Here is a 108,445-nt window from a genome sequence, read left to right on the forward strand (position 1 = left end):
ATCCATCCAAAGCTTTGTTTTGCTACTTGGAGGACAGCTTTCATTTTAATTGGCAACTTAATCCTATGTAACATGCATTTTTCTAACCGTTTTGTGGGTATCAAAGTTATTTCAGATGACAGTATAATAGTGACCTAGAGTGTTAATATTTCTTCAATAGCAGTGTTTTTAGCAGATAAACCTCAAGACAATTTTTAAATTGTTTGTCAGAGCAGACTACAGTCTGAGTAAGCTTTCTCTACAACACTTAAAGAATGGGCTTTTACAAGGCTTATCCTGCTACATAGAACATTTTAAAGAACAAACATTTAAGATGACTTCAAAACACCATTTTTCAAAATATCATGATATTTTAACAAGACTAACAATTTATTCAATGCAAATGCAAAGTATAAAGTTGGGGAGTTCCAAATACACATCCAGTCAGCCATTTCTAGTTTTGTGCAAATTAATTTACTCAAAATAATTTCAAATCTAGCATAGGGTCAATAACATCCAACCTCCAAAGTTACAGAACTGATGTATTTCACATCTGCTTGAAATCAGACTTCCCAGTTTTACTAGATTTAGTTTTTATTCAAAACAAAGAAAAAAACTGTAAACAATTACTGTAAAAGCAATTAGCAACAAGAAGGGGTGACAACTGTCAGTCTTCAAATATAATTTAAATTACGCCCTTTCCTTACCATCAACTTTTAGTCAAATATGTAAATAAATACAAGAATTTACACAAATAAAAGTTACCACTATAGGAAAATACATTATATGCTGTAATTTGGAATAAAATATATAGAATATTGGCTGCATCACTTGAAATATGTATTTGACCGCTTAAAACAGTTTGGTGCTAAACGGTTAAACCTTTTCTTTGTGCAGAGGACTACACTTTTACTCACTGTTAGAAATGTGTTTTGTGATTAATTTTATATTAGTATATTAAACTCCTAAATGTGAAAATGACTCACATCATTTAGTGAAAGAAGATACCATAGGCACCATAGTTTTTTTTCTTTTTAAACAAATTCTGGTGATGAACCAGCAGTAACAAAATAAAATGAAAATTTAAAGGCACATTCAGACAACAAATAATCAACACAGTTTGCATGATGCTATATTTAAAAAAAAATATTTATGCTTTGAATAATTGATCAGATCAGGAACAAATATTGTGGCAGATTCTAATCTGTCAGAGAGAAAGTAAATTGTAAAAGGTGTGCAATTCAATTACATAATTATTTTTTTAATGTTAAATTTTGTTTCGTTTTAAGGTCAGTATAAGGCTTATAACCAAGTGCACATTAAGAGGACTGGCTACTCAAACCCTCCTGTTTTCTGAGTGCATAGAAATACAATGAACAATGAAGATATTTCTTGCAAGAAGATGTATTCTTCTACATGTGCAAGTCTTAATCAAGTACTTGAGCGTCTTTCGGGTCTTGGAACACATTTCATAATTGCAGCTCTCCACAAGGCAGGGGCAAGTAAAAGGCTTAAAGTAGTCACACTCAGAATAAGAAGATAGACCTGAAAATTGGAAATAAAAGCCATTACTTTTCTTAGTCATACGGTAAACTAAGAAATGACTAGAAGTTTGAGGAGATCAGGCTTTTCTGGACAATATTTTCAGGAAACTTCATCTGTCTTCCTAACCAACTATGCATCTTGTTACAAAAGCAAACAAGTGCATGCACAAGTCATCTAGTTATCTGTTTATCTGGTTTAAAGATACAAGTGCAAAAAACAACGTTATGAGCTTACAGAAAAACAATTATTTACATGTATAGTTAAGAGGTCAGTTTTGAAAGGTCAAGGTTTGCTCAAAGGTTGAAGGCTAAATACCACTTTATTAAAAAACTCAAAACCTACACTGGCTTAATGATATAGTGGCAAAGTGCACTACTATTATATACACTTAAAAAAGCTAACAAAAATCCCTTTAAGTTGTACTGCACATCTTCCAAAATAAGATCTTAACTACATATTCTGAAAGAGCCGTATAAAATGGCAGCGGGAAGTAGTTTTGAGGTCTCAAGCAGAAGAATGCTTTTTGGAAATTTCAGAGCTGTATAAACCTATACAGTAGACAATCACGTGAGAGCTGCCACAGAAAAAAAGGAAAGCCTGAAGGCCTCCAAGCGCAGTGGGTGGGCCCCTAAACTGGTTCTCTGATCATGTAGGGATATCTTGAAACTCTATACAAACATACAGTATTTATAATTCCTAATTATATGCAGGAGTGAACATGAAAATGAATCACCTTTACCTATACAAGTGAACAGCATTGTGTAAGTTTTTCACACGTGCTTTATTTGGAATTGGTTCCAGCATTATACAGCCCATTTGCTGACACAATGAAAAAAGCTCAGAGTGCCAGCACAGTATTTTTATGAGCAGAGATAGCAGCTAGCACTAGAAAGTGAGGTCACTTGTTGTATCTCTATAACCATAATTTACTTCAATTCACAAAGCAAACTTCATATTGAAAAATAGCATTCTTACAGCTTCAATATAAAACTAAGCTTAAGGTTTCTTTCCTAGGGGATTTTTTCTATGACTACTGAAAAAGCTGGTTGTTTCTTCTGCAGAGGATTTAAAATAAACAAGCTTTGCAGGTAAAGATTCAAGTTTGTTTGCTTGTTTAAATATTAAGGCAATTTCCACTTCATCACATCTGGTCTCTGGTTCTCATTTACTGATATTTCCTTAGTCAAATCCTATACTTTCAGTTACCTCTTTCAATAGCTATATCAGGATTTTAAAAGCAAAGGCTTCTGAATCTTAGCGACTTGGGTGCTATCTACAACACACTGCTCAGTTAATAAAGAAGTTTAAGTGACAGCAGTTAAGGCAAAACATTTATAATTAAGCCATTTAAAAGTAAACCCTGCTATTTAAAATATTAAAGTACAATATGAAACAAGTAGAAAATGGGACTAAGAACCCTGTCAGGGACATGAATCTCTCCATTTGTATGGGTTGATTCTACTTGTTAGCAGTTGAGAGACGCCACAAAATTGGAATGTATTGGTATTTCAAATACACTGTAATACAAAATCCCAGTAAGTTATTCAGGTGCAAGAAATGAAGTTAATAACTATAGAACAGCTTACCTCCCGAGATATGATCCCTGCTCTGCGTGCTCTACTTCCCAGAACAAAAGAGAATTCACTGACTTGTGCCAGTCCTGCTGAGACAATCCACTTGATATACTGACTGGTCTTTGGAAGAATCAGAGAAAGCACAAGCACTGCCAAGACAAACTTTAAAAATAGGGAGTTTGGGGGGTTGTTTTGTTTTGTCTTTTTTTTAATACAAGAGCAGCAATAGATGAAATAGCAAAATATTTGTGAGATAACATAGCATCAAATACAATAATTCTGGACATAAACTACACTAGTAGACTTCTAAATGCGTCTTCTGTATTAATGTCAAGAGACATGTACACTGCACAGTAACAAGTGGTATCTTGTTTACTGTAATAAAAACAATAACTTTGTCATAAATCCTGAGCTAAACAGACGTTTCTCCATGTGTAACTTATTTTTAACATTAAACAAAATGTTTTTAATATCCTAGGAATGCTGTATCAAACTGTATTCTAGTCAGTAAAATTCCTCCAAATACTGATTTACAATAAAGATGTAATATTCTCTTTTATGTAAGATTATCAGTTCTTGCACAGAATTTTCATTAGGGCATGCAGCAAAAAGATTATTTAGACCATTAAAAGATAAAAAAAGAGAAAAAGAGAATACCTTCATTATGACCACAGACAATGTAAGGAATAGCAAGACTGTGAGTTCATATATTACAAATGTGGGGAAAACATGAAGTCCTAGGAGGAAAGAAAACAGTATTTCAAAGTTTAAGGCCAAAATATTGCTATGATAATTTTCTGAATTAATAATAGATTTAGTTGCAAGAATGTATTCTCAGAAACAAACAAAAAGCCCTAAAATATCTACCAACACTACCTACTTAATCATTAAAGCACTCCCTGCATTATCCAACCATTTTTCCTTTGGATGGGTTTAGCACAAATGATATTCCCAATTGAGTTCAATTATATACGACCGATGCATGAACGCTTTCATTTATAAAGTTTTCTCTCTTCCACACCAGTCAACAATCCAGAATCTGAACTGAAACTCACCTCTAATGAAAGCTATGAAAATACTGCAGGGAAACAATTCAATTGTTCTGCACAGTGACTGTAACATACACTTTGCTACCTGTTTAACATTTTTGTATGACATGGTAATGGACTATCACTGTGGGAGGAACATGATATTCAGTATTTGTACAGACTATAGCTACCACAGAAAATGTAATTGTTTTGATCCCATGACCCTTGCATGCAAACACTGAAAGTCACCTGAACAGGAAGTCACTTAGACTAGAATCAGGCTAAGTCATAAACCCCTGAGCGCGGTCTAACAATTAAGGAATTATATAAAACCCCATTGCTATGATGTTGGATTTTCTTCTGGCGGGGGTGGGGGTTGTCTATCTTTTTTAAATTTTATTTTTATTCTTTTTTTAAAATTTTAATTTGATAATTATATGAAGCAAGGTAACAAGAACCATAAAGAGCACAGAAATTTAAAAGTAAATCCTGTTAATATTAAACAGAAGAAAAAGTAATAGGTGTTTGAGAAGTCCTGGAGTCACTGAGGAAGAATCTTACTCAGAGCTGACTAAGTCCACTTTTTCCTCCTAGGTTATGAGGAACTTCTGCATGCAGACATAACTGCATATCTTTGGAAGTTCATTCCTTTCTCATAAAAGCTCTTAAAAAGAGGAACCAAAATAGTGGTGGTGTTCCTGATGCATCCATAATAGTTGGCAGTTCTCCAACCCAATTACTTCTGGTGAAGCACAAGAGTTTAGCTTTCTAAAGCACAAGGCATGTAAATTGATGCTGTAAGATCTTATTTTAACATAAGACAAATTTTCCCTAATTTTCCAAGTGGAGAGCAGTAATGAGTGGCGTTCCTCAGGGGTCAGTACTGGGGCCTGTACTGTTCAACATCTTTGTCAGCAACATGGACAGTGGGGTCAGCAAGTTTGCCGATGACACCAAGCTTTTTGGCGAGGTAGACACACTGAAGGGGAGGGATGCCATCCAGAGGGACCTGGACAGGCTGCAGAGGTGGGCCCAAGCCAACCTCATGCAGTTCAACAAGGCCAAGTGCAAGGTCTTACATCTGGGTCGGGGCAATCCCAAGCACAAATACAGGCTTGTCGGGGAATGGCTGGAGAGCAACCCGGAGGAGAAGGACCTAGGGGTGCTGATTGATGAGAAACTCAACATGAGCCAGCAATATGCGATCGCAGCCCAGAAGGCCAACCATATCCTTGGCTGCATCAAAAGAAATGTGGCCAGCAGGTCAAAGGAGGTGATTCTGCCCCTCTACTCCACTCTTGTGAGACCTCACCTGCAGTACTGCATCCAGCTCTGCAGTCCCCAACATAAGAAGGACATGGACCTGCTGGAGCGTGTCCAGAGGAGAGCCATGAGGATGATCCGAGGGCTGGAGCACCTCTCCTATGAGGAGAGGCTGAAAGAGTTGGGGCTGTTCAGCCTGGAGAAGGGAAGGCTCCGGGGAGATCTTATTGAGGCCTCCCAGTACCTAAAGGGGGCCTACAGGAGAGCTGGGGAAGGACATTTTACTAGGGCATGTAGTGATAGGACAAGGGGGAATGGCTTTAAACTAGAAGAGGGCAGGTTTAGATTAAACATTAGGAAGAAGTTTTTCACTTTGAGGGTGGTAAGGTACTGAAACAGGTTGCCCAGAGAGGTTGTTTGAGGCCCCATCCCTGGAGGTGTTCAAGGCCAGGCTGGACGTGGCCTTGGGCAACCTGGTCTAGTGGGAGGTGTCCCTGTCTATGGCAGGGGGGTTGGAACTCGATGATCTTCAAGGTCCTTTCCAACCTAAACCATTCTATGATTCTATGATTCCTTGCCCCATAGAGCTTCAGAACCAGAACAACTGTAGAGAACTAAAAGTTGTCTTCTCTTCCTGAGTGTGCAACGTGTCATGATGTTTTGTCCATACGCAAATTCCATTGTGGATGAAAACGTACTTCAAGTACATCAGATTTTATACAATTACTCCCCAGTCAGCATGCACACACTGTTTTATTTCCTTTCAACTACTGAAGCCCAAATGCAAACAACTATCAGGATAAGGGGAGAGATGGCAGAAAGAGACACACACCACACCAAAAAAAGAAATCCTAATGTGTGCACACATGCACAATGAGGGGCAAATAGCTTCTGGTTTTTGGTTTTGGTTTTTTTTTTTTTTTTTTTTATCGTTTATAACATGCATGTTGCTCATTTACCTTTAGGCCCATCTCAGAAACATGCATGAAAAGCAGCTAGAGAAATACAGCCTGTAACAATGTCATGTTTGGTAAGAGGGCCAACTCTGCCACATCTAGAATTGAAGACTTTAGAGGGAAGCAATAAATACAGCCTAGTGCTCTCATCACTACTGGCTGATCTACCTTTTCAGTTCTGGAGGTCATTTGGAACAGCCTCCCGATGTGGAGATTATTACAATATTCAAAAGAGCTGAGGCACAAACTACCACAGATTTCTGTATTAACCTGTGGAGGAAGTGTTTGCAAGGTGAAGCAAGCCTAAACCTGTTACATACACTATTTTGAGCAAACAAACAAACAAACATCCCAGCACACAGACATGTTTTTTGGGGAAATAAATCCCACTACAGTGGATTTCATAGTCATTACAGACCTTTGCCACAGCCCAAGATGAAAACACAGGATAAGGCCACAAGTCATAGCAGACTGCTATACAAGCACATGAAGCCTTCTTCACAACTCAAACGCGATCAGAAAGAGATTAACTTCATAGATGAAAGGTGTGCGAATATGGCCATTTATTTCAGTCATTTTAACCAGACTTTGTGACTAAGCTCAGGAGTCACTATGGACTTGTTCTCTACAATGGAAGAAAAACTCCAATCAAACATTTCAAGAACTTCAGCACCATCAACAGGTAGCATGTGGCATGTTGGCCTGTCACCAATAGCTAGGGTATCACTTAGATATCACATTTTCAGAGAGCCGAGCATATGCCGCCAGACTTCAATTCTAAGTAGTGTTCTGGAATAACTGGAAGGGAGGCCTTGGGGTGAAGGTGACCTTGCATCAATGTCAAGCCAAAAAGCACAGTTCACTCGTAAAAGTTGGTGTGTGTTCTTCTATGGACAATTACAGGCAAGATTTTGCAGATTCTTTTTATAAGTACTTTTTTCTTAACAGGTAAACTCCCCCTCCTCCCCAATTAGACAGGTTTCACCAATCCACTGGATGGCCACTGAAAAGCACGTGAAGATCCAGATGCAGTCATGACCACATCCTGGAAGATCCAGCATCAAGAAAAGGAATCTTGGAGATCCTCGATGGCAGACAAGATTACGGAAACCGGAAGTCTGTTGGTCAAATTGAAGCCACTAGAATTAATTCTGACACATCCTCAAGACAGGACATCACACAGAAAAATCACATTAATGATGCATTGGGATGCTTCATCAACTAAGTCTTAATGAACCCAAGATCACAGCTAGCAAATGCAATAAATGCTACAGCCCTGGTTAGATTAAGTAGTGAGGGGAAAAGCAACATTTATCTCAATTTTTCTGCAAAGGGGAAAGTCTTTTTGATGCTAGTGTCAGTTCTGAAAGCTTGAAATCACCAAGCTTCATTGTGTTCCATGCAGGACAACAAAGCAGCAGAGCTGGATGGAAAAAAGGAAGGCAATGTATGTCCCCTAACCAATTCCAGTTGGGATGTTCCTTTGATTTCTCTCAAATTCAACAGAAATGTTAAGAGGCTCATCAGAGAAACACTGTGTGTGTGTGTTTACTCTGGACAGTGGTAGTGCTGACAGTGTCAGCATCACCAATCTTCTGAAGAAAAAGACCGCACTGTTAAAGCATTTTCAGCATCTTGCATTCAAGCTCCAGCACTGACCACAGGATTTACCCAGAAGGGAAACATGGAGCCTGGCAAGTGAGGACATCTGTACAGCACATTGAGGACACACAACTTTGTCAGTCAGTGGAAGTAATCTGCCTCGTCACCACTGGCAGATAGGGTCCTGATGCCCAATTACAAAATCCATACACCCTGGAGACTGACAAAAATAGGATATTGGAGCCCGAGGCTTGGGGGAGGGGGGAGTAAAACAGTCTATGCAAAGATGCCTTCCATCTTCCTAAAAAGCAATTAAACCAAAATCAAACGATGCAGAGGTGGAAAGGGAAGAATCTGAGCACTAGGTTCCAAAACAGAAACGAGAAAGTTTGTTCTCAAAATGTGGCTCCAAGGGATTGGTCCAGATGCACCCTCAGAAATACTAGTGAGGACAGAGACTGACAGGAACTTTCTAACCTCAGCTGATAGCATAGAGAGCCGGAAAACTTGAAGAACACACACAGGCCTAAATGAATGTACAGATGGAGAGCAACTCAAAGTACAGCTGTTAATGCCTAACTGTAAAGGTGTATTATTCCCATAAATGCACCCATGCATGAATTTGAAAGCAGTAGCATTACACAGGTCAAGCTAAGGGCAGGACCACTGTTACAGATACTACAAGAAGTACAATTCAGCTCAGCTTTTAGGCACCGGAAGGATTTCTGTAGTGAGAACAGAAAAGCAGGCATTTAAAGCAAGCAAAATGGGAACTAACTTTTCCAAATGATGTATTTACAGTCACTTTTCAATTAAGTCAAATTTTTCTATTTATTCCTTTATTCTAAAAGGAATGGAAATTATATTACCGTGGCGGTGTACCATCCCACCTCAGGATCTCAAGTGTTTCTGGCTCTCTATAATAGGGTGTTTGCTGCATATAGCAACAAGCCTTCTCTTTGGGCAGAGGGGGAGAATCCCTGTGCCCTTTATAAAATTTCACATAGTAAAATCTCTATATATTTATAGACACATATCATTTGCATGTATATATAAGTAGAGAGCAAGCAATAGGTCTTTTCTTGCTAGATTTTTTTTTAAGAAGTTTAAGGAATACTTTTTATCCTGCTCAGGTTTTCTTTGCGACATCACATCACATCACATCACTCCTTTTTAAAACCTACCTTCTTGCAACCTCCCAAAGCTTCCTGTTAACCACAAAATTTAAAAGTAATTGAAAGTGAAGGGGAGGGAATAACATTTATTGGGGGGGTGTTTGTTTTTTTTTTGTAGGGGTTCTTCGTTTTTGTGGGGGGTTTTTGTTTGTTTGGTTTTTTTTTTTTAACAAGTAAGCATTGTCACATTTTGTCAGAGGTTTATAACATAGCTCATTTTTCTGATTTTTAGCTAACTTTCTTCTGAGGCAGGAATAACAGCCGTTTTCTGTAAAACCAAACAACCTTGTTATGCAATTTTCTTTTCCTTCTTGCAGTTATAATGGTAGCAACAGTTAAAAAGGTGTTCTGTTTTCTTAATTCTGTAACAGAACTACCAAAATAATTTCCTTACAGTATAACGTAGGCTATGTGGCGTGCTGCCAGCATGCCAACTGAGGTCTTGTTATTTTCTTGTACTGTACCAAAGTCTTATCTCTAGTCTTAATTTATGCAGTCACAAGAGTGTAGGACAGTATTTTTGTTCACTCCATTGTAAAATTAACTTTGGGCTTATAATTACTTGCCATGCTTTGTAACCCTGATAAAACTATCTGCTCCATCACCATCTTTACTCAAACACAAACAACTTACCTGTGAGCACTTAATAATTACTCATCCAACCTTGTCAGTTATATGGGCCCAAGAGTTTTACCACAGCTCACCACTTTCCTCCCTTTATTAAAAAATAAGTAATTCAAATATAAAAAATGTTATCTATTACTAAGCAATCTGACTGATCAGCACAGGCTATTATCATGGGCTAGGTAAAACAAAAATCAAGACTGGCAAGCATAACTATTTCCTTTTCGTGTTGACAACCATCAGAAACAGTTTTAGTTTCTGTTATGAAACAATACGTATCAAACAGGTATTTAAGGAAAGGCATTAAAATTACGCTGCTGGGACTTCACTGTTATCTGAATAAATATGTGGAGATAAAAAGAACAATAGAAAACTTTAAAAATAAAACCAGAAGAAAAAACAAGGGTGATATTGGAAAAAAAAAAAACACCAAAACACCGAAAAACACCCAAACCCTATGGAGTTTCCAAGTTAGATTGGTTGGAAGGAGGTTGGATTTGTGCATCAGGCCACATTCAAACGCCCTATTTTAGGCCTTACAATGGCTCCCAAAATAGGACATGCATCTCCTCTACAATCCACAGGGCTTGTCTCTTCATTCACTGTACCTAAGCACTTCAGTCACATGTTTTAGTTTCCTTTAGAGAAAGCATATTGGGGCATGCACAGACAGCTAGCAAATGTTGCAATTAAAAATGAAGCTACTGATTGACTGCAAATATTCCCGTTTTGATAACAAGCATGATGAGTTACTCTCCTGGTCTTAGGTATCAATACTGCATTTCCGTTGGCATTCAGGTAGTCTCTGATATACATCTTGTTCAATTATTTTTTCCCTGCCTTGACAACACACAGATCACATTTGCCTAGCTAAAGAAACAAGACGCTATAAAAAAAGATCTGTTTCCATTATCATGGCTTCTAGAGAAAACCAAGCCACAAGAACCTTAACTCTACTCTACCAATTGACTCAAAATAGTAATACAATTTTAGTATAAATTACAAATATAGCCACTGTGAAGACAGAACATTTAAAAAAAAAAAACCAACAAACCACCAAACAAACCAACACCCAAACAAAAACGTTTTTCCCTTCAAATTTCTAGTTACGTGCTTTAAATAGTATGAATTCAGAATTAACAATGAAAAACTGACATTAAAATAAGTATTGGGAGTACAACACAGGAATTGCTTATGAAAATGAATGTTACATTTAAAAATATTAGCAAAGGCAAACCAATATTGTGGTCAGTTAACAGTTTAATATTTTAACCAAATAAAATCTATCTCCTCCCCCCAGTTTGTAGACACCACTTTTTTCTCCTCCCCCACATTTGTTGGTTAACAGTATTTTTAAAGTTTTCTTAGAAGTTACCTATGGATGCAAAGAAAATGATGGCAAGAAAGTCACGTATTGGTTCAATACAGGACATAATCTCCTCAGAAACCATGTGACCCTGAGAAGAGATCAGAGCTCCGGCTAAGAAGCATCCCAGCTCCATTGAAACATCCAACAGCTCTGTGATCTGTCAAGGAATAACAGAGAATCTATTACTGTTCTCTAGCCCCGAGTGACTTTATACACCATTTCATGGTGAAACTATAAAACTGTACATTATACCAAATGTAGGAAATTACTATGTCTTTATGCAAGTTCAACAACAAATAGAATTCAGTGTATTTATTTCAGTGTTCTGCAGTATTATATTTATACAAAAGACCCACAAAACCAGTTTCCCCTCCATTTTACCTCCTTCCCCACAAAAAAAAATATTAAATTTTCTTAATCTACATTGTAATGCTTTGTGTCACTCTTACGGATAGCATCTGATTTCACAAAAATGAGAAAGACCGTAACAGCTTCAGAGTCAGGATTACATAATACATTGAGGCTGTGAAATAAAGCAGTAAGAACAGCATATTTTCCAGCTGTCAAACAAGGGGAAAAAATAAAAATCAAAGCTTATCATTTCGGATAATAGTCTCAAATTTAGCAGAAGTCCCAGGCATAAATTACATTTTATTACTGTAAATTTGACTTAAATGTGCCTGTGTGCTTTACTGAACAGGGATGCATTTAAGTATGTGTAGTAAACTGCTGAAATGAAGCACGATATCCATTTGAAAGAATTCAGGCTGCTTCATTCTTTTTATTATTTGAATACGGTACTAGAGGGAACAGATGAAACACATGTAAAGAGACTGAACTAAAATGAAAGCAACTGCTCAAGGCAATGCTCAGAACAGTAAAAAAAGCAAGCAGCACTTTTAGTAGGCATAAAGCATGTTTTAAAATAATCACTTTAAAACCATGCTGCTGCAGATGGTCATCTTATTGAGAAAGGGCAATGCAATTAATACTAATAGAACATTTAAAACTGAAGACTTATTTCCATACTAATTTAGGTTAAGCAACAATACACTATAGTACATTTATGGACAACATTCATCATATCTTGAACAGTGTTACACTGTAAGGTATGAAGGTAAAACTCAAGTGACTTGTAATTAATGGAGGAGAGCAAAAGACACAATAAACAAGTCCCCAAGCTATGCATAAAATGCCACCTAAAAATAAACCCCAGACTTTTGTGTCCTGAAGTATTAACGTCTGAATGCTCATCACATAATCCCATTTATGCTAACAGGCTGTAATTTATTGCAAGACATTTAAGAAAACAAATTGGTTCTTTCAACTAATGCAAATAGTTGCTTATCAGGAAAAACCAACAAAATAACATTATAATGTTACTCTCATTTTAAAACAAAAGGAATTTCAGTGCTTTTCACCACAATTTGAAATTGTAAGAGGGAAGAAGGAAATATACATAAAAGGCTTAATTTAAATTAATCACCAAAAGATGAATAAAAGAAACAGTTATGAATATGAAACATTTAAGTTGTGCTCAATCACAATCAAGTTGTTTTAAAAGTCACCACCTCTTGACTACAAATAAGACCCAATACAACCTCTTTAAATAAAGTTGGAATTATTTTTACTATTCAGCTATATTCCCCCCACATTTAAGTGTTACCAGCTGCAACAGAGCTCCAGATCAAAACTTTTACAGCTAATATTTTAAGTATTCCCATGTACATGGTTAGGTTACCATGTAAGAAGGGATTTAGCATCTCTTGTATTGGAATTGCACGATACTCTGCTGTTATGAGAATCACTATTCAAGTAAGGAGCAATTTAAGTGTGAAAGAAACATGCTTGTTCAGAAAGCATCAGACATAACTGGAGCAAACTGTATGTCCCTCTGGGTTTGCTCCTACAGCATAAAAACTGAATTCCATTCCTTCACCCTATGACAAGCTAAGTATGAGCTCAAGGGCCTGGTAGATAAAAAAAGCAAATTTTGCTATTTCTTGTCTACTGTCTAGGTAGTACACAGCTTCAGGTCTACAAAATCTATAGGTCACTTTACACACAGAAAAGTGTGAAGTGGATGAATGGGCAAGAAAGGAACTAAAAACTACATCATTTTCTTAACCTCATCCCCCCTCCTCCAGTCTGCTCTTCAGATTTATACGGACTCCTTTTACTGCTCCCATCCTGGTTTCTGGTTGTCCAATAACATTACCAATAAGTGGATACATTTCCTCAACTAAATCTACAGCATCAGGGTTTATTATATATAATGTGTGGGAGTGCGCACACACACCAGAGAGGGTCCATTTACTGGCATGAAGGCATTCTCAGCAAAATTTCTTATATAAGCAAACCTTGGGAAGTATTTTGCAGTTACTATTCCCTCTCCGCTTGCATCATTTTTAACGTTTTGCCTTTACCAAACAGGACTCTAACAATTACTAATCCCTGGGCTCTGCACTGTCCTTTTCCCAACTCCTACATTACAGAAAGCTTTTTCATTCAAAATTAAATGAAAAGTTTTGGCAATTTACATGTTTTTCCCAGTACACTGCAGTTTTCAGTTCTTTTCAAAGGTCCCATTTCACTCTAATTCAGAGAGGATTGTTTTGCTTTCACTAGAATACCGGATTTTTATTCTCAAATGTTCTACCATGGCAATAAATAAAAGAAATAAACATTACTGCTATAATGTGTTCCAGTTGAACTTCAACCATTTGTTCAGCAGTTGTTTTGGCTATATTCTCTAATAATGTGTATCTTATTGCTTATCTTTAATCATCATAGAAGTTTAATGAATAAGGTAAACCAGTAAAATTAAAGAAATCCCTGATGGAAATAAATGTATTAGAATTTCAGGCTTCAATAATTTAAATCTGTCCAAGAGGTGAATTCTAAACTTGCATTTTAAGGAAGTAAAGCCTTAATGGAAATGAAAACAATTTTTAGTGAGCTTTTTAAAAACTCCATCTCAACTGTGTTTTATTAAATAATTAACTACAATATTTGAGATTACAGTTCTTGCTTAATCTTCTCTTTTTAATTGATAGAAAAGAGTTCATAAGCAGGTTATAAGCCACTGAGAAGTACTCCAGGCAAACAAGGAATGACATTCCTCATACACTGCAGGAAAAAGTATGGACATTTTCATATATAAAGTACTGCAATAACATAGCCATATTTTCTTTTCATTTTTTTTGGTATGTAAAGCAAGCTTGCAATTTCCCTCCATTTGCTGCCATCATCCCAGGTCAACCATAAGGCAGTTAAACTGGCAACCACTTCTACCCCTGCCCCTAAACGTATGCACGGTCTTATAAACATGTAAATGTAACTGCCATCCGTCTTGTCAGGTTAGGTTTTATTCTTTTCCAATTCCTTCATAACATTCAGCAACTTAGTCTTAAAACATAACAAAACTGATCACTGTTGTCCCACAGATATCTAATACTGCAATTCATTATCAGAATAGCATTTAAAACAATTTTCCTTATAATGTTTCTGTACATACAGAACATGAAAAAAGCAACACTACACCACTGAACATGCTGGCTGACTTATAACATGTTCTTCAGCTCATTGTGGTATATAGCTCAACCTGAAAGTACCAGTTTGGCCATCGATACTAAATGGTCATATTTAAAACCATAAGCTAGGTTTGCTCTTTATGTTGCGATTCAAGAGAACAGTTCCCCAATTAAAAAATAAAAAAATAAATAAATAAAAGCAGTACCAGCATAACTCAAAGTTTGCAAAAGAGTTGCTGAAAGTGCAATAACGATCTACTGAACCTTTATTACTGATGACAAGGTACACAATTGAAAGATGCAGAACTGTATCAGCTAGACTTCTATAGGATTGGCACTTGACACAATCCTCACCCTGATCTGCCTAACTAGTTAAGGGCAAAAAGGGAGGGGGGATTTCAGTTACTTCTGAGAATATCTGGGAACAGAAGGAGGTATGTTAAGCTCCAATTCTTGGTAAAATATCTCATATTTAAGATTTGTTGCATCTCTTTTAAGTTAGCTTATCATAAGAGAGGTATTTAAGATCCTGTTTCAGATTTAATGTGTTGCAATGTTATCCAAGTGAGCCAAGCAATTCAGAAATGCTCAAGAGTCACTTCCATACAGAAAGTTCCTCACCTGACAGGGTAATGCTTACATCAAAATTGTTTACTCATGCTGCAGTATAGGAACCTCTTCTATCCTATCCTCCCTCTTTTTTTCCCATATAGAATTTGCCCTTATTGGTAGAGAAATGGCAATTCTTGTTTAATTAGTCATCTGAGATTTTCAAACACAGGAAACGAGTAAAATAGATCATGTATGACATGCGTTACATGTGCTAGTGTCTCATATGAACCCTAACCCCTACACAGGATAAACTTAGGTGGACCCCAGAAATCCAGTCAATACTGAAGCACCTAACAAGTAACTGTATGCATGAAGCAGAAATATCATGTCATTCCTACCCCCTTTGTCATGTATTGGAAAGGACGTGCCCCGCAGAATGACTCACATGCTACATAGAGAGTTAAAATATTTTGTTTAAAAACATCTCTCAAGTTTTCTAAATGGAGCTGTAGAGTCATCTTTGGTTAAGGCCACTAAAATATGCACTCTCTTAATTCCTCCCTTTACAAATTTAAAAGCTTTTTTAGAATTACACTGGTATGGAAAATTCCGTGATTGCAGATAATTATACAAACTCCACCAATATTTAGGCTTGATCTTCAAAAGAGAAAGATCTTTGCAGGAAACATGACAGTTTAATTGTTTTCCTACCTGGCACCCAAACCCCCTTAATTTATCCTTTACAAATACATGCAACATTTTTTTAAATTAGATTGCCATCCCCTCATCATATGTTTTTATTCCTGACATATTCCTGGAGATTTTCAAGACCCGCCTGGATGCAGTCCTGAGTAATGTGCTCTAGGCAATCCTGCTTTAGCAGGGGAGTTGGACTAGATGATCTCTAGAGGTCCTTTCCAACTCTGAAAACTCCGTGATTCTGTGATAATAGGGCATCTATACCAATTAAGATTTGTTTTCTAGAAGAATTGTTCATTGAACTGTTCAACTGGACAAAACCAAATACTTTTTTGTTTTGGTTTTTTTTTTCATTATTTTTTTTTTAAGGCTTCGTGCTCAAACCACAGCTTCTAGCATTACTATAACGAACATATCGGTGTCGGTGAATATCAAGCATCTCAACTGGTTTACTGAGGTTACATGCAGTATCCTTTGTACTGTTCCCTTTGATACATTATTTATCAACTTTAAAAGGAAAACTGTACACAAAATATTTGCTCCTTCACAAACACTTCCCATGCTGAAGCAGCATTCTTTTTTGCAGTACAAATCCAACACACTCAATCATATTCTCCCTCAGGTATGTATACACACATATATTATGTAAAGTCACATATACAAACTCCTTGTACATTTGACATGTTATTTGGGCACAATACGCCAAATTCAGTCAGATCAGTCTACGCAGGCCATATTTTTAATGAAAGCAAGACTGCTCCTAGATACCATAGTATTTCATGCAACTTTTGGGGTTTGGTCGTTGTTGGTTTTTATCAAAGTTGTTCTACAAATATTATGCTTGATAGAAAGTTAAAAGGAGAAACTAGTTTTGTTCCTTCTCTTATTAGATCGCACACCTGTTTGGAAAATTAATAGCTGTTTAAAGGGATGGCATTTTTAACCTATACAACAGAAATCAACGAATTGTAAAGCTACACTCTCACTAACTTCTTTCTTGACCTTCTTCCTGAAGGAGGTCAGCTTTCTCTGTTGGACCTGTAATAATTAAGCAAGTACCCCTAGAAAAAAGGCACATGCACAGGAACTTTTCAGGATAATTTTTCTCAGAGGACATAACAATCTGCACATCTAGGATAATGGAGTTTCAAACCCACAACATTTCAGTGACTGTCACAGTCTCTTTTCCAGCAGAATAGTTTTTCAGAGGGCTGAAACGTGAGATAGAAACAAATAGAAGGAAGATTCATAGGAAAATGAACCAAACCCAAAAGGGCAATCATAACCTATGAACCTTAAGGCATTTCTCTACTTCCTCAACTTCATCCCAAACTGTTTATCTGCCACAGAAAAATAAAAGTATTTTATAATAAAAACCATGTTGAGAATTTGCTATTGAAAAGAAACTTGTGAGCAAATGTCAATCAGCCATTATCAGTATCTCAAAATCCATCCTAAATTATTTTCAAATGCAAGAAGTAGCCCAAAATTAAAACTGCAATCATGATTCTTTAACTGGCTGTATTAAAAGTACCAGCAGAAGTTCGGTTGATTCACATTCAAATTTTATTTCTTCTTACTTATCTGTGCTGTAATGCATGAATCATCTGTGCATTTGGGGTTTGTTTTCAAACATTTTAAAACCAATTAACTACAGAAGTACGTGGATATGCAATAACAGTAAGTGTGATGGCTTTTGTGATACTGATGCAGTAAGCTACCACATGTATCAAAATGTTTTATTAATTTAAAAGATTACCGTTAACATAAGGAAGGTGAATGCAGTTATTCCTAGAATGAGGATTTCTTTATTCCCTTTGCTTTCTGCATGCAACTTGCGATAATACGGTCCTATGAGATAAGTCTTTATAACAAGACATATAAGAAAAACAGCAGCCAGAGAAAAGAGTATTTGGCCAATCAGTATCAGTATTCTCAGTATTTCCTTGAAAATGCTGGAAGAGAAGAACAAACAAAACATTTCATTCAAGTGCTCTCAAGCCTCCCAACCAGTTCCCCTTAAGTGAAAAGATCTAATTCCACAGATGTTCAAAACTGAGTAGCTACAGTAAGATATTTAGATACATTAGTAAACAAGATGAATACTAAATCTGCGGAGTGCCCATCAATCTCTTCTACAGCCTAGAATTTACTTCCATGTTGACTGAAAAAGATTTTGTTGATTGATTTTCAAGGTAAGCCATCAGGCTCAATAATGCTATCGCATAGTGTTTGACAAAAATATGTCTTGAGGGTATAAAGTAACTGAAGAAATTAACTTTTTTTTTTTTTTTTTTTTTTTTTTTTTTTTACAATAACAAACTTTTCACTACAAATTTTAGTACTGGACAGGACTAAGGCAGCTAGAACAGAAAGAATATCCTCACACAACATGACAAGTACAAATAGTAAAGGGAACTCACAGAACAGTGTGTATTTTTCATGGAACTGACATTAACTGTAGCGCTCTCATATTCATATATGCAGTCTACATACTAATTAGAAGGGAGTGGGAGGAAGATACATACAATATTTTTTTTTTACCTGGAATATGTGCTCGCTCCTGCTTGAATAAGTGTAGGCATGACAGCTATAAATAAACCCAGCTGCACATCCTGCATCACCAACATGCCAAGTAGTACGCTACTGTAGTCAATATCCCCTGCACGCCAACAAAGCAGTCATGGAAACATCCATCAGAATCTATGAATGCTTGCGGTGCTCAGAAGTCTAGAAATGTCTTAATCAAATGGAGGCTAAGTATAGTTCTCATTCAAAGCATTCTGTCCGCCCCCTCCCCCCCATTAAGTGAATTAAAATATGTAAAAATAAAGATATATGTAAAATATAAATAAAATATTCATATGAAGCTTCTGTTACACAATAAAAACATAGACTTTGCTTAGCAGTTAAGCACTAGTTACGCATTTACTGGAACTCCTTCACTGAAAACATCCAGTCTTTAGAATAGCAGACACGTTAAGAGCGAGCATGTGTAAAATATACACTTTGAATTTAGGCATTAGAATATTAATATTCTAGGGGGTGGGGAGAACTTCAGTGCAGTATGTATGAGGGAGATTTAAGTGGAAGAAAGGAGCATGGCAAAACTTATGAACGGAAACATTTAGAAGTCTTTGAGAAGCTAGCAATATGGCACTTGAAGGTACTTACTTGAAGGGCTGTTAGCTATGAAAGACTACTTGAGCTGGTCTTAGTTTGTTGAAGAAGGATGTGAATTTTTTAAGTTAGCCTTTCTGCCCTGATGACAGACTGGTAGTAATGGTCTAACCTGGTAACCGCTTAAAAAGCACAAAAATTCCCGACCCTCAGTGAAGTCAATTCTTAACGTGGAGTGTACTGATTGGGCTACACTGTGTTTCTCCAGAGGACTGGCTGTGTAAATAGCAGGCACACCTCGTAACACGAATACACACAACACTGGCCAGTCTTAAAGGTGGATGATCGTTTGTAAACCAAGCTTAAAAGTGGTTTTTGTTTTGTTTCATTTTTTAACTAGTTTCTCTTGTAATATTACAAAGTCAACTTCTTTCACATTTGATTGTAGATGCTACAGTAGTCCATATTTAAAATTGTACTTACCTTCTTTATCGCCTCGAACACTACCTGCAAGAAATCTTGACACCAATGGAGTACTTGATAAAGATAAACAAGTGGAAATGAAGACACTTTGTGTTGGTCTAATTTGGAGCAAGTGTCCCCATAGTAAACCAAAGGCAATCATCAGAACCGTCATGTAGCAGGGTCCTTGCAAAGATATTTTCCATACCTTGGGAAGAACACAAGTTCTTATGATAAATTCTCACTGATAAGTAACAGTGATTTTCAGCGCAAATAAGCAGTTAAAGATGCATGATTTGGGGCTGCAGTGCTGGGCCACAGAAGTAATGGGCTGTCATCCTATACATCCTAAAACTCTTAAGTTATTATGCCTAGTAGTTAATAATCCGTGCCAGAAGGCTAATTACCAGAAATTAGGTAAGTTTCCCAAAGCTCACAGACAAATTAAGGGCCAAAAGGTCTAGGATAGGATGAAATACATTAAAATCATCAAATGGAAGACCAGTTATCTGATGTGATTCCAGTGTGGGGGAAAAAACTGGAGTGGCAAAGACCACCATCAATACCAGCAGCTCGCTCCACACTAGTGAGCACACAGTTCTGAAGTAACAATTTACACAGTACAGTTTAGGAACCCTTAATTACTGATTTTTATGTTTGACTTTAGATGGACTAAAAATAGCAGAGTAAGCTGAGTGCTCATAAATTTTAACACATTTCAGTTAAAGCTTTTATAATCTCACAAACTCAGAGTCATCAGTTTAGGAACAAATCTCACAACGCAACTCTCTACATACATACACAAATCACACAATGCAACTCTTTACATACATACAGTCTTTAAATATTTTGCAGCAGTATTTTCCACTATTAAAATTCTAGCTGGTTTATGAGATAACTTTTTTTTTAAATTAAGACCAAAAGAAACTTGTACCTTTTTGCTGAATCCTGATGGCCACATCATGTAATATTCCAGATTGTGCTAACATACTTGCAGAATCAGTTTATTAGCCAGTACAGCATGTATCATCAATTCAGTATGCAGTACTTAACAAACTGATTTTTTTTATAACAGGACTGGCAAACATCACTGGACACTCCGTAACAGCAACTGCATGTTACTGCATGTTAAAATAAAGCAGAGATGGATTGCCATAAATTGTGTGAGATTTTTCTAGTAAGCCAAGTGTTTTACTAAAATGAAGAGAAATAGCAAGTTTTTTTTGGAGACACCAAATAAATAATGCATTCTGTTCTTTCCAAAGAGTTAAAGAGAAGAAGCAAATGTCATATTTGTCTTTTCAAAAATGTATAGTTACACCAGTATATTATAGGGATAGTGTAAAAATCTGACATAGAAATGATAACTTGAACATTAGCAATTAAATCCTGTAATGTAGAGGTATTAATAAAAATACCTTTCTTAATCTTTCAGGAGAAAATTCCAGGCCAACTAGAAAGAGAGTGAAGAATACACCAAACTCTCCTAATGTCTCCACCTGTACAATAGACTAAAAAAACCAATAAAATAAAAATCAGTGCACAGCAGTCTACTTATAACACAGATTACAAGTCTACTTACAAAACAAATTGTTTCTCATTATGTTTCCAAAGGTAGTTCACTTGCTGGTCATATGACATCAGAAGTTCCCTCAGCATCTTTAGGGTTCAAACATTTTTCCCATCCCCTGGCTGCTACTAAATAATTTGGCTGGACAGGGCTGGTCACCCAAAACGCACATGTGTGTTGATGTAGGTAAGCTTGCTGGCTTGTTGAAAATAAATAGGTTAAAATTTTATGCATATGCTAGTAAACCCCCAAGGCTTGCATTCCAGAAGTTACTTCTGGCTAGTTATTTTATTGGTCTATTGGTATAATGATTCTGCTAGACTGTAGTTGCTGTTCTGTTCTCCATCCTATGGACTCCATGCATCCATCTCTCAGACCAGTACAACTACCAGCTTTCCACTTCAGAGAAGGGTGCAACGGCAAGAAAAGTGGTTGTCTTCCTTGCCACCACAGAAAACCCCAATATTTCTATGTATTTCCAGTTCAGAGCAGAAGAGGACAGGGTCTATCATCAATCACAGAGAAGTGGAGATGGAAACTATTTTCCCTGCCAGATTAGAATCCGCCTGCCTCCTAAATTCCTCTGCAACTTTTTTATGAAATACAGAAGAGACAAAAGGAGAGAGTAGACACAAGAGACCCAGTCAAAATGAACATTATCCAGATGAAAAAGTCTAATCACAGCTCCACAAGAAACAAGGAGCTCACTAAAAAACTGTTCTAAAGAAACTACCCTTATCTCCATTCTGACCACATCATCTTCCTCAGTGTAAGTCTCTGAAAATTTGTTGTTGAATCTCCTTCCAATGCCAAGCTTACAAACTTGTTCCTCAGTCTAAGTGGTCAAGCTTTCTAGACCTTCTCAACGCAGAAGTTATGTATGACAGGAAGTTTATTATTTAGTCTCCATTTTAGAATACGAAATTTTGAAAGTGTAGTATTTGTAGCCTTCTCTTCCAATATGAGATGGATAAAATCCTACAATTTCTACTCATCCCTACTTACTTTTGAGCCCAGCAGTCATTTTCAACAAAAGTCCACGTAAGAGCAGAAATTGCAAAGACAGTAAGTTCCCAGCAGTTATGTGGATATCAACGTAATAGACACATGTAACTTAATCAGACATTACCATGAAACCTTAACATGTGTTCTGTTTTGCTTGCTGGCTAAACAATCTGTTAATGCACACCAGACCACTAATCAAAACATGCACAATGTCTAGCCAACCCCAGCCCACGGTTTCACATTGAGCGAGTAATCAGGGTACACGTGATGGAGCTAAAAAGGTTCAAGAGACTTGAGGAATGTGGGGAGGGGACTGGAAAAGAACTAGGGTGACTAGGATGGATGAAAGAGCTACAGACATGCAAAATAAAAATAACTCTCTAGGAAGCCAAACTAAGCTACTCAGGGAACTACTTGTTTTAAACATTTCCTCCACTGCCAACACTGGCTTTTTGCAAGTTTCTGAATATTTGATGTCATTTAAATAATTTGGCTCTCAAATGTGATGCTTTATGATTAAAGACAAAAAGAAACAAACAAAAAAAAAAACCCCACAACACACAACCTTCAGCTTTCACTTTCAACAATTGCTTATGTCATTGTTATATAGGAGAAAAAAAGTTGAAAACAAAGTGATGGAAAGGCATAAAATTTAAGGCCTCATTTTGCAAGGTCAAGGTTTGGGGATCTTTATTTATTTTTAAATATGTCTGAGGTTAGCAATACCATATTCTTTAAAAACTACTTTTGAAGATTGAAATGCAATCAGTCAAGAAGCAACTTGCACACTTACCTTGATACTATTTAGTCCTGATGGTCCTAAGAGTACTCCACAGATGATATACCCAAACATGGTTGGCAATCCTATTGTTGTGCACAGCCAGCCACATGGCAAAGACAACATTCCTATTGTCACAATATCCTAAATATATAAGATTTACAAATGCATTAATATAAAGGACACACAAATTTGTGATTAAAGACTATTATCTTTCAAAATATAAATAGCACTGTAAAATTAAATGTAGAATACTGCCTGTGAAAAGAAAACACAACTTCAGTAAACTAATCTGAATATTTTGTAGTAGGTGTAAGCACTGCAGTTCTGCAGACCAAGCAGATGTGGTACTGACCTTGAGTAACTGGTAGCTTTGGAGACTTTTGATGAATTCATTAAATATTTTAAATACATTATAGGAAGTAGTTTCCTGGGGAATTGGGGTAGGGGTGTGTGACACAAAATGGTGAAACAGATCCATTTTTGGGGGTGGTTTTTTGTTTTGTTTTTTAAAAAACACCCAACCTAATCTAGTTATTCTTCATTAAACACAAATACAATTATAAACATGTCTATGTATTTTCCAGCATCCCTTTTTTCACAAGACATAAACAAATAAATTCTCTCTAGTGACAATATGGCAGTAGCTGCTTTAACACTGTGCAGTCCGAGAGAAGGGATGGTGCCCCAAAGGTGCAACAAGTTAAACCAAATAAAAACAGAGAGGATTCATGCAGCACTGCACTCAGTCTTGCGAAGACTGTACTAGGAGTAGGGAACACAGTAGGGATCACCAGTAGACGGGGGAATCATGAATGGGGACAAATGCCAAAACTATATTCAATCCAATCAAACATACTGGCATGCAAACTACTGGGACTAAATCTTACCAAAATGAATGACAACAATGTCTCCAAAATTATTACCTTTATGAAATGATGATCAGCCCGAGGAATGGTTGAATCTCTGGGCTTGGTAAGTATATACTGATTGTTCTGGGAATCAATAAGCATGCTAAGACCTAAGTCATCCTCTACTTCTCTTTTTGAAGCATTTCTTTTGGAGTTGGCTTCATCTTCTTCCACCCTTAAAACCGCTTCAAAGTTAACACCTCTTACCTGTAAGAAAAAGAATGCAAATAACAAAACAAAAAGGGGGGAGGGGGTCAACGAAGCATACAGTAAAAAGTGAAAGACTATTAGCTGTGCTTGAAGTTGTCCAGCATTTGTTGACAGACTAAAAAATATTGCAGTTTACTGCAGTTTCTTCTTAGAGAAGTCTTTCAGTCTCTTCATCAAAATTTGATGTCCGTAACTGAAAAGGCTATAATTTGCTTTACATTTTAAAAACAGGAGCTTTCCAGCCAAGTTGTCCAACCAAAAAATATAGAGACAGGGTTTCAAAGCTGTGTAATTCCAATTCAGTATTTTCACTTGCACCTAATCTGATTGATTTTTTTAAAAAAAAACTTTATCACATATAGAACACAAAAGGTTGGATTGAAATGTAACATATTATTCCCTTGAACAAAAACAATTAGAGCTTACAAAGTGATTTTGAGTTCACAAAAATCTGAAATACTGACTGCAACCCAAGTCAAGAAAAAGTCACTGTCCTGTCAATTTGAAGGAGAGAGGATAAGAACTGTTTCTACTTGGCTCTGTCTTTAGTGCCTGCAATTACAAAGTGGAGGACAAAAGGATGATTTCATTATTCACTGTATTTTAAGTAATGTGAATTTTACCACTATTCAGCAACAGTTAAGGTTGTTACTGCTTTTAGACTCCAGTAAAGAGAGTAGGCTGTTGTCATTCCAATGACTGACTACAAAACATTCAGCTTTTCTGGATTGCCATATTTTGCCCAAGCAACTCCCCAATTCAATGATGAAATGCATTCACATAAGTCATCTATAAAACAGCCTCCAATTTTTCTTTGCTGATTCCCCAGCACATTTCCCCAAACTGCTCAGATAAATATTGCATTTTCAATATCTAATATTTAACCTGCAATTTTTATCCTTGTCTTCCACTCCTTAAATTTGGGGGGTGTGTGTATGTATAATTAAATAAAAACTTTTATCATAGGAATGACCTTTTTCCCTGTTTTTGTACATCATACAACATGAAAGGCCTCTAAAGAATTGGAAGTCACTAAGAATCAGAGGAGAAAAAAGGAAATATGATACAAATGATGAAGTTCGCAAAATTATTTAGAAGCATAAAACAGCATTTTTAGCTGTTGGAGTGAGAGGTTGATGACCATTTTCTTTTTATGCATTATGAAAGTTGCCTTTTCACCTCTTTTTTTTTTTTTTTTTCCCCACCAAAAGCCTGTCTTTTTGTATATATTTTGTCTTTACTTCCCTAAGCTCCCCACTTACCGGGCTATTTTGCATTCCAGAATGAGGTGTCCATTGCCAAGTCTAAGAGACCAAACCATGTTTTCACGCTTTCAGCTGATGGGAGAAAGCAGGAGCTGCTGCATGCCACGTACATGCAAACTATTCTCACAGTACTGGAGCAAAGAAGAAAGGCTTCCCTACAGTCAGCAAACACGAAGAACTGTTTCTAATCAGAATAGTCAATAAGTGCCCAATCCTACTGTCTTTCTGTCATCTTTGCTGCTGACCCCCTCTCCCACACCCTCGTTGTTATACCAGGGATACTAAAAGAGAGCTTAGAGCTTACTGTTAAATGTTGGCTCTGCAATATAAAACATACTTTACACTGACTTTCACACTGGAATTATTTCACTGTTCAGTGCAGTGTCCCCATCTTGCAAATGACTATTACTTTGCCTAAAAAATGAAACGCTAGTAAGCCAACATCTGTTCAAGTATCTTATTGGGAATTTAATGTTATGACATCAGCAACAGTGTTCACTAAGCAAAATTATCTTATAAAATATATCAGCAGTGAAGCATGTACTTTGAAGCTCTGGAACTCCAAATTCATATAGAGTTTGTTATGTGTTCCTTTGTACTTGGTAGCTTGTGTGTCTGGAATCTAACCAAACTTCTCTGCATCAGAATAAAAACTGTATCAAAGATCATATAAAAGCAATGCAATTGGATAAACACAGTCCTCATCTCGTGGAGTTCAGTCTCGCTCCGAAACAATATTAGGAAAAAAGGGAAGATGTTTATAAGATTAGAACAAATATGAATAACAACCTGGTTTTTTTTTCTGTGTAACATAAAAATCATAAATTGTGTGGATCTTATGGTGCATTTTCACTTTTACAAAAGAAAAGGGAACTGACAAAAGACAGACTATGCTAGAAGAGCAAGAGTAGATGGTACAGGTTCAGACGAGCTTTTAAATACTAATAAATTTGAGAACATAATGAAAGAAAACAGTTCTTTTCAGGATTTTATTTCCTAAAGCAACAATTTCTGAAAGCAGGTTCTATATAACAGAATACAATGCGCAAATACTTTTGTCTTGCATTAAGGGGTTAGCTCAGATATTTTTTTTTTTCATTTTTACCTACTACACTTCTCTATTTGATCATATTTTAACAGATGCTTTTATATCTTTATCAGATTACTGATCATTCTATTTGAGCTTCTTTGTTCTAATGTTCGGGTGTTCTAGCTTAAGAGAAAGCACACTCGATGTTTCTTGCAAAGCTGGAGATTGCAATCCAGGGTGCATTTCATGATCCTTTTTCTTTCATGAATAGAGATACAAGCAGAAAACCAAAAGAGAGACACTGGAGAAAAAAGATGGGTTGGCATGTTGCCAATTAACAGGTGTAGCAGAAGAAACCTCATTCCTGGTCTCTTTAAAACGTGCCGTCATTCCCCAGTGGAACAGAAGAGGGCACTCCAGCTAGCTCGTCCCTTCCCCGCTGTTGGTCCTGGCTAGGTAGGATTCCCGCTGGCTACAATTGCTGCGATCTGGCATATACAAAACAAAAAGATGCTTTCACTTTCTCTCGAGACAAGTACAGCTACAAAAAATGGTCTGGCTCCCTACTACAGAGCAACTGCTTTTCCTCCTCAGCAGAATTCAAGAACTATGCTTGTCTCAGAAGTCAACCTGTGCATCAACAAAAGCCTTTTAAGAGCAAAGGCCAAAAAATTTTGCAACCCACGTTTATGCAAACGGGATCAATTTAGAGACTCAGCCTCTGAGGACAGCACAATGGGACACTAGAATAAACTGATGTACTCCCAGCTCCAAACACACACAGCCTTACCTGGAGGATACTGTCCATCATGCAACACAGAAATGATGAACAATGCAAATAGGCCAAAGGTACAAAAAGCAGAGGAAGTCAGAAGTGGAAGAAAGCAACACCACAAACACATTTCAGGTCCTTACCTTGAATAATATATCTTTTCCCAGACTCTGAAAACTAACTGCAAGGATTCTTGTTTTCCCATAACTTTCTCAACAAAATGAAAAAGAAAAAAGCGGAGACTACGCTTAACGTGGTAACCCCATAGCCTGCAAAGTCTAAACCACCACCACTGAGATGTTGTGATTCTCATGGGCTGTATCAGTGAGATGGACTATACTTGTCAGTGTTAAAGTGGCAGCTGCAGGGAGGACTGGCAAATCAAAAACACAGAAATCACTAGCAAAAAGCAGTAATTATTCCTGTTTGCTCACTCCTAACAAGCAATCATTCTACCACTAAATACTTTCTGCTGTTGAAAAGGATGCAAGGACAAATGTAAAGCCAAAAGCTTTTTTTTTTTTAAAGTAGTCACTAAAATCCTAACCACTATTTAACACAGGAGAAACACCCCTACAGTGCTCATATCAACTAAAAAAATAAATGCACACCAATTAAAAGACTGAGTCTAAAACATCACTTACAGATTTGTTGTCATCAAAGGCATGCTCTTCTATTTCCTCTTCCAGTCTATCAGCTGCCTTCCTGACATCTTCTAGTATTTCATCAAGCATCGACAGGCTTTTGTTTTGATGCTGTATGTTCTTAAGGGCTTCAACCTGATGTTTTTCTGCTGCTAAGAGTTCAACATATTCCATTTCTTCCTGTTGAATTTTACAACACACAGATAAAGTGCTGGCCAGGCCTTCAAGCAGAAAAACATTTGACATAAATGTACACTTCTTTTGACACAAAACATCTTACAAGTAGAACTGCAAAAGCAATATAGACTTTATAATGGTATTTGAAGATTGCTTTCTCTTGTGCCAATTTTCATCAGGGGAAGTGAGCAAGAAAAACAACAACCAAACAAAATATCCACCAATTGCCTTTTCTAATCCATTAAACAGCAGAGCTGGCCCAAGGTTATGATCCAGAAAATACAAGAAAGGAATTACTTTGAGGAACTCTAGGAAACATTTCAGAGACAAGTAAAGTTTAGGGCTCAGTGCTTTAGCAGGGAAGCAGAATAACCTTGAAAGCACAGCTTTACTAGCTACAACAAACAAACAAATTGGAAGGAAAACACAATGAATCTTAATTTTATAAGCCATTTTATAAACATGGGAAGAGGTCTGTTTATGGTTTTCAAAACTTATAACAACTGTGGAAATAGCTACAAAAAAATAAAAGCAGTTGGGAGCGAGTACAGATGAGCAATCAAGCACTCCGGCTGAGGTTCCTGCTCACGTTTCCCAAGAAGCATTGTTCCTATCAGAAGTAAAATACTTGACTTTGTCCATCTTTTCAGTTTGGGCCTCTTATGAACTTGCACTAATGACTTCTGAAATCCATTTCTAGGCTTCAGAAGTAAGAAAAGAAAAAATGCTGATGTGGTTTGATATGGTGTAAAAATATTTCAGTAGCTTCCCTGATAAAGTTATGATGTTTTGTTCCTCTTTGGATGTTTCAGGTTCAAAAAGAAAACTGAAAAAGTAAGTTTATTTACTGATCAAGACTGGACTTAACACTGCACCTTCTAAATAGTTACCAAGACATACCAAACATAATGCTTTGTGTACTGATAGAGTATAATTCAACATTTTTTGGAAAAAAGATAAGATGCTTCACTTTACATCCCTACATTCTTTTAAAGATGCACTGGTTGAGAGAGAGGACAATTATGAATGAGGACACATATACAATGGCAGGCTTCTTACTTTCAGTTAGATTCAGGATGCTGAGAATATTTAGATGAGAGAGACCCTACACCTGTTCTTTAAGAGAGCCTATATAATTACGAAGGGAAAAAACAGACGGGCAAAAAGTATAAGCAATCTCTAGGTCAGACTGAATTCCCAGAAAACACAAGTTTCTGTCTCCGTTTTAGATACCCTGCCATATCCGGTTAGAAATCAGACATCAGAATATAAGTCTCCCTTAGGTTGCATGTTTTATCTGCCTACCGCACGCAGGTATCTTGGATATTCCCAGCATCTAAAATGGTCCTAAACTCCTCTGTTTAAGTAACTGGAGTGTCCCCTCCCTCCACACGTTTGCGGATGGACGTTTTTCCCCTTGAAACCTGCAAGAACATGCATATAATTTAATCAATTCTTTGATGCCAAGATGAGAGTATGTTCAGTACAGCCTCTAACTGTAGCTTAACCCCTTTTAAAATCCTCACAGTCAGATGAATACTTCTGGTTGTGATGAAACCACAGACATTCTGGCTCTTGTCTGTTGGTGTTTAGAATTACCATAGTTACACTGGCATGATGAAAATTACCCAGTGCCCAAAATAACTGGAGTTGGGAAAAACGTAACTATTAATGTGTTTGGCCCCATGTCAACTGCTTTAGTTCTTATGCAACATGTAAGCAAGAGACACAGTCACTCTCATACAGCCGTAAGGAAAAACATTTCCTATCTGTTGTTCTCTGCTAGCAGACATTGCTTGGAAGATGTAAAAAACAGCCCCCATATGAGCTGGAGATTCTTTCCTCAGTCACCAACAACTTAGAACGTGAGACAGAATTGATAAGGGTCAGATTATTTCCTCTCAAAAATGGAACAGGTTTTGGGTGGAGGGAGCCAATCAGTCCTTTCTGTGGGCTAAGACCAACTGGCTGAACAGTTAGAAGTAAACTGCAGAAAAATAAGGCTTTAATTTGCAAGAAGTTAAGCTTCTCTGAATAGCAAGGTAAAAGAGCTTTGAAAAAATCTTGAGTTTAGCTCTAAGTTCGTTAATTAATGAAGACAAAGGTTTTTGTAGTCTATTAAAGTGGCATCTCTGTTTTCACCCACAGACCAGTGTCACGGCAGCAGAGTGGGACAATCACAGAGAATGGTGTTGGTGGAAAGGACAAGCTCTCAAACAGCCTGCTACATGTTAAGCAGAAGTGCATCACAGTACCAACACTGCTCTGCAACTCACACTGGGATTGGAGACACCTCATCACAAATTACATACCAAATAATCTTTTAAGCAAGGTATTACAGATAAGGATTGTGCTGCACTGAACAAGAGACTGGAACGCCCAGAAACACACGAGCAAAATGAAGTAAGATTAAGTAAGACTTCGGGGCAATACTGGTTAAAAACGCAGCATTGCTGTTGCTCTCTCCTGTTTAATCATACCAAAAAAAAGTACATTGAGAGGAGGATGCATCTTTGCACTACTTGTGAGTTATTTTTTCCATCGCTATCGGAACAGTAGGTGCCCAAAAAATTAGAAGCTGATCACAAGTAGGTAAGGCTTTGTTCCTTTTTCCTGAACCTCCACGCAGGTCCCTGGAGCAAAGGAAGGCAGGAACTACCTTCAGCGCTTCTTCCTTCCTCCCCCCCACCATAAATGATTCCACTATACCTTTTTCCAGCACCAGAACCAGCAAGAAATGCATGACATGCATACAATATCCCAACACTAAAGACTTCCAAATACTTCAACTCAATAGAAATAAAAGAAGGGAAGAGTCCACCACCCTCTACAGTCATTTGTATTTCCCATTCAATAACTGTTTAAAAAATGGAAAGGATGCCTTCTAAGTACACCAATGTCCTGGTTTGAGTAATGCAGGATTAATTTCTCTTTCAGTAATTTTACTTTTCAGTAAGGTCCCTTCTAATGCTAGGGAAAACCGCACTTTTAGAAGACTAGTGTCTGAATTTGTGAAAATACTTACTTTATAGCCAGCTATGGTATGTGGGTTTCAAGGTCTCAGTATTTTTGAGCTCACCAGCTACGGGGACGAGGAAGAACAAGACCCGGGCACTTGACCCAAGCTGGCCAACAGGATTATTTCATACCATGAACATTCAATACAAATTTGAAAGTTTGCTGAGGAGTTTTCTCTTCCATAACGGCTGCCATCCTGAGCACTTCTGGCCCCATGCGGGACCCCTGAGGCCTTCCCTTCCTCCCGAAGCTGTCGCATTCGCAGTGTCCAACATTTGCTGTCCGCTGCTGGGAGTGCACAGCTTCCTACTCATAGAATCGGCTGAGTATAAACCTTGTATATTTTATATTGGCATCAGGATCAATATTGGTTCTTTCATATTATTAACATTAATTATTTAGTCTTATTCTATTAAATCTGTTTATATTTCAACCCCTGGGTTTCCCTTGTATTTTCCCAATTCCCCTTCTCAGATGGGGAGAGGTCATCGGGTGATAGAATAATTGTCTAAATGACAATAAACTGTTACGGATTCTTCAAATCATAACAACCAACAAAATAATGATTACAGTAAAATGAAACTGGAACAAAATTGGACCTCATGTGTGTCTTCTGAAGTAAGAACAAGTCCAAAAAAACTGTATCCTATATAATTTTCACCTTTTTGGCATGCGTTATCTTCTGTTTTACTTTACATAACAATTATAAGGTTAGAACAACAAATATTCTATTTAAATAATCATGCGCATGACATAAGAAGGAAGGGTGTAAAAGACTGCTTGTTCAAGTAAATATCCTGATACGATAATACGAAGAAGGCCTAACACAATCCACTCCTGCAGAAGTAAAGTTTTGACAGGACACACACCTAAAACATCATTATACACACAGGCCTCCTTTTATGAGAAAAATGAGGAAGTACCATTCTCGAGTTCAAGGATAGATTAGTTCAGTATTTTACAGTAATGTTGCCAAGAATTAGGAAAATGAGAAAGAAGATTCTGGACAGCTTCACTGCTGCTATTTTAAGAGCTCTGAGAAAAAAAAGGTGGAAAATCAAGTAATTTTCATGACAATTGCTATCCTTCCTATGCAGCAGAGGCTGGCACTACCATTAAGTGGCAATATCAAAGTCATATTGAGCACTTCATTGGAATACACCTAGATCCAAGCTACTCCCTATCCAAATTTGTCATAATTCAGTCTTTGTTTTCACTTGCACAGACCACTCCAGTCTCCCAAGTCTGCATCGCAACTTCCACATCCATCAGCCTTTCTTGCTGCAATTCACTGCACACCATTCTTGCATACAATCTCTTGCCATCTTCACCTGTTAAGGTCTGCACATCTCTTATACAAATGACCTTTAGAGATTGTTCCAGCTCAGATGCTATATCCCAATTACTCTTATTTTCCTTCTTTTACTCCCTTGCGCAAGGGCAGCCTCTTCTTTTAGAAGATAGAAAACAAAGAAAATGTGTAATATATTCCTCCAGTGGCTGAAGGGTAGAGCAAGGAAAAGAACAATTTAAATACCAAATCAATTAAATGATATTTTCTCTCAACGGGAGACTTTCAGTACGCAGTCTGAGCACTACCAAGTCCAGTAGACAATGGCAGCTTGTGCATACCCTAACAGGTCTGCATTGACATGGGAACTCAAATTTTCCATGAAGTACTTGTGCTCAACTGTTACTCATCTGTGGTTTTCTTGGTAAAGTTATCTCAGCCAGCTCTTTCCTTAAAGCACTGTTTTTCAAACCTGCACTTCTTAGGCTAGGAGTACTATACTGAGATTAAAAATCTAGCAATCTCTACTGAGATTAAAAATCTAGCAATCTCACACATTTGCATGTCCATTTTACCCACTTCTATACAAATATGAAAATAAAAGGCAAGAAGTAATTCTGTTTAAATCGTAGATTTTGGTTGAGCAATTCTCATTTAAAGTAGAAAAAAAAGTTAGTATTTTGCCAATTTATGTCATTAGGTCCACTCTGATTATTATTAGGTCCACACTGATTTATCTAGCACAACTATGCTATGTGCACTGCCTCACTTCTTGTATTCCTTTCCCCGTAACATAATATTTGCCATAGGTCTTATGATTATGCTTTGCTTTGTTTTGAAATAAGAACTACTGACTGCTAGTAAGTTTTAAGCTCTACACCAGAATTACTTCTAATTTTACTAATGAGAACAAATACTTTGTTCAAAATCCATTTTAAACAGCAAAACATTGCAAGTTTTATGTAGATACACTTTTTTATTGAAACAAATTGAAACCGTGCCATAATAAAATTAAAAACACAAGTAGAATATTAATACTCTAGTAATAAACATGGGGGAACTAACCTTAATTGCAGCTTCTCTCAAGGCTTCTAGTCTCTGTCTGCTGCTTTCTTTCATATTTACCACATCTTTGTAATCACCCTGTAGAGCTCTCTGGAGGCCGTGGATTGCTTGAAAGACTGAATTTTCACTCTCATTTAGCTCCTTTTGGAAGATTTCAAAGGTATGCACCTGAAAAAGTTTCTCTTCATCTGACAGTCCTGCATCCTTCTCAACTGCTCTTATAGCATTTTTTAGTTTGTTGAGAACAACGTTCTTTTGGCGAAGAAGACCAGATAGTTTTCTGCAGCTCTCCAATACCCACTGCTTTCTCTGAGCAATAACAGCTCCTTTCCCACGGTGCAGCTTTATTGCATGCTTTACTACATCTTCATGTTCTGCAGGATTTGCTAACTGGCCACAAGGCAGTGAAACCAACGTCCATAGGGAAATAAATCCAGTCGCCTTCATTCTTCACTTTATATTGCTGTTGGGAGAAACTGATAATCCACAATTGCTCAAAGCTTTCTGCTACATGGTTTCTGCATCTCCAGTACGCATACCATGCTGCAAGACAGTACCAAACAGTTATCAAATATGATAATGTTGAGGCAATAGGTCAAACAAATGTAGAAAACAAACCTAAGACGGCATCCTACACTATGATCTTTAGCAGAATGTAGATGGTGTCCTTCAGTCAACAGTTATCTAAAGCAAGAAACAGCCCAAGGTCATTGATACATTTTTGTTTTCCCCTTGACTATTTTCTAGATATCATATTGTTTTAAAAACACTGAATGGAAAGCTTAGTCATTTCACATGGTAGTCATCTGTACTTCTTACCCAAGGGAAAAGCCATTAAAAATATTAAGCCACAATGCCATAGGCTGTACTTCAACCTCGCACCAGAACTTATTATTCTTATCTATCAATCAACTTCTTGTATTTTTTCAAACATATCCTAAAAAATTTGCATCATAATCATTTGTTATTTATACAGCCTCAGAAGGATTAACACACTTAACTATACAAAACATAATGAAAAAAAGCTAAACTGAAACAGATTGCACTATAAATCATACTTGCAAAAGAAACATTTCTGCAGTAAAGAAATAACAGCAAAACTTCCTGGACTTCTGACCACTACTAGTTTGTATCAAAGATCTTCACCTGAAAGGTTGCACAGCCTTGAGGCACTTTACTTCAAAGCTAATTATTGATCCTCATTATTTTAAAATAGAGTTATAAGAACGCTAAAAGCAAAATCAATTCATTCATAAGTTCATTTCCCAGAAGCTACTTGAAGATCTATATTTAAACTGCTGTATTTGCTTTTAACACCAAACAGGATAGAATTTCAAAACCAAGAACTACAGGAAAATACTGACATTACTGTAAAATAACAAAAAAAAAACCAAAAAAACAAAAAAACACAAGAAAAACCCCACACCACAAAGCTATACATAGCAATGTATAAATGTACGTACAGAACAAACATACATCCCTGAAGCATGGCATTCTAAAAACGCACAACACACACTACATGTTAGCAGATCATCAGTAGAGCAGGTATTTGCTTAAAACTTTAGGTGCAATCTTGATCTCTGGGCCAATGGCCTTAATCAGGAACCAACATACAGACACAGTCATCCGGAAGCAGTCTCCACTAGAGAGAATCATCTTTCCCTACAATGCAGTAGCAGTCGCATCACAAGTATCCAAGCCAGCCATCATCGATATACAGAATGGGGAGGGAAGATGGCAAGTACAGCCATGCACTACCTTTGTTTTTAAAAAGCCCTCCCATCTCTGTTTCAGAAAGAATTGAGAAAACCTGTCTGTGGGTTGGTTTATTTCTTTTCAATGCATGAAATACAAGCCAAAGTATTTAGCTATCACTAGTTGACTATGGGCTAGGGTTTAACAACATGAAGAGCTAAGACATTTAAAATTAAGAACTGAAAGTGTAAATTAAGTAGCAAAAGCACATCTACAGCACTCTAATGTCAATAAAATAATAAAGTAGAAATATTTCTGAAATCTTATAAAGCTATGGGGTTTGCTATTTTTAAGAGATCGGGCACCTCACCACCTGGCAAAATTCTAGGGTGATATTTAAGGAAATATTTCTTCATGCATACAAAGTAATACTCTTCCTGTCTAACACGGTTGCAGGAGAGATTTTGCTGAAGATACTACAACCTATTCCTGTAAGAAAGCGGGAGAAGAAAACACCTAGTGTATATTCAAGCTTCTGTTTGCAGGGAGGCGAGTAAAAGACTCTACTGCATGTCTTAGGTAGAATGTAACTACATAACTAAAATCTGAGCAGAGATTTATACTCATAAGTTTTGCCCATTGTTGCACTGTGTAAACTTACCGCCGTGATGCAGGCACAGTATAGCTTGCTTTCATAACAGTGATTTTTCCTTGGCTAGCAAAAACTATTTAGAAAAGTGCCACCTGGGGCAGCGCTCACAAGCTCTTAAGGGAATAATGACCTCATATAAAAATACACGATGTGCTTCAGAGTGCAAATAAAGAGGAAAAAAAACCCCAAACATAACCACTCCTCTCCATGCACCAGCAAGCACCAAATTAGAAGATACTCCTGTCGTTTGGAGTCCTTTCAAGCACAGCTTGTTTCCTGATGGACTGCAGCTCCGTCTTCCCATTTTTTTTCTTCCCCTTCCTGACCACGCAAAGGATTTCGCCAAGCCCGCATTAGCCCCTGCCTTCAACGCCAGCCCCGACCTTCCTTTCCAAAACCCCTTGCGGGTCCTTCCCCGCCTGCCAGCCTGCCGCCACCCCACCAAGTTTTCTGCATCCGAGCTCCTTCCCCGGACCCGCCGTCGGGGGTTCCCTCTGCCCCGGGCACGTACCTACCTGAGGGCGAAGGCAGCCGGAGGGAGGGCAGCTCCCTGCGCCGCCCGCCGCCGCTCTCCGCCGGCCGGCTGCCAGGCAGCGCTTGCCGGTACCCTCTTCCCTAGGGAAGGAGAGCGGGGGAGAACAGAGAAAGATCAGGAGAGCGCGGCTGCGGCCAACCCCTTTCCCGCCCCCTCATGGCGGATGAGGGAAGGAGGGAGGGGGAGAGGCGGCCGCCCCGCAGCCCTCCCGGCGAGCGGCACTCAACTTTCCGTCCCCGCCGGCGGTAGGGCCAAACTCGCCGCCGTCTCCTCGCAGCCCTCACACCCCCTTCACCCACCTCAGAGCGGCGGCTGGCCCGGCCGCCGAGGGGAAGGAGACGGGAGGCAGCCGCCGGCCCCGGGCGCTGCTTCTTCCCTCCGCCCCGCTCACCTGAGGAAGGGAGGGAGGGCGGCAGCGGCCAGGGGGAGCGCGGGAAGGACAGGATCGCAACGCGGCGGGCGGTGAGGTAAGGCGGGGGGCGGGCGGCGGCCGCTGATAGAAGGCGCCGAGGAGCCCCGACCTTGCCGACGGCCGCCCCCCAACACCCGCGCCGGTGCGGCACCTTTAAGCGCAGAGTCAGATGGGATCTGTGGTCCGAGCGCCGTCTGATGGGAAACGTAACGGCGGGTTCTCCCCCTCCCCCCAACACGCACTCCCCGCCGGCCCCGCCGCTCTGCGCGGCGCACGCCGGGAGACGTAGTCGCCGCCGGGCTCGGCCCGGCTCCGGCGGCAGGCGCCGTCGCCGCTCTATCGCGCCCCAGCCCCGTGGCTGCCGCTTGCTCCCCGCGGGCGGCGGTGCAGGGAGGGAGGGCAGCGGGGCCCCGCCAGCACTGTGGGCGCCCCCCACCTCCGCTCCGCCTTCGCGCCCGGTGCCGCAGACGCGGCCGGCGATAGGCGGTGACGGGCGGGCCGGGGCGCGCCTGCGCGGGAGGCGGCGCCGGGCGGGTGAAGTTGGTCGAAGCGCCGGTGATAAAATGGTAGGTTGTTGGAGCCGGGAGGAGGGAGGCGGAGAAATTGGGGGGAGGGAGACACGACACCGGTAACGGGAACCCCCAACAGCCTCCAACCACTCGGAGCAGCAAGCCGAGCCCCCCAGCTTCCCGCCGCTGCCTTCCCTCAGCACCGGCTCCCTCTCCCCTGCCCCGGGGGGAGGGGAGGACGGCGCCGGGGCCCGCGCGGGACAGGGGGTGAGGAGGGGCGAGGGATGCGGGGAGAGACAGGGACACCCACACCGTGCGGAACCGGCCTCCCTTCGCCGGGGCCGGTGAGCGGGGGAAGGTCACCGGGGGCGGCGGGGAGGAAGGGGGAAGGGGGGGGGGAGCGGGCGGGCGGCGCCGCCGCGGGTATTTCGAGCGGCGGCAGCCGGCGCGGCGCGTACCTTTGCCTTTTTTGGGCTTGGGGCTGGCGGGGCAGGTTGCCGGAGCCCCGTTGTCCCTCGCTCCCGCCGCCTTCCGATACCGGGCGGGGGCCCTGTCGCCCGACACCCACGGCCCCGGCCCCGGCTCCGGGAGGCGGCAGGTGCAGCGGCGGCCCAGGCGGGGTCGGTGGGGAAAGGTGCAGGCCGAGCTCCCCCCCCGCCCCCCGTAAAAGAGCATTCGACACAAATGAAACGGGGAAACTTACACTGCGCGGTCGATGGGGTACTCGAGTGTGTTTCCCGGCTCTGATTCCTTCAAATAGACCCGGTGTTTAATTTTGAACCCAGGAAATATCCCTAAATGCCGGGCGTTAGGTAGACTTGTGAGAGGACGCGTTTGTTTTGGTTTTTTTTTTTTAACTCTGGAATTGTTGTTGGAGAGCTCTGTTTTGAAGTGATCGACGCAAACTTTGTTGCTGAAAAGAAGATGTATGTAACTGAGGGAGGTCTTAGTGCAGAGAGACCCTCATAGTTAGACCCTCATGAAAATTAGGAGGGGTTTACAGAGAGCTCTCACTCAAAGGATTATTGACTGTTTTCTTACCAAAATACATTGTAGTTATTTTGTCAGCTCTTTTCCCACTTTGCATGTTTCTTCTTGTATATAAAAAGAAAAAAACAAACTCAAAACAAACAACCCGTTACATGTTTATTCTTCTATGAAATTGAAAAATCTTGTAGGAAAGACCCAAGTCCTTATCTTGTTTACAAGATGTGTTTCTTGTCTCAGGACCATCTGTAGTCAAGATGTCACCATCCGTATGCGTTCAAGAGATAACAAATAAACTGAAAGATGGTCCTATGTTTACTGCTCGTTGAATCAGGATTCAGTTCTCCCCTGTTATTTAAGAGACCAGTACATTTTCTGTTGTACCAGATGATTTAAGCAGTAGTGAGGAATGTAGACAAATTTCTCTGCTTAACTGTTGGCCCGGAACATGTGATAAGTATGGTTTAACAAAATTGGAAAGTATCAGAATATAATAAAAAAACAGAATTTGATTTAAGCTATCTCCTTCTTCTGGTTTCACGTAAAGAATAATGTTGACCTATGTTAATAGCAAATTAGGTCCCTATAAAATCCCTGTTCCCACCTCTTGGGTTTTCCAGGAGTTAGGGATATTGTGTCAATATGGTTGCTGCAATTAGCTACCATGAAGAGAACATCTTACTGGTTCCTGTATACCGCTCTAATAGGCAGTTTTGTTGTTTAACATATTAATAGTATAAACATCTTTTTCAGAGTTAAAGTTTTAGATCACGTTTACAGCAACTTTATAGTCTTGTAACATGCAGCAAATGTTACATTCTGACATGACTGCTTTATCTATTTTCTTCTTGTCTTATGTCTATTGTTGGCAATGATTTCCAACATAAAAATGTGAGAAATGCTTCTGTCTCTTTCAGCTGATCACTTAAAATGATTAAACTTTGCATTGTTCGTTGTTGCTAGGAAAATATTAAGAAAACTGTTGAGCAATTTTTCTCTGCGTAGGAAGGACTTATACAGAATCTCAGAATTTATAAGTTGTGCCTTTGTAATTTCTTGTTTGTGTAACCACTAGACATATTTTCAGAAGATAACCATATTGTTATATTATGAAAGTTGTGTTTACTGCTGTTACAGAACAGGAAAAACTTCTGCATATGTGAGCAATAAAGCAGAAATACAAATTTATTACTGCCAGAATATGTGCTGCTAAATATGTATATATAGATGCTGTCATCTCAATTTTCAGAAGAAAATGCTGTCTTTTTAACTGCAGAAGAACAAGGCTTTGTCTTCCTGTAATTCTGAAGTGAAAGTTGTCATCAACAAGAAAACTAAAACCTTATAAAGATAGGCATTAGTAGTAGAATGCTGAAACAAACTTCTGGATTAGCTTCATTGGCTTTCCTGCTTCTTTTGCATCCCAAAGCATAAGCTTAAATCGTCTCAGAAGGACAAGGTCCGCCAGTTTATGGCATTTACCCAGGCTGGTGAAAGGACTGCTATACACTGCTTAATGCAGAATGAATGGAAACTAGAAGTGGCAACAGACAACTACTTCCAGAATCCAGACTTGTACTACAAAGAATCCATGAAAAATTCAGTAGACAGGAAGAAATTAGAACAATTGTATAATAGATACAAAGGTAAGGCTTGCTTGTTTTGTGTTTTTTTTGTTGTTGTGGATTTTGTTTGGTTTTTCTAATTATTTTGTGTGAGTGGTATTTCTACTTTTCCCTCTGTCATTCTTAAGGACTTGTAAGGAAAGATTGCTAGCTTTTGCTTCTCGCTCTGTCTTTGTGGTAGTAAGATAAGAATGAAAAAGGTTTTAAATGCTCTTAATGTTCAGTACGCAACTTCTGTAGATATTCCTGTAGCGTTTAAATTTACAGTAGGAAATTCAACCTATCATGAGGAAATAGTCTCAGCTGCGTGAGGTGGAAAGGAGAGTAAAGCTTATTATGCAACTTATTTGATTTATTGCCAGTGGCTGCTATTAAGTATATGTACAATGTACTTTGTGTGGCAAAATAATACATACTATTCTTATAGTTATTCTGATATTTGGGGGAGTTGATTTTGTTCAAAGATAGTAGTAGTATTTCTATACATTAAAATCAAAAATGTTTCAGATAACATTGCAGCTAGGAGTCTGATAAAACAGTCAAATAAGAAGACTCAAAAGCTAGGTGTAGAAACTCCATCCTTATTTTATTCTTTGTGCTTGCATATTACAGTAAAAGTAATGTGCCTGTTCAGAGAGGCTTGGAGGTGAAAACGCAGGGAAGTGGATTAAAGGCCGAGTTGTTTCTTTTCCATTTATTTTACAGCATTGTTTAAAAAGAACAGAAAAAAATAGAAGATAATCATGTAAATATAAGAATGTACATGATCCAGGTAACAGTGCTTTCTGAAATGTAGCCGTCTGATGTGAATGTGTGCGTTGTTCATTACATGTTAGAGCAGAGCAGGCTGGAATCATTACCAGCCCCTGCTGCGATCCATACATCTCGTGTTTTAAAAAAAGAACTCTTTATAATTACTCAACTATGACTTTTTGTACTTTTCTGATTGCAGTGTATGGCATGCTTTGTATACACTTTATCCCGTTCTTAAGATATTGTTTCGACCTTTTTTTTTTTGTTGTTACTCTTTACATAGTGTGTTCTATTTTAAGCATAGACATGCTTTAACATTTCATTATTCTCTGGTAATGAATTGTGTAGGGACAAAGAACCAGCAACACCACCAACACTATCGCATTTCCTTAGGGGGGGAAACAACCTAGAGAACCACTCTTTTTATTTTGTGTATATATATTTAAATATATAAATAACATATCTCTCTCTAAATCTTTTGTTTGCTCCTTGCATGTCAGTCTGGGACATTGCTGGGTTAAAAATATATACAAATTCGTAAATCCTACTAAGAATAGCTAAAATAAAAAAAAATCACAAATGTTATTTATTATTCATCATTTTCTAGCAGTGGCAAACTGCACCACTTGGTTTTGTGAAAGAAGGTCTAGTCAACTATATGTCTGTGTTTTGGGTAGCAGCACACCTTTGCACTTGTAGCACTTTAACACTTAAGTAAAGTTGTAAACTTGAACAAAACCTTCACAAGATTTGAGAGAAAACAATAAAAGGTTTGGTTAAGCATTCTTCCTTTTTTCCTTTGTAGCTTAAACATGAGTCATTGGCCTTGCAACAACAAGGAATTCCTTTGTCCTACAGGGCCTATAGAATACTACATACGTTGCAGTATATCTGAAATCTGAGATGGGAGGTCTTTCATTTTCTGTGCTGTCTTTTTGTTAGTTTTCTTATCTGTTTATCCAGCAACTTTGTCAGAACAACAATTTCATTTTTATTCCTAGTTACCTGGATGATGTGAAACATGATAAGGATGAAATATATATGGTTGAAATCCATCAGAATTTTTCCACTGATTTCAACACTAGTGCACTTTTTGCCTTTGGTTCTTCAATTATTCCTCAAATATACAATAAATGCATTGTACATGTCTTAGAACTAGATGTGGCATACAGCAATATAGATATATTTACTTGTTATTCCTGCTCAGAGGTCTCTGGATTATATCATGGGTGTAATTCTTTGTTTAATGGGTATAAATCTTTGTTTGCTAAATTAACTTTTTCCTTGTATTTTAGCATTTCTTCCACTGTAGTATTGGCTGGAAAAGTGGAAAAGACCTTAGCTTAACACCCCCAAAAAATTAAAAAAAAAAAAAAAAAAGATAAGGTTTTCTTTAGACTTGATTTTTTTTTTTTTTTTTTTTAATCAAGTCCTTGGATGCAGACTTAATAGCATGGTTGAAAATCTTACCCGTTTAAGGAGTTAGTCTTAAATTTACTTGAGGGATACTTTTCTACATAGCCCAACTTACAATGCTGAAATGTCTTCCTATGAAAAGCTGGGAAAGACAGTTTTGTAGTTTGTAAACTGTGAAGCTTTGAAAACTAAAGGTGTTTTGGTTCAGTTGTTGGGTTGGTGTTTTTTTTCTGTTTTTTGTTTGTTTGTTTGGTTGGTTTTTTTTCTCCCATATTTAAGTTTACATGCAGGGAGTTTTGTTTGTTTTGAGGGGTTGTTTTTGAGAGACAATTTTGGTACAGTTACAGAACTGTTACAGTGACAACTACCATAACATAGGTAGTTCTGAAGCATGGTTCTGACATTTAGAAAGGTAGTAAACTTAGTAAATATTATGTTTCAGTAGTACTAAGTTGTACCGTTTAGCTTAAGATCCTGTTCTGCTAAGGCATTGTTTGAGCCATGCTTTGGTGATTTCCCTGACTTGTAATTAACAACCAAAACGTTTGAGTTAACTGTGCCTTTAAAGAGTTATAGTGGATTCTCGTATATCCCTGTCAGGAAAAAGTCTGTGGGCTCACTTGGTAGGTGTTTTTTTGGTTTTGTTTGGTTTTGGTTTTGTTTTCCTTATAAAGTCTAATAAATGCTAAGCAGTAAATATCTTGTACGTTTTGATGTGTTTATCATCCTTACTGTTTTTAGATGTAGTCAGGCATCTCCTCGGTTAATTCAGATCTTTCATAGATCATTGTGGAGAGAAGACAAAACTATTTCATTGACGTTAGCTGATGAATTTAGGAAAAAGTTGCAAACCAATTTCTAGGGAAGTTTGCAGAATACTTAATCTGTTTACAGGTACTCTTCAAGGTACTTTTAAAATTAACTAGATTTCAAGTGAAGACATTTGTGAAGCTTATGGAAAAAATGAAGACCTGTGTTAAGCAGTATAGCAAGGCTGTGCGGATGATTATTGTAAATATTTTTTGTAAACGATTACAATTCTGCTCTCTGTATTTTGAACTGCAGACCCACAAGATGAAAATAAAATTGGTATTGATGGCATTCAACAGTTCTGTGACGATTTAAGCCTGGACCCAGCCAGTATCAGTGTTCTGGTTGTAGCATGGAAGTTCAGGGCAGCTACTCAATGTGAATTCAGCAAAAAGGAATTTGTTGATGGCATGACAGAGTTGGGGTAAGTATCCATTTCTGCATAGTTCAAAATGTAAGGCCTAAGCTCTGTTTCTGTTTAAAACATTTTTAATTTAAGTGTGAAGCTTCAAAAAGCTAGTAAGGCTGGTGCCAAGCTTAACAGGTGCTAAATCCCCCTAGTGTACCATCTTCCTTAAATTGATGCTTTACCACAAAGCCTTAACAATGACTGCAGTAAGGGTGAAACAAAATAATTCCTACCTGTACATCAAGGAAGACAGACAGATATGAATTACATAAAAAAAATCGGCATATAAACGTATGCATGGTTATGTTAAGGTTTTGAGTTGGACCATTGTGCAGTTAAAAGCTGGAAGTCACTGGAGATGTATGAAGGGGGGAAAAAAAAGAGTTCAGGCAGTGTTGCAGCAAACGAACTAGGAAAGCAGAAAAGAACCTTCAGTTCTTTCCGTTTACCTTATTACCACCAAATGCAACTTTTTTCTTTTTACCAGTTTTACAAATGATAGTTTTCTCTTATCGCCTTGTATACTAGATACTTCATTTGTACAGAATATCTGTAAGAAATAGAAATAAAAATGAGGGTATTGGTAATAGAAAAGGTTGTTTAGGCTTACTGTGATGTAAATGATAAATTTATTTCTTTTTCTTCCTGTATTATGGAGCTGTTCTGAATAATAGCCTTTGAGGTTAAATCACATTGCCTCTGTTTAGCAGTAAAGTCAAGCATTTATCACTATAAAATAATATTTTGTGTATAGTTTTTCCTTGGAAGAGATGCAGTACTTCTAATATACAGAGGTGTCAAAGTTATTTTTTTTTTATCAGATTGCATTAGATAAGCGGAGAATTGCAGTTTATTACTTGTGTTTATTTTTTGTAGCTAAATTTCATTTGACCTTAGAATGGTGCCTTATCAATACCTTTCTACGCTAGGCCAGCTTCTAGCAAATGTGGTGGTTGCTTCTTAAGCAGGAGTCCTAACAGTCTGTTGTTACTGATCTCATTGGTTATTGAATTCTTTCTAAGCTTTCCTTTTTACATAAGGGTATTTGGAAATTGATGAAATAACTTCTGATATCATTCAAAGTCCACTGCTTTATTTTGACCCTGTGGATAGCTTCGGGTAGAGACTGTTTTCTAGCCATGGACAGCAATCAAGTGCTCATGCTGTTATATTAAACACTGGCAGCATTATTTGATATAACTAATTAAAAAGACTTTGCTGAGCCACCTGTGGCTTCTGGCTTGGATTTTGTTTTGTAACTTTATTGTCACATTGCTCCTATGTCCTCATGACTGTCTCTGATACAGTTCTACAGAGCTCTGTGATTTTTATCTCTTTCTGCTCAACACAGTGTTCTTCGGAGCATAATCTAATACCTGCTTGCCACTGGTATGCTGCTTATTGAGAATTTGGAATGATTTTGTTATATACTGGACTTGCAGTGTCTGTGGTTTTTAGCATTGAACGTAGATGAAGATTTGAATGAAAAGAAAACTCCCTGAGGCTTAGTTCACGTAGCACCTTAGGATACGTATGGGAAGGTATGATATTTGTCCCTATTGTTAACTAGATCAAGTACCCATGAAATGAAAGTTCTTAGTTGAAGACTTTTGGCAGAATTCTTTATTTTTTCCACCAGGTACTGCAGGAGGCCAGAAAGGTACTTATTTTTAGCTGTATAACACAAGACAGTTAAAACTGGATCTGCATTTTAGGGATTTCGCTGTAGTTACCTATCCTTTAATGAAATTATTCTTGAATCTTTAGAATAAATACAACTATTTAGCTACTGAGAACTTTCAAATGCAAGATGGTAGTTACGATAGCTGCTGCTTTGAAAGCTGTTTCCTTCTCTTTGAGTTTCTAGGTACAATTCAAAATATTGGTAATATCCCATAAACCTTGAATGTTAATTTGATCCCTTGGCACCCAGGTCAAGGTTTCCCCCAGGAAACCCTTTTTCTTTTGGAATTGCATCTTAACAGCTCAGATGCTTTCACTGAAAGTGCTGTAGTCTTGTGTTATTAAGGGACGTGTTTCTGTTAGAATCTCAGTGACTTGATTCTATCTTAGCTTACCCGTGCCAGGCTGTTAAACGGTTTGTCAGCCTACAAGCTACTGTCAAAGGCTCATCTTTTTCCTAGGTTTTGTCTGCAAGTTTTCTATGGTGGGGAGGGGATGACTGCAAATCATAGTTCGCAGTCCTCTAATGGACTTTGGAAAGTCCCCTAATGTTAAAGTTAATTGTAAATGTAGTATGCAGCTCTTCATTTAGGTAGAGCAGGGAATAAGTAATGTCTGTCTAGGTTAAAGCAAAACACCACACCCTTGTGTTACAACAGCTGTAAAAGGGGGAAGGATAGCAGGTTTCAGTGTTTCTTTAAGAACAGAATAACATCTGTTGTTTGAGTTTATAAACTCATGAAGAGACTGAGGAAAATTAAACCACTGAATCCTGTATGGTTTGTGTACTTAATGGATGCCTATATATAATGTTCCACTTAAAATTGTTTAGTAAAGGCATATGAGTTTATATTTTCAAAATGCTATTCTGAAAGATACTGTTTGTATCTTAACTACTGTTTTATTTTTCTCTGAAACTAAACCTTAAAAAAAAAAAAAAAGAGAAGGGAAAAATGGTAAAAAGAAATCTTACATATTTACAAATAATGTAACCTCTTTTAAACAGGTGTGACACCACAGAAAAATTAAAAGCTCTATTGCCAAGACTGGAACAAGAATTAAAGGATCCAACAAAGTTCAAAGATTTTTATCAGTTTACTTTTAACTTTGCTAAAAACCCTGGACAAAAAGGTTTAGGTAAGTAGAAAAAAAAATTGAAAAAGTAACTGTAGACAGTGAAATCAATTACAAATACTTACAATCATCAATGAGAAAGCTATGTTATTTTGTAGTAAATTCATTATTGATTTCTTTCACGGACTTCTCTTTCCCGTTTTCTTTCAATTAATCTCTTGTTTAACGTCCCTCTGATACAGATAATTTAATGGGGGTTTCTGCTAGTATTGACATTCTCTCTCCTCTTGTCAAAGGAAGTTCCTGCAGTTCTTAGAGACCTGTCATAATTTTTTTTTTTAAATAGCTGATCTAGTGAATTCCTTGTGTTTTCCATTTTGTGCAGAAAATAATTGAAACAAGATGTCCATATCAGCCTAAAAAGAGGGAGAAAACTCTGGACAAAAGTTATTGTTCTTCTAAGAAGTTCTAGTTTTAGCTCACAGTTTTCATGTAAAGTTTAGAAAAAGAGTGTTATGGACTTGCTTCAAAGCTAGTGAATAGAAATACATGTACAATTTATAAAGTATTAAACTATTATTCTCTATAAAGTTTGAGATTTGTCCCAATCCATGACTTGTATTGCTGGATTCAAATGGATATATTATTTAAATATTTTATTATCTTCAAATCAAAAATATCTATAGTTCGTGAATAGATGAAAAAAATTGTAAGATGAAATCTGATATCTTTTCAAATTTATGTCCGCTTTCCAAAGACTCTCTGTAGGAAGGAATTAAACTATGTTGTGTGTAGAATAGCACCGTACTATCATCACAGTTCTCTTTGTGCTGTGGGTAAGACGAAGTGGGGTTTTTTTTAGCATAGCCACTTTAACTCTGTGTTTCCGTTACTTGGCAAGCATATTAGTAACTACTGTTTCTCAAAAACTGTTGGAAGAGGAGTGAGATGGAAGAGCAGAATATTGGTTTAGACCTTCCCAACCAGACGTGTCTGTTCCACATTCTTCCTTGGGAATTACTTCAAATAATATCTCTTGTCTTTCCCAATGTCTTTTTTTTTTTTTTGAACTGTGTGCAACTTCTAGCCAGTTTCCATTTTTCTTCATTTTTTTGCAACAATTTCGTTTTTCATTACACATGTCACTCTTTCATCAATTGCATACCACCTTTCCAGACACAGAAATGAAATAGTCTTGTAGTAGTTCTATAAGGTTGGTTGGAATTCAAGTCCCTTAGCTAGTTGTTCATTTTCTTGCCTCTCTTCATTAAAAAGCCTAGTACTTTCAGATTGCAGAAAAGGTAAGTCATTTACAGCTGAGGTTGGAATTTATGGAATACCTAAAGAAATATTACAAATGTCTTCCTGTTTTAGTTGGATCAGTTCCAATGTGAAATTCATGTACTTGGGAAATATGTCTCAAAAGGTTTTCACCTAAGCCTGCACAAAGAGAGGAGGGAAGGCGGGCCAACCCCGATTGTGGAACTGAATGTGCTGTTTATTTGACATGAGAGGAAAAGGGAAACTTAACTTGTTTTCCATTACTCTGCTTATTTGGTATGGAGGCCTTTTCGTTTCTAAGTCTGTCTTCTCTGTTGTATAAGAATGGTACTTCTTGATAATAAAACACCTAAGTGCCACCTTGCACTAAGAGTTGAAGTATTCGCAGGAGAAAGTAAGTACAAAAAATCAAAGTTAAGCTTAAAATAAACCCTAGAAAGACTTGATTGGAACTGTTGCTGATCTCGGTTTTCAGGAATTTTAATAATTCTGGTAATGCTGTTTCTTAATTTCAAGTAATGCTTAGTTCTTAAATGGCAGTATTTTTGTGACATTTTTTGTCAGACTTTTTCTGGTTTTGCTAAGATGATTCTAGATATTAAATAAATACAAGTAGGTGCCACTGCTTTTGTTTCAGTGGAGGTATACACTGTATTTCTGTCTGGTGTGAACTTGAGTTACTGTAGGTTGAGTAGAAAGAGAGTGCTGAACAAGCATATTAACTACTATGACATTTTTGAGTGATTAAGGTCAGTGGTAGCTGTATAGGTTTGGAGTTGGAATCTTTGCAGGGAATGCTGTTATATTCAGTGGAGCAGAGAGATGGAGGAAAAAAAATAAGCGTACAGGTTGGCGTTTACAACATACTGCTCCCTGCTGCAATTACTCCAAGAGTTACATTTGGTGTTCAGCAAAAAGGTGTTCAGCAAGGAAAAAATTAAGTCAGTTATCTTACAGGAGTATCTGTATGAGCTGGAAATTCTAGTTGTTTCAGCTACATTTAATATTATAGCTTCAGTGCTTTTTTGTTTTACATCTTCTTCTCTGTATACGCTATGTTTTTTCTCGTAGAATGAGAAACTGTCCATCTTCCCTCCCTCTCTCCACAACTAATGTAGAGGTGCTTCGTGTTTGTGTGCCAATGACTGTGTGCCCTCTTGTCAAGGAGATGCAGGAACTTATCTCATCCATGTACAAAGTCTTTCTCTTACTAAATTTGGAGCCTTGGTTCAGGGTGCTTTTATGAATTCAGTCCATAGAGTTAAACAGAATGTACAATTAGATTTGTTACCAAAAGAGCTGGTATAAATCTCTGCCTCGCTCTGTCTAGGTCATCTTAAGGTGTTGACCTCCCCTTCTTCCCTACATGCAGGTTAGACAACATGCAGTGCTACCTAAGTATAGGATGCTGCTAAGCCACTGCCCTAGTTGCTTGCCTTAAAATGTTTCTGGTGACGTGCTCCCATGATAGTGCTGGCTTATGCATTCCCATATGTTCACATTTGAGTTATGATATGAAGACTAAGAGGTCAGGAAGTTTATGGAAAGTAGGGATAAAAGTGAATGGTTTTAATGGTGGAAATAGTCAAAGGAATTGTTTCCTGACTTTCAATTGCAAAATATTTGAATGTGATTTTTCTGGGGGGTGATGTAGCCAGTCCTTCCTCTTACTACATTTGGAGCTTAAATAACCAAGTCTGGTAGCTGTTGCACTCATCGTTAAGGGGAGCGAACTGTAGGCTAAAAGAATATTGCTTGATTCTCAGGTATACACATGACCTATGAATAAATCCATTTGAAAACTAAGCAAATTTGACATAGTGTCAGTGATGAATGGGAATTTCTTACTGTTAGCAGATTGTTAATAAAAACAGTTTATAAGAGAAGACATAATTAAAATAGTTCTTCTGTTTGATCCTTTAGGCTAAGTTCTAACTCATCTTTCTTTAACAGAAATAAAATGTGAGACTAGGGCTCACCAAAAAAAATGTCTGTGATAGGCAAAGAAGACTCATTTCTGCAATTATTTTTCATGTTTATTATCTTAACATATTGAAACTGTAAGAAATTACTGAAATATCTCTAAAATGTCCAAAGACCAATGCTTTGATTAGGAGTCATGTTCATTGCTCTATCAGGATTTTAATAGGTTTCTGATTACTTTTTTTAATCTATTTTTGCTGTTTTAAGAAGTGATAAGCAGCAGTTATTACTTCTCTCCTCCTCCCCCCTCATCTTCCCTGAAGAATGTCAGGAAATACAGTGATTCATGGGTTCCTTTTCAGTATGCCAGATGGTCTTTCAATTTAAAAGATAGAGAAACACTTATATAGTGTATTCCCTTGTGCCAGACAGGATCAATGTCTACTAAAACCATTCCTCGCAGATGTTTTTCTAACAAAGTGTTCAGTGGTATGCTAGCAATATATACTAACTTGTTTCAGTATTTATCAGTAAGACTTGAGATCTGATTGGCAGTGGTCCTCTGGCTGAAAAAGTTTGGGAGCCACTGCCTTCATATAATATGATCTTAAATTTCCAATAGCATACATCTATGTCCATGCTTGCTTAAACCTATTGTTAGATTTATTTTTTTTTCCCTAGCATATAACTTAAATCTCTCTTCCTGAATTCTTCAGTTCAATACTTACCTGTCCAGAGTTAGTATGTAGAATACGTTTCCTTAGAATTAGTAACAACTTTTTACATATTTGGCAACTATGTATGCGTCTTTGCTTAGTCTGTAGACTGCATAAAATTCAAATATCAGAGAGTTGGAAGATAGAATTTAACAGGGCAGTCGGTTTTATCTTCCAACTCTCTGATATTGGAATTGTAGATTCCAACTCTCTGATATTGGAATTGTAGATTCCAACTCTCTGATATTGGAATTGTAGATTCCAACTCTCTGATATTGGAATTGTAGATTCCAACTCTCTGATATTGGAATTGTAGATTCCAACTATCTTTTCCTTTGCAATCCAGTTGATCTTTCTCTTGTCTAGTAGTGCCCAAACGAGCCAGTGTCTTCCATGCACCTTAGATATTTTGCTCCTTGTTTTACGTCCCAGTATTACATTTGCTTATATTTATAACACTGATGCTGTCTGAAGTTTGTGATCTATTATGTTATTGGGTTTCTGCAGAACTGCAATGCACACAGTTAATTCTGATCTTGTATTTCTGCAGTCAATTATTTCCACTAGCTATATGACTTTGCGCTTCTCTTTAATGAAACCTTTCTTATTTATTTCCAAGGGGTTTTCCAATTTGTCCAAATAATTTTGAATTCTAAGCCTGTCCTCTACCATGTTACACTTTTTTCAGGCTTTTCATAAGTTGCAGACTCAATAAAAGTTTAATTTGTTGTGTAATCAGAGTTACTTAAGTATTGGGTAGTGTTAGACACAGGACTGACCCCCATGGACGAGTTACTTTCTCCCACTTTGGCAGAGAACCACTGAGGTTCTTCTAGAACCTCTTTTGATCTCTGTGAAGCCTTGAAGACGATAGGTAGCAGTCTGAGGTTGCTTTAGCATACTGAGATGAATTTCATCATGTCTAGCTTCACTTTGGGCACCAGCACTTTCAGACTGAATTTCTAAAAGTTGTTTCTGAGATTACTGTCAGTTTTCATTGAACCTTTTTGCCTGCTACATATGTTGAAAAAAGTCTCTGTGTATCCCAAACGTTTATCTCTCGGGAGATATCAGCAGGACACATAACATCTTTTCTTACACCAGCTGCTATTTGTGCGGGAGGGAGCGGGAAGGCACAGAAGCTCTTTTAAGAAGGTTTTTTTGGTGGTAGAAGAATTTTGGTAATACCCGATGCAGTTGTCTTCACAGGGCAATGGATTTTGCTCTGGGAAAGTGGTCCTGGGGGGAGTGTGTGTCTGCAGTTTTGTGTTTTAGTTATTTTTAGAACAGCCTCTCTTCCATTACTTTTAAATTTCTTCTTATTTACTTATTCCCCTCAAAACCACTGCAAGAAATTCTGCCTTTACATAATTAGATGGGGAAAATCCTCTCCAATAAATTTAAGTTACGTCTATTCTGTCATTCCCTAAAATAGGCACAGAGTTCAGTACACGGATACTCATTCCTAGAAATAGGACTGCCTTTTATAAGAGTCTCTTTTCCACAGTTTATATGGTGATACTAGGGAATTTTTATTTCTCTTTGTATCCACTGGACTTCTGTCTCTAGTCTCATCCAAGTTGAATGTTTTCCATTTACTTTTATTAGCTTAATATTGTCAAGTAGTATGCTTCAGTCTGGACACATGTTGTTTAAAGAAGTAAAAGTAGTACCAGTCCTCTGAGGTGATAGCTTTTATAAGTAGCGAGATGGAGGAGGCGAAAGCATATTTCATAAGCTCTAACATGATTTTCTTTAAGCAGAAAATTATGTTCTAATTAATGTTACTCAGGACCCAACTGTCAAGTGTCTTTCAAATACATCTGAATAGATTTGATTACTATCTAAGAAAAAGATGGATGCTTATAACTGTTAAGACTATTGATCTCTTAGTGGTGGACAGAATTCAAGGAAAAAAGATAGCAATGTTTCAACGCAGTACTGACATCTCAATAGCTGTGTGTTCGACCTGGCAAGCATAATATTTAGTTATATTAAACTTCATCTGAGCGTTTTGTATATTTTGAGATAATGCAGAAGATGCAGTTTATTAAGGTCCAGTTTGCCAGGAGACTTTTACAAAGAATTATCCTGGTTAACTGTGATTCTGTATGTTTAATCTGCTCTCTTGTGTTCTTGCTACTATATTTAGTACAATAAATCTTTTAAAAGCTTTGCATGGTGCAGATTTGGAGAAGTTTATCTTGCCTTCTACTCCCAAGTTTTAGCTTTTTCTACTGCAGTCTGAGAGAAATTTTGCATCCTAACTCTTGATTGACAAGTGTACTGAAGAATAGGATTATATTTTGTCATGTTGTATACAGAGCAGTTCAGATTTCTAAGGACACTGTTCAAGCTCAGAATAAGGCCTTAGCTCCATCTTTCTTTCTTTTTTTTCCCTTGGCGTTTTGTTGTGTGTGGTTTTTGTTTTTTTTTTTTTTTTAACCTGATACTTACTGTGAGTCTTAATGGATCTCCCTTTGAGCCCCAACAAGACATGTTCAGGAGATTCCTCATGCTCAAGAGTTTACTACAGTTTGTTTCAGCACAGTGGAGGAACCTAATGCATTCTTTCATGGTCTTCAACTTTCAACATGGAAACAAAAAGCAGATTTGGTCCTTCATCACTCCTTTGTGGTCCCTTCACCTGCTTGCTGGCTCAAAAGGTTGTGCTTCCTTCTCTCTGCCAGTTTCCTGGGATCAAGCAAGAGATGATACATGAGGAGGGCATTCAGACTTGAATCAGATATTGCCTCCAAGACCAGAAGAATGACTATCTTTGCATCCGGTATGTGGACTTCAAGGAGGTTGCATCTTCTATGAGCAGATGAGTATAATGTTGCTTCAATTAAAAAGAGCACATCAGCTTTGGCTTTCATCATAGCAGTGTCTCAAGAGTCTTCAAAGAGACAGACATTAGGGAAGGATGCCTTTTTTTGTCTTTTTTTTTTTTCTCCCCTTAACTAGCTATCAAGATTTCTTCCATTTTCAATGGAGAATTAGATTGATCCATTTGTAGGATGTTTGTAGGAGTGAGTGGATGGAAGACGTTGAGGGAGTTCAATAAATAAATTTCATGTTTACTTTGGAAGAGGTCTGTGAATGCTGTATTTCAGGTGTTTCAATGACCTTGGTCTGTGTGTATGGTCCTTGCTTTATTTTTGTTCACGTTTTTCATTCTGAAAATGCCATCAATTTAAGAGAAGCTTAGTATGGAACAGGGTGCTTTGGTCAAAAAAGTAGCAGCTCTGATCAATAGTAGCAGCAAAGGTGTGGCATAGCTGCCAGTTCTAGTAATGCTTCATTGATTCTTTTACTCGTGTTTGGCTCTTATTTGGGAAATATATATCCAGTCATCTGTTGTAGTTTGAGATTTGTAGAGATTGAAGGATTTTGAAACTGGCTACGATCAGGTCCATTAGGCTGCACTCAAATTGATGTTTAGATAGCTATCTTCTTCTAAGGCTAGCTCACATTCAGAAGCTGTTTATCTGCTTTTGTGCAGCTGATACTCAAGATAAAAAAACATGGAAAGTTCTGAGTGGAATCAGCCTGCTTCAGCGTGGCAGATGCTGCGATAGAGTTAATAAGCACGGTCAGACCCTGCCTGATTCCTGCAGAGTTCTTCTGAAATCCACATGCTGTGCTTCACCACTCTTCCCATCCACCACAGGGACTTAAGTCTGACACTGTGCCTTATACGTCCCCTAATGTAGAGCACTGGGTAGCTCTTTGCTTACAGCTTTGGGATTAATAGAGCCAACTCAGCTGGATCCTGAGTTTAGCCACTTCCAGTATTTGTATCATACCCCTTATCTGTTTTTCCCCTTCTCTCTTCCTTCTGTGGGGCAGCTCGTAAATGCAGATAAGGGCTATTTTGCTCTAAACTTTGGCAATGTGAAGGGTTTTTAGGTTGAATCCTGATGGTATTTTCTTGTCATTTTGCTATTTTGCTATGTGGATTTTATTTGTTTGTAGAAGAAGAAAATATTCTGATTAGGAAAGAAACTAATTCTTGTGTCCATATTCTTAGTAATTTGGAGGCCAAAGAAGACTGTTAAAATCATTCAGAGAGGAGGAAACAAGGAATCAAGTTACTCACTGAATCTTGCAAGTATTCATTTGATGTTTGTTGGTCAGGTAGTGTGATAGTCACATTGTTGAGATAGATTGACACCAGTTTCTGCTGTTCCCACATCTGTGCCAGTTTTGGCACTGTGTCCAGAAATTTTATTGAAACAAAGTATTAATTTGTGCACTGTAGTTTTTGGTTTAGCTTTACAGAAGTATGATATTTGCCAGTGATCACAGTGAGAAAACAAGAGGAAAGAGATCAAAGAATATCAACCAAATGATTTTTCAGGGAAAATTATGTGACTATAGAGAAAACATCTGAAGTTCAGTCTCTTACAGAGATAAAATAGATTTTTGTCTTGCACCTGTCCAGATTAATTTTTTTTATGTAGTGTTGGGAACAGGAGTGTTTGTTGGCTACTCTTTTGTTTTCAAAGCTATAAAGTTTTGGTTAAAGCATTGGGGAGAGAAATTGTCAAACAAAGGGACTCTTGGCTCTGAAATTTCATTTCCAAAACTTTTTGGTTTTCATCCTGATTAACTGGTCTAATAAAAGTAACTATTTCCTCCTACAAGCTTTGTTATGTTCTTTACTAATTTTTTGGTTTGTATCTGTAGATGAACTGGGTAAGGCTTATGCTTCCTGTTATTTGAAAAAAAAATGAAAATAAAAAAATGCCGCCCATATAGTTTGAGAGAGTACTCTTTGAATAAAACTCATTGGTGAGCACTGATGCTTATAACAAGCTGCCTGAAGTCGCTTGTAGAGATGATATATAAAGTAGCAAAGCTTTACAATATTGATAAGAAGATTAAACATCAATAAAGGAAGAAAAAGGCAATGCTGGGACAATCGGTTAATCTCAAAATATGAAATTGAAATAATTATTTGTTTCCCAGCTCTGAAACATTATAGTCTTTACCATCATAATGTACAGAACCTAGTTAATATGCGAACTAGGGATTATGAGGGCAACAGTGACTAATATTATTCTTATTAATACCTTTAAAAATTTTAAATGCCGTTAAGAGGCCAATGTAATGCCTTTAGCCTTTTTTTTCTTTTAAGTTATATCAGTAATTTAGGTGAATTAGTTTTAATATTTTGACAGCTTCAAACATGACGGCAAACAGCTCTGTTGGTAGGGCAGTCTCAGAGCTGGAAAGCTCTATTTGGCAGAGGATGACAAGCAAGTGCTACAGTCCCAGAGTGCTGTTTTGGCACAGCAGGTCTGAATGAACTTCATTTCATGTTCCTCATAAATCCTACTCTCCAGCCAATTCCTTGCTATCTGTTGATTTATCTTTCTGTTTTCTCACTTCCTTGATTACTTGTGTGCAATGACTTCATTGCCCTTGTCCAAAAGCATAGCAAAGAGATGAGGAACTTAATTTGATTTATGGTTGGTTTTTTTTTTTATTCATGCAAGAATCTAATAATGAATTTTTTTTAACAAGATAAGCATTCGATCAAATCTTGAAAGTAGACACAGGCTGTCTAACTGATAATGTATTTCTCCTTCTGCATTAATTGTGCTAATTTCTTATCACTTCAAGCTCTCAGTTCAATCAGGGTAGAAGAAGCTGAGGGTTTTTTGAAAACAATTTTAGAATGAGGCTTTAATGTTTTAGAATAGATCATACTGCATGCAAAATGCTTTACTTCTGACTGTGAAAAGCTGATTGTTTAAATAATCCAAAAGTGTAAAGAACTTTTAAAAACATACTAAAACACGTTCACTGTAATAAATGTTATTTTGCAAAGTAATGTTTAAAATAATTAAAACATTATTTTATTAACCTTTTTCTCCTTCTTGAACTGTTTTTTATCAGATATTGCATATATTTTTTTTTTGTAATTTTAGCTTTAGTAATTTTGTAATGGTAATTGGTATCACTTTTAGGTGACTCAGTTTTTAGGGTTTTACTACAGAAGGCTTTATAGATGCTGTGTCTAGCCACAACTAGACTAGATATCCAGAAAGCTGAATATCTGGATATTGAAGCTTTCTAACAGTGTTCGCAAAATCTTTGAACTATAGAGGCATTATACTGAAGGGGGGGTTGTATGACATACAACACTCACTAGACATTGACACTGAAAATATTTTGCGGTGAAGGGAAAGTTCAAACCATTGTCCGTTTAGCAATTTTATGTTTTGGGTATGAACATGGATGTTTGCAATGAAGTCTCTTCTAAACTGGTCCTTCTTAAGCATGAGTTTCCAGAGATTCATGCATCTGTCTTTTCCTTTCCATTTAAAAAACTTGCATCATTAGTCAATAATGTGGGAAGCATATTTTTTGGTACAAAAGCAGCATATTTTTGTGATTGTTGCTTGATTTTATTTTTTTTTTTTTTTGTAATGATGCCTTGAAATTGAAATACGTATTCCTAAGACTTCCTAAGAAGTCCATGCCTTGCAAAAGCATCTTCCTGTGGGGATGCAGAACTCCAATGGCATAAGGCCTTTTTTTTTTTTTTTTTTTTTTTTTTAAAGTATCATTTAGTGCTGCAGTAATTGTAGCAGATACACAAACTCCACAGCATTACTGTTTACTGATGTATTATCAGCATCCTAATGTAGAACTGGAACTCTGAGTGACTAGGTCTTCTCTTTAAAGCAGAAAAATCCAGTTTTCTGTCCTCTAGTGCTAAGTTTTTCAACCTAGGTAAGGAATTGTCTTCAAACAAAAGCGTAGCCATATCCCCTGAACATGCAGCACACCTGAAGGCCTGGTTTTCTCAGGTACTTCAAGATTGTGTAAACTGGCACCACTACCAAAAGCAGTAGTCCCATCTAGTCCTTTTCTTCAAATCTCTCTTGTGTTAGTTCATGGGTTTGTGTGATTGCAGTGAACCAGATGAGGAATATTCACTTTTTTATTTTTCCCTTGAGCTAATTTTAACCAAGATCAGGACTTCCTTCCATGTGCTTTGTGGCAATTGAAATACATGGACTCCGATATGCAGGATCGAAATCCAAATCTGCTTTATTAAGCAAGCATGCTCTTTACTGGCCTTGGTAGAAAAGTATATAATTTTCTACTTTACTTGTTTACACAATCACGTACTCTGAAAGATCACGTTCCCACTGAAAAGGGAATCTCTCTTCCCTGTGAGCAGCACCTCCTTATCTAGGGAGTAGCTTCACACAACTTCATGGTCTGCCAAAATAGTGCTGCAGCTGCTTATTCCTCCCTATTAGTTCTACCACACTTAACCCTTCTTTTGCCTCAGTCCCCACAGTGCTTAATGGGGACAGCAGCTCCAGCGTGGACTGGTTTCAGGCACTACAGAGCAGCATCCTCAGCAGAATATGCTTCTGTTGTACTTTATAGCAAATAATTCCTGTATCTTTGTGCAGGAGAATCCATTTGCACACACATGTAATGTATCCCTCAATAATCAACTTAATTAAGATAGTATTTCACATGCATTGTTAAAAACAATTTTTCAATAATCAAGTTCACCTTAACATAATGCTAAATTTGACACATACCCAAATAAACCAAGGAAGTGTTGCCTCTTCTTTTCCTTTTAACTTTTTTTTTTGTGGCACCTTTAACCATCTTTTTTTCCTTGCCTATACCTTCTTCATTTTTCCAGGGAATATTTAATCAGAAGTATAAAAACTCTTCTGCTGTTAAAGTGTTTTTTTTTTCTTCAAAGTGCATTTTGCTTAATGTTGTCACGTAATAGATTTGCAAGGTTGGCTTGGAAAGGTTGAATCTTTGTAATGAAGCCTGAGTGAATGGGATCAAAGCCAGTCACTTAGCCGTGAAGTTTAGAAACCCTTAAGATTATTCATGTTTCTCCCTTTCCGTTTCTTTTGCTTTTCATTTGGGATAACAGATATGAATAATTAATCTGCATATCTAAACAGCAAGTAAATGCTATTCTCTTCTACTTATTTTCTGTGAAAAGTGAGCATGATGGAAAAGACAGGAAGGACTGAAAGAAGTTTTCTTGGGGCATAAAGCGAGTTCTGTGCTGAAAAGCACTCTGATCGTAGTAGAACAAATACCAGCAGCCCCGTGTCTATATAGCTAGCTACATGCACGCGTACTGCATTTCTCTACATCTTAACTATTGCACTTTGTCTGAGCCCCAGCCGTCTATGATATGGACTCTAGTGAACTGGCTATATTAAAACCTGGAACATCTCTTTCAGACCTGAAACTTGATTTCAGGTGACAGAGTGTCATTTGGTTTGTAATGCAATATGTACAATTTCAAATACCATGCTCCTTTCTTGTAGGTGGAGGTCAAGCTTCCATCTTGTCTGCTATGATAGTACTTTCTATTAAGTTTCATGTTTTGTTTATACTTACTTTACACTGAAAGCACAAACTGAAATTTTTTTGTGGTTTAAGAAAGGCCGTGCTTTATTTTGTGGTTGCACAGCAGTATGTATACATCTAGTGCTGTTACCTGTGGGACCAAGTGCAGAAACCATTAGGTATTGTAAGTTGCTCAAAATGAAAACAGGCCTTCAAGAAAGCATCCTTTCTACCCTTACGCTGCATCTAATATCACTCCCGCTATTCTGCTTGAACGTGTGACAGTGCTGCATCTTCCTCTTGGCATACATGAGCCGAGCTCTGCTTTCAGATCAGTGGTCATGGTGCAGAATAAGGGCTGCTTTCTTGGATGTACATTTTTAGTATTGGGTGTCTCTCTGTCAAATGATTGCAGAAGAAGAGAATTCTTGCTGTAAGGAGTGCTGTAGAATTATCATGCCCTAGACAAATCTCTTTCACTTTTATCTCCTTGTGTCCTTAAATTCACGTTAAAGTCAAGTGTGTCTAAAATGTCATAAATTAACAGGAATTGGCACCTGCAGACTTAAATGTTTGGGTTTCTATCGATATTTGCTGTGTTTGTGCAGGTTTTGCATTGTCTTGGTTTTGGGGCTTTTTTTTTTTTTAATTTGTAGACAGAGTTATTCATAACTATTGTGTTCTGTTTCTGTAGATTGAAAGTAGCTTTAATCTGGCACTGCTGGATGGTGACAAAAATATTTTAGTCTTTGACTACGATGTTCAATATGCAGTTTATACTATTACTGCTTGTCTTCCACCTTCTGGGTTCTGTGAGAGCAGAAAACAGTTCCTTATAATTTTTTGTAGTGATTTTAAAAGTGTTACTCATTTGTATCATAATGTACTGGATGTAGCATTGTTTAACTGTAGGAGTTTTATTGCATATAAGGTGCTGTGGTATTTACGTGCTGCTTTGTTTCTTGCAGATCTAGAAATGGCAATTGCATATTGGAATTTAGTCCTGTCAGGAAGGTTTAAATTTCTAGATCTTTGGAATAAATTTTTGTTGGTAAGTATGTGCCATATTCCTTCCTGACTATCTTTGTCCACATTAGTCTGGCTTGTAGGCTGTGTGCTTACAATAAAGAAAAAGGAAGGATGTCTGAATACTTCCTTTGAACTTTTTTCTTTTTGAAAACTAATAGAAAATAGTCTTATATCAAGCCAATTTAAATCTTCTCTATATAATTTTCTAATTGAGAAGAACGCAAAAAGATGTAGCAAAGCAATAGAGCGTTCTGCTGGCTTGATCCTGTATCCTCCTACTTATGAAAGCTTCTGTGTGAAATGAAGCCATGATTGTAGATTGAACTTCTGTTGTCGTTATTCTCAAAACAGCTGTGATTATTGTCAACCTTGTATTATACCATGCTCTGCCTTTTGTGCAGATTAATGCATAATCTCAGTCTCTTTTAAATGTCAATTCTGTTATGACTGACTTAACCTGAGAGACTTTTCTTTTTAAGTGAAAGTTCTTGTCTGAGTAATTATTTTGACTCATTTTTTTAGATAATAGTTGTGAACTGATTTTGACAGTTTTCTATTACCAGCGCAATTCTGTGGGCAGTGGAATAGAGAGGCGTAAATTAAACTTTAAAATCACAAAATATTCATATTAAAGACCTGATTCATTCATCCATGTTTCTACATTTGCATTTCTATGTACGTGCAAAAAAAAATACCTTATATAATGTTACATAAATGAAAAAATCAAGATAAATTATAATCTTTTTATCTGTAGTTTAGGAGAATTAAGAAGTCCTTCTGCATTTTGTCCCATAATCACCAGTGCTTAATAGGGAAAGTGTATACTTTTTGCAATATTTTCTGAAGTTTTTTTCTAAATTTTTGGACAGTATATATTTATTTTATTCACTGAATAACGTACCAGCTTCATCAAGAGAACTTGTGAAAATATTTCACATTTTAACTGCAGATCTTTACTTCAAGCAATAATCTAGATGAGCTGGTACAAAGTGTCTTACTTTGCTACAAATATTTAACCTGAATGTTTGCTTTAGAAGAAATGTTTAGATTAAAAAAAAAAAAAAATCAACCTAAGAAAGAAGCAAGTTAGGACTCTTTAGGATGGGGGAGAGGGGGCGGGGGGGGTGTTTCTGTTTTCTTTGTTTTAAGGAACCTTTTCCAGAAGGTATGTTTGCTTGCCATGTTTTTTGCAGTCAAGATGCAACAGTTGGCTTGAGTGAGAGGACATGGTTGCTGTTGTGTTGGACATCAACCTCATTTTGATCACGTTGCACGTTTTTAAAAAAGAAAAAAAGTGTTCTCAATACTCTAGAGTATTACTGCTTAAAAAAATATCCCAAACAAACCAACCCCCCCCACAACCCACAACAAAAACCCAAAAACATAAACACAAAAAACCCCAACCCTTCATCAAGCAAGTCTTTTCATGCAATTGCACCTTTTTGCTGCAAACCAGAACTGGGTGTTGAAATGTAATTCCCTGTTAATCACCCCTGCTATCTTCAGGTAATATGTCAGTATCAACAGGTGAAGGGAGATGTGAATGACCCGACTTGCTCCTACAGCTCACAACTGCTTAGTCGTTGTGTTTCCCCACACCGCTCTCTCTTCTTGGGAGTGCTGACTTTAAAAACTGAGAGAACGTTTGACTGGGACTGAAGTTTTTTGGAGTGCTGCTCAAACTGGCCAGGGTGGCAACCTGTGAATAGGGTGATGCAGAAAGAGTATACTTGAATGGTAGTGGAGCATAGGAGAGACTGGGAAAAAGGAGGCTGGGCAGAAGTGGAGCAAATGCAGGTAGTGCATTTTGGCGAAGGAGAGAATTGCTGAAGAGAGGCTGAGATAATGGGTCTGGAAGGCAGTCTTGGGAGTAAGGAGAGTGTAGGTGCAACTACAAACAACAAGTTGGAAGAGAGAGACTGGGTAAGTGTAAATAAAAAGGGATAGTGGGGGGAAAAAAAAGGACTCAAGTTGAAACGGCAGAATGCAAACCCATGGCTGCACACTTTCAGAATCTGGAATGGATGCCATTAAGAAGAAATATAAAGTGTATTTGGTTTATTCTTTTCCATAAGAAGTTAGGAACACATACCCTAAAAGCAGAATGGAAGAAATAAAACATCTATCAAAGCCTTCGTACACTTTTTTGTCTTCTTTAGTTGCAACTGGTTTTATAGCTTTCTTTGGAAGCTCTGAGCTTTATTTAAACAAAAAAAAAGAGAGGAAGAAGAAATACTTGTAAAATGTGTGTTTCTGTATATATCAATAGAAAATACTACTGTGGAATTTTAAAATAGTTTGGATTTAACAGTGCCATTTTTCCTCTTTATAGGAACACCATAAAAGATCAATTCCAAAAGATACTTGGAATCTTTTGTTAGACTTTGGAAATATGATTGCAGATGATATGTCCAACTATGATGAAGAAGGTAAGCAATATCTTCAAAAATTGATACAGCAGAATAAAAATATTGCTATAAACAAACAACAGAACACGCTGCTATGGTCTGTCTTAATTTGTTTACCCTTAGAGGTTTAGCTGCAAATATAGACTCATACTTGTTGCCAAAACAGTAATGATAAGACGGTTAATGTTTGCTATAATATGTAAATAGAAGTAAAGATACTGTCACACCATGATATAAAATGTGCTGTTTGAATGTCTTATGCTACAAGAGTCTCAGTGAAACTGTATTTTTTATACAAAAGTGTTGCTAACTGCAAGGAAATGAATTATTTTTCTACTTGCAAGAACGTCTACATGACCATTTCTTTTACTAACCTAAAAGGAATTTGCACTCTGTTGCTAATCCTGCAAATCCTATTTTGGAATGATGGTGTACAGAAATTTTTCCGAAATTATGAATGGCTCTAATAGGAATGCCATGGTTTTGCTATCGACTAATGTTTATAAACTTTGTAGTGTGGATTGTGTTCAATATATTTTGTTTGTACTAAGAACTATTGCTATAAGAAGACATTAAAATGTTTAATTTATTAGTTAGGTGCTTTTTTTCAAGTGTTTATCATGTCATGCATGTTAAAGCCAGACTGGGCCAGAAATATCAAAGTGAGCTACTGTAGTTAGAGACTACAGCAATTTGTTGCTAATGATGGTACATTAATTTCTGAATTGCTTAACTTCCCTTTAGGAGCGTGGCCTGTTCTTATAGATGATTTTGTGGAATATGCACGACCAGTAGTCACAGGAGGAAAACGTAAAACTTCCTAACCCCAGACTTGTCAATATGGACAAAACGTGCACTCTGAACTGCTTTAGGTAATGAAGATTTGTTGACTTGCAACTGTGCACATTGTCGCTGGTTTCAGTGGTCGTGATGACATTCTACAGACAAAACTGAAATTCTTCCTTTCTGCCTAAAGAAAATGGTGGCTGACATGTGGACACAAACTCGGAAGATAGTCCAGGCTGTTTGTAGGCTATTGGCTTCAATTATTGTACTGGTTGTATCATATAGGTTGTAGATTTTGCATGATTTTATACTTTGGAGAAGTTTAACTAGAGGCCATTTTATTACAGTTTTGACAGCACAGCATGCAATTCAGTTCATGATCCAAAGTGAACACCAGCAGTTACATAAATAAAACTGTATTATATTGTACTTATATTAAAAGCAGTATTTGTGGTATATAAATTAAATCCCTAAATAAAACTTATGCAGTATGTTGTATTTTTATAAAAGTTAGTTCCATGGATCTGTCCTAACGTAGAATTGTAAAAAAACAAAAAAATGCTTATGCTTTTTTACTTGTTGCCAAAATTTTAGATTTATATTTTAAAGTCCTAGATGTATGGAAAGATTACATCCAGACTTTTGTTTTCTCCCAGTGAGATCAACTTCCTCATAATTCTTCAAGTGCTTGGACATTTAAAAGTAGTATTGCTGAGGAAGGGCTGCTATTCTGTCCTATGTTGCAACTCCAGCTTTTTTTATTAACCATTTAAAAGTAGACATTAAACAACCAAAGATGCTTTTATAATTCATGTTTTATTATCATAATTCAGTTAGTCTTAATTATGCATTTTATTGACTTTATTCTAAATAATGAACTGGTGGAATATAACTTTTAATTTTATTTGTAGCCTGAAACATAGCCTAAATTCTAGCTAAATGCAACATAGTTATAAATGCAATTCCTGTCAGGTGTCACAGAAAATAAATGTGAATAAGCCCAAAGACTTAACTAATTGGCTTCCACTTTGGAGAAGTTAGGGGTAAGGAGACTTTACATTAATGATGATAAGTATTCAAGCTTCTGGATGTATTGTGTATTCAGTAACATTTATTTAAGGGCGGGGGGAAGAGTAAGTTAATGCAGTATAATTGGTCTCAAGGCTAGTGGAATTGGACCGGTTTTCACCAAATCTGAATTTTCTCAGTCATTTGTTTCTCCCCTTTCACCAGGTATTGATTATAAAGTGTACAGAGGTCAGTCTCTTCTTTCTCAACAGTGTCTTCCAATGCCTAAGCACAAAAAAGTTTTACCAGAAACTATTCAACACATCTTCACGCAGGGCTCTTTGAAACGCTACCTCATCAAAATGAGTTTGTCATAGCCACTGTAAAAGTTTGTTAAATAGTTGCTAAAGAGTATGTACAGATATGATTAATATATTTTCTGCAATCAGAGATGAATAGATGCAAGAATTTTGGAGAAATTATGCATTAAGCTATGTAATTTATATCCGTTTGGATCACCTCAGATCACTTAAGTATTGCATGACAGCGTACTATTTTATTTTGTAGTTGTGAGGTTATAAAAGCTTACAATATTCTCTTAAGCTCTAATATTTAGAGTTTCATATAAGCCGTCAGCTTTCATTTATGTCAGTGTAGCCTACAAGAACAAATGTGTGTGCTGCTTACAGAAAGATTACCTTCATTCTTCTGCTTGAGAGAATTTCAGTTGTGCTTGATGTTTAAAAAGCAGGATTAGGACAAATTTCAACGAATTAGCAAATTTTCTGTTGATAAGAATATAGCAGGCAAGTTATAAACGCCCCATGGGTGATTTATTAGTAGTGGTCTTTTTACCCTAAGCAATATTTGTAAATGTCAGGTTTTGCATGGCAGCCACTAGATGTCAGTGTCTCAGTCTTCAGCTGCCTCTCTCTTCTGTGTAGAGGTTAGGGAGTAATATTAAGCCAAATTATTACTTTCTGACTACATCTTTTTAGAGGGGCATTTGTGTACATAAGTCCAGGTATTCTACAAAAGTCAATGCAGATTTATGATTATAGTATTAAGCTCTTTTTAATGCATTTGATTTACCTACTCTTCCTTCCCAAAACAAGCCACTTCTATATCTGTCATGTAGGCTTTGGAGAATGTGTAACAACTCATAACATCAGTGCATTTATCCAGCCAAAAGTGGTGAAATGCTTTTTATTCACACAATTGCCACTTAAAATATATAGCTATAATATAACTAATCAGAAGTAGTTTAATCTATTGGTATGTGATATAACTGAATAATTTCATAGCACTAGAGCTTGTGAAACACTGGTTCATGCTGAGAGCTCCCTCAAATCAACCTGATGAACCTTTTACCTTTTGAAATAAATAGAGCATAAAAAATGCATGTGGGTTGAGGTTTTTTGCCTTGTTAATCTGAGGAAGAAGGAAGGTACTTAGCACAGTATTCAGTTTCTATATATACACACTTACTCTCTTACTCTTAAGCCTCATTCCCATGAGGATCCTTCATGGAAGACACCTTCCAACAGAGGAAGACTGGGCAAAATATCCTCAAGATAGGCGTTCTTTTTCAGCCAGCTTCCTCGGCGTAGTACGCTTTTTCTTTCTTTTGTTCTTCCTAGTCTTCCACTCATTTGAAGCCACGTATGCATTTTACATTCCTGTAAGTAATAGTATGGGGCAACACCTTCGCACTTGAACAATCATTAAAATAAATGCAGATAAACTGCTTTCAAATGATGAGTTCCTTATGTATTTTAAAAATCTGCTACTGTCCACTGTTTCACTTTAGAAGGCACCCTGACTCGCTTTTTTAGGTAAACTGGTACAGTGGTAACACCTAGGCTGATCTATTTATAATCATAAATGGTACAGATGTCTTCAAGTTGTTCAGTGCATACAGTATTAGTTCCTAGATATGCTGTATGTATTTTTAAACTTGGTGCCAAGTTGTTTGGTTTTACATCCTGGAGCGTTTGAAACTGAGCCATAGGATTTGTACTTGCCAATTCTAAATTTAAATGTAATTTATCATGTATGTCATGCCAAGGAAGCAAACCTGCAGGCATCTACTCGTTCAATGCACCTGAGAGATTTGCTGCTGAGTAAGCTGTATGTGTGTAAATTTTGTGGCAATGGAAAAAGGAATAAATGGACTGTCAACATGAAAGATCGAAGTCAGTCATGTGAGATGTCTCTTTGGTTTTTGTCAGCTTTCTGCTTTGGAAGCCTTGCAAAGGCTGGTGTGTTTTGTTTTGGGCTGTTTTTTTTTTTTTTATCCCCTCTGGTTAATTTATTAGATTCTTGCATTATTATTCCATCAGTCAGAAGAGGGCAAGGATGTAACTCATGAATTTTTTGCAGTTATAATAAATGTCTGATTTGCTCATCTGTGCCACCTTTAGGCTTTTAAGAAGCTGGCTGTGTTTAGCCACAGTGCTGCATCCACTACATATACCTGCTGGTGACCAAACCTCCTGCAATTTGTGCCATTAGTTTGTACTGGCCATGAGAGGTGTAATTGCAGGGAAAGTCTTGCTCGGTCCTGGTCTCTGAACTCTGTAGGGGAAGCAGCACGCTAGAAGTCTGTGCAAAGACCTTCAGAGGTATGTATTCAACTGTCATTAGAAAGTTTGAACCAGAATAAATAGTTATTCTGTGTTACTCTCCCAACTGGCATCCCTCTCCAGCCTCTGTGATACTACAGTCAACCAGACTGGTGGTTCAAGTGGTTCCCTAGTGAGCACAAGAACATCCGAGTATCCCAGTGGGTGAGCAGGTGCAGCAGTAGAACTCCTTGTCCCTGTCCTGTAAGCAGGTTGTTTCACCAACCACTGGCTGCTATGGTGTCACACGAGTCTGTCCTCCTTCTCCTGTAACAGCAAAACTGCTGATGCTGATACTTGAACTGTGGCAACCTCTTTTCCTTTCAAGTGTCAGCACCAGTAGCTTCCCTCAGCTGATGCCAACCAGCATCTGGCACACCAAAAGACACAGCCCTTCTGAAAGGGAAAAAGGGTAATGTTTTGCAGCCATGAGAACTTTTTTTAAAAAAATATTCAACAAAACATGTTTTCTGATCTTTGCATTATATACAGTATGCTGGGTAGAATTAGGTAAGGATGACGCACCTCTAAAATGGGCTTTTTTGTTACAAAATTGACAGAGGGGTCTGCCATTGCGGCTGCCTCTTCAACCACATGCAGAAAATTTCCGTGTTTCAGACAAGTGATGCAATGTTCACCTTTTAATGAGGAAGGCCTGGGGAACCTTAAGTGCATTCAAATTTTTATTGAGTATAATTAGTGGGATACTTCCTCTTGTTGGTACTTGTACTTGATAAATTCCCATGTGCTTTTTCTTGTGCCTCTTTTACAAACAGTGCAATACTCTATTTCTTAGGCAAATTCTATAGGCTTCATGTCACGACGTAGGCTTTCTGTCAGTAGGGTAAAGAATAAAGTCCATGCTGTTGTGTTAAAGGAATATTTTTCCTTTCAGGCAGTGGTGTACAGTGGTATGAAAATTATTCACCCCCACTACTAAAGAATTGAGTAAAAGCAATCTGTTTTTTCCTGGATCTCAATGAATGTCTTCTATAATTAGTATCATTCCTAAAGGAATGATCCTGTTGCCAAAGTGAAACCCTTCACTTCAGTAGTTGCAAAGATGCAGCTGTGACACAAGTCTGACACCCATCTGGTATCAGACCTACTTTTCTAGGATATGGCTCTGCATCCTTTGGGTGGGTGAACTGGGAATCAAGAGCGTTTCTCTGATGAGTGTCTTTGAATGGCAGGAGCATCACTCACTCACAGGTGAAGTACTTAAAAGTCTTCTTTTAACTTAAAAAGCTGAAGGCTTGTGTTGACAGAGCAGTCTCAGCCCATGCTCCCTTCGCTGGTTCATTTATTCATAAAAGACAACAGTGCCTGTATAGCCCCAGAGCCCTCTCCTGGGCGGTGGAGATCATTGATTTGCATCATCTCAGGTGGAGGAGGCAAGTGGAGTCCTGCTTGCTGAAGGGGCTTTCGTGTTCTCATAAAGGGTTTCAAATGCAGTTGACCTGAAACAACAATGTGTTGCCACCAACACAAAGAAGTCTTTTCTCTGTCCTGCCTTCCCATTCCTTTTTTTCTGGATTCTCCCCCTCTGAAAGCAGTCGTATGTACGCTAATGAGAGGTCACCAAAGCTGCATTTTTATCTGATTGAACATTTATCAAACACTCTTTGCCAGCTCGACTTTATTTTTTTTCCTATTGTACATACGTGTAAGTGAATAATTACGCATCTTAACAGAGTTGTATTTTGGCTGTGTTTAAGATATGCAAGCGTGATATTTTACAAATAATTGTCTCCTTTGTGGGGAGTACAGGTATCAGATATTAGTGTGCCTAACCTAACTCTGAAGTGTCTCATAGTGTCTGAAAGTACCACATGAAAAGATCATGTGCAATTAACACATTAAATGGAAGATAATTCTTCGTTGCATATTCTGCTTTGCGGAGTTGAAAAATAGAACTTCACTGAAATCTTCTCTGGGTTTTCATTATAGCCTTATTTCTAGAGCCAAAGGTTTTACTCCTAATTTGGGCTGTGTTACGAGCAGCCAAGTGTGCATGCAACAGGGTGAAGTCCACGGGAGGCAAAAGGGCAGTGCAACTGCCAGCCACATTCAGAAGGAAGAGATAAATGGAAAACTAAGAATAGCTTTGCCCATTTTCAGGCAGGAACCTTCCATCTGATGAGGCCCTTATGGGCCTTGTGGTGCCTCAGCAGGTGATTTCTCCCGTCCTTGCTTTGCAAGTTCCACTTCCCACGTGCTTCCAAATTGTAATGCTCTGTGGGACTAGAGAAGAGGTGGGTGCTGCAGAAGGGTGCATGGACCTCTAACGGAGACATCGGCATTGGTGCTTCTGCCTCGTGTGGCTTTTGTAAGCTGCCTTGGCCTTAGTTTTTTTTCCGAGTGTTCATTTTCAGACACGCAGAACCTGGGGTAACTGACAGTTGCAGAGGTGATTAGGATTATCTCTATGTTGCTTAAATGCCCCAGTTGCGGGCAGTGGTGCCTATTCCCACGGCCGTGCAGGGCAGAAGGAAGGGCTGGCATCCTCACTGCTCATGGTGAGACATCTCCAGAACAGGCTGGCCATGGCCCCGTTATAGAATGCTCGGCCTCGCATCTCCTCTGATCCCTGTATAGTGCCCCTGGTATCCTCAGCCATAATTCCCCTTTTTCGTGTGCTTTTTTAGTTTGGAGTTGTTCCTACCTAGCAATGAAGACACACTCTCAGTGTCCTCTTCTTAATACTCAGCGCTTCTGTTACCCAAGTCCTAATCTTTAAAACAAGAGTGTACTAACAGAGGCCGCTTTCACCACTTTGACATCTTATTTCTTACAATGTCGAATAGGGGTGGCGATGCTTATCTGTTCTGAAACGGCATTAAGGCTTCTTGTGAAGTACAGTGATATTTCTACACGTGTCAATAACTCAGGCCATGATTAACTGCTTACTGTTCTGGGTGACAGGAGGATGCATCCTTTACGCTGCTGGCCTTTTCCATCCACATTGCAATGAGTATTGCTTTCTGAAAAAGATCAAAGAAGAATAAAGATCTTTCCCCAAGTATCCTTTATCGAAATTACAGTCAAGCCAATGAAAGCTTTCTGTTTAGTAGTAATTTGTGAGTCTTTAGGACAGCATGGATGGTGGCTCGGAACCGTGATCCGAGTCAGTCTCAGCAGACCCCCGGAAGGAAGATGTTCAGCCTACACAGAGATATGTTTGTGGGCAAAACGTGTTTAAAAGGCTGCCAGACTACAGAGCCCCTTCTTGCACTGCGTGGCAGAAGCACAGAAAAAAACCTTCAATAGCAGAACGAAGCACATAGTTGCACTAGTATCAAGTTTGAAAGGATGGTATTAATAAAGCTCAGTTCTTACTACGTGAGATTTCTCCATGCCTGAACTGCCTCAGACTCACAGGATGCCATTTAAATACATCTTTCAAAATAGTTTCCTTCCAGAGTCCAAATGTGGGCTGTACCTGAGCTTAGCCTTGGGAAAAAGTGACTCTTTGCCAGGGAGTAAGAAGTGTGGGATTGAAGTTGGTGTTTTGCTCAGTGCTTATCCAGAGGTGCAGGGAATTAGCAAAAGATTCTTGTAATAGGTGGAACAGAGCAAGAAAGCTGTTAACAAAATATGGCCATAGGGTGTAATTAGAAATGGGAGAAGTCGTCTGCATTTGACTAGATTTGTTACTGCCTAACCCCTCATTCTAAGCATTTACGGAGTTTGGAAACTCCTTTTATCATAGGCTTTCCTTCTGACTGGTGCCTGAAGGGGAGGCTGAGTCCAGCGTATCAGAAAAAGGGCAGGAAAATATATTAATTTGCAAGTTATTAAATAAATAAACACCCCAGTGGAGACATCTGTTTTTCTGGGTGTAGAGTTACTTACGCTGGGGAGGGCAAAGGATTCCCTGGCTTGCTTTATGCTGGGTTGCAGAAACGAGGGGTTTGCACTTCACTTTGCGGGTCCGCTCTTGCGGTTTCATTGAACAAAGCCCCTGCAAAATCCCTGGGTGATGAAATATTTCCTCTCCGTCGGGTCCCGGACCAGAGATGGCATCTGCAGAGCCAGAAAAGGAAGTCCTTGCCTTATAGAGAGCGCTCTCGGTGTGACACAATGGCTGATATAAAGTGTCGGAGGAGCTGAGCCGAAGGCAAAGGAACAAAGGAAAATCAAGATTCGGTGGTGGTCTCAGACAAAAGGAAAGCGGAAGTTGTCCCAGGGATGGATAAATTTAAGGCTGCACTTGTGCTGGCTGGGGTAGGGGATGCTCTCGGTTATCGCAATTTCTCCCGGGAAAACAATGCCTTAGGTGCAAAAATCCAGCAGGAGCTGAAGGAAATTGGAGGGCTTGAGAACCTGGTGCTCTCTCCCGACAAGTGGCCAGTAAGTGACAACACGCTCATGCACATGGCTACGGCGGAGGCTGTCATCACAGGTAGGTATGGCGGGACTGGCAAATGCAGTCTGGAAAGGAACAAAACTGCCGAGCTGCTACGTTTCTTAGAATAAGCCTGAGGGCTGGGGGCGTCGTGAGAAAGTGTGTCAGAAATGCCACTTAGGTGAATGATAATGTGCATTGGCTTGTCTCCTCCATGAGCATAATCTTGCGACCGTCGCACAAATTGGGGAGTTTTGATTTCTTGAGCGTGGAGGGGCTCTCCCTCTATTTTCACTCGGTTTATACAGTTGGTTGAAGCTTAAAGACTAAAATACTGTATGTCCAGCATAACAAAAATAATTGCTAAGTAGATTATCTGCACACTGGAACACATCAGGGAATAATATAGCCACTAGAAATTCTTCTGTAAAAGATAAGAGCTCTTCTAAGCGCATTTTGAACATGTTTATGTTTGGAATTCCAGGCTGGAGTAGAGTCACATTAATACCTCTTTCAGGCTAAAATCCTGTCTTTCAGACTCTCTCCCCTTTGCTGCCCCTCGGGCAAAGGGTTGCACCTGCAAGGCCAGAAACGGAACAATTTGCTTTTTAAGGAAAGCTCTGTGTCTTTAGTCCAAAAAATGTTCCAACATGCTATGTTTATAATAAAGCCTTTCAGATTAGTGGAAGTTATTAATCTATGTCTTCGAAAATCACAATAGTTTGAAAAAGAACATTTGGTTTCTCTGGAGGTAGGAATAATCTTTTGTAAGGTGCGATGATATTTATATCGACACCCTACCCACTGGAGTAGAGCTTTCTGAGACTGTCAAGATCATCGTTAAAAGTAGACCAGAAGACAGTGACCATTCAGCAATATTTTGCCTCTTCGGAACGAATCTGTAAAAACATCCCTGATTTTTCTCAACATGCGGGGCACTGGATAACTAACAGTAGCAGAAGCTCACAATGGAGCTTCACGTCAATGAAATTTCCCTTGTGCTTCTGTTTCACCGCTTTATCTGCTTGCTTCCAATCTGCTCTAAATTTAGTACGTAGAGATCAGTTGAAGAGTGTGTTGGACACTTCATGCTTGGCTATTAGCTAACCAATGGTTTAAGGGGTAGCTAATACACTAAAGATACGGGCAAGATGTCAGCCTATCCAGAAAAAAGATGACTAACATATTTCTGAATATAGGCTATGATTAAATACGTTTCCTATGTTTCTTGCTTATTGAACTCTCTAGAACCAGAACTTCTGGGCAATCAAGCCAGTTAGACTAATAGTAAAATAATAAATCTTATTTCTTAAATATAGCAGGAGCAGTGTGGCTCTAAAGAAAAAAAAAAGTCTCAGCTATAACTCACATCAGCTGTGTTTATCCCACACTCTCATTTCTTTGGCCCGATCAGACAAGCTTTTTAAAAAGGTGCTTTTATGGGCTGGTGAGAAAGCAACAAGCTGGCGTGTGGAATTTTAATAAAAAGTTGTCATTTCATAGTTAACACTGGTGAACGGGGGAAAGCAAGTCCTCTCTGCTGCCCACAAGGGGAACAGGACCACTCCTGCCCACAGCGGTGTCTCCTCCTGGCAAAGGGAACCCCAAAAACCACTGGAGTTGATCACGGCCCAGCCCACGTGCAAAATCACCCAAGTCAACAGAGTGAAGCTAAAGGTGAAGGTGGGTCCGTGAGGCTGAAGGCAGCTGCCACCACCCCCAGGGACCTGCCTTCCCCGTGTGGTGGGGACCCCTCACCACCAGTGTCTGAGACTTTAAAGAACATATTGGATGCTCGGAACTTTACCAGCCTCCCCCCCCCCCCCCCAAAAAAAAAAACAACAAGAAAAAAGGAGGGGAAATAAGCAATAAAAATATTCCTGTCCCTCACTGCCCCATTCCCCGCATGTCCTGTTTAGCCAGCTGGCGGCAGCATCCCCTGTGTGCACACCTCCAGGTACATGCAGGATGTTTGCAGCCTGGGATGGACATGCCCAGGGCTTAGGATCACCATGAGGTCGCATCGCTGGGCACTGCCCTCGGGAGGGCTCAGCCTGAGGCTGCAGCAGCAGCCAAGCATGAGGTGGAGCTTTGTGTTACAGACAAAGGCAGTTCTCACCCGGGGAGGTGATTTTGGCCAGTGTTTCGCTGGCTGCATGGCGGATGTGCCAGGAGGGCCATGGCCAGAAGCAGCGGGAGGGGCTGTGGACACTGCTGCAGACTGAGCTTGTAGTCCCCAAATCCGCCATGTGCACAGACTGAAAGTTTGATCCCACAATGAAGTATAAATGAAACATCTACTTCCAGTAGGAATCTGTCCCATAAGGGAGGAATGAAAACAGCATCATCAAAAGTCTGAGAGAGTTGGGGTTGTTCAGCCTGGAGAAGAGAAGGCTCCGGGGAGACCTTATTGTGGCCTTCCAGTACCTAAAGGGGCCTACAGGAGAGCTGGGGAAGGACTTTTTACTAGGGCATGTAGTGATAGGACGAGGGGGAATGAATTTAATCTGGAAGAGGACAGGTTCAGATTAAATATTAGGAAGAAAATTTTTCACTTTAAGGATGGTGAGGCACTGGAACAGATTGCCCAGAGAAACTGTGGATGCCCCATCTCTGGAGGTGTTCAAGGCCAGGCTGGATGTGGCCTTGGGCAACCTGGTCTAGTTGGAGGTGTCCCTGTCCATGGCAGGGGGGTTGGAACTCAATGATCTTCAAGGTCCCCTCCACCCTAAACCACTCTGATTCTATGAAAAGCCGAGGAACTATCCCTGCAGCAAGGAAAGCCTTTTTCTTTCTGACTTAAACATAGGTTTAATAATAAAAAAAAAGGGTTAATTTCTAAATAAAGAACCTGTCCTATTGACTTGACGGCTGAGACGGCAGCCTGGCTCCAGGTGTTGGTAGGGTGATGGGCTCGGGCAGCCGGCGGATGTTGGACCGCCGGGACTCTGGCTCTCGGGACAAGGCTTCTGCAGAAGCTGCTGGGCAGTAAATCCTGCTCCTGGCTCCTATCCAGATAAACTGACACCTGATTCCTAAATGTGGAAAGAGGTGGCAGCTTGAAAGTATCTTGTTCCTCTGGGATTGTATGTGGGATGGCCAGCATAATGGACGGGGTATTTTTTTATGTGAAAGGAGGAGAATCTGGGCCTTACACTGCATCCCCTTTATTCACCTGTCTGCATAACCGACACTTTCAAGCAGCTGTGGTTTACAGGGCTCCAAACTTTCTCTTAAATTAAACCTCTTCTGTGGATGTCAAGAAATCACCATCTTCGACAAAATGAGGATATTTTTAGAAGAACTCCCCCTCCTGTGTTATTCAATCTATGCGTCAAACCAAGTATTAAATGGGGTTTCTCTAAGTACATAGAAAAGATATAAATGGACAAATCCCAACAGCCTCCTCAGTTCCCACTGATTACACAACTGTAACAGACACCAGTGGAAGCTTCTCCTCGGCAAGAGCCGAGGACAGGGCTCTTCAAGCCCAGCGACACACAACGGCAGCCGAGAGAAGCAGCTACACTGAAGAAACAGTATATATTTAACAGGTGGAAGGGTCCTCCTCAGGCAAGACTGTAGGCTTTGGTAAAAATTATCAATAAACAGTTATTATTAGTGAACTTATTCCAGAAAGAAATTGTTGCTGGAATTACTGTAGACTGTAGGGTTTTACTACTCTTACTCATCTTTATAATAATTTTTATGAAAGCTCGCTGGTCTGGTTACTGTACTGACATAAGATATAGGTATCCCTGCATGAAAGACCTACAAATTTTAGAAAAAATAAATATAAAATACAGCATAAAAATAATATCACTAATTTGCTTTTGTGTTTAATCATGCATACCTCTTTAAAATAATTCAGTGGTGATTTTAAAAAAAAAAAAAGGCTTTCATTTTTAAATTGGATTCGTGTCTGCAAATGCCGGGGCTGAGCCAGGCACAGCTGGCTTCGTGCGCACACCCAGCCCCATGGCGGCAACACACTCACCTTACAGTTAGACACCTCTGTAAATACTTCACACCGTGGAGCGTAAATAAAGCCCCTGAGCAGCTACTGTTGATGAGCTGAATGCCTTCATCTTTCCGATTAAAGGAATTGAAAGTGGAAAGTAATACAGGAAAAGATGAGAAGAGAGAGGCAAGGCTGTTCTCCCTCCAGCCCGCTCCCACGGTGTGTAGAAATGTGTTGACAGTGGCACCAGAAACACGACACGGTGTATTGGAAGTGGAAATAAGAGCATATCTTAAATGCACGGTGAGCTTGGCTGTTTCTTTTCAGTGCTCTCTTGCTCTCCTGCCTTCACATAACAACCTTCTCTTCCCTCCTCTGAGCAGATTACTGGTGTTTAGAAGACCTGTACCGGGAGCTGGTAAAACGCTACGTGGATGCTATCGACAAGCTCTCGGGGAGACGGCCGGACCCTGCTACCATCGAAGGCTGCAGGGAATTAAAACCAGACAACTACCTTCTCGCTTGGCACACACCGTTCAATGAAAAGGGTGAGGTACCGCTTTCCATTTATAGGTCCTGGCTTGAATGATGCATGCTTTCAGTGTTTGTGGCTATATGGAAATTGTTTCCTTTCCCCTCTGACATCAAAGGCTACTACCCCTGAAACGTTTCCATGTTTGCCTGAGGATGGCAAGAGGTCTGCCAGGAATTCCTGCTGTAGGGCACTATGTCCTCTCGTAAATGAACCCTTCCCTCTTTAACATCTATTTAAAGAGACTTTGTTCTTGGCTCTGTGCCTCGGCGTCCAGATCTTTGTCCTTGAGTTTGATGGTTATTTTAAGAAATATTTTCTGCCATTTTTCATTTAAATGTTTGTAGTCTTGGATCTTTTTAGCGATGGCAGATCTGAAACAAAAAGCCGAGCCTGTGAAACGCTCTATGCACCAATGTGTTGGTGCATAGAGCAGAGAAAGCAGAGACTTGCCTCCAGGTGGAAGCCCTGCTAACAACTTTGACTGCTTTACTGATAATCCCTCATATTCTTATCCTCGTTCCCCTTTCTCTTTCTTTCTCTTTATGATAATTTCCTTTTATGATGAATTGAATTTCTGCTTCAAGTTAAATAGCGTGCATACAGCTATGTGCACGCACATATACCCATGCAGTGCAATATACCCATACAGTGCAATTAATCTTTGAAGACTGTAGAGACACCACATCATCGTCAGAGGAGGAGGTAGACCTGAGCAGCCACAGGACAATGGCAGCTCACACAGAGGTTGCGCTGTGTCGGTGCGATGCTCTACCGCTGCCGTACGTAGCGGCACCGCTCAACAGCATCGCATATTGATGCAACGTCGTGGCAAAGACCCGGTGGCACAGTGCCATGGCTATTTCTGGGTCTTTGCAGTCAGTTCTCTCTGACACAAAAAGCATCCCTCACTCGGCCCCCGCTCCTCACAACAGCTGCTGAGGGGGGGGAAAGGATCCCCTCCCTGTTTATTCAGCTCCCCCTGCTATTAGCCAAGCACATCTGAGAGAGTGCCCCTTTGGCACTTGTCATACGTTTTCTGATCGACAGTGAGTAAAATTCGGTCAAAATAATTGTGGGAGCTGACAGTGGCCCTGAGCAGCTCGCGACACTTCCACCAGTGGATCACAGCTGTTCCCAGTCCATTACTGTGATGGAGCCGCATCTCTTCTTTTAGCCTTCCTCTTCCCCAGCTTTCCATGATGAACTATTTGCTCTTGGGATCCTCAGGGCTAGGATGACCTAAAATTAATTCCTGCCTGGAGACCTGGCAGCTAAAACCTTCCTTCTCCATCTGGTCTGACAAATATCATCCTGAACATCTCAAGAAGCCTTTTTTTCACCATGAGAGCAGAAGAACCAGTGACCTGGGGTAGAGATGTTCAGCCTACTGTGGCACCTGACACTGCTATGGACATAATTAAATTTTTTATTGAATTTTCACAAATTTCTTCTCAAGGCAAAAACATTCCGTGGGCGCTGAATGCCTAGCAGTCAGGTGATATCTTGGAGGGGCTGGAACCAAAATGCTGTTTTCCTGTGGTCATTTTATCTTGTCTCACTTCTAGCAAGCCTTCATGGACCAGTGAAATCGTAGCTTAGGTAATTTCTCATTGCTTACATGAAGCTCCTCTGCTCAAATTCACGTGGGTATAGTCAGCACACTGAGTTCCTAAGTCAAAATGCCCTGTGTGTCTCTTTGCCACACTCATTGCAGACGTACCTTAATTATATTAAAGGCTGGTGAGATTCTTGTGACCACAAGAAGACCTGCCCAAGGCTGTCTAACACCTCCCATTTTGAAAGCTCATTTCCAATTTATGACATTGATAAGCTCAAGGCTCAAATTTTCGATGTTGAGTGTTTGCCTCTGTCACTATTTTTTTAAAATTTTGATGCAGATGAGTCCGCTGTTTCTGAGACACAGTAAAAACGTTTTGTTCCACTGCTAAAAACTCAAATTGTTCAGATGAGAATCTCTGACATTTGAGAGCTGAAACCAAAATCTGAGTAAGTTGGTACTCCTTGAGGCAGAGATGTGCCTTCAAAGCCACTGCTAAAGTCCAGTCAAATAGCAGCTTGGCTCTACCTTTATCATAAATATTTCAGGCTGAGGCTATAGCAGCCAAGCAGGTCTTTATTTGAAGCTACTGGGGCAGCTGCAGGGCTTTCTAGTAGCACTTGAGAACAGTGCCTTTTTGCTGGTGGCATAGCTAAAGGACCATGAGGAAAAAGTATGAGTTAAATGCAGAAAGTTGAGGAGCAAAAATGAAGGATAAGCAACAGAGGGACAGGAGAGGAAGGGGCCAGGCTCTAACTTCTCATGCAGAACTGTCTGTAGTCACAAAAGACACATCCTCTTCAGGGATAGCAGCCATTAAGCTGATCTTTACTATTCTATGTACATAGAGTGAAGAAAAGCACACTGAGGTATTACATACTAACAGAGAACAATGTCATGCATGAATGAAAATTGTGTAATAAGAAACTGTCAGCACAGCTTTTGTGAAGAGGAGTCACACTGCAGAAATGTATCAGAAAACTCATGAAGTAGCCAAGAAATGGGAAGAAAAAGGAGATACTGTGAAGATAGTCTGTTAGGATTTCCCAAAGACACTCAACAAGGTCCCTCACGAAAGGCACCAAGAGATGAGGCACTAAGTTGCTACAGGATGATAGAGAGGTTCTCCTGAGGATAGACAACTCATTAATAGACAGTAAATAAAGAAAAGGAGATTGCAGTCTGTCTTCTCCATAGAGAAGGAGGTACCTGTGTTGGACCTCTGTTGTTCAACATGTCCACAAACTATTTGGAAATGCAAATGTATATTGGGTCAACAAAGTCAAAAGTAGTGTGATGCAGAGTTGTGAAAGAGTTGTGGAAGAGTAGCAGAACCAAAAGATGCAGACAAATGAAGTCATACACAGAGGGGGATCGGGAGGAAATCCTAATTTTATATGCATAGTTGTAGTTGCTGACTCATTTACCATTGAGTGAAGGGATGGTGGAGCTATAGAAGTTCTAGAAGAATGTCACTTCAGTGCTCAGTAAGAGCCAGGGAGCAAATTGACTATTAGAAACGACTGGGAAAGGAACAGAGAGCAAAACCCAAAACGTGTTTGCACCACTGTATAAATCCATAGCTGCTGTTTCTTGATTACTGTGTATAATCTTGTTGTTCTCTCCCCTCAAAAGGATATAAGAGGACTAGGAAGGATATGAAGAAGGATGGTTGGATTAGTAAAAAGCTGCTTCCATAAGTGTGATGTCTGAGACAATACGCTAGAGAACTGTAAAGTCATAGATAGCTTGGAGAACATGAATAAGGACAGAGAAAACTCACTGCCTCCTCCAGCACAGGAACTAGGGACTTCAAATGAATATGGCAGGTCATGAGTTCAAATCAAGCAAAAGGAAGGACTTCTTCACACACCTATTTTAGAGGCACAACTATTTTCCAGTTGCAATCTGCAGATGCTACAGTTCATGTGAGTTCAAAAAAGGGCTGGGCAAATTCACCAAGGGAAAATCCTTCAAGGGTTATTAAGAAGAAAGGCAAATAGCCAGCTACCTCCTGGATCGGGGTGACAAATTGTCAGCAGCTTAGTTAGTACAAAGGGGTAGCATCATTGTACCTTTCTTTTTCTTAAGTATCCTCTCCACTGGCCACTGTCAGACATGATATGTTAGGTTGACCTTTTGTCTGATTGTGGAGGACAGCCCTTATGTTCTTACACGTCTCACTTGCTGCTTGGACTAGTCTTGCTGTTCCTTACTTCATTGATTCAAAGGATAGATACTGAGACATGGGAGTTAACAGACACTGATCACCTGAAACGCCATCTAGGCTTAACGTTACTCCATGTGATGGAACTTTTTGTTATGGATTTTGCTTGTCTAATTCTGCAGAAGGTTTTAATATAACTTTCTAGACTGGAGGAACACAATGAAGTTGCAAAGTTAAGCTCCTTCAAACCAGCAGTAAGATTACTGTAGTGAATCCTCCACTTTGGATATACTAAGAGATGTTGTGCAATTAGCAGCTCTGTGTAGCACAACTCCCTTCCCTCTTGGATAACCAGCATGGATTGTGTCCTTTGGAGGAACAAGGGCTGCATAGCAAAGACCTCTCATCTGATGCTCTATGGCATCAGGTGGTTTAGTGAAGAGTTTGGTCTCGCAAGCACGAGAAGATATGTTCTCCCAGTTAAACTGACTGGTGCGCTGGAAGATGGTATTTCTTTCCTGAATTTTCCTTGTGGATTCTATGTGATTTGTGGGATAGGCAGACAGTTTTATCTGCTCCTGGCTCCTTAATAACCAGGCACTACAACTGCAGTATACGTGAGGTACAGGAGCAAACACACCATTTGCAGAACAAGCATCCAGACTTTTCACAAGGAGCAGTGGCCAAAGGTGTTCTAGAGAGGGCCCCTTTCGCTGTGATCAAGAAGGTGAGCAAGGGATGAGGAAGCAAGCTCTGAGCTTGCAAGGAATAAAATAGTATTTTGCAAACCCTTTCATGTCACATTTATCAGGTGTTTGGCCTTTTTGGGGAAGAGATATTGCATGTAAAATTTGCACGTTAGACTCCTCAGAGGAGGGGAAGAAATGTCTTCAGCTAACCTAGTTAGATCACCTAACCAAGGTGCTCACTCAGGATAGCTGCTCTCCGTGGAGAGAAAGAGCTCTTCTCTTGAAATTCAGATCCTAACTGGTCTGTACTGCACTTGGACATGCCAATGAGTGGCTTATGTTAGTTTGGCTTGAAGTAAATCTTCCTGCCATCTCCGCTACCACACTTTGATCACACTCATCATCTTAGGACACCCGAGCTGGAGCATCTTGGGATGACACAACAACAAGCAGTGCTCCAAGAGAGCTCCTGGTGCTCTGCACCCACAGCGGGCACAGCCTAGGGGAGCAGCTGAGGGCTCTTCTCAAGATAAGTGTCTAAAAGCCCTGACCCTGGCTCCTTGGCAGCTGCTGCTTCAATTCACTCTGGCCAATGAATTGCTCCTACTACACCACCGTACTGGCTTATGGAGATACAGCCGTTCTCCACGCTGCCTATCTGGGAAAGACAGGGAGACTGTGCTTGTAATGCAGGTTCCACAGAGGCTAAAAATAGGTGGCATAAATATACCCCTTATCTTCCAGGATAGAGAAATGCTGATTGCTCTCAGCTATACCCAAGGTCACTGGGACGTGTGATTGAGCAAAGACAGTGCTGAAAAATGCCAAGCACTTTGAAAAATCGAACCCTACCCATCTCAGGGTGGGTGCCTGCAATGAGTTAATGCTTTTTTGGGCATTGGCTCACCAGCTGCAAGGAGGAGATAATCACCTCACTGGTGCCTTGTGAAGATAAGCTCATTAAAAGTTCTGTGGGACCCTGATATTACTGTGATAAGTACTGCAGAGAAACTCATTAGTAAATTTAACTCTCCATTCAATGAAGTGTTTAAAAGTTGAACACCAGGGATCGTGCACTCAGTGCTGAGGATTAAAAGAAATACTGAATTAGCTATTCAATAAATAAACTCTGTGCTTCACGAGGCAGAAGTTCCCAAGACCAAGCCCAGTAAGTGCAGGCTGTACCATCATGTGTGCACACACAAGCACGAACTTCAGGTCGCACGGGAAACCTCGGTTCTGACATTGCCTAAATTTGGAGGATTTGGCTCTGTAGCCTTGAGTTTCTTTTTGGACACGTTATTTTTGTACGTGAAAGAAACTATTTTGTGAACTACCAGTGGGGATCTCTAGGATGAAACGTGCATTAAAATTGTAAAATCAACTGTGATACTCATATAAAGTGTTTTAATCATGTGCTTTCAGCATGAAGACTACTAAAATAAGAGCGTAGTAAAAGTGTATTTGTTTCTCAAACTTCTGTTTCTAGTGCTGGCATCTGGAGCAAGCAGAACAGCGGTGTCAGCCAAGAATGAGTAAAGGTGGCATGAGAGTGTGAATCAGACAAGTGCTGTGAACAGGAGAGCACACTGCTTTCTGAACCTGCTATACTCTTCATAGCACTTGAGGGTATTGGGATATACCTGTAAAACCAGAATGCGTAGAAGCAAAATTCCTCGCAAGAAACTTTCAAAACTCGTAACTCGCTTTGCGTGCTTATTTCCCACTCCCTGAGGAGTTCCCACACATAAGTTGAATTAATAAAATGTGCTTGTTTCACACTTTATCAACATATTTTTCTATCATTAGTCTCCTTTTAAATGCTTGCATTATCTTTTTACTTTAGGTTCCGGATTTGGAGCGTCAACCAAAGCCATGTGTTTAGGGATGCGATACTGGAAGCCGGAAAGGCTGGAGTCACTTATTGAAGTGAGCATTGAGTGCGGACGAATGACTCATAACCATCCCACAGGTAATGTCTGCTGACCTATCGGTGTGCTGAGGTCCCTAATGCTGCTTTTCACTTCTGCGGGGACTTAACACGGCTCTTGTGGATTCACCTGGTTAAACTACCATAGAATCATAGAATTGTCTGGGTTGGAAGGGACGTTTAAGATCATTGAGACCAACCATCAACCTAACACTGCCAAAACCACCGCTAAACCATGTCCCTTAGCATGACGTCTAGAACTGCTTCTGCTTTGCAGACTCCGAGGCCTAGGTTTGAATTTTGCTTGGATAGTATATACATGTATATATTACTTATATGAGCTTACATATTTGCTTGTATATTAAACAACAGCTTCAGGCATAGGAGTTTTCCCTCCTAAAATCCCAACAACTAAACGCAACCCTCCTTGTCCAAAGTATATTCATGTCACTTGCCCTGATCGAATTTTAGGATTTGTGTCCATCTAGATGACTCGCTGTTATCATGCAAGTTTATGGTTCAGGGGATAATAACATTTTTCTCTTGACAGGTTTTATCATATCCTGTCACTGTAGCTAAAGGTAGAAAGCCAAAAAAAACCTGACTCTACATATTTTAGGGCACAATCTGAAACAGTCTCTAAACAACACATAAATAAGTAGATTTAATGTTTTGAATATTCAGGTCTGTCATTCTGATAATTTTATGCTATGTAACCGTGTATTCATTCTGCCTGCCTTAAACAGCAATAAATAAAACCATAATGAATGGTGACATGTTCAACATGCTCAGTGCTTTGAAGCAGTCAGAAAAGCCAACAGGATGGAATAAACTTAGAGGAAAAGAATTCAAAGCAAAGCAGAAAATATCATTAAGCCAATATATAAAGTCCATGATGCATTAGCAGCAGCAAGACTGCTTGCAGTTCTGGGTCTCCCACCTCAGAAAGAATTTACTAGAGCCAGAAAATGGCAGCAAGGAGCATCCAAGTCATCAAACGCTTTCCGTACAAGGAGAAATTACACCCAGAAGGAGTTTTCAACTGGGAAAAGAGACAAGTGGCATGGTGGGGAGGCAGGGGGGAGTGGGGTGGAAGGGCCACCACGGACCTCATTACCATCCTGAAAGGTGCCAGGGAAATGTCAGTTGTGACTGTCATAACTCAAAGATAGGGGAAACCCAATTGGCATGTTGGTCAGGACTGAAAGAAACAGACAAAGGAAGTACTTCCCCGTGTCGTGCATAGTTAAGCTGCAGACCTCGCTGCTACAGGCAGCTGCAAAGTCCGCAGATAGGCCTGGGTTCAAAAGGGATCCGGCAAGCGGCCGAGAAGAGCTGCTGCTGTTAAAAGCAATCAAGCTGTGTAATTAAAATTGCCCCTAAGCTAGTCCAGAAGCTCTGGAGAGCAGAGCAGCCAAACCAATTAGGCTCAGTCTGTACTGGCATTAATTAGCAGAGTCAGAAGCCTCTGCTGGGGCTCGCTTTCTTCCCCAGTGAGGGGCAGGAGGCTACGTGAGGGCTGCCAGGAGAAGGGCAGTAGCAGCAGGGGGAGGGGACTACCTGGGGAGTGGGCAACAAGAGACTGCCAAGCCCCCCGAAAACCTTCTGGGCATGTCCCAGTCTCTATCACCCTCTTCATCACCTGCTGCCCTCTGCTAGCCCTTTGCTTCACCCTCTAAACCCTCTGCTGCCACCATCACGCTGAATATGACACTCAAGGATCTTTATGGCAGTAGATGCCGTCTATCTGAGTGAGACCCTTTGAGCTGTTTTTTTATTCTTTCTGAAAGCATCTATTCGATCCTGGGTTAGACATGCCTTTGGCCTGACCCAGTATTGCAGGTCTTATGGCAGAGAGAATGAGTAATCCTCTCTTCTGGACCTGTAGCCTCCTAAAATTATTTGGTTTTACCTTCAGCAAAGCACACAAAGTTCATGCTTACCTCTATGCATGAGTGAATGCTTTTGGACCCATGCACCGAGAGAAGCACACGCATCAATACTTTGCTCACCTGGGGTTTATTTGAATGACTGAGTTGTTTTCTTAACCTTCTTTTGCATGTTGCACTGGGTTGGTTTTGTTGCCTTTGACAGAATGCCAAGAGCACAAGCAAATATGAGAAATGAGCCCCTCGGCTTCTGACGTCATGGAAGCGCTGCTGTGCTGAGTGCCCATTACAGAAAGTTCATCTTAATTATATTTGTATCCAAAGTGGAAGACCTAGCTAGGCAGGGAGACAGCATGTCCTACTTGGACAATTGTTTCTTTCCTCTAAGGGGACATGGGCTTGTCCCCTTAGAGGAAAGAAGCAATTGTCCAAGTAAGACATGGACTTGTCCCCTTAGAGTAAAATGAGCCAAGACTAGTGTTAGGTCTAACAACCACAGCCCTTGAGCAGGATGACTCTGTAAGCAAGGAGATACAGCTTGTAATCGAATCACTTTGCACAAGTCAATTATTTCATGTGACTTCAATTAGAAGATTTTCAGTATCACATTAGAGGATGATGTTTATTTTTGACCCCTACCTCAATTTCTGTCATGTTACACCACTGAGAACAGAAGCTCCCTTCTATGTAAAATAAGTTGTAAACCAACGGGCACCACACATCAGCCAAGAATCTCAACAGGCCGTGAGCCAGCCTGCAAGCAGGCAGAGGTAGGTTACGTGCATTCGTTAATCTACCCAAACGCAATGAGGCATTCCACTAACGATTTTACGAAGGTCATAACAAGGATGGTAAGAGCACAGACCGCGCATTGGTAATCATGGTTATCTATGAATTCCAGGCTTTCTAGGGTCCCTATGCACAGCTCTCTTTGTGGCGTATGCAATACAAGGGAAACCCCTTGTGCAGTGGGGGAGAGACATGATGAAGGTTGTGCCGATGGCTGAAGAATACTGCAAGAAGACCATTCGCCACATGGCAGGTAATGTGTCTGAGTCAAAAGAGTTTTTTTCTTAAATGTATGTTCAGCTAGAAAGACACTGGAGAAATGTCACTCCCCAGGCTCCCCATTTTTGCTGCTTCCCCCCCGTTCCCACCTCCACTCTCTGTCCTCCTGCTCTCTCTGCTCAAACTGTAGCTCTGCACAGGGGGTGCCACCGCCTTCTACCATCCACTAGGTGCCTGGTATATTGGTGGCAAAAATACAAAGAGAAATAGCAATGATAATGCCCTACTGCACAGTTTTATTTTTAGAAAGTCTTCAAAGATTGCTGGGCAGGGGGGAGGGAGGAAATGCTATTCAGCAGGTTACTAGGCAAACTGACTGCTGAGATATGAATTATTACATCAATTAGCACAGTCCGATATTTTTCATAAGAAAACCTACTGATATTCCTCATTTCTCCAGGAAAAGCTCACTTGCAGATGCGCCCTGACCAAAACTTAGGTTTCAACCACAAATTCATATTTGATTGTTGCTTTTCTGAACAAATATTTAAGATACAACCTGTTGTATCCTTGTTTTAAAACAATTGAGTGTAACACAACTACTGAACTTGATATTGCTATTTTACTAACATATGTGATCTTCAGGGCAAAGGTATTTTAGTCCCCTCTTGCCAGTGAGTGACGCGTTTGTAACGGTGAGACCTGCCATGGACCCACAAGTATCATTACATTAAAGCATTGAGGAAAGAGGTTTTTCTGTCAACCTCAAGGGCGGCTGTTGAGAAAGATTGAATTAAGTGGAAATCTTTGCTCAAAAGCACTCAACAATGAAGCTTTACCTGGGGAGGAAAGCTGCTGCTTTAAAATCTGAGAGGAGCACCAGGGAGCCTTCCTGAAAGACGCTGCATTTTCATCCGCGCCTCATTGCGCACCAGGATTTTTTTAGCCGAGACCTATGAGGAGCAGGTGCAGGATTAGTGTGAGCGAGCTCCTCTCTGAATGGCTTTGCAGCAGGTCCCTGTCACTCCACCCCAGCAGGACCCCTCGGCGTGGGGGTATGCGCGTTGGACTCCTGAGGCACGCTCTCCAGCTAGTGCCTGTATTGTTGAGCTTCGTCCTATTTTGGTAGCGGGAAAAGTCTCCTGCATTAAAGTTAAGCTCCTTGGCTGGTGAGATGCACTGCAAAGAAATCCTGCCAAACAGGGTCCTCCAGTTTTAGAAAACTCTTTTTTAGCTGCGTTATCCCCTGTGGATAACAAACACAGTGTTCAGTTGCAGAGGGCTCGACTCAGCAGCCCTCTCTGATATTCAGTTGCGATTACTTGCCATGTAGTCCCATGGACCTGAATGTGACCGTCATCTCAGGCTGGGCTCAAGGGATGGGGCAGAGACTTGCTAGGGCTGGTGGCGTGGGGTTTCTGACCATGCTACAGGTCATCCACGCAACCAAAATCTCCTGCAACTTCTTGATCCCTTTGTTTCTGAGCCTGTGCTTTGGAATAATCACTCTTCTTTGCTTGTTGATGTGCTACATAGAAAACATTCATTTTTGAGGCATTTTTGTTTTATAGTCATGGGGGAAATAGGAAAAAAAATCCACAAAGAAAGAAACCTGTTGGGTCACCTGCATTTTTAAAAGAAGTCTTGCAACCAGGTGGTGTAACCAGGCTGTTGGTAGTTTACTTCAACCAATAACATTTTCTTTGTGTGATTTTTTTTTTTCCCAAGATGGTCTCCTGGGACTGATGGCTGTGATTGCACTTTCACTCTGTTTTTCTAAACAGCCCCCCTTTTTTTAGGCTTTTAATGAATGGCTTCCTTGTAATCAGGTGAAACTGGGGCATGGACTTACGAAAAAAACAGTTGGGCATTCCCAGGCATACAGAGCCATATGGCGCAAGGCCCATCCCTGTCTGGGGCTGGGGAACCAGCAACCTTGTGAAAGTATCAGGTCCTACAAGGCAGCTTGGACTTTTTTTACATGGAGTTGAACCACTTTAAAAATCTTAATTGCCAAAGAGGGTCACCTGTATGTCACTTCAGGCAAAGAAGCAAAATCAGTTTAGGACCTTCGGAAAAATAGTTTGGTTGTGTGCATGCTCCTCAGCCACTTGCAGCACACAACTGACTGACCAAGTGGGACAGGGGAAAAGCAGCATGCTTAATTTTATTTTAAACCATATGCCAATGGTCCCAAACTGAATTTCTATTTAGCCTTGGCATATTTAGAGGTCCTTCCCATCTCCCTGATTTCTAATTCCCTAGCCCATCAGCTTCCCAGGCCGGGTTTCACTCAGGCCTCGATTCTGCAGACAGGTGCGTGTGTGTGTGCTTAACAGGTCAGCGTGCCTTATGCGCCTTTATAAAAAAGTTGATCAAGAGAATTGGCTTGAAAATAAACTGAATTTAGTAAGAATATTCACAGGCGCAAAGTTAAACATGATTAGAGATGCTCTTCCAAAAGTCACAGAAAAAGGAGACAGACCTGTGGTACTTAAAAAAAGGATCATTTGTATGGACACAGATAGCAGATGTGTGTGTTATTTATCCCTTTTACTACATTTGATATGTATTATAAGCAAATGGAAATGTTAGTCTTTCCTATCTGAAAGACCTGATTAGGGCACTGGAGCATTTTTCTTATGAGGAAAGGCTGAGGCACTTGGGTCTTTTTAGTCTGGAGAAAAGAAGACTGAGGGGGGATCTTATCAACACTTATAAATACTTGAAGGGAGGGTGCCAGGAAGATGGGAACAGTCTTTTTTCACTGGTGCCCTGTGATAGAACAAGAGGTAAAGGGCACAAACTTGAGCATAGTAAGTTCCATCTTAACATGAGGAGGAACTTCTTTACTCTGAGGGTGGCAGAGCACTGGAACAGGCTGCCCAGAGAGGTGGTGGAGTCTCCCACTCTGGAGACATTCAAAACCTGTCTGGACGCCGTCCTGTGCAACCTGCTGTAGGTGACCCTGCTCTGGCAGGGGTGCTGGACTAGATGATCTCCAGAGGTCCCTTCCAACCCTGACCATTCTGTGATTCTGTGATCTGCCTTTTCCTGAAAAATCACACAGAAATACTGCAAGAACAGAACACAAATGCTGGAGAAATTAGGTTAATAAAAATTGGTAACTGAGGAAGAAAGCAATTTGTATTTAGGACATGCAAGCATATTTGGATAGTCTTTAATCAGAGTGAAAGAACATAAAAATTGGCACAGAATTGATTTTTTTCTTTCTTTTTGTTGACTCTTATCTTTTCCTTGGAGTGTGCCTCAGTAAGTTCTCTAAAAATCTCATTTTGATGTATCTTAATGTAATTTTAATATACCATAAAAATAGCATAAGACTGAAAATACTTTCTTCTTTCTTTCACATCTTCTGTTTCCAGTTAGATGTCTCACTTCATATTAAAATGCATACTTAGTAAATATGACTGTTGAATGTATGTTACTGTAAAATACCCAGTTTTTCAGGTCAATAAATACTTTCGTTTTCTTGAAAACTTATTTAAGTAGAACTGAAAATGTTGTCGAGATGAAATGCTACATCATTAATTTGTTTTGCGTTCAGAATATCAGGAGCACTGGTTTTACTTCGAAGCCAAGTGGCAGTTTTATTTGGAGGAGAGAGAAATCAATGAGGAAAATCAGAATAAACCTGTCTTCCCGGACAACTACGATGCAGAGGAGAGAGAAAAGGTAACTGCAGCTTCAGAAAGTGCTCAGAAAGGCTCTGAACCAAGAGGTGTATTTTCAAAGAGACACACTGGTATTTTTCAACTGTTTCCAGTGCCAGAGCAATCAGGAAGTCTTTAGTTTTTTTCTAAAATTTCAAGAAAGAAAAAACACCTTCCACCCTTGGCTCGGGTATGTGTTAGCATAAAAAAGGAGTTGCCACTGGTCCTGGGATTGCTGCAGTGCAGTATAGCATACACGATCTTTCCTTTGCCTCATGACTTCTGATTATATCTTATTAACTCAAGAGAAATAATGTGTCTTCTTCCCTGGTGTTTACAGCTTTCTGATACGCGCTGGCACCTTTCAAAGCTCTCCACTTAGCAGCCAAGCAATAAGTATGTGGTTCTTGTCACCTTTTCCCATAAATCAGTCCTTTTTTCCAGACTATTGAAGCACAGTTCTATTCTAAGAAGTCACTTTGTATATTTTTAGGTGCTCATCTACACAGTGAAAGGTGCCAATGGAATTTAGATTGACTGTGGATAATAAGAAATTGCTCACTCTAAACATAAAGAATAGATTTCCTTCCAGTTTTATTTTATTAAATCAGTGCCATGAACTTGTTACTAGTTTTTTGTTCCTTCCAGTTCTACAGGAGTCTTAGCAGAGCTTTAGGAGAGATCAAACTCAACAGTATTTCCGCATGATCATTTCAAGAGAGGACTGCATGAATTCCTAATGCAGAAACAAAATTTACTTTCATTGCCCAAGACCAACTAGTTTGTCCTATTGAGCTATTTATTCTGATGCACAAGAAGGAAAAATGTTTTACTTGACCCTCAAACCCCACCACCAGCCAGAGATCACAGCCTGACAGATGTTGAGAGACTTAATTTGTTTATGAGCTGAGCGTGCCTAGAGCCATGGAAAGAATAAATGAGGAGAAGGTAACCTTTTTGCCTGCCTTTTCCCCGGAGCGCTTTCCTTTGCACTCCCTCCAAACTAACTGGCCACTTGTGTCTGGAAGTATAGCCGATTGCCTTTCTACAGGCAATTAATAAAGCACCGATATCTGCCACCACTCTTGCCAACAGATGTATGCATGTTCCTGCTCGACCAGGAACACCTTTCTGCAGACACATGCCAGCTGTGGGAGGTGTGAAAGTGAAGCCCTCAAATGTGGCTCGGATTGATCTGAGCATGTTGCAAAGGCAATTTCCCTCTCTCAAAAAAATTACACCTTGAAATGCTAAGCAGCAAAGACCATAATCTGTATAAGCAGGTGTACAGCTTAAATTTGGGGATAACTAGAAATGTGGGGATAAAAGACAAATTACCCCTTCTTGAATGTATAAATACAAGATGGGCAGATGTAGGATAAATAATTTTTCAGTGATACACATTTGGAACACATTAGGTACACAGAGAATAGGCAGAAACTGCACTGCACTTGGGATCAGCCTGGCTTCTGCAAACAAATCACTCGCCCTGCTCACCTTCCTGGCCTGGACATGACACGTGTGACAAAGTGAGAGAGGAACCAAACCAAAGTCATCCAGGCCAATTAGACTCTGAGGATCTCATCCCCTTAAGGTGGAGTTCCTTAAACCAACACCGTGAAAGGACCCAGAAAGGGAAAAAAAAAGGATGGAAAGTGAGTGTTAGCCAGCAGCGGGACAACTCCTGGAGGGTGAGGAACTGGGAGGCAGCTGTAATTACTGACTGCAGGGGTTTACAGCAAGGAGGGGAAGTGTGAATTACCTCCGGGGCTTGGCAGCAGCTCAGTGCCTTCAGCAGGAGGGAGTGCGTGTTGAAACCTCCTTCCACGCGCTCAGTGCTGCTGCTCCTCACCTGCCCGAGGGAAACTGGGCTGGTGCCACATCGCAGGGCTGCACGAAGGCACAGGAGTCGAAGGCAGGTGGCACTTTTGAAATGTTTGCTAAATGCTGCCTTGCTGCAGTTAGGTGCCCCCCAGGCTCGGTCCCGAGGACAGCAATCCCTAGTGTGAAGTTGTTTCAGCGAGGTGAGATGACATCAGATGTATGCAGAGCATCACTGCTCTTAAGGGCTACCTGGAGTGGCACTTGAGCCGCCTGCCTGTGCACCCAGAACGGCACCTCCACGCTTAGTCCTCTTGCCTTTGGTAGCATTACACCTGTGTCACTCCTGCTCCACCAGCACCCAAATGGCAGCAATAAGGCTGGAAAGTTTGCATGTCTCTGTGGACAGCATAAAGACGTAAATACGCTCTCTAATTTGCAAAATAAAAAGCAAACAGCAGATTGAAGCTGTAGTCCAACTCTGCCTTGTTTGATTTATATGCAGGTAAACCACAACCAAGTATGCAATGGCTGAGGTGAAAGTGAATAGATAGAAATGTAAACCCTCCATACATGTTGCAGAAGCCAAGGGCCAGCCAAGCAGCAATAATTCAACTTACCATTATGGAGCTTTAACTTCAGGGAATAAAGCTGCCCATTTCCTTTAAATGAAAGTTTTTTGTTTGGTTGGTTGTTTTTTTTTTTTTACTATAAATTTGTCAGTGTTGACATCATTTGAGAATTTGGAGCAGGCAAAAATGAGTTCTGGAGGTACCTCCTCTAGAGAAAATCTGATTTTCCTTTGCAAACCTGGCTGTAGGCTTTGGAGGTATTTTCTTCTTTCTTCTCCTGGGGAAGAAATGTTTCTCACATTTGCAAATTATTTTCCCTCTTGTTCAATAAATGCTTGTGGAAGGGGAGAGAAAGGGTTTGTCAAGGAAAAGTCAGAGAAGGGGGCTTGAATTTATGTAGTCTGAAATTGAGCCCCTAAGGAAATTACTGAAACAGAACTTTTTCACCCCCCATGTAAAACTTGGCTTAGTGGAACGTTTGCAAAAGTGTGACAAGGGGAGTTGAGAATATTTCCAAGAGGCAGGAAGAGGACTGACAAAGTCAGTCCTTACCCACCCTGATTTTTTAAATAATAAGGAATTTCTGAGGTGTGAACTTGGGATCTATCTTGGTCTACTTTTTGGCATTCTTGGCTTGCTTGAATCAAGCCAAGCGCTTGGCCTGCTGAGAACTTGGTGCGTTAAGCTGGGGTGCGGGCTTATACCTGCCCCTGGCTATAAGCTGGGCTGTGGCAGCTGCCACTGTGCCAGCTCATCCAGCAGGGAAAAAGCCACCCTGGCACATCCCCACATCCCCGTTTCCAGTGCCCGACCCTGACGCCACTGTCTCTCCCGCAGACATACCGGAGGTGGAGCTCCGAAGGCCGAGGGGGCAGACGAGGCCACGACGCCCCCATGATCGCCTACGACGCCCTGCTGGGCTGCGGCGGGGACTGGACAGAGCTCTGCAACCGCTCCATGTTCCACGGAGGTGAGGGCCCCCGCGGCTCCCGTCCCCAGGGGTTGGAGAGAGCCCTCCTGGCTGTCCGCTGCCACTGTTAGCCAATCTGCCATGCTGCCCGTTATACCTGCACCCCTGGTTTTACACCCTGAATCCACTTCTCGCGGCAGCGGCTGCCACACAAGCCGTTCACACTGCTTTTCAAACATTGCTCCGAGTCTCACAGTTTTGAGAGGTGCATGAGAAGTAAATCCGACATGACTTAGCAAAGGGCTGGCATCTTCCCCCCCCAAAAATCATAGAATTGCAGAATCATAGAACAGTTTGGGTTGGAAGGGCCCTTTAAAGACCATCTAGGCCAACCCCACTGCAAGGAGCAGGGACATCTTCAACTAGATCAGGTTGCTCAGAGCCCCATCCAACCTGACCCTGAAAGTTTCCAGGGATGGGGCATCCACCACCTCCCTGGGCAACCTGTTCCGGTGTTTCATCACACTCATCATAAAACATTTCTTCCTTATATCTAGTCTAAATTGTCCCTTTTTTTAGTTTAAAACCGTAACCCCTTGTCCTGTTATAACAGGTCCTGCTAAGAAGTTTGCCTCCATCTTTCCTGTAGGCCCCCTTTAAGTACTGAAAGGCTGCCACAAGGTCTCCCCAGAGCCTTCTCTTCTCCAGGCTGAACAACTCCAACTCTCTCAGCCTGTCCTCAGAGGAGAGGTGTTCCAGCCCTCTGATCATTTTTGTGGCCCTCCCCTGGACCTGCTCCAACGGGTCCTTGTCTTTCCTGTGCTGAGGGCCCCAGAGCTGGACACAGTACTCCAGGTGGGGTCTCTAGTGCCTTTGGCAATGCAACCTTTTATCTGCACATACTGAAACCAAGAGATCTCACGGCCCCTTTTGCTGCAGAGCCCTACAAACCTGCAGGCATCGCATGGAGCATCACTGTCATTCACCATGGCTAGATGTTTTAAAGCATGTGCAATGCCATGCTGTGCTGTTAGGAAGGAAGCTACACTCTCCAGTCCAGGATGTTCACCCATGTAAGCAGGGACTCCCGCAACTACTCTTCACTCCTAGTGGTGGCTAGCTGCTTGCAAGAGCTGTTGTGTTGGAGTGGATTTTCCCCAAACAAAATAAGCATCCTTGCCTTGGCATTGCTCTCTCCCCTCGGCACCCTCTCCTGGCACCACCAGGGACAGGACATGGGGTGGTGAGAGCCTTCGGGACTGACCCAACATGCCCCCACCACGCTCTGGCAACAGCGCAATATTTCCTCCCCTGTGCAGCACGGTTTTTGGTTGTGTATGCGAAGGTGACTCTAAGAGGCCATGGCAATTGTGCTTAAACCTGCAGGAGAAAGCGCGGCTACTGGGTCTATCGCCGGCTGCCTGTATGGTTTGGTTTACGGCCTGAGCTACGTCCCCAAAGGCTTGTACCAGGACCTGGAACAACGGGAGAGGCTCGAGTACTTGGGCGAGAATCTTTACCGACTATCCACGGAGGAAAAGTAAAGCGGCTTCTGCCATTTTCTCTTTCTTTAAAGACTATATCAAACCCTGTAGATAACTGACTGATGTTCGTAGCGAAGGAATTAGCCGGGAGTTAGTCTGAAAGGCTGTATGTAGATTGTGTGCAAGCAAAGGTAGCTGGATTATTCAAGACTGATTAGATATTTGTGGTCTTTGTGTTTGTTTTTTTTTTTTTTTACAGATGTAGGGATTTCTGAGTATAAAGAGTGCTGCTTAAGCCAGTGAGATAATCTCAAATGGAAAAAAATAAATAAAACCTCTTTTGGTTGACTTCAGTCTAACTTGCTATAATACCACTTCCTAAACAGCTGTGACCAGTAATTACACATACAAAATTAATTTTCAGAACTAATGCTTTCCTGCAAAACTAATGGTAGTACCCACTTATGGGGATATTCTCTGTATATTTGACAATCCTTTCACCACTGCTGTTCCTCCTTGTTCTCAAATCTAATGTGTCTGTGACACTTGTAAACCTAATGTCTCACGGATTAGCTTTTAATGAATCACTGATCCCTGCATCAGCACTGTGGTGCAAGGTATTGTTACATTAGAAGCTTCCAGAAAAGGAAAAGCCAACACTAAAAATACCCCCAAGGAACAGCAAAACATGAGTGTGCCTAAAATTTCTGAATTACACTTCTATCATTCTTCAGTCTTCAGAACAAACGTTTTTTTTTAAATATAACTGGCTGAAATATTTGTAAATAAATTAATCTTACACTATTTTCTAAGCATCATTCTTTATTTTTAGATTGAACAGATTATATGTTGCTGTATCAGTATCAGAATTTTTGGCTGAGGTCTTCAAGCAGTTGTAATAGGTCAGAAGTCAGGCTGTGATGTGTTTCACAAGACTGAGCACCACAAAAACCCCAGGAAGAAAACAGTTACAACTGCTTTAGCTTTTTCCCTTTTCCCTTTTCCTCTTTCCTTTTTTCCCTTTTTTCCCCTTTTCTCTTTTTCTTTTTCTTTTTCTTTTTCTTTTTCTTTTTCTTTTTCTTTTTCTTTTTCTTTTTCTTTTTCTTTTTCTTTTTCTTTTTCTTTTTCTTTTTCTTTTTCTTTTTCTTTTTCTTTTTCTTTTTCTTTTTTCTTCTTTCTTTTTTCCATTTTTATTTTTCATTAAAACCAAGAAACTATGATTCAGTTAAAAGTTACATACAGCAGACAAAGTAAACAGTAGACCTCAGTGAGGGAGATTCTGATGCACCTGCAGCAGCACGGGCACAAATCTGGAATTCTCAATGAGATGACACAGAAGAAGTGAGCACAGAATTTGTCCCTGGTGTTTAACCTTATGGCTTACCTCAGAAGTTCAGAAACTGCGCTTTCAAATCTTCATCCTTAGTGATTGCCTATGTGGTGTTGGTTTCTCCTATCTTTCTCCAGCTGCTGAACTGCGTTTTAAAAAGATACAGCTAAAAATACATAAGTACTTTCCTACCCCTTTTTCCATGTAAACAATTGCTGCAATCGTCACTGGGATGCTATGTTGCAGAATGAGGAGCAGGTGATGCCTGTCATTATGAATAGCAGCCTGCATGACAATATCTGTATGAAAAGGTTTTCCATACTATGAGCTACTTCAAACACTGAGCATGTCTTCTCTTTGCAGCTTCGCAAGATGCTTTCTTGTTTGCTTTGGAGATACGTTAAACCAAAAGGAGTATTAGTGTCAGTAGCTTTTGATTTAAGAGAATACCAAGACTTTCTAAAAACATTCCTTCTAGTTTAGGATGCCTCTAGCATACCTGTAATAAATTCAGCAATAGAGAAGAGAGAAGAACATATCCTGCGTAAGGTAGGATTTTCTCTAGTACTTTGGCTTTTCCTCTTCCTATAGAAAAAAAAAAAAACCACAAAAATAATGAAGAGAATTCATAACTGTTCCCACTTTACCTTCTATCCAGGCTGGGAAGGAGCAAGTTTGTTTCAGAGACAAATAAGATAATCTAACTTAAAAGGCATTTCCCAAAGACTGAACTTGTAAAGCAGCATTTCTGCAGTTGTTGAAATGACTGGCGTGTTGGCCATCATTTCACTGACAACACTAACAAGGCCTGTGTGTTGGTCCAAGCAGGCAGACCTGCTCCTGGTTGCCTTCCTTAGCTACGGGCAGCTCTTTGAACCAAACACCACGCAGAGCCGGGCAGCGACGGGGATGCCTGGGGATGACAGGGCCTACGGGATGCAGCATCTTGCGTGCTCCAGCTCGTGGCCATATCCCCAGAGCCAACTGACAGCAAGTCAGAGCAATCCATCAATCTCTGGCAGCTTGTGTGAGTCAGGCAGTGTTTTCCAATTTTTTTTCCCCTTTTGATGAAGTCTCCGTAGCGCTGCCTCCTCCTGCCCATCTCCTGTCCTGAGCGCTGCCCCCACAGCAGCCAGTCCTTTGGGTTGCCAGGCTGTGCAAAATGGTGGTCAGATATTTAGCAGATAATTCAGGGTCAAGCGACAGGGCCGTCTCTTCTCTCTCACACCAGAGACAGTAAACCAGAAACCGCTTTAGCCATACACTTTTAGCAAATGCCAGGGGATGACACCACCCGCTGCTACTCAGCAGCCCCCCGAGCCCTAACAGGACGGAAAGGCAGGAGTGCGTTGGTGCGGGCAGGGCTTGGGGAGAGCTCCAGCTCCTCTCCCTCCGTCACGGCCCATTGGGTCTCCTCCACTCCATAACACGGCAGTGGCTGCTGCAGAGGTTTCCCCAGGACAGGCCAGCCAGCGGGATAGGGTTGCACTGCCGCCCGTTAGCATATCAGGCTGTTGCCACTCTGATGCTGCCATGATAAGTGTCACCAAAGAACCTATAAATAAATAACTAAGCTGCCTGTCTTATGCATCTTAATTATCTGTGGGCCAAGAAGACAGGAAACTTTTGAAGGCAGCCTTGCCTCCCCTGGAGGTCCAAGCGGTCTGTCCTCGACACTGAAAATGAAAAGGTGGACACATGGTATTTTACAAACATTGGGACAATGCAATCTCATCACTACCCGCATTTTATGTGGTGGTCTCAGAATTTAGTGTCATTGTACCACAGCCCTTGCACAGAACACATTTCAGAGTTACACAGTCGTGATGCTGGTTTGTAGGTGCGGTCATCTTGGAAGAACTGCAGATGCCCTAAAACGGTGCCATAGCTGTTTGCTCATCTCATGCTGCATGCTGGTGAATACGGATCAAGCACTCAACCCAAGCAACATGTCTTGGTACCTAAGACAATGCAGTATTCCCACAAATGCTACATTTCAGAAGGCATCCTATAAGAATGCTCTAACATATATTTTACCAAAAGCGTAAAAGGAAAACCCTGAACAGAGCTCACTAGTAATATATTTTAATGAAGCTGTTCGCATTTTTTAGCTCGGAAGAGATTAATTACCTTGAATACTCATAGTAAAGAGGGTCTGATCTTCTTCCCTTCACAATTAATAGTAGTTTGGCTATGCTGACCTCACTGAAAGCAGGATTACTCCGTATTTTACTGTGGCCATTTATTGTATCCAAAGTAGTCCAGAAGGGAGAGGTAAAAAGGGCACTTGGTTCCACTGCTGTTCTGAGAGATCAGAGATGACCTTAAATCATGCTGTTTGAGATGGCCTTATGCGTGTTTCTGAATACACCAGGCACTTCTTAGAGAGGAGAGGAGGGATCTTCTGCCATGGCAAATTTTCAGTCAAAATACCAGGAGACTGGCTTTGGGGGTGATCCAGGATATTTTCAGCCTTAATTATACTCTGAATTCTGTTTTTTATTTTTATTCTGAAAATTCCAATAGTTGTGACAAACAGGCATCTTGGTGTAACACGGGAGCCTTGCTTCCTTGGCTGTGGTCAATTCAGTGAGGGAAAGGGTAGATATTACCACATTGTGAATGTGGGAGCGTGCACCTGTGCTACACTGAAATGTGGTTATTCCCAATCAAAACTTACGGGGTATTGTTTGTCACATTAGACATGGGCCAGTTGTCATACTTTTTTCTTTTATTAGCCTTTAAAAATATCTACAAAGTCATTATAAATAGACCTTCTTCCATTCAAGATGGCAACTTCATCCCACTGCTGAGGGATGTAATTTTCAACTTGAAATGCAGCCAAATGGAATCCAAATGTCACTACCCGACTGGATGAGGACCAGCCCCCCACTTTGCAAACAGCCCCTGTAATATCACAGCGGGGGGCTGGGTCCAATTTCTTTCAGAGTCCATGGGGTACCAGCTGCGGGGGCACAGTTGGGCCTTCCCCAGCCTTTCGAGGCTGACAATCCCTGATGGATGAGCCTCTTTGCAACCTTTCCTCATCTTCTACATGTGGGCTTAATTTAAAGAATTTTTTATTCCACTTCTGCTCATAAAAAGTAATCCCCTCCCGCTATGTAGGCTGCATTCTGTGCATGAAGCTATTTCACTGCACGGTGAAATAACCTTCCAGCTTTTTGCGGTGTCAGAAAGCTGACACCACTTGGGTTTTTCCCTCCTAGCCCCATCTATTGTTATTGACTTCACGCTCCAGCTTTTGTGCTGAGTTCAGAATTTTATTTAGTAACCGATCCACACCAATTAAAGCATTGCCTAAATCCCCAGCTGTCCAAGGGCCTGATCCTTCAAACTCAAGTGCAGGTCCACCGTATCAGCCTCTTTGCTCCAGATTAAAGGGAGTCATAGACAAGGGACATTGTCAGGGTTGTTGCGCTGGTCCTACGCTTCACACAGCAGATTGAACAACATATTCCTGATGTGGGATTTGAATGCTATCAACAAGTAAATCATGTAAATCCTGTGGTTTGTTTTTTTTTAATTCTGGAGAGGTACCTACTGACTTCTAACCTGTACCAATAGCAAAAACTATCAGTGGCGTATTTGTGCTCCTTAGCCTTGTTATTTTGTTTTAAAGGTTTGAATCTGTTGTCATAACCCAGAGGCAGAACCATGTTTTCCTGCTAACTGCGTTCTCATCATATTTATCTTTGCCTACACTTTACCTAGCAGGAGAGGAAAACACCTTCGATGTTGCCCTCGCATTAGGACACGGTAATACTAAATGTGTGAGGAGTGGCACAGAGGAGATGCGGTCACACCGACTAGCGTTGCTTGCTCCCCTAAATGCTTCCACTGGCCACAAAACACAGAAGAAAGAGCCGACGGTGCTGTGTGGGACCATGTGAAGCCCTGCGCACTCCTGCTACACTATGCTTCACGAAGCTTGTAAAGCACTTTGCATGCTTTTTAACAGGCCACTAATGACAAGTCTCTTGAGAAGTTCTAAATTAAAGTATTTTTTTCCATTTTATGCACAGCAGCATGCCATTAAAGCAAAATAAGGAGGTAGCAGCAATGTTGATGACTTGAAAAGAACATTCGTGTTTTCTCTTGAACAGCACCAAAAGCACACACTTTTGCGGAGATGATAAGATGCTGGTAGACCCTTTGGTGCTGAAGAAGAAGCTCAATAGGATGGCAACAGAGCAAGGGGCCTTTGCTGTCCTCAGCAGCCTGCTGCTGTACGTCACCGAGCTCGCAGCCGGCGATCCGCAGCTCAGCAGCAAGAGGACGAAATGGGCAGAAGGTAAAGAAAACAAGGTGAGTTATAACCAGCCATGTCCAGATCCAAACAGGGGCCAGCATCCCACCAGATTTCAGCTCTTGCGGTCCAGATTTCTAAACAACAATCGCGAGCCGTACACCAAGAAAAGAAGAGAAGTCGGCAAACTGGTCATTAAAGAGAAGCTGTGGGTGAGCAGGGCTGGTAACAAGCTGGACAGAAGCAGAGACAGGAAAGGAGATGGAAAAGCAGCAGAGGAGGATGCAGACACAGCGCCCAGTGAGAGGGCCAGGTGGAGCAGCACCAGTGGGAAAAACACAGTGAAGAACATCCTGAAGAAATTTTTAGCTGCCGAAGAAAAAGAAGCCAAGGAGAAGTCTCCCAGCTGGAAAAAGAAGGGGCCAAACAGCGGCTTGCCAAAAATAGTCAGCAGGAGTTCGGTCCTGTCCAAACTGAAGGAGCAGTTTGAACAAAGCTCTCTCTGCTCAGCCGCAGAGGTGAAAGCATCGCTCTTGCGCAAAGGTGAGAAAAAGACCAAAAACTTCCCAAGCAGAAAAACCATTCGTAAGCCAGAGGTCAGAGTGCTGCGCACGGCAGCAATGACAGCCACGGGTATAAACAGTCCAGAGTCCCAATATTTAGTGTGCTCCACCGTCCCAGTGCCCAAATTCAGCATCGCTACCAAAATTAACCATCCTTGGAGCTGGTCGAAAAACAATGCCGCGAAGCAGCCTTTCAGTCACGACACACCACTGCAGGAAAAGGGGGGCTCTGACAGAGAGCCTGCTGAGAGCAAAACACCAGCAAATGCAGCACAGGACAGGGAGGACAAAGAAGAGTTAACAGTGGCACCCAAGGCCATGTCTGATACAAAGGATCATGCTGAGGCTAAAATAGTTTCCACAAAGCAAGGACCCAACTTTAACCCTAATCTAGATAGCTCTTCTACTACCGGTAAAAACAAAGCTCTTACCGACTGCATTCCTCCCTCGTCTGAACATAGTCTAGACTGCGACAGGAATAACATGCCAACTGGGCCTGATATATCTTCACTACTGGGGGTTACCAATGCTGTGCAACATGTTAAGGAAGACATCCCACCTTCCAACTCACCTTACTGTAGCACAGCTGAAGGATCCCATGAACAAAGTTCTCAGGATACTAATACAGGTGAGATTCCTGAAATAACAATGTATGTATACAGTTCAGAGGAAGCTGACACAGAGCGCTCAGAGCCAGAAAAGGATTGTTTCTTTGCAGGCCAAAATTGTTTTCCAGAGCAGAAAGCACCAGAAAGCATTCTGCCACTTCACTCTCCAGGAGTTCAAGCATCTTATGAAGTTGAGCCTCCAATGGAGCTAACTGTCCTAACACCAGCTTCTTGCAAAAGGCCACCAATAGTCCAAAAAGAGGCACCAGGTTTAAGAGGCAGATGTGCTGAGGAAGCCAAAGAAGGAGTGAAATATCACAGTGAAGACCAAATATCCTCTGCTTCTAGCAAAAATGATAGTGATGTCCCAGCTACAAAGGAAGAGGAGAAAAAAACACCCAACAGCCAAATGCAAAATGAATCCAAACCCAAGCAGCTACAGCCTCCTCAAATGCCCAGCCCACAAAATAACTTTGGTAATTTCAGTGCTGACATACCAAATCCAGACGTAAATCAGACCAAACCCACAGTCTCCTCAAACGAGAGCCAGGAGCAGAAGCCTGGTGCTGCAGAAGAAGAGCAGTTGGAAAAGACACAAAGTCCTTTGCAAGGTGCCCTCGTGAAGCACAGCTTCTACATCGCCGAAGATTTTGGGAAGGACAAATTATCTTTATCAAATGAAATGATGAATCATGAAAACAATCAAGCCCTGGGCAAGAGTACCTTGACTGACCTGGAGACCTGTCACAGTCAATCCAAATCTTTCATTTACCATGAAGAGGCCACTGCAGATGAGATGCCCTGGCCTGACTCTGAGGCATGGCAGTCACCCTCATCAAACCCTTTACCAACACCAATGAGTGGGATTGCAGGACAAAGAATCCATCACACTCTTGTAAATCCCCCAGCCCTTCCACCTATTGATCTGGTGAGACAGGGAGCTGGTGGTCTGGAAGACAAGCATGCCAGCCACGGATGTGAGAAGTACCCACTACCCTCTTCAGACGAGTTGACAAACTGTGAAAACGATACTACAGTGGAGAAGAAAACTGCATGTGATTTCAAGAACCAAGTGCTGTCCCCAAATCATGAAACAGAAAATGTAAACTCCACAGCTAAAGAGACAAATACATGTCAGAGCATTGAGAATTGTCTTTCACTTTCAACCAAGAAGCCAGGAAAAGATGAAAATAAAACCATACTAGCAAGAAAGCCCCTATTACCCTTGGAGAAGAACCTAACACCAACTTCAGATGATACCATGAAGCAAGGAAGTGATATGCTGGAAGAGAACCTATTTCCTTCCTCAACTGAATTGGTCTCAGACCAAAAGAAGCATGCAAAAGGTAGTTACAAATTCTCCAAACATAAAAAGGATAAGATTTTGTCATCAGATGATGACATGAAACACGAAAATGGTAAGATGGATACAGAGGAGATACAAAAGAGAAATGTCTTGCATAAATCTGAGGAGGAACAAGTATCCACACCAAGTGATACCATGGATCATGACAATAACTTTTCAAATGAGGAGAATGCACATAGAACTCAGACACCCCAGTTTCCTTCATCAGAGCATGATGCCAACATTCAAGAAGCGAAAAATAACGGGCAGAATTTGAAATGTCTAACACCTTCAAGAGATTTTGTGAAACACAAATGTGATCTGACAGTAGATGAAAACATCTGCTGCAATAATGGGAAACACAACCTGTCCTCATCGAATGAACCAATGAAACATGCAAATGGCAGTGCAGAGGAAAGAAACATCAAGTCAAACTTCAAGAATTATTCAATGCCAACAAGAAATACATCAAGGCAGGACAATAAGACCAGTGATGTGGAGAATACCCCTCCTAATTTGAAAAAAGAACCAGTGCAGCATAAAAAGATTTGTGAAGGAGAAAGGAATACTTCATGTGATCCTAAAAATCAAACACCATCACTGAATCCATCGGTCAAACAAGACAAGAAATCATCCCCTCTAGAGACACAGAAGCAGATGTCACCAGGTGACTTTGTAAAGCCTGAAACTAAATCGGCTGAGAAAAAGACTAAACACACCTCTGAGAAGCTCCACTCACCTTCAAACAAAGTGCTGAAGCTTCAAGAAAGAAACACTTCAGGAGAGATGAAGCAAAAGACAACAGCAACAGAGGACACCAGGTCACCTGAAACAAAGGCTGTAAAAGAGGATAATGAGCACCAGTGTTCTGGGAAGTATCCGCTACCTCCTTCAACAAAATCAGCAAAGCATGAGGAAAACACTTCAGGAGGAGACAAGCAGCAAACGAGATGTGAAGATTTTATGGCACCTCATACGAATGCTGCAAAAGAGAAGAAAAAATTTCCAAGTTCCAGGAAGTACCGATCAGTACCGTCAGAAACATTGGTTAAGCCTCAAGAAAAAAATATTCCAGAACAAAAACAACAAACGCAACCTTCTGCAGGTACTAATGCTGTTAAAGAAAAAGATGGAGATCCAAATTCTGAGAAGTCAGCCTCTTCAAAGAAAGTGGTGAAGTCCCAAGAAAAAAATACTTCAGGAGAAAAACAACAAACTGTATCTGGAAGCTTTACAAAGCCTGATGCAAGAGATGTAAACAACAAAAGCAAAGATCGAGGTTCTGGGATGTGCCAGCCCCCATCTTCAAATTCGCTGGTGAAGCCTCAAGAAAAGAATGCCACAGCCAAAAAGAAGCAATCGCCACCACCACCTGATGAAAAACCAAGGTATAAAACTGGTAGTCCAGAAATGAAGAGTGGACCTGAGAGAAGAGAGGAATACCAGTTACACTCTTCAGCTCAATCAGAGAAGCACAGCAATGATGGCTCAGGAAAGGAAGGCCCCATGGGAGACTTCAAGAGCTATCAAACTCCATTGCCGAGTGACGGCATAAATTGTAAAAGCAATACTGTCTCAAAAGAGACTGGTTTGTCTAATACAGAGAAATCCCCCAAATCATCCTCATTTCATGTTGTGTCAAAAGATGAGGAAAATCCTGCTGGAAATAGAGAAAGACAGCCTGGATTTAAGAAGTACCAAGTGCTCTCATCAAAGAATTTGGTGAGGCATGAGAAAGATGTTGCTGAAAGGGAGGGGAGCTGGCAGGCAGCTGGCAAAACAAATGAGAGAAAAGCAGAACTGGAGGACTGCTCTAAAGCAGCATCATTCTCAAAGTACACAGTGGAAAGCTACAGTGAAAGACCCTTAGATTCATCTTTCAAACCATTGATCATTAGAGTAACTGACACATTTAAACATCACAGCTAAAAAATACAGCTACAGCCTAGGCAAGAACTTACAACTGATCGTGCCACTGATTCTCTCGATCTTTCTTTTTTCCTTTACTCTCCAGGGCATTATATTACCATTTTTTAGTCACAAGGACATTGATGTGCATCTGTCTGAGCTGGGCTTTTTTCCTTTCTTAAACATTAGCCTGAAGACATGAATTAAATTAATCACTGCAAGTGAATTAGCTAATCACTGAATTAATCATCAGTTTATAAATTAAATATGAGAAGGGCTTTGAGATCTGTGTGAATTCAGCCCCGCTCCAGACTCTCCTTGCTAACTAATGGGTTTTGTTTGTAACAAAGACAACTGTTCAGGGTGAACTTTATTTGTATTTACTTATTCTAATGAAACTCCACTAGTGCTTTCTCCAGGAATGGTGGTAGGCAGTGTCAGCTTTAATTATGTCAAAAAGTGCTTGTTCTAAGCTCTGCCTTTTCACATATTAATGGGAACTGTTGATCTATTGCTGCACTGAGTGATGCTGTTAGTAGAAGTAGTGAGGGAAGGAGGGGAATGCTTCATTCAACTGGAGAAAAATCCTCAAAGAACATTGATGCTACAAGAGGACTTACCACGAATGCAAATGTTCAGCCTCATTAATATTAATATTGGAAAAATAGTGATTTAACTTCCTCTGAAGCTATTTGCACTTCGGCCATACACTGTATGCATTATTGTTGTAAAGATAAATAATTTCAAGGGGTTCTTAATTACTGCAGATGAACATGCAACAAGTGTAAGAGCTCAGAAAAGCTCACCACTGAAAGGCCCTGAGGCCAGAAAGACTCAACAACTTGCCAGGACAATTCAGCTCTTCCTGGGACATCTGTCCCACTCCAAGGCATGCAGACATGAGGCAGGCGCTGCAGATCACATTAAAAGTCTTAGGAAGTGCTTATTTTACCACGCAATGTGCAACGGAGCAGTAAGAAGCAGTCAGAGTCACTGAATCCTACTAAGGGGATATGATTTTTTGTGTTTACAGTAATAGAGGCTTTTGCATAAAGTTTGCACGTGACGAATGTTGTTTTGGAGAAGTGAGGGCAGGGTTACTGCCTTGGGTGGTGAAGCAAAGCTGTGACGTGACAGACAGAGAAATCTTACAGCACCACTCTCCCATACGCCAGTTTATCTTAGCGTTGTAACCATGCATTCAGGCCAACACTTACTGTGGAGGAACCCTAACGGCATATCCTAAGGACCCGCCTTCACAAAGTTGCAGAGCTACCCAGAAAGAGAGAAGGTTTACACAAGCAAAGTCCTGCTCCCTCGTGGCAGTGACTTCCCTTCAATTTTTAAGACGCTCCCCATGACCGCACTCCATGCAGCCGCGGGCTGGCTGTTCCTCCAGCCCAGCTTGGCAGAGCGCCCCGACTCACTGTCAGCAAGGGAACGAGGACAAGAGCAGGCTGGCAGCAAGCTGAGATCAAACCCGTTTGCCAGCACAATGCACACGAGTCACATACGTGACAACTGGGCTGGCCTGGCCAGGGACGCTGCTGGGAGGAAGAGGGGACATGAACATCATGTCCCCTGACAGCTGAAGAGGCTTAGGCTTTGATTTCTTTTCCTTCGCCACATGTCAAGAATTAGGATTTCTGGCATCTGAAGGCTCACAAAATGAAAATCACATACGTACATCACACAGATCCTCAAAACAGAGACTAAATGGGATTTATTGGTGGTACAAGACTGCCCTTCTGTGCAGAGGTTTGTTTCACCCACTGCTTTTATGAGCTGGCAACCATAAAGGACACTTTGTACTAAACCTAAACCATAATTTACTTCTTATTGTCCATGATTTCATTTCCCATTTGAGAAAAGCCCTTATAACATAAAGCTTTTACACCAGACTTGAATAGTAAATTCTCTATTAGCTATCTTTTCCTGCCAACACGGGAAAAGCTGTTTTAATTATTCTTTTTCTAATCTTTTAAAAGAAATTTAAAGTTTTGGTTTTTTTAGCCTTTTGTGACACCTGGAAAGGTCACTACACTGTCACAAATTAAGGGACGTCTGCCTGCCAGATATTAAGTAGGTACCCCCCAGGAGAGCTAGTCAGTGCGTACCAGGAGGCCCTCAACTCTTGTGGTTTACACCTGCAATGTCTGCTTTTCTCAACTCAGGTACAGCACTAGGAGACCCAGGCATAGCACCCTGTGTTCAGGACAAGTCAGGCAGAGTCATCTCCTGGGGGTTAACTTTTAGGTTGCTGCATGCCTTAACATCTGCTGGTAAGACATAAATCACCCAGCCACGTCAATTGACCGTTCCTCCCTGAAGTGCACTTAAAACAGGATAGAGATTGCACTAAATGCATCCTTGAGGGGAATGCCTCACTTAAGCGGGTCATGGAGTTTCACTTTAGGAGTTAACACAATTAATCCTTCAGGAAAGGAGAGGGTGAGGCCACATGAATTCCAGTGGCCATGGCTAGAAGAGCAGTAGAAGACTGGTGTGACTTGCAGTCAACAGCCCCAAATAAGCCGCTCTGGATCAAGTTGGCGGGAAATTTAGCACTGCAGATAAGCAAAGAAATGCCAGAAATGTGTACTTCAGAAAGAGCAAGAGTTCGAGGAGTGGCACACAGATCTACATCAGCTGCGCCAGAAAGTGTGCAAACGGCCAGGCTCGAGCCCTGGTGAGACCCTTGCCCGAGGCAGATATACACAACAGAAAACCAACTTTCATTCCCAGTCTCCAGGAGTCCTTCCTGGCCTCCTTCACCCCAGGAGGACAGGCCCTGTGCCTCTCTTCTCCTTTAAGTGTATTTCCCACCCCATCACATGGGAGACAGTGACGGGAGCCCTCCCAGGCTGCTATTTCACTTTGTCTGACCTAATAACAGATATTTTTGATGTTTCTGCCAGTACATCTCTTGGCTTCTGTGGTTTTGCATGACGGGTGTAATTCTGTACAGTTCTGTTCCTCCACCACGCTCCAGCCCTCTGCTTTACTAAAGTGCATCTTTCAAGGCAAGCATCTTTCAAGGTCACTGAAGGCATCAGGTCTTTAGCCCACACTAAATGTAGCAGGATTTTTTTTTGGCCAGTTTTAGTAATGCTTCCTTAAAGCCCTGGCTTAGCTAGAGATACAGACAAACAATGAAAACCAGGCCAGAAAATAAAGAAAAATCAAAGCCCAGGTATATTTCAAGGTTACCTCTCTGTGGTGACATAGTTTAAAATTTCAGATTCTTACGGAATTAGCCTCTCATGGAGAGAGATTTTTTTTAAGGGGACTGGGCAAAATGAATGACAATGCCATTTCCCTGGGCATAGCCTGTTGCTTTGGATTCTCCAAAGTGTAGCTTTCCTGAAGTTTTTGAAAGCCTGAATAAAGGAGGTGTTTAAGGGGAGTCCCACTCCAAACTGGGCCTAGGGCACCTGAAGGGTCCCAGCTGAAGAGGCAGGTCTGAAGTGAGTTTGGTTGTAGGTGGTGGAGTAGAGGTTGGGGCAAGCAGAGAAGCCGGGTGGGTGTCCAGTCACAGCCATCAGTAAAGTCTTTCGCATTTTTTATGTCCTCTCTAATTAGACCATAGTAAAATCTCCCCAGGCACCTCACATCAGCAGGGCACCTCTCAGATGGGCTTAGTAACACAAGATTCACAAGAGGATTGGTTTGGGGTGACTTGGATAGCCAAGCACGGCCCTGAACAAACTGCACAGTGGTGTGGTAGCACAGTCCCCTTCCCGCAGTTGAGCACATGGCCGTCATCCCCAGCAGCCCCATTCATCCTCCCGCATTTCTGACTGAAGGACAAACCTCTGCCTTTGGTCCCCAAACTTAGCACTACGTCAACTGCCCTCTGGATATGTTTCGCTCTCCCTCCATCTCCTGCAGCCGCGCAACCCTCAGCTGAGGTACCTGAAGCTGAGTGGGACAAACTGGGGCCTCAGGGTCCCAGCTTTGTAAAGAGACTGCCACTTTCTCCATAAGTTTCACAAAGCGAATGTGATGCCCATATTTCTAGGGCTTCAGGCACCGAGAGAGCTCAAAGGTACCAGGGGAAGGGCTGAGAGCTCCCTCTCCCCTCCTCAGCTCAGAAAGGGCTGCTAAGCCATGCTGGATGAGCCTTGTCTCCATGAAACTGTAACAAAGAGCTCCCGCTTGATGATTCCTTTTTTTTATTATTATTTAAGTGAAAGAGGGCATATAAAGCACAGCTACTTACAGCAAAAAGAGCCCAAGCCCTGAGAAAGTTTAGCCAGTGAAAGAACTCAGGCCAGTGCTGTACCACGAGACATTATCAGTCCACATGAAAATGAGGAAATGTGTCACTACTTTTCTCCGGAACTCAGAACTGGGAAGAAAGGGCTGCCCCAGTAGTGCTGTCTGATTCCAAATTGTTCAAAGGCAACAAAAAAAATTAATGAATGCACCACACTTCTGGCTCTGAACTGTAAAATAACTTAGTAATTTATCAGCATCTTCTAGAGTTGTGTCTCGGACAACCTTTAATACATGACAAAAAAAGACAGAGACCAAGACCTTAAGTTGTACTGTCTGTCTCAGATTTTCCCCTCTGCACTTTTTTGGATGTCAACAGAGCTGGTAATAGAAGAAAGCACTAAATAGAATAGAAAATGCAACACGCACACACCCATTTTAGCTTTTTTAATGTCCACCTGCAGCCAGCAGATCCCAGCACAGAGGGATTATTCAGCTCCCCCGTAGAGCATCCCTCACAGCCCCGAGATGTCGCAGATGAAGTAGAAACGCTCCACCTAACGGCTGAATTTGTAAAGCAGGTTGCAAGCGAACAGTGACGAAGGCAGAGAAGTGGGAAGAGTGGTGAGAATAGTAGGGAAATGTCGGGAACCGTTTCTTCTCTTTTTCCCGTGCCTGTAAGGAATGGACACCATCCAAAAGGAGCTTGTCTGTGTGATCAGAGTAATCTCACAAGTAAGGATCCTTCTGGATTTGGGGGTAGGGGGTTGCTCTGGAATACTAAAGGAAATCTGTGCTACCTGTAAGTACAGGGGTATTATCAGCTGTCAGCAGAAACAATTTTCCACTTCATTCACTATGTGGTTTCCAAAATGCATCATGTTCTCTAAGCTTTATTTCTTTTTCATTTCCATGAGCATCTCTTTTTATAGAAGGAAGGATTTTTCACGCCTTGATGAGAACTTTCAACATAGGAAACAAAGTCTTGCTGGGTGTCTGCTTTCCTGCCAAGACTTTTTGTACACTGAATAGCCAAATAATCAGCAGGTCAGGATTTTACCTCTTACAACCTGAAGGACCTGCAACAGTTTGGGGAATTGCTACACACCTCCTGTTACTGTATTTGCTTTGCCCTTAACGTGCCTTCAGTTGCTTGTACTCTACAGAGCTGCAGGTACAACAGCTCTGTAAAATGGTGGGATTTTCACTTGGCAAGCAAGTGCTACAGCGGGCTTCAATGATGCTTGTCATGCAACAGCAGAAACCTACTGCCATAGGGAAAACTTCCAGAGAAAATAAAGCCACAGAAATCTATAATGCACTGATCTATAATGCATCCTCAGAAAGCCACCAAACAGCTATTAGGGCCTACATTTGAAAATACTGACTCAATATCCAACATGGAACACTTCGTCAAAGGATGTGATTTTCTGGGGAAGTGCTCAGCATCATAAGATGCCTCACGCCAGGCAACCAAAGCCTCTTCTAAAAAGAATAAATCAGATTTCTGAAATACAGGAGGATGTCACAGGCACCTACTTGCTTCTGCATCTACAAAAATAATAAAAGTCTTTAAACAAAAGAATTGGCGTGCAGGGACCAGCCAGCTCACCGCAGCCCTGTGGGTGAATGCAGCCAGCTCAGGTGGCTTTCACAAGGAATTGCAACCACTTTCTGCAGACCGCACACCTTTTTGGCCTGCACCACAGTAGTTGCTAAACCAGTCACTCTGACCCTTGCAGGGAGGTGA

At 40.3% G+C, this 108,445-nt stretch overlaps 3 protein-coding genes across 5 annotated transcripts; 2 read left to right on the forward strand and 1 right to left on the reverse strand.

Moving 5' to 3' along the window:
• Positions 1-350: 350 nt before the first annotated feature.
• TMCO3 (transmembrane and coiled-coil domains 3) lies at positions 351-36,619 on the reverse strand. Of its 3 annotated transcripts, XM_082487926.1 has the most exons (14): positions 36,491-36,619; positions 36,080-36,179; positions 33,218-33,760; positions 27,667-27,846; positions 23,761-23,952; positions 22,850-22,978; positions 20,900-20,992; positions 19,503-19,689; positions 18,444-18,561; positions 17,659-17,854; positions 11,122-11,272; positions 3,756-3,835; positions 3,111-3,260; positions 351-1,524 (listed from the first exon to the last, which is right to left on the reverse strand). In XM_082487926.1, the coding sequence occupies exons 3-14, from the start codon at positions 33,662-33,664 to the stop codon at positions 1,411-1,413; spliced, it is 2,037 nt and encodes a 678-aa protein (XP_082344052.1). In that variant the 5' UTR covers positions 33,665-33,760; positions 36,080-36,179; positions 36,491-36,619; the 3' UTR covers positions 351-1,410. The 3 variants fall into 3 exon arrangements, with proteins under 3 accessions (XP_082344052.1, XP_082344054.1, XP_082344053.1); XM_082487928.1 differs by lacking the exons at positions 351-1,524; positions 3,111-3,260 and adding an exon at positions 9,756-9,837 and having other exon boundaries at positions 3,763-3,835; XM_082487927.1 differs by lacking the exons at positions 351-1,524; positions 3,111-3,260; positions 3,756-3,835 and adding exons at positions 6,123-7,496; positions 9,756-9,837.
• Positions 36,620-37,680: 1,061 nt separating this feature from the next.
• Positions 37,681-65,678, forward strand: DCUN1D2 (defective in cullin neddylation 1 domain containing 2). The gene is made up of 6 exons (XM_082481415.1): positions 37,681-39,653; positions 42,867-43,035; positions 45,710-45,840; positions 59,024-59,106; positions 61,417-61,513; positions 62,237-65,678. The coding sequence occupies exons 1-6, from the start codon at positions 39,479-39,481 to the stop codon at positions 62,314-62,316; spliced, it is 735 nt and encodes a 244-aa protein (XP_082337541.1). The 5' UTR covers positions 37,681-39,478; the 3' UTR covers positions 62,317-65,678.
• Positions 65,679-70,048: 4,370 nt separating this feature from the next.
• On the forward strand, positions 70,049-92,715 carry ADPRHL1 (ADP-ribosylhydrolase like 1). The gene is made up of 7 exons (XM_082492621.1): positions 70,049-70,315; positions 74,603-74,767; positions 81,015-81,140; positions 83,889-84,029; positions 87,564-87,691; positions 90,900-91,032; positions 92,359-92,715. The coding sequence occupies exons 1-7, from the start codon at positions 70,102-70,104 to the stop codon at positions 92,514-92,516; spliced, it is 1,065 nt and encodes a 354-aa protein (XP_082348747.1). The 5' UTR covers positions 70,049-70,101; the 3' UTR covers positions 92,517-92,715.
• The last annotated feature ends 15,730 nt before the right edge of the window (positions 92,716-108,445 follow it).

The sequence above is a fragment of the Vanellus vanellus genome (genome assembly GCF_965231255.1).
Source record: "Vanellus vanellus genome assembly, chromosome: 1".
Lineage (NCBI taxonomy): Eukaryota > Metazoa > Chordata > Aves > Charadriiformes > Charadriidae > Vanellus > Vanellus vanellus.

What these genes read in the sequence shown, in the direction of transcription:
- TMCO3 (XM_082487926.1), bottom strand. Translation starts at nt 33,664, where the DNA reads ATGAAGGCGACTGGATTTATTTCCCTATGGACGTTGGTTTCACTGCCT. An exon ending in CCTTTGATGACAACAAATCT is followed by an intron (nt 23,953 to 27,666) that starts GTAAGTGATGTT and finishes TTTTTCTTACAG; the next exon opens with GTAAGAGGTGTTAACTTTGA. An exon ending in CAGGGATCATATCTCGGGAG is followed by an intron (nt 1,525 to 3,110) that starts GTAAGCTGTTCT and finishes TCCAATTTTCAG; the next exon opens with GTCTATCTTCTTATTCTGAG.
- DCUN1D2 (XM_082481415.1), top strand. Translation starts at nt 39,479, where the DNA reads ATGGCATTTACCCAGGCTGGTGAAAGGACTGCTATACACTGCTTAATG. An exon ending in GATGGCATGACAGAGTTGGG is followed by an intron (nt 43,036 to 45,709) that starts GTAAGTATCCAT and finishes TCTTTTAAACAG; the next exon opens with GTGTGACACCACAGAAAAAT. An exon ending in GTCCAACTATGATGAAGAAG is followed by an intron (nt 61,514 to 62,236) that starts GTAAGCAATATC and finishes ACTTCCCTTTAG; the next exon opens with GAGCGTGGCCTGTTCTTATA.
- ADPRHL1 (XM_082492621.1), top strand. Translation starts at nt 70,102, where the DNA reads ATGGATAAATTTAAGGCTGCACTTGTGCTGGCTGGGGTAGGGGATGCT. An exon ending in GGCGGAGGCTGTCATCACAG is followed by an intron (nt 70,316 to 74,602) that starts GTAGGTATGGCG and finishes TCCTCTGAGCAG; the next exon opens with ATTACTGGTGTTTAGAAGAC. An exon ending in GACCATTCGCCACATGGCAG is followed by an intron (nt 84,030 to 87,563) that starts GTAATGTGTCTG and finishes TTTTGCGTTCAG; the next exon opens with AATATCAGGAGCACTGGTTT.